The sequence below is a fragment of the Pipistrellus kuhlii genome, unplaced genomic scaffold (assembly GCF_014108245.1).
Source record: "Pipistrellus kuhlii isolate mPipKuh1 unplaced genomic scaffold, mPipKuh1.p scaffold_m20_p_15, whole genome shotgun sequence".
NCBI lineage: Eukaryota > Metazoa > Chordata > Mammalia > Chiroptera > Vespertilionidae > Pipistrellus > Pipistrellus kuhlii.
Window position 1 is genome coordinate 42,077,469 of NW_023425460.1, and position 143,469 is coordinate 42,220,937.

At 47.2% G+C, this 143,469-nt stretch overlaps 2 protein-coding genes and 1 non-coding gene across 4 annotated transcripts; 1 reads left to right on the forward strand and 2 right to left on the reverse strand.

The window, feature by feature from the left end:
• Positions 1–13,278: 13,278 nt before the first annotated feature.
• On the forward strand, positions 13,279–36,656 carry SLC18A2 (solute carrier family 18 member A2). Its single transcript, XM_036439188.2, has 15 exons — positions 13,279–13,419; positions 14,822–15,173; positions 24,026–24,084; positions 24,372–24,455; positions 24,740–24,832; positions 25,769–25,858; positions 25,964–26,007; positions 26,081–26,141; positions 27,221–27,316; positions 28,852–28,930; positions 29,129–29,180; positions 30,310–30,373; positions 32,140–32,259; positions 32,395–32,528; positions 35,441–36,656. Exons 1-15 carry the CDS (start codon positions 13,299–13,301, stop codon positions 35,540–35,542), a joined length of 1,551 nt encoding a protein of 516 aa, XP_036295081.1. The 5' UTR covers positions 13,279–13,298; the 3' UTR covers positions 35,543–36,656.
• Positions 36,657–40,009: 3,353 nt separating this feature from the next.
• On the reverse strand, positions 40,010–87,109 carry PDZD8 (PDZ domain containing 8). 2 transcript variants are annotated; one of them, XM_036439189.2, is made up of 5 exons: positions 85,939–87,108; positions 68,435–68,560; positions 62,339–62,441; positions 46,597–46,759; positions 40,010–43,340 (listed from the first exon to the last, which is right to left on the reverse strand). In XM_036439189.2, exons 1-5 carry the CDS (start codon positions 86,838–86,840, stop codon positions 41,146–41,148), a joined length of 3,489 nt encoding a protein of 1,162 aa, XP_036295082.1. In that variant the 5' UTR covers positions 86,841–87,108; the 3' UTR covers positions 40,010–41,145. The 2 variants fall into 2 exon arrangements, with proteins under 2 accessions (XP_036295082.1, XP_045438095.1); XM_045582139.1 differs by lacking the exon at positions 68,435–68,560 and having other exon boundaries at positions 85,939–87,109.
• A 10,151-nt stretch (positions 87,110–97,260) lies between these two features.
• LOC118719628 lies at positions 97,261–97,423 on the reverse strand. Its single transcript, XR_004988198.1, has one exon. It is a non-coding gene; the product is annotated as a U1 spliceosomal RNA (small nuclear RNA).
• Between the last annotated feature and the right edge of the window lie 46,046 nt (positions 97,424–143,469).

A 143,469-nucleotide genomic window follows, 5' to 3' on the forward strand; every position in this document is an offset into this window, starting at 1 on the left:
AACATCGATGAGAGAGAATCATCGATCAGCTGCCTCCTGCACACGCCCTTTTGGGGATGTGCCCGCAACCAAGGTACATGCCCTTGACCGGAATCGTACCTGGGACCACCACCCCCCTCCCTCAGTCCGCAGGCCGACACTCTATCCACTGAGCCAAACCGGTTTCAGCTCTGTCTTCATTTTTATGTCTTTTCTATTTTAGAGGATGCTTAGTCACGCTGGGGACAGTGAAATAAGGATGGACGCGGGGAAGTGAGCCCAGGCTGATCGGCTTTGGCTAAGAAGCTAGAGCCGTGGTCAGCAAACGGCGGCTCTCGAGCCACAGGCGGCCCTTTGGCCCCTTGAGTGTGGCTCTTCCACAAAATACCACGGCCTGGGCGAGTCTATGTTGAAGAAGTGGCGTTAGAAGACGCTTATGCTTAAAAAACGTGTCTCTCCAAAGAACTGTCCATCGCTGTGCTGTTGCTGTTTGGCTCTGTGGACGAACGAGTTTGCCGACTACTGGACTAGAGAAAGGGGGCCGGGATCTGGCCGGGACGAAGTACATCACTGCCCACTGCTGCCCAGGTTGCAAGCCTGGTGGGGTCTCAGCGTTTAGGAGATGCATGTCTGCGGGGGGGGGGGGGGGGGGCGTGGGGAGGAGGGAGGGGACAGAAAGGCCTGGGCGTGCCCCCGGGAGGGAGAGGCACGCCCTGCCTCCATTTTTAAAAATCTGTCCCCGTTTGTAGAGGAAACCGCCTAATGGAAGTCACCAGTTTTCTTGCAAACAGAGTCACCTCTGTTCTTGCACTTCGTACTGCGAGCTGAATTAAACCTTCCTGAGCTGCTCCCCATGGGCCCCGGGTGCAAGAGCGCTTCTGAGCAGCCTCTTTTCTCACCTGACCGCGAATGCAGGCGAGGCCAGCCATACCAGCCCGTGTGAAATCTGCCCATCCGCTGGGTGGCGCTGTCGTCTGTGTTCGCAGGGGCCCGGGGGAGCTCCTGACTGTCAGGGTCTGTGCAGACCAGTGTTCTCGCCCAGCGGCATGCAGTTGGCACCCCCTGAATGAGTTGGCATGTGAAAGTGTTGGCGCTTAAGCAGATGGCTGGGTACACAAGAGGTCTGGCGCTCACCCTGTGCCAACCCACGAATGAGTTGGCACGTGGAGGGACTGGTCTGTGGAGCAGATGCCCCGGTGCTCCAGCTCCTTTGCCCGAGGACTTTCTCTGGCCCCTATAGCTGAGCATTCACAGGGCAGGCTAGAAGTCCCAAGGAGTCAGGATGCTTGGGAGCAGCCCTCAACCCATGACTGATGGCACTCAGCTTCCTGCCTCTCCCCTGGGGTAACTCTGAGTCATAGTCAACGCAGTCCCCCTAGTTCTCAGCTGCCTGCAGCCTCCATTGCTCGTGAGAACACCCTGGATTGCCCCCTTCATCTCCCCGTCTCATCTCCCCACGCCTCTGAGGTCACCTCCAAGTAACACACATGCACACAAGTCCTTGTCTCAGAGTCACCCCTGGGGACCTGGGCCTGAGAGAGGCTGTGACAAGTCAGGGTATGATGGTGTCTGGCAGCGAGGACTACTCTTCCCTGAGTGGCCACCAGGGGGAGCCGCCAGACCGCACGGACCCCGCGCTCCTGGCCAGCAGCTGGCCTGTCTGCTTTGCAGTACCTGGCCGGCTCCTCCCCGGCCCCTGGCCCTCCGGGAGCCGGAATCTCCCGCCGTGGCCCTCTGAGAGGGAACACCTCTGACTTATGTCCAACCTGCGGCCCTAGAGGAGGAGGCTTGTGGACCTCTGCACTCCCCCCCACCTCCCTCGCTGGGACATGGCAGGGAAACAGCACCTGGGACCCAAGTCCCCAGAGCAGCTTTCATGAGGAGCGCTTCCTACTCTTGTCCCCTGCCCTTCAAATCGCACGTCCTGCCAAGCTGAGGTCATGTGACCACTGGAGTCCCAGCCACTGCACAGGGTCGTCCCTAACCTGGGTCCCTTCCTTCAATGACACACCAGCCCCTCGGGGTGGTAGACGGACTGGAGCTTGCAAGACACACCTAGAGCCGTCTGCAGAGCACAGAGGCCCTGTCCACTGGGATGTGCTGGCTGGAGCTCTGGGGTGGTGCTGGGGCTTGGACGCTGCTTCTAAAGCTGCCAGGGGACTCTCGCCCGATTGGGCCAGAAGCCCTGTCTCGGGGAGGCCAGGGACAGGCAGGGGGTGCCCCCTGCTCCTGGAAGGGCTGTGGGGACAGACCTGGCTGGTGCTGGCCCTTCGGGGCCCTGCTCTGCTGGTGACCCATACCCCGGAGGCCTGCCCCTGGGCCTCTCCGGAGAGGAGAGGACTGGCTTGGGCAGCCCCTGTGGCTTGCTGCCCTCCGGGTTTGGGTGCCCTGCCTGCTGCTTTGATGGGTGGCCAGTGGGGGACCTGGTCCCCCAGGGCGCTGGCGCCAGTGTGGGCTGCTGGGTGCATTGCTCTGCCCGGGCCTTGGTGGCGACCAGGACTGGCCGTGTGGCTCCGTGTGAGGCCTCTGCCTGGGGAGGTTCCTCTGTCAAACGCACAGAAAGATGGCGCCTACCTCAGCGCGTCCTGCGAGGCCCAGAGGAGTGCTGCCGCCGCAGGCCCAGCTCTGAGAGCGCTCTGATGTCCTCGCGGTGCCTGGGGCGGGATGAGGGGCGCTTCCGCTCCCCCTGGCACCCTCACCACCTGGGGTGGGCAGAAAGGGGGGACGGTGCGGGAAGGCCTGGGCGCCCGCAGGCAGCCCCCACTGATCTGGAGCGTCCCAATCCCGGGCCCAGGGAGCATGCGCAGTCCCCGCCAGGTGGGGCCTCCGGCAGCCGATGGGCAGCGCAGCAGGGCTGGAGGTGGGAGCATTCCTTCCCAGCTCCCCCGCAGTGCTCTGGGGCTCCCTGGCATGCTGTCCCTCACGCTGTCCCTCCCCAGCCTGCACTGGTCACCTTCTCTTGGCTGCCAAAGCAGCCTGTGCCTGAGGAGCTCTGGGTGGCGCTCTCTCTCTCTCCCTCTCTCTCTCCCTCCCTCCCTCTCTCTCCCTCTCCCTCTCTCTCTCTCTCTCTCTCTCTCTCTCTCTCTCTCTCTCTCTCTCTCTCTCTCTCTCTCTTTCTCCCTCTGTCTTTCTCCCTCTCTCTCTCTCTCTCTCCAGGGCTCCCACCTGTGGCCCATTGTTTCCTCTGTCTCCACTCCCTCCCGGCGTCTCACCCACTCAGGTGGAGATTAACCGGATGCCAGGACTCCCACTGAAGACTGCGTCCCAGCACCTCGGAATGACGTGCCCAAGGCAGCTCTGACCTTGACCCTGGCCAGTCCCCACCCAGGTGCCTTCGCAGCAGCTGCCCAGACTTCCATTGGCTCAAGCCAGACGCCAGGGAGGCTGCTGACTGCGCTCTCTTCCCACGCCCGCTCTGACTCCAGACGCACCTGTGCGGCTTTCCAGACGCCCCAGTCTTGCCCCAGCCGGCGTGGCCCTGTGGGTAGAGCATCGGCGTGTGGACTGAAGGGTCCTGGGTTCGATTCCGATCAAGGGCACATGCCCGGGTTTCCAGCTCGATCCCCAGTAGGGGGCGTGCAGGAGGCAGCCGATCCATGATTCTCTCTCTGCATTGATGTTTCTCTCCCTCCCTCCCCCTTCCTCTCTGACATCAATAAAAATATATTAAAAAGAAAATAATAAAAACATAAAAATAAAAAAAAAGATACCCCTTCCCCCCTCCCCGTCTTGAGTGTGCCTCTCAGAGACCCCATTTCTCTGGTGTCAGGTGGGGCTCCCAGGTAGGCCTGTAGCTCATTCATTCATTTATTCGTCCCCAAGCCACGGGTCAGCGGGCCCCGAGCTGTGTGCCAGGCGCCGGAGGGACAGCCCTGGAGGAGACACTCCGGGTGTCCGGGCTCATGGCCGGTGCTCGAGCCTGTTTGCTGGACAAAGGGGCGTCCCGGTGACCCAGACCCCGCTCCTCTGACAGAGAACCGATGAGACAGCTGGGCGACCTGAGCCGGGCCAGGAGGACCGTCCCTGCATCCAGCTCCCGGAGAGCCAGACACAAGCCAGGGCCGGTGTGGCCCGCCCAGGGTCGGCAGGCCTGGGCGCCGTTGCCATGGTGACCGAGGTGCACCTGGCTGGCGGGGAACTTTGAAGTGGCCTGGCTGCAGGGCAACAAAGGGCGCCTCCGTCTCGGATGCAAATCGTGGCTTCCTTTCATCCTCCGGGGCCCTTCCCTGCTCTGCGTCTGTTCCTGCCATTAGATCAGAGAACACATTCAAAACGCGGGCCATTAAGGGGCCTCTCTGTGGGTCCCCCCCCCCACTTCGTCTCTTCAAAAAGCAGTGGCCCGTGTAGACAAAGAGATGAACGTGCGGAGACGGTCAGCGCCGCCTGCCTGCCACCAGTCAGCAGACACAGCGGTGGGCACGGCAGGCTTACCGTTGTGGCCCCCGGAAGTTCATAAAGCTGCGATGAGCCTGTGGCCTGCGTGTCTTTTCCCACGTGAACAGCTGTTGGCCTGCTTTGCCCACCCCTGTGTTTCTGAGGACCTACTGTGTGCAAGGGCCCTGGGGAGTCAGAGGGTACAAGATGGACCAGGCCTCTGGTCTCCCAGCGCCTAGGATCAAGGGTTGTACGTGGTGGAAACCGTGCCTCAGTTTCCACAGTGTACCGCAGGGCTGAAGTAGCCCTGGGGTTCCCGTACGGGTCACCCCCCCCCCCATTTCAACCCGAGTCGGTTTGCTTTGCTGTTTTATATATTCTATTTTCCTATACCGTTTTGTTTGGAAAAAAAAAAAAAAGAGAGAGAGAGAGAGAGAGAGAGAGAGAGAGAGAGAGAGAGAGAGAGAGAAGGGGAGGGAAGAAGGGGAGGGGGGGAGGGGAAGGGAGGGGAGAGGAGAGGAGGGAGAGAAAAGGAGAGGAGAGGAGAGGAGAGGGGAGGAGAGAGAGAACTATTGGCCAGGAATTCCCTAAGGCTTTTCTGGATGGATCCTCTGTGATGTTGACAGCTAAGAAGACCAGATTCTCAGGGCTGTGGGGCCCCATGGAGACTGCTGCACAAAAGGCAAACTTTAGGATGCACACCTGCCTGGATGGTGACCCCCGTCTGGATGGTGGCCCCCGTCTGGATGGTGGCCCCTGCCTGGGTGGTGGCCCCTGTCTGGGTGGTGGCCCCTGCCTTCATTTTAACTAAAGAACAGAGCTTCGCTCAGCCAGTGTTGGAAGGAGGGAGAGTCGGGTCGCTCCTCACCGGTACCCCAGGACATTGCTCCTGAGACATCCGCCCTCCTCAGACTGGGTGCTCCAGGCCCTGCGCCCGCCCTCACCTCCCTCTCCGGGGCTCGGTCTGGGTGGTGGTGCTGCATGTTGCCTGCCGCCATTTCGGAAGGGACTCATCCTCTTCTCTCCTCAGAGGAATGCGGTGGCAAAACCCGGGCTTCACAAATAAGAGCCAGAAAGTCACCTGTGCAAAATGGGAGAGCCAGGATGTTCCCTGAAGGGACAGCTTGTGTGTGTGTGTGTGCGTGTGTGTGTCTCCGAGGCCCCAAACACCGGCTCTGCGGAGACAACACTGTCCACAAGGCAACAGTCAATAGAAATCCAATTGGACGTAATGCCTGGATTTCTCTCCCCCACTCCGAGATGGTGACAGTGATTTCTCAGATGCCTTTTAGTTACAGACAAGTTTCTGAACAAAATAATTAGGTTTGGGTCTTTGCAGCCTGCCCTATCGGACTATCGATTTAGTCGCTAACATCTCCCCCGGCGGATGTCTGGGTGTGCGGTTGGCATAGCAAGTGGGGAAGGACAGCCCGGAGCAGGATGGGGGCCTCCATGGAGCTGCGTCCGAGCCCCTGGCCCCTCCCAGAGCTCTCAGTGCTGAGGACCACCTGCAGGTACCCAACGGTCAGCACCCCGTGTCCACATCAGCGGTCCCTGAACCACCAACGCACAGGAAGTGGAGTTCCAGTCCTCGCTGCCCTGACCCCACGCCTGCGTGACAGAGGGCAAGGCTCTGTCCCTCTCAGGGTCAACCCAATGACCTCCAGGGCCCTGGCTAGCACCGATGCTCTCCCCATTGCTGTGCAATAGAAGCATCACATGGGCACCGAGGTGAGCCACATAGGAAATTACAAACTTCCTAGCAGCCATGTTAAAAAAAAAAAAAAAAGATCCTGACTGGTATGGCTCAGTGGTTGAGCATCAACCTACTGGAGGTCACAGTTTGATTCTCAGTCAGGGCACATGTCCAGCTTGCAGGCTCAATCCCCATTGGGGGGGGCGGGGGCATGCAGGAGGCAGCAGATCAATGCTTCTCTCTCATCATCTCATCATTGATATTTCTCTCTCTCTTTCCCTCTCCCTTCCTCTCTGGAATCAATAAGAATATACTTAAAACATTATTAATGGGATGTTCTGCTGTTTTCTGTCTTGTTTTACTGGTTTTAAGAAGCAAGGGCGATGCGGCCCACGAAGGCAGAGGCAGTGGTCGAGGCTGGACTAGGCACGCTCCGCTGGGCCGCCTTGAAGACTAGTTGACCTTATCCGAAGCGCCAGGGCCCCGGAGGGTCCTAGAGCAGAAGTGGCAGGAGCACAGTGTGTCTCTGACTCTCTCCGGCTGGCGAGGAGGGCGGGCTGTGGGAAGCCTGGGGGCTGCCGGGGGGCCATTGATACGGTCCAGGTGAGAGTGGACCGTCAGAGCGTAAAGTGGATGCAGCCCGCTCATTACAGCGGCCCGGCTCCTCCGCAGCCTCTAATCACAGCCAGTGTCCTCAGACAGGTTAGTGATTCCATTAGCGTGGCCAACCTGGAGACCTGCGTCTCACAGATAATGCCGCATGAGGCCCATTAATGCGGTGATTGAATTATTAAGTTAGAGCGTCCATGACGTAATTTCATTGGCCATCCTTCAAGCAAATTGACATTTGCGTTGCCATCCCTTCTCGAAGCCGGTACAGTGGATCTGGTTACGTTCTGTACGGAAGATGTCCCTTTACGGGAGACAGAACTCGGAAAAGAACGAAAGGGAAGTGCACTTCCCCCCCAATGGGAGCTCATTTGAGGGCGTGTATCAAGCGCACACCGGGGTGTGTGTGTGTGTGTGTGTGTGTGTGTGTGTGTGTGTAAAAAACTGACCAAGGCAGGGCCTGCCTGAGACCTCCCAGGGTCACTTGAAAAGAAGATGAAGTCTGCTCGTTTTCGGGGTAAATAAGTATCCATTAGGCCAGCCCGGTGGATGGTATTGTTTGATCTTCTCTGTCTGTCTGCTTTTTTGTCTTGGTGCCCCATCAGTGGTTGAGAAAGGTGTTAGATTCTCCAATCTGGACCGTGAAATTGTCTTTTCCTTGCTTTTACATATTTTGAAGCTCTATCATTTGGTGCATATATATGATCATTATTATGTCTTCCTCTGGATTGATCACTTTCATCCTTCCGAAAACTTTTTGATATCTCCGTTTAAAGTTTGTTTTTAATCTATTTTATCTGATACTAATGCACTTGAGCCTTCTAATGCTTCCGGTTTGCATGGCATATTTTCCCCATCCATTTACTTCCAATCCAGCTGTGTCCTTATATTTAAAGAGGATCTTTTGTAGGCAGCATAGAGTTTGGACTATGTTTTTAAAAAAAAAAAAAATCCATCAAGACAATTTCTTATAATTGTGATCTCCATGAATGCTTAATGGATTTCATCTATCCTTTGTTTTTGTTTTCTCCTTGAACCCTCTGACTTTTTCCGCTCATCTGCTCCTCCTTTCTGACCTTTTGAAGTTATTTGAACACTTTCTAGAAATTTAATTTTACTTTTCCTGTTAGCGGTTGACCCATTCTTTCTTGTATCATTTTTAAGGTGATGGCCCGAGAGAGTACAACAACCATCCCAAACATTTTTACACTCCAATGTGTAGTTATAATAAGATACCACTTCACAAACAATATAGAAATCTGGCCACCTTGTAGACCCATCACCAGCCTCACCCTTTCAGGTGGAGTTGTTTGAAGTGACACATCTGCACGTGTCCTAAAACCCTCAAGACAGTGTTATCCTGTTAAGTAGTAAAGCTTTATAAAGAACAAGGGGGAAAGGCCAAAACATAACAAGAAAAACAACAACAACAACAACAAAACCAAATCACAAACCCACAAGTCTTTGGCCTTGGGCCAGCCCCTTACCTCTTCTGATGCTCCCCGGTTCTGAGTCAGGGACACCTGCTCTCGCTTCCCCTCTGTCTGGCTGCAGCCCGGCCCTGCCCCAAGGAGAAGGGCCCACGTGGGGCCTCTGCTCAGTCCTGCAAGCCTTCGCCATCCAGAGCACCGTGTGGGGAGCCTCAGGTGCAGAGAGTGGAGCTGATCACATGCCTCAGTTCTAAGCAAAAAACCATCGCTTGGGTTATTGCCACTTTCCCACCTTGTCCCACATCCCTTCTCAGATCGCACTCTGCCCTGTGAAGACCTGCCCTTGAGAGGAAGGAAGTCTCCGGAAGACGAGCTTCTGATGGACCAACATGGGTCTCAGCGGCAGCATGGGCTCCCCTCCCGCCTCTCCTGCTCAAGACTTTGCCCCTCCCCCCTGCCACCCTTCTCTCTGGGAACCACCATCCTGCTGTCCGAGTCTATGAGTTTCAGTTTTATATCCCATATATGAGTGAAATCATATGGTTCTTGGCTTTTTTTGGTGTGACTTATTTTGCATAACCTAACCTTCTCGAGGTCCATCCATGTTGTTGCAAATGACAGCATTTCAATTTCTCATGTGACGGAATAGTGTCCTGTTGTGTACACGTACCTCACCTTCTTTATCCAGTCAGCTACTGAAGGGCACTTGGTTTCCACGTCTTGGCCGCCGTGACCAATGCTGCAATGAACAGAGGCGCTGTATCTTGGAGAATAAATGTTTTCACATCTTTCAGGTAATTACCCAGAAGAGGGATTGCAGAGTCATATGTTAACTCTATTCTTTTTTTTTTTTAATCCTCACCTGAGAATCTTTTTTCCATTGATTTTTAGAAAGAGTGGAAGGGAGGGGGAGAGACAGAGGGAGAAACGTGGATGTGAGAGAGACCCATGGATTGGTTGCCTCCTGCAAGCGCTCCTACTGGGCTCAGGGATCCTGTGCGCAACCAAGGAATGTGCCTTTGGTTGCAATTAAACCCACGACCCTTCAGTCCGAGGGCCGACACCCAAATCACTGAGAAAACCAACCAAAGCTCTATTCTTAATGTTCTGAATAGAAACGGCCACTTTTTCCATAGCGGCTATGCCGGTTTGCATTCCCACCAGCAGTGAGTGAGGGTTCCTTTTTCTCCAACACCTGTTACTATCTGTCTGGTTGATAGTGGCCACGCTAACAGGTGTGAGGGGTATCTCATTGCTGTTTTGATTTGCATTCCCATGACAGCCAGTGAAGTTGAGCATCCTTCGTATGTCAGTTGGCCATTCGTATGTCCTGTTGAGAGAAGTGTTTGTTCAGGTCTAGTGCCCACTTTTAACATGGGTTGTTTGTGTTGAGTTGTGTGAGTTCTTTATATATTCTGGATATTAACCCTTTGTCGGAATAGTTGTTTGCAAATATTTTCTCCCATTGGGTTGGTTGGAGGCATAGATATTTTTTTATTAAATATTTTAAAAAATCTTTTATTGATTTTTTTTTTTTTTTTTTTTTTTTTTTTTTTTTTTTTTTTTTTTTACAGAGAGGAAGGGAGAGGGATAGAGAGCTAGAAACATCGATGAGAGAGAAATATCAACCAGCTGCCTCCTGCACACCCCCCACTGGGGATGTGCCCGCAACCAACGTACATGCCCCTGACTGGAATTGAACCTGGGACCCTTGAATCCGCAGGCCGACGCCCCATCCACTGAGCCAAACCAGTTAGCCAAACCATATATATTGTATTTTTAAAAAATTCTTTTAGAGGGGTGTGAACAAAAATGTGTGAAACCCATCACAGACATACAAATGGCCAACTGACATACGAAGAGATGCTTGCCTTCACTAGCTGTCATGGGAATGCAAATCAAAACTGCTCAGGAGGAGGGGCATAGTGCAGGCTGGAGCTGGTGTGGCTACCGGGACCTGTTCACCCCCTAGGACAGGGCTTTTGTCTGTTTGGCTGCTACTGTCTCCCCAGAATCAATAGTACCTGACACCTATGAAGCCCTCAACCAATATTTAGAGAATGAATGAATGAATGAATGAGTGGTAGACACTTTCTGAGCTCTCCCTCTCCCAGAGGTGCCTGTGCATTCCCATTTAGTCCTAGACAAAACACTGCGATAGGTCCAATCAGCAGCCCCATTTCAGAGATGGGGAAACTAAGGCACAGAGAGGAGACACAACCTGCCCAAGGTCACTGATCCAGGAAGTAGTAAGCTGGGACCTGGGCCTGGAGCCCTTCACCAGGATGCCTGTGTGAGGAGCTGCCCTGAAAGCAGGGGTCTCCCTTGTGGAGACACAGCCCTCTTTTCCTCCCTCGCTGCACAGCAGGCAGTGGGAAACGACCGCTGTTGGCAGTTATCAGGAATTGTTTTGACTTGTAGCACAAGGATTGCAGGCATTGCTAGCCTTGACATTTACTTGACCTGGTTAAAGAACAGTCAGTAGAACAAGGAACTTACTGCTTTTGCCTAGATCGCTGTGTGTGCTTAAATATGCTGTTTGGAATGAACTTGGGACTGCAGACTTAGGTCTCAGTCCTCCCGACCCCACCTTTTCTAGTCTGTCTTTTTTCTCATCCTCACCCCCTCACTCAGGTACTGTTCGCTGTACCTCCGTGGCCCAGGGACGTGGGGGCAGGGCCTGCGTCTTTGGGTTCCGAGACTCCGGGCACGCCGGGGCCCTCCACGCATGATCCCCTTCACAGACGTCTTAGCTCCCGCCCTCTGCTCTGTCCCCTGCGCGAGCTTCCTTCTCCCCTCCCTGAGTGACACGCAAACTGCACACATCCTGGGACACGGAGTCCCCATGTTGTTGACCTACTTACCCAACCATCTCCCTCCCAGAGCGTGTCTGGAAGGAAGCCGGGACAAGGTGGCGGGAGAGCCGCCACCCGGCCGCGCTGAGCAGCCTGCAGCCCACCTCAGGCAGACATGAATAAAACACCGCTCCCCCGCTCAGAGGCCAGGCCAGATGGCATTTATCCTCAGTGGCTTTCCAAGAAAACAGCTCCTGTCCCCTCACCTCCCTCTCCCCCCGAGCCTGCCCCCTAGAAGGGCCTCCGAAGCTGGGGCTAGGTCAGGTGGGCACTAGCAGGGACCTAGGTCAGGTGGTACCTGCAGGGACCCTTACCGCGTGGCCGTGAGCATTACAGCTCCAAGCAGCCCCAAACAAGCATTCCTCCTGCCAACCACCCCTCGCTGCTTTCTTTTACTTTTCTTGTTCCATTCAGCCAGCGGTGGGCAAACTCATTCGTCCACAGAGCCAACTAGCAACAGGACAACGATTGAAATCTCTTTTGAGAGCCCCATTTTTTAATTATTTTATTTTATTGATTTTTTACAGAGAGGAAGAGAGAGGGACAGAGAGCTAGAAACATCGATGAGAGAGAATCATTGATCAGCTGCCTCTTGCACACCCCTCCACTGGGGATGTGCCCGCAACCAAGGTACATGCCCTTGACCAGAATCGAACCCGGGACCTTTCAGTCTGCAGGCCGACGGAGAGCCCAATTTTTTAAACTTAAACTTCTTCTAACGCCACTTCTTTAACATAGACTCGCCCGGGCCATGGTATTTTGTGGAAGAGCCACACTCAAGGGGCCAGAGAGCCGCATGTGGCTCTCGAACAGCAGCTTGCGGATCCCGGGGCTAAGCTTATGGGGTTATATTGGTTACATCACCCATATGGCCTCCTGGTGCTCACCACCCCAAGGTCAGTCTTCTCCCCTCACCTGGTGTTGAACCCCCTTTACTCTCTTCCTCCCCCTCTCCTCCTCTGGTAACCATCCTGCTGTCTGAGGTGGGTGTGCGGTGAGTTGTGGTTTGTTGATCTGTCGCTCTCTGTTGCATTTCCCACATACGAATGAAATCATCAGGCGCTTGTCCCTTTCCGACTGCCTTATTCCACCCAGCACAGATACCCGCAGGTCCATCCACACCGTCGCAAAGGGCACTATTTCATCTTATTGAACGACTGAGCGTGGCATCCATGGTGAAAGTGTACCACATCTTCTGGACCCAACCGCCCTGCCTCCCCAGCACCAGCTGGAGCGGAGGGGGTGGGGGTGGGGTGGGGCGCCGGGAGGGGGGGAGGGGGCGTGCCGAGGGGCTTCCCCAGGACGGTAGGGCTCCCAGCACCCTGTCCTCCTTCCCTGAGCGGGATGAGGATCGCCCAGGAGCCTGCATGACCTTGGGGCCAATTCCGGGGACCGGCCGGTGAGGATCCACAGCAGCTCCAGCCGCTCCCTCCTTGGGGCCAGATGAACCCAAGACTCCACACTCTGGCTCCTGACCCCCCCCTCCTCCCCCAGGGACTCTGACCGCCCCCCGGAGCCCCGACTCGTCCCCTCGGCGCCCCCGGGCCGGGAGCGGAGGACTCGCGGCCACGTGCGGGCGGAGCGGGTCTGGGCGGGCGGAGCCCCCCCACCCCCGCCCCGCCGGCTGCTCCGTGACGTCACGGCCGGACCCGCTAACCCGGGCGGCGGCGGCGGGGCTCTGAGGGCGGAGACGGCGGCCGGAGGCGCCCGGACGGACGGACGGAGCAGACGGAGCGCACCGCGGCCGGAGACGCGAGGTAACGGCGACCCGCGCCCTGTCCGCGGGGCTCGGGGCTGGGGCCGGGCAGCGGGGTCTCCGGGCAGCGGGGTCTCCGGGTCGCGGGAGGAGCGGAGGGGCGGAGGGGCGCCTGGAGAGGGTGGAGAGGGTGGCGAGGTTAGCGGGCGCCCAGGGGAGGGAGAGCCGCCAAAGCGCCGCGCGGGGCTCCATCCGGGCGGCCAGGGCGCAGGGCGCACCGCGCGCCCCGTCCCCCCGCGGCGCTTCCCGGGGCGCTGGGCAGACGCCGGGCCCCGGGGAGGCGGGGAGCCGGGAGCATCGCCCCGAGATCCGGGGGCGCCCCCGACGGCGCCGCGGGGGACGGTCCCCCGAGCACAGGGGTGGCTGAGGATCCGGGGGGTACGCTGGAGACCCGCCCGGGACCCGCCCTTCCTGCAGCCGGGAGGTGTGAGCTTGGACGGTGCGGGGAACCCCCATCCACCGAAGCCCCTCGCCTCTCCCCTGCCCGCAGCCCAGCCCCAGCCCCTCGCCTCTCCCCTGCCCGCAGCCCAGCCCCTCACCTCTCCCCTGCCCGCAGCCTAGCCCCTCGCCTCTCCCCTGCCCGCAGCCCAGCCCCAGCCATGGCCCTGAGCGAGTGGGCGCTGGTCCGCCTGCTGCTGGACGGCCGCCACTCCCGGAGGCTCATCCTGTTCATCGTGTTCCTCGCGCTGCTCCTGGACAACATGCTGCTCACCGTCGTGGGTACGTGTGCCCTGTGCTCCCCCCGCCCAGTCCCCACCCGACACCCCTTCCCTGGGCGCCCCACTCACCGGAGCACTGAAACCTGGGCAAGCTGGGGAAGGCGCTTTGCAAAAACACAGCCCCCAGCGCGGCCACGCCGGGCCACGGAGAGAGAGCCGCGCTGGTGGCTTCGCTTTCCTGGCGGTCAGGGCAGAATGTGCCGCCCCACACGGCCCAGAGCTTGTGTTTCCTCCCGATAATGCCCAGCCTCCCCCCTGCCTGCCCGCTGTGCCCGCAGAGAAGATTTCTTTGAAGGACTAGCCATTGTCAGAGCCCACAGGAAGGCTGTCAGACTGGTTTTGCCCCCGAGAAGGAGGCCTAGCGATGTGATGGGGCATCGAGGAGCCAAGCAGACACCCCTCCCTCCCTCGGAGAAGGAGAAGGGAAGTGGCGGTTCAGTCTGCTGTGTCCTTGGATGACTCAGGATGGAGACGGTTCTGGACCATTTTGAGAGCCATTTGCAGAGTGCTCCTTCCAGCCTTTTTCCTAGAATGGGTTTTTAAGAAACAAAATAACCCGGCTCTCATAACTAGCCTCATCAACAGCCAAGTGGTTGGCATGCTTTTCCTTCACAGTTTCCACATTTGCCATGAGTAAAAGAAAGTGTGTGTGTGTGTGTATATATATATATATATATATATATATATATATATATATATATTTTTTTTTTTTTTTTTTTTTTTTTTAATTTCGACTCACAGGGGTGGGAGTGGTCTCTCCCCTCTCCAGTCTCAGAGCAGCAAGTGGTCGGGCGTTGAGGTGATCAGAGCCGTGAGGTGTGAGGTGGGTGGGGGTTCAGCAGCCGCCCCCCCCCCCCCCCCGCCTCCTTTGCGTAGAAGGTTCTATTGTCACACACGTGCCCTCAGCTGCTGCTGTCACAACAAAAGGTTTTCCTTTCTCTCCGGAAAGCCTCAGAGATTCTCATGTGCCCCTGATAGGATGCAAACTTGCCGGCTCCCACCCAAGAGCCAGAGATGACTTCCTGCAGGTTTATTTATTTATTTTATTTTTTTCCTAAGACACACGATGCAATTTAGGTTTCTGTTTCCTTGATTCATTCAATTAAAGGTCTTTGGAGCCTCTTTCTGAGAGGCGCTGGTGGCTGACCCTGGACTCAACTTCAGCCCAGATTTTGCTTTCCCAAAGTATTCCTGGGGTGGAACCCTGAACGGAGAAACCCCAGGGAACTAGCCTCCTGGGGCGTCGTTCTCTCTGGGGCGCTGAGCAGTGCCAGTAGGGGAGGGGGTGTCCGCACCACCTCTCTGTGTCTCGTTGACATTGGACGTGACCATCCTGCTTCTGGCGTTTGCCCCGGGGAGGGTCTCCGTGCAGTCACCACCCTCCCCTTCTCTCTTGTCCCCAGTCCCCATCATCCCGAGCTACTTGTACAGCCTCGAGCACGAGCAGAACGCAACTGAAGTGCCCACTGCCCGGCCGGCGCCCACGGCCTCCCCCTCGGACGGCTTCCGGAGCATCTTCTCCTACTACGACAACTCCACCGTGGCCACCGGGAGCACCACCGGGGCCCTCCGGGGGCGGCCGCTGCCCACGGCCGGCACGCAGCCCACGGCCACCAACGCGTCCGCGGGCCCCTCCGAGTGTCCCAGCGCTGACAGGGACCTCCTGAACGAGAACGTGCAGGTCGGCCTGCTCTTCGCCTCCAAGGCCACGGTCCAGCTCATCACCAACCCGTTCATAGGGCTGCTGACCAACAGGTAGGGGGTGGCGTTTTGGCTGAAGAGTTTGTTTATGTGTATGCTGTTCAGAGCTCGTTTCCCCCCGGGATTCTGTGTCGCGTTCATCTTTTAGCAGAATCTGGGAACCAGGCTGGGGGGGGGGGGGGGAGGGAGGGAAGAAATCCAATCCTTTCTCCTTTTTGATTCGGCCCGGAGTTAATTATGATTTCCCATTCGTTCTGCCTTTCGTGGCTGCCTCTGCTGCTTAAAAAGTAAGAAAATGTTAAAACGGACCAGAGGCGGGAGGACTTGGATTCTCGTCTAAATGCCAGATTGCGTCATTGGATCCTCCCTGCCGTGCTGTTTTCCCTTCTCTCCCACCTCCGGCCCTGTCCCTCCGCGTAGAAAGCCAGGAGTCGTCTTTAGAGCCGGCGAGGTGAAGCGCCAGGAGCTGGCCAGGTGGGGGGTTGGGGAGAGATGGTCCTTTTGCTGCTGAGATGACCGTCCTGGGGCGAAGGGCGTGGGCAGTGGGGCAGGCTCGTCCCCTGCCTGTTTCTGAGCTTTGCCTGCGTGCACACAGGGGAGGCAACGGAAGCCGTTTTCCGCATCATTCTAACTAGCTAATAATGCCCACACCCTCCCCAGACTAGGTTTCTGTAAGCCTAGGTGTTCTGGACGTTTCTGGGTCCCCATTACTTTGAATACTTGTTCGTATTTCCATTGTTGGGGACCCCCCAGCAAGTCTCTGTTCAGGAGGGAATCCAGCTCGGCCTGGCCCATGGAGACTCAGGGCTGCCGTCGAGGGGAGGGGTGTCAGCTGCAGGGAGGGGGAGCTGATTCAGAGTCAGCGGTGGCGGCAGGCTGCCATGGGGACAGTGTACCCCAAAGACAGAAAAGCAAGACATGGCCGAGGAGCAAGGGCCCAGAGTCCTCCATGGGAACCAGGTCCAGCAGCATGGACAGAACCAAAGAGAGATGGGGAGGCAGAGAGGGTGGGGCTGGGGTACGGGCTGGGCCAGTCTCTAGAAGGCCCCACGTGCTAGGCGGAGAAAGGAGCGGGGTTTTTATTGGGGGGGGGGGGGGGCTGCTTGGAAGCCATCCGAGGTTCCAAAGCCAAGTTGAAGAGTCAGCAATGAAGCCGGCTTCAGGCAGGTCCACCCAGCACCCAGTGTAGACTGGGAACGGAGGTGATTACACCTGCCCAGGCTTTGGCCACGGGATGGGGTGGGAGTGGGAGGGGGGAGGGAAGAGGGGGACTCCAGCAAGGCCCTTGTTTAAATATCATTAAGCATTTCAAGAGGGCAGCAGCAGGCATGAAACCAAGCTCTGGGCCCTTCTTAAGGTGGGGCTCCGCATGACGGGGGCTGGGGCCAGCTCTGGGGCTAAGGTCCGTGAGAGAGGAGAGGGGGTACGGAGATCGCGCCCCCTCCCCCCCGCACAAGCTGCCCTCGGACACTCGGAGGGGGCAGCCGCTGTACCCATGGCGAGTTGGGCGGGAGCACATGGTCAGCGTTGGCCATTTGGTTTTCTGGACTGAGGAGGGTCGTTGAGGCGATTGGAACCATCCTAAGCCAGGCCCAGCCAGCCAGTCTGCGTGAGGCAGCAGTATGTAGCCGCCATGTAAAATACGCCAAGACCAGGAGCCCTTCTGACACTGCATCTGGTGGCTCTGGCGGGTGGCTCCGTTTGCTGGATCGTCCTCGGGGACTCCAGAGGATTGGGGGTTCAGCTCCTGGTCAGGGCATGTGCCCTGGGTGCAGGCTTACTTCCCAGTTGGGGTGGATGTGGTAGACAGTCGGTCAGTGTTTTTCTCTCTCTCTCCCTTCCTCTCTCTTGAATCAGTAGAAACGTATCCTCGGGGGAGGATTTAAAAAGAACGCATCTGGTATAATTGCAGAGAAGGGCTCAGCGTTTTGTATTCTGAGACGGCGAAGAGCTCAGAGGCTCCGTGGGAAAATTGAGGACATTATTATAACGATGCCCTGTTGTTACTGTGGGTGTGATTGTCGTAGACAGGGTCATGCTTAAAAACCGGGCTGAAGGGACGCGAGCATTCCAGCTTCTCAAATGCAGGTGGCAAATGAAAAGCATTGAGGAAGTCGTCTTCTTCTTCTCCTTCCTGCTTCCTTCCTCCTCCTCCTCCTCCTCCTCCTCCTCCCCCCCCCTCCTTCTCCTCCTCTTCTTCCTTCTCCTCCTCCTCCTCCTCCTCTTCCTCGACAGAGAGGAAGGGAGAGGGATAGAAAGTTAGAAAAATTGATGAGAGAGAAACATCGATCAGCTTCCTCCCATCCTAGGGGATGTGCCCCCAACCAAGGTACATGCCCTTGACCGGAATCGAACCTGGGACCCTTCAGTCCGCAGGCCGACTCTCTATCCACTGAGCCACACCGGTTAGGGCAAGAAGCCCCCTTCTTGTTTTGGATGCTTTGTTTATTCCATGAGGAAGAGGCCTGTTTACAACCAGGGAGCCTTTCCTCTATGGTCACTACTCCAAAGGCTTTGACTTGCAGCCCCCAAGGCTCCTGGGTGGGGCTCTTGGAAAAAAAAAACAAAAAAAGTCTTCAAGAGAAACCTATTTTTGTTCTGTGACCTGTGAAATGCAGTCTATTCTTAAGGTGAATAATCCACTTTGGAATTTATCTAGAGCAAATTTTTAAACCCTAACTGCTTCCCCCAGCTACCAAGCAAATGTCAAAATAACCATCTTTTTAGCACTTCCTTGTAACGTGGGAAATACAAGTGTCCTTGACCATCGCTGCCCGCAGAGTAATGGAGCAAAGTCTGACCCTCCAAAAGTTACCAGGATCTGTGATTCCCTCCCCCAGGATTTTCCATGCAGAGCCCTGAGTCTGAGGACTTGACGCGGTTCTGCTCAGAGAAGCGATAAACACGTCCCATTGTCCTTGGCAGAGCCTTCTCTTGTGAGCCACTGCTAGTCGTCTTCGGTGTAATTTGTGCCAATCACATCCTCAATTACCAACAAGATGGGTGACCCGTTTCCAGGATTGTAAACAAGTGCGCTTACAACCGCGCTTCGAGGTGGGTGTCTGTGTTTCCTAGTATAGAGTCGTTCAAAACACAGAGCATCGGAGCCGGGACAGAGTTTAGCAGGGGCTCTGGGGCCAGACCTGGGACCTGACAGGCCAAGAGCTGGCCGTTCGGGAAAGGAAGTGTCTGCCCAGGACCAGGCCGGGGCCCAGCCTCTCCGTGCGGTGTCTCCCCCGCCTTGTTCTTGCCACCTGCTTACTGTTACACAGTGTGTAAGCGTGGCTCCTAAGAGTGAGGAGCGCAGGTCAGACTCTCTCTCTTGCATCCACTTAGGCTCTCTCTGGTGGTCCCAGGCTGGACTGGTAAAGAAAGGGCCCAACAGTGAAAGGGCACGGGGTCCCGGGAGAAATCAGCCGGGTTTTCTAGACACGGGCCTTCCCTCACCTTCTTGGCCCTAAAAACAAAACAAAACAAAACAGCCGGGACCGGTTTGGCTCAGTGGATAGAGCGTTGGCCTGCGGACTGAAAGGTCCCGGGTTCGATTCCGGCCAAGGGCATGTACCTTGGTTGCAGGCACAACCCCAGTGGGGGGTGTGCAAGAGGCAGCTGATCGATGATTCTCTCTCGTCGATGTTTCTAGCTCTCTGTCCCTCTCTCTTCCTCTCTGTGAAAAATCAATAAAATATATTAAAAAACAAAAAAACAACTCTATCTCCAGCCACTGATGTGAGCTGGTCTGGCTTCCTAGCTTCTCTGCAGTGCTTCTGATGGGGGAAAATGAGGCTGCCTGAACCCCCAAAGACATGGCGGGGGGAGAGAGCTACCCAGAGACAGGCAGCTTGGAGCCACTCCTTCTCCGGGGCCGTGATGCTGCCGTGAGAGTGGCTTTTGTGGGCGGATGATGCAAGAGGCAGCTGCCTGCCTGTCCTTTCCAATATCAGATTAGATCAGGTCGCACACCAAACCCTGCACGTAAGGCAGCTCAGTGCCTGGAAGCAGGGTAAGGGTTCACTGGGGAGTCACTTCTCTTGGACTTGACTCTGCTGACGCCATGTTTTTACTGAAACACACGTGACCAGACAGCGAGCAGAGGACCTCGAATGGGGCAGGTGGAGCGGCCACACCCAGGAGCGCTGTCGGTGCCTTGGGTGCCTGGAGTCCCGTCTTGGAGGCGCGTGTGACTTACAATTCCAGTTTGTTTATTTTCAGGATGGCCTTGTGCGTAAAAGCGAGTAAAAGGACTAACCCAGTGGTTCTCAACCTCCCTAATGCCTGAACCCTTTAATACAGCTCCTCATGCTGCGGTGACCCCCAGCCATAAAATTATTTTCGTTGCTACTTCATAACTGTCCTGCTACTGTTATGCATCGTAATGTAAATATCCGTGTTTTCCGATGGTCTTAGGCTCTACAGCAGCGGGGTTCTCAACCCGTGGGTCGCCCAGGACCATCGGAAAACACAGATATTTACATCACGATGCATAAGAGTAGCAAAATGACAGTTATGAAGTAGCAACGGAAATAATTTTATGGCTGGGGGTCACCGCAGCATGGAGAGCTGTATTAAAGGGCCGCGGCATGAGGAAGGCTGAGGACCACTGGACTAATAGTTAGCAACCCCTGTCGGCACTCAAACACGCACCCACGTCCAAGCAATGCTCCGGGCAGGTGTGCAATGTGAAAACACCTTGCCGTGCCTCTGTCCACGCCTCGGGCTCAGAACGTGGCCCCCTGGCCTTCACGTGCCGAGCACAAGGACGGAATGTGAGTCCAGAAGGAGCGGGGCGGCCAGGGAAAGGGTTAATGCCGGGCCGCTCCGGGGCCTCCCTCCTCGGCTGGCTCGTCATTGTCTCCGTGGTCTGCTTTTTATCAGGCCGGTGACAGTGGCTTAATTTATTTCCATAGTTACCTCGTGTGTTCGAAAGCCAGTTATTTCCCCCGCAGATCGTAGCTGACATCCGGACGGCACGGAGGAAGCCACGGGGCACAGAATCGCAACTCGATCTGCTGTGGTTAACCCTCCCCGCCCCCGCCCCTACCCCCACCCCAGGCCGATCGCTGGGCCGGAGTGGGCTCTGTGGGAATAAGCGGTGACCTTCTCAGCTGCTCCGGGAGGGGGAAGCCAGCTGCCCCGGGGCGGTGAGGGTGGCGTGGCAGGGCCTTCCCGTCAGTTCCCGGGGAGCTGGCCGTTGGTCAGGGACCAGAGCCCCCGCTGGAGCTGTGTGTCAGGGACGGGGGTGGGGGTGGGTGGGTGGACACCGTGACTCCCCAGGCATGGCTGGGAGCTGAGAAAGAGAGACCCCCACCGGCTGAACCCGAGACTCTGTTTTCATTACAGAATGATTGACAAGGGGCTCCGCAGAGGGGCCTGTGGATTTCGATTATTCCGTTTATACAGACGTGCACTCCCCGAACCCCCTCTCAGCAGGGCGCTGGGAGCATTGAAAAGGGAGACATCGCCTCTTGTCTCTTCTGGTGACCGTGTGTACCCTACGCGTGCTTGCTTTTGTCCCTTCCTGCAAGGGGGGCAGGGGGGGGATGGCAGGGAGAGACTGAGGTCTCCCAGGCCTGAGGCTGGAGCTCTCCTGGTCTCCATGGCGAAGGTAAACCAGTCAGTGATGAAGCGGGGGATACGGGTTCTCCGCCCGCCCTGTCGGGTGTGTTGAACGACTGACTGCGCCTTGACTGCTTTGCCCTTTTTGCCGGGGACTCGGTCTGTGGCTTGCAGGCCTGTTCCGATCGGATTAACGGCTGCCCGGTGCTCGGGGCGGATGGCCGGGGGCTGGGGCGATAATGGGAGATCTGGTTTGGGAGGTTTGCCGCGTCCTGTCGCGCTGCGCTGGGCAGGACTCTAATTGAGAAGGCGTCGCATCCAGACAGGAGGCTGCTCGGATGTGGATGAGTAATGGCAGCCGAGGCTCTGCCCACTCAGGAGACATGGCGGGGGGGGGGGGGGGGGGGGGGGGAGGACGGGCGTTGGCGGTCTGCCCATCACTCAGGGATCGGGGCCCTGGCTGACCCTCCTTGGCGGATGCTGAGGGGACTAGAGGGTTGAGGGTGGATCCAGGAGTGTGTCTTGGTGCTGGGCTGGGCTGGGCTGCAGGGCAAGGCTGGCCGGCAATTTCTGTGGGGCAGCCCCGTCAGCGGCTTGGCCAGCATTGAAAGTGGGGGGCACGCGTGTCCGTGATGAGACCGCAGTAGCAGGGGTCTGAGGCGGTTGGCTTGTGCTGGGACCGTGGGTGAGCCACCACCCTGTCTCTGAAACTCGCTTTCTCACCCGAGATGAGGGTTTGGACTGGCCAGCCTTTGAGTGTCCTTCCACACTGGCCATTTGGTTATCCCCTGCCCGCTTCATTAAGTCCCAAAGGGATTTTAAAAGCAATAACTGTGCTTTTTTAAAAAATATATATTTTATTGATTTTTTTTACAGAGAGGAAGAGAGAGGGATAGTTAGAAACATCAATGAGAGAGAAACATCAATCCGCTGCCTCTTGCACGCCCCCTACTGGGGATGTGCCCACAACCAAGGTACATGCCCTTGACCAGAATCGAACCAGGGACCTTTCAGTCCGCAGGCCGATGCTCTAGCCACTGAGCCAAACTGGTTTCGGCAATAACTATGCTTTTTAAAGAAGACGGCACTGCAGGGCAGAGCCGACTGGCTTTAGGTGAAACTGTGGACCTTCTGTTCCACTCACCGCACGTGAACTTGTGCTCCTGTGATCAGGGTCCCCACCACAGTGCACAGCAGCAGCACCTACCTGGCCTGCCTCAGATGCTGGAGACACGCTGGTGCCCTGAACTGGGGGCAAGTTACTTCAGTTCACTGAGCCTCCGTGCGGCCATCTGAAAAATGGGACTAGAGCCAGAGATCTCATGGAGCTGCGAAGACATCACCGGCAGCTCTGCCCACTCTTTCCCCGCAGACGGCCTCGGGGACTGCCAGGGCCGGCCTCCCGGTGACAAGCAGCCCGCCCCAGCCATGTCCTGCCAGGGGACCTGGGCCAGTGGCCAGGCTGCGGCCTTGGGCGTAAGAACCCCTGGCATGTCCACAGCTTCGCACACATATGGACGCGGTGTTCGTCCCGGGGCAGCTGTAAGGATTTTCATGGTCGGTTCTTCCCCCAGGAGCAGAGCACAGTAGTGGCTGAGAAAGAGGAACTGCCTGGAGCGCTGCTCTCTGAGCCTCCGGCAAGTTTCCTTCTCCAGGGCCCGGAGCGCAGAGCGGCCGGCGCCGGGCTAATGGAGGCGAGAGAGGCGGCCACGGGATGGCCATCTGAACGGCGGTTCAGAGCCGGTGTCTCCTGGCTGGAGCAGGCTCGGCTGCCTCACCTGTCTGCCTTGAGCCCCGCTTTGTGAATTGCAAGCTCTTCTCAGGTCCCAGTGGGGGATCTGCATGGGGTGTGAGAGGGAGTCTGTCATGATTTGAGGATGCTCTTTGGTTTCCGGATGCACATGAAGCACTTTAAAAAAAAAAGAGGGGGTGGGGGGGGGAAGAGAGCGTGACCAGGAACTCTGTTGGGAAGGTAGGGGAGTTTGCAGGGAGAGCCCTGGGCTGGACGGAGTGGCCTGGGGTGCAGTCAGCCAGAGGACGTCTCACAGGCCCCTTGTTGGTGCCCGAGTATCCGCACATGTGAGATGGGCAGGCGGCCACCGTCCTTGTCCAGTCAGTGAGCTGCTGGATGTGAGTGCTTGAGGACTGAGTGAGTGAGAGCTATGCCTTTTAGTCAAGTCCAGAGCAGATGGGCCCTTCTGGGCTGAGTGACTGGGACTCGGGGCTTTTTGGTGTGGGATCCAGGGCTCGGGGGCACGAGGCCTGGAGGTGCTCCGGCTGCTCTGGGCTGACGCGGACTCCCAGAGAGAACGGCTCAGCCAGCGCCGCACACCGTCTCAGGGCGCGGGACCAGGAAGCTGCCTGCACCCTCGTGCCCCATGCAGGTGGCAGGGACCAAGGTGTGATAACCGCTCCGCCTCCTGGGATGAGGGAGGCGCCCTGGTTGCATCCAACACTCACTGGGCTCTGGGAGGTAGGCAGCGGTGAGCTCCCTGGGAAGCTCGGGCAAGACTTCCTGGGCTGATGGCAGGGCCGGGCGTCCAGCCGGGGGCGAGGTACAGAAAGGCCAAGGTCTTCCCACCATGCCACCTGCCTGGTGGCAGAGCCCTGGATGGGCTGTGCTCTTAGGGAGCAAGTAGGACATAGGGTTTGTGCTCAGAAAACGGGGCCTGTCTTTCTCCGCTGGCCTCCCTGACACCTCTTCAATGGAGGGCAGTTGCCTCGCTGGCCGGTCAGATCCTGGAATCACTGATCGCAACTGTGCCTTCGGAGAAGCTCTAGCGGCGACTACCATTAAAGATAAATAATAGTTATTGCCGAAACCAGTTTGGCTCAGTGGATAGAGCGTCGGCCTGCTGACTGAAGGGTCCCGGGTTCGATTCCGGTCAAGGGCATGAACCATAGTTGCAGGCACATCCCCAGTGGGGGGTGTGCAGGAGGCGACTGATGGATGATTCTCTCTCATCGATGTTTCTAACTCTCTATTCCTCTCTCTTCCTCTTCCTCTCTGTAAAAAAATCAATAAAATATATTAAAAATAATAATACTTAAAAAACGGTGGAGCCAGGGGCCGTATATTCGGGCCGTGCCCTGGGCTGCTTTCCCATCTTGTGCTAACATTTATTCCAGAGAAATGTCTGTCCGGGCCAGGCAGTCGTAAATGTATTCACACTCGGAGACAGTCAAACACGGAAAGGTCATGCAGGAAGCGCCAGCTGTATGAGTTTTTAGGGAAGTTGACCTAGCGCTTACCCGCCGCTCCCAGAGGGCGCGGGCAGGAGAGACGCGGCTGAAGCCTTAGGCAAACACGCAGCAGCCTCCGGAGGCCCCTGGTGGTTTTTGTTTTGCAGAATCGGCTACCCGATTCCGATGTTTGTGGGATTCTGCATCATGTTCATCTCCACCATCTGTAAGTGCCTTGTGTTTGCCTTCAGGGCATGGGGTCACAGGAAGGGGTCTGATGGCCGTGAGCCCCGAGTTGAGAACCCTGATCCCAGGCGGGGGCGGGGAGGTGGGTAAAAACTGCAGAAAGAAATTCCTAGAGGGGGGTGTCTTCTGGGCAGAAACAGGGTGGTTCCTGTGGAAACAACCCCTTGGGCTGAGGGCCTCAGAAATGCCTGTTGGACCTGGTTCGGTTGGTCTCAGTGGCAGCCGCCGGCCCTGACCCACTGGCCCGGCCTGGCCCTTCTCCCGCAGTGTTCGCCTTCTCCAGGAGCTACGCCCTCCTGCTGATCGCCAGGTCCCTGCAGGGCGTCGGCTCCTCCTGCTCCTCGGTGGCTGGTAGGTGTGGCCGTGCCCCAGTAAGTCTGTGCCCGGGGGTCTTCAGTCTGTCCCAGGAGCATTGCCCCCTCCCCAGCCCCTACCCTGCGAGCTGGGTGACTCAGGGAATCAAGGTTTCGGGGTTGGGCACTGGCCGTGGCTTGTGGAGAAGGTCCCCGCTCCTCGCTAGACCCTTCTTGGTCTTGTGTTTTCATGAATCTGACCGGGCTGGGCCTCTCCCAGGACCAGGCTGGGGAGGGAAGGGAGTCATGGGTAACTGTCTCGGCGTTTCTCTCCCTGCGCAGGGATGGGCATGCTGGCCAGCGTGTACATGGATGACGAGGAGCGAGGCCACGCCATGGGGATCGCCCTGGGCGGCCTGGCCATGGGGGTCTTAGGTGGGTGAGGTCCACGCAGAGGTGCGCCGGCAGCCTGTCTGCGCTGGACAGCGACAGTCCCTCCTCCCGGACTCCATAACTGTCCCTTTTCCTTCCCTGCTCTTGGGGAGCCTTCCTGACGGGGGAGGCCCTGGGCTCCTCCTCCCTGCCTCTACCCGCAGACTTGCCCCGGGGGGACCTTGGGAAACCAGCCCCAGGCCTCCCAGGCCCAGGCGTACAGGAGGCTGGACCAGGGAGGTCTGCCAGGATCCTGGCTGTCCGCTCACACGTCGCTGGGTTAACGCTGAGAGGACCTCCCCGCCTCGGAGTCTGGACCCCCAACCCCACCTTCCTGCCTGGCCTCCCAGACCAGGGGTGGTATCTGCCCCCCAGAGATCGGGGTCCCCTCCCCCTGAGCCCGCAGTCCCTGTCTGTGCTGGTGCTTAAGGGATGGAGGTCCTCGCCAACCAGGATCTCGCTCCCCTCTGACCTTCACTTTGGGGTGACCCTTCGGGTCTCTGGCCCGTGTCCCCGATGCGGGGCCGCTGGGAGGATGTAGCCAGGGCGCTTGGCTGGATGCAGAGTAGGATGGCCACCGCCAGCAGCTCCTAGAACACATGTGTCGAACACAAGGCCCGCCAGGCCTTGCAATGTGGCCCGCACCGCGCTGTCATCACTGCACTCCGCTGCGTTTCCATCACAATGACAGTTTATGACTGTTCAGTAAACCATTCGGCCCGCGATTTAGGCTGGATTTTAGATTTTGGCCCCTTCCCTGATTGAGTTCGACACCCCTATTCTAGAACAAAACAGAGCGCGAAGCACGAGAAACCAGCGGCCGCTCCTTGTGGGGGGCGGGGGCGGGGGCATCGGCCGCAGCTGGAGGATCAGCTTGCGCTCGCGCGCGCTCTCTCTCTCTCTCTCTCTCTCTCTCTCTCCCTCCCCCCCCCCCGGCAGTGGGCCCCCCCTTCGGCAGCGTGCTCTACGAGTTCGTGGGGAAGACGGCCCCGTTCCTGGTGCTGGCCGCCCTGGTGCTCCTGGACGGAGGTGAGTCCCCGCGTGGGCCGTGGCCGTGGCCGTGGCCGTGGCCGGGACCTGGGCCCGGGTGCCGAGCGGGCCTCTGAGCGGCCTCCTGTCTCTCTCTCCCCGTAGCCATCCAGCTCTGCGTGCTCCAGCCGAACCGGGTGCAGCCGGAGGTGAGCCTCGGGGGCGGGGGGCGCTGTCCTCGCCTCGTCCCCTGCTCTGACCCTCGCCCCGCTCTCTCCCCAGAGCCAGAAGGGAACGCCGCTGACCACGCTGCTGAAGGACCCCTACATCCTCATCGCCGCAGGTGGGGCTACCCCGCACCCCCGTCCTCCTCAGCCCCGGGGAGGGTGGGGGGGGGGGCGAGGACCAGCGTTCACGTAGCGACTGGAGATACTGGGCTGTGCAGAGGCACGAAGGACACAGGGAGGGTGTGCGTCGCACCAACGGCTTCCCTCCGTCACTCGTTTCTGACGCTCGGCCAGCTGCCGGAGTAGCTTTTCCTTTGGGGCAGAGGCGTCTGCGTCTCGGAGGCCCCCGCACCCCCAGTTTGTGGTGGGTCGTGCCTGCTCTGCGCTGGTGGCAAAGGCCGCCCCTGCTTGGCCCTGACCTTGCGGAAGGAGTCCGTGGCCTCCCTGCGGGCGTCTGGCTGGGGTTCTCACTCACCTTAACCCGGGTGACCAACAGCAACAGCGGGCCCGAGGGCAGACCCCGAGGGCGTCCCGCCCAGCACAGCGGCCTGGGCGGGAGACTCCCTGTGGCCAGAGGAGTCTCTTGGCCTCGTGGGCCCAGAGGAACTCTCTCGGGGAGGGTTCCTTCCTTAGGAAGATCTGTGCTCGGTGCAGCATTCATCCAAGCGCCGACCCCTCAGGCCCATCCCAGTGACACAGGCCTGGGCTGCCCGACAAGGGGCCGGTCACATGCTGCCTGGCCTGGATTTGGTGGTCAGCATGGTGCTTGGGGTCAGGCTGGCGGTGGGGTGGGGGGAGAGGCAGGTGCAGCAGCCTCCGTTGGCCCGAGTCTGTGTGTGTGTCCGTGACCTCACGCAAGTCCCCTCCATTAGCGATCGGAGCTCCCGTTCTTTGTTCGTAAGTCAGGAAAGTTAAACCCAATGATCTCGAAAGTTGCCTCCAGTTCCAAACTCTGGGAATCTGGTTGTAATAATAATAATATTAATATTAATAATAATAATAATAATTAATAGTAATACCAACCCTCTTCACTGTTGCCTTGGTCCACCATTTCCCTTCCTTACAAAAGCAGGAAAAGCTCCGGGCCTCCAAGCTGCTGGCACTGGCCGTGGGCACGTGTGGGTTAGCTGTGCTGGGAGGTGCTTAAGGGGCACTCGGGCCTCAGACGCCCACTCACCCTCTTGCTCCCTCCAAGGGTCCATCTGCTTTGCAAACATGGCCATCGCCATGCTGGAGCCGTCCCTGCCCATCTGGATGATGGAGACCATGTGTTCCCACAAGTGGCAGCTGGGTAAGGCCTGGGGCGGGCGGGCTCCTGTGTGTCTGGGGCTTCGGTCCCCAGGGCGGGTCCATGCCCGTCGCCCTGCCGAGCTGCGGGGCCAGGATGACGGAGGGGCGTTCCGTGCGACACTTCACGGGGTCAGAGCTTAGGGGCTCGGCTGTCTCCTCATGCCTCGTTGCCAGCCCTGAGCGGTGTTCCCAGATTTCCTTCCGCTCTGGTCCCCAGGGGAGGTGGGGCCCCAGTGTTTCCCGGGGTTTGGTGGCCGTGGCTGGGAGTGTCCTGCAGGGGCTGTGCGGTGCGCCTGGGCTGAGATGTTTTGCTGATGGTTTGATGTCTCCTCTTCATTGACTGGGGACCCGAATTGGATGTGGCAGCCCCTGCCCAGGGCACTTACGATGCTCCGTCCTCTCCCCCCAGACACAGCCTGGGGCTGGTTTATGGCCTTACAGTCAGCGAGAGCCCGGGCCATCTGGCTAGGTAGCAGGCCGCTTCGGTTCCTCAGGAGACCCGGTGGGCTCAGCACCCACGCCAGACGGCCCCCTCTCCACCGGGACAGCACCCCTTCCTCGCTCCGAGCGAGACTTGGTTGCTCAAGGGAATCGCTTTGCTCCCCCTGCTCTGCGCCATCTGCAGTGCGGTCTCTGCGGCCAAGGCCGCCTCTGCCGGAGCCCCGCAGGCCCCTCTGCGCCTTGCTGGGCGGGCAGCCTGGCTGACAAGAGCAAGGACCCAGTGCCCAGCCCTTCCCCGAGCCCGGGCCGCCCAGCCCTCTCTGCTCAAGGTCCCGACCTGATGCCTCCCCCATCATTGCTGGAGAAAGAACGGAGATTTGAAATCAAAGCAACTTTTTTTTTTTTTTTTTTTTACTACCCTGTTTCCCCGAAAATAAGAGTGTCTTCTATTAATTTTTTCTCCCAAAGTTGCGCTAGGTCTTATTTTCAGGGGATGTCTTATCTTTCCATGCAGTAGGTCTTATTTTCGGAGGACGTCTTATTTTCGGGGAAACACGGCAGGTGTGTGCAAGGCGCAGAGTCTAATCTGGTATCCCTGATTTCAAGAAGAAACACTGGAATTTTGAACTCTCACGAGTCTGAAAAACCATCTTTCCGAAAGAGGGTTTCCTGTTTAAATAGTAGGGAGGAGAGGGAGCTGCTGGGGACAGATCCCCTGGTAGCTGAGCCCGGTCCGCCCTGGGGCAGCCTCCGGAGTCTGCCTTCAGTCCTACAACGAGGAAGGGGGAGGAGGGGCCCTGTGTGGGGCGCCAGTGCCCTGCCCTGGTGCGGGTCCACGTGCAGACCTCCCCGCCAGGCAGAGATGGAGGCGCCGATAGAGAAATGAATTCCGCGTCTGCAGCGTCTCCGCAGCGCTGTGGACGGACGAGCCGTGTGGGGTCCGGCCGGCCGGGCAGCCGCCGGATATTAGCTGCCCCGTGCCGGCCCCCGGGCTGCATCTCCTCGGCTCTCGTCGCCACCAGCGGCGGCTGCGATGATTAGTTTTCCCGGCGCGCCCGGTATCCGTGCTGATAAGGTGTCCCTTTCATCACACAGGCGTCGCCTTTTTGCCAGCGAGCATCTCTTATCTCATTGGAACCAATATCTTCGGGATACTCGCACACAAGATCGGGAGGTGAGATGCGGTGGAAGCAACGCTCCCTGCCTTCTCATCACCCCATTCTTTTTTAAAAAACACACAACAATGCTCTGTGTCTCTGTCTTGGCAAAGACAAGCAGTTGCTGCGATTTCCACTGAAAATGCAGACGGAGGAGGGGGGCGGGGGTGGGGGCAAAAGGCACATGGGTTGATGGCGGTTGTTGCTGTTCACAGGTGGCTCTGCGCCCTGCTGGGGATGATCATTGTGGGGGTCAGCGTTTTATGGGTGAGTAAAAGGCCGCAGTTAACAAGTGGAGATGGTCAGTAAGGAGCACTTTCTGCTTTGGGCAAGAATCACCAAGAAATACTGTTCAGCCGTTTTGAAGCTTTGCTGATAATGCATTTTCTTACATCTTTCATTTTCTTCCAATTTTTTTTTTTTATCATCTTAGAAATTTTGGACAAGACTCTCCAAGGGATGTATTTTCATTGAATGCCAGTTGGGAGTTGTTATATCATTACTAGAGGCCTGTTGCAGATATTCCTGCAAGAATAGGCCCTCCTCCCCTGGCTTCACTCCTGGGCCACCCCGGGTCCCGCAAGTCTTCGCTTCTGTCTGGAGCACCACTCCAGTAGCTCCCTCCACCGCCCTCTTCCCCCTCATAGGCTCTGCGCCTGCCTATGCAAATTAAGCTCTATCTTTGTTGGGTTAATTTGCATACTTACTCTGATTGGCTGTGGGCATGGTGGAGTGTTGGTTAGTTTGCATGTTTCTCTTTTAATAGGTAAGATATGTCACCCACCCCTACCCCCATCACCTTAAACGTTACAATGTCTTAAGCCACATGTGTCAAACACAAGGCCCGCGGGCCAAATCCGTCCCGCCAGGCCTTGCAATGTGGCCCGCACCGCACTGTCATCACTGCACTCCGCTGCGTTTCCATCACGATGACAGTTTATGACTGTTCAGTAAACCATTCGGCCCGAGATTTAGGCTGGATTTTAGATTTTGGCCCCTTCTCTGATTGAGTTCGACACCCCTATCTTAAGCACTTTAGGGTGCCCTGGAACAATAGCAAGATGCTTTTTTTCTAGAATAAAACATCATCTTCCTGTGGCCAGGATCTACCCCAAATGGGTTTGTGGGTCCTTGCCAGAAAGGGAGTGTGGACCAGGCCGATCTTGCGCATTGGGAGTTGACCAGTGTTTCGGGGTGATCTCAAAACCCATTTCGGCTCCAGCTGGAAAGATGGGAGGGGAGGGTCTGGCTCTCCCTGAGCCTACCCTCCTCCCCGCTGTTTCCTTCGAAGGGAGCACACGTGCCCGGCTGGAGACAGCATTTTTGGAAGACTTCCCAAGCTAGTATCAGTTGCTTATCACGTGATTTTAGTGTAACATTCCATTTCCTCTCACAGCTTCCTTTTGCCCAAAGCATTTATGGACTCATCGCCCCCAACTTCGGAGTTGGCTTTGCAATTGGTAAGACCCAGGAGCCTGGCACCTCCACTTAAAATGGTCGTTTTCCCCCGTCGCTGAGAAAGGTTTCCGATCACTCGGGCTGACCCTGAACTTTCTAGAAGCGTGAGCGCAGGTTGTGGGCAGCCAAGCCCAGGACAGCCTGCAGACCGCCCACAGGAAAACGCCTGCTTCCACGCACGAGTCATTCGCTTCCAGCGTTTTCAGAAGCTTGGTGTCTGCAGGCGCCCACGCACCTCTGGGCAAACCAGAGCTCCCCCCACGCAGGGCCCTTTGGGCTCAGACCTGAGAACGGGTCTTCTCTGATGAGCCTGGGGGACCAGGCCTCCCGGGGGTTTTGGTGAGATTTGGTACAGGACAGGTGGACCGGTGCAGCAGGAATTTTCACGGGCAAACGAGACGCGCCCACGTTAGGGAAACCCCGTTAGTATTTCGGATGAACAGTTGACGCGCGTTTCTCCTTTGGAACCTGTAGATCGATCACGACACAAATCAGTGCTGAAGTCGATCGCAGGGAAAGGCAGGCAGGCAGGCATTCCCGGGTACAAAGAGAGCGGGAGCCTTGGCTGGCCCCTGGGACCAGGCGAGGCCCCCTGAGCGGAGAGGTGTCCTCCCACGTGCCTCCGTAGCACCTGTCACCATTGGAATTAATGTTCAACCCGTTGATTAGCATCCAGCTGTCTTGTTCTCCTGTGTCCCCACACCGTGCACGTGCTCGGTGATCAGCAGACACCAGTGAAGGGAGTTTCCCTCCTCCTCCTCCTCCTCCTCCTCCTCCTGCCCCTGGGGCTTGGGGGAGAGGGAATGAGTGGTTTGCTGGGGGCAGTCACAGACGCGGTCTCCCTGGTCCGTCACGGCCAGGCCCATGGGATAGGTGGGGAACCGATGTTCAGAGGGAGAAGGCGTGACTGCACTCAACCGGCCAGGGATTTGAACCCAGAACATGTGTTTGTTTTGTTTTTAAAAAATATATATATATTGATTTCAGAGAGGAAGGGAGAGGGAGAGAGAGATAGAAACATCAGTGATGAAAGAGAACCATGGATGGGCTCCCTCCTGCACACCCCCCACTGGGGATCAAGCCCACAACCCGGGCACGTGCCCTGACCAGGAATGGAACTGCGCCTCCTGGTTCATAGACTGAAGATCAACCCCTGAGGCCTGCCAGCTGGGCTGTATTCACACTTCCTGTCCCTGACTGCTCAGGAGACCAGAAACTGGACCACTGGTCTTGGTGGTGGTAGTGTTTTATGATCCCTCAGACTCCTTGTTCTGAATCCTCCTGACCCTGCCCCCTGTGTGGGGCCAACGTGTGCATGGAGAGGAGACTGGGTGAGGCATGTAGGCGTGTCTCCTCGTTGAGGACAAGGGACGAGTGGACCAGAAACGAGTGAACCGGGGAAATAGCAACAGGAAGCAGGTGGGGCTCCGAGGGCTAGTGAGCAGCAGCCGCTGGCTCTGGAGAACGCGGGAGAGCCACCAGAGGACTGAGAGCCCTCTGTCGGAGGACAGGCTACCTGGACAGTGAGGACGAGGTGAGACAAGGCAGGGAACAGGCACCTGGTGGACTGGTCCAGTTCCCACCCCCTCAGCTGCCTCCCGTCGGCCTTCAGCCAGAGGTGTGCTGTAGGGAGTCTGGCTCAGGACGTGCGGGTGGGGAATTGGCCAGAGGGGGAGGAGGCAGCAGGGATATGAGGTTAGGACCGCCCTGACACCCATCCCATCTTCCGTGTGCAACCATTCTCTATGGACTGTTTTCTGGCCCACAGGCATGGTGGACTCCTCCATGATGCCCATCATGGGCTACCTGGTGGACCTGCGGCACGTGTCCGTCTACGGGAGTGTGTACGCCATTGCAGACGTGGCCTTCTGTATGGGATACGCGATAGGTAAGGCGCCGGCCTGACAGAGCCACCTTTTGTCTCGGCACGACAGAGCGCGCCCACCGTAAACCACCTGAGCCTTCGCCCCTCTCCCTGGCGCAGCGTCTGCAGAGAGCTCACCCCATTCTCTGTCTCCCCAAGGTCCTTCCGCTGGCGGGGCTATCGCGAAGGCAATTGGATTTCCGTGGCTCATGAGAATTATTGGAGTAGTTAATATTCTTTTTGCTCCTCTCTGCTTTCTTCTTCGAAGTCCACCTGCCACGGAAGAGAAAATGGTGAGAAACTTGGGGATGGGTTGAAGTGTTCCTTGATCATTGAAGCACCGTGTTTTGGATCCTTTATTTACTTTTCCTTTGCAGACTTTAGGTTTTATTTTGATTTTTATTTTATTATATACTTTTTATTGTTGATAGTATTACAGATGTCTCCTATTTGCCCCTCCCAGCCCTTCTCCCCTCCCCTCATCACCCTATTGCCCCAGTCCATGTCTGTAAGAATGTAAGTTCTTTGATTCATCTCTTCTCGCCCCCCATCCACATGTTGAGGTATGTTTCTTCCTTCTAAAGTATGTTCCTGCTACTTTTGGGGGGAACTCTCCAAACATAAATGGTAAAGAGTTCCTTTTTAGTTTACACCACATGGGACAAGCTACTTCCTTTACTGTAATCAAGCATTATGGTTATACATTTGTAGAGTAAAATTACTTCTGTACGTAGGTAGATTAGCAGTCAGTAGACTCTTTTGTCAAGGAAATATAAACATGGGGTCATTGTCTGGTTCTTGAACATCTGGAAAATATGGACATCAGGCTGGGCACACCCGCACGTCCTCCTGCGCATCCTTCTGCGATCAGCCGTTGCTGGTGCTGATCGCCTTTCTCCCAGCCCTGGCAGCTTTCCGTGAGAGCGGCGGGGGCCTCACTGCCTAAGGTTCCAGAGGTGGTTCTAGTGCAGGTAACAGGCCCTTCGGGGGGGGGAGGGGGGAAGGCTGTATATGCCCCTTCGGGCACACATCTAACAGTTGAAATTCATAATTTCCATGACCAGAATCATAGCCACAGGCAAGATAGAAGGGGAAGTGTTCTTCTTTTGTATACTACGTTCAAAGTTTATCAATTCCGAGTTTGAATTTGAAATGCATCAGCCATTTTAACCTTTCTGATCAGCAAGCATAGCTGGAGGCGGTGGGTGTTGCTGCTCTGTGTTACATGGAATGGTGACAGACACTCCTCTGGCTAAAAGCAGAGGCCCTGAGGTTAGGAGTGAATGGAAGAGAGCAGGCGGGGAGGTGGCCTGTGTGGTTCACAAATGGATATGACGTTCGCTCTCTCGCAATGTTCTGCTGGGAGCACAGCCCGAGTTCTCTCTGACGGAGCTGACGTGGACCTGGGTGCTTTGGCTTTTCATGAACTGCCCTTTCATGATTTCCCCCAAACAGGGGATTTAAAGACAGACGCAGACCCTCACGTTAGGTGCCATGCAGCCTGGATTAGCTTGGGTTTTGTTTTGTTTTTTTTGCATTCATCAATCTGTTCAATATATTTGAAAAATAGATCTAGCACTATGCCCTTTATTATATAGGATTTGACTTGGTCATTTAAAAAGTATTTTTGTTGATTTCAGGGAGGAAGGGAGAGGTAGAGAGAGATAGAACCATCAATGACAAGAGAGAGAGAGAATCATTGATCGGCTGCCTCGTGCACGCCCCACACTGGAGATCGAGCCCACAGCAACTGTGACCTCCTGGTTCATAGGTCAGGGCCCAACCGCCAGGCCACCTGGTCTGGCTCCCTCTGTCTGTCACTTTGAATTGCTCATGACCCGCTAGACTCAGAGAAGAGGCATGGAGGTGCTGAGGAAATACTCTGACAGAGGCCCCCTCTCTCCCTGCCTCTTGCTCAGTCAGCGACCTCTCCACAGCCCTGTACGTGGGTCTCTCCAGGACTCTCCTCTTTTCCGGCCTGGTTGTGAAGGTTCCCTTTCCATCTGTGCTTGACGGGCCCCAGCACAGGACTTTGCCCAAATCGGGCTCAGGAAGTTCTCAGTGCAGCAAGGATCTGGTTAAGGCTAATCACCAACCAGTGCCTCTGTCACCCGGAGACAGTAAGACTCCTGGGGGAGAGGGAAGGGCTGGCAGGGCCCTGGAGCAGGACTGGCACCTCATAGGGTTGTTGGGGGGGATTAAAGGAAAGGATCCCACAGAGGGCTCAGCCCAGGTCTGGCACCCAAGGAAGTAAGTGCTCAGTCATTCTTGCTCTTAACCCAAACCTCTGACTTCGGTCCGTCTCATCCTCCCTGTTTTCCCTCTGTGATGTGAGAGCTTCCTTTTGCTGGTCAGACCCTTGATCTCCCAGCCAAGGCAGCAGACGTAGGTCAGTGGCTGTGGTGTTATCATTCCTTGGCAGCCTGATGGCTTATCAGGGGCGGGGAGGAAATGGTGAGGCCGGAGGACCAGTGGGTGCGGCACAAGGTGCTTGCCTGGCCAGCTACTGCTCTGAGAGCCGCTGAATGAAGGCTGGCCCCAGGGCTGCTGAGGGCTGCTGCTGCTCCTGCAGTTCAGCCAAGGCTTTAGCTCATTTAAAAAGAAAAATTCTGCAGGAAGTGGAAGCATGGTCTTAGTACACTGTAAGGGTGGTCCCTAAAGGTGGTGGGAATCAGAACCCGATTCACAGACAATGGAGGCAATCCAGTCCATCCGGGGCGTTTCTAACACCAGAGCTGGCGTCCTCAGGCGAGAGCACGTCCTTATGGAGTGTTGCCGCGTGAAGTCTGCAAACAGGTTGGATTGGGAGACCTCCAGGGACCATCCCTCCCCCAGTTCCAAGATTCTAAGTATAACTTCCTAAACCTAACCTGCATATGCCTTTTGTCAGAGCTCACAGGGTCCCCCGAATCCACTTAGTGGCCCTGCAGTTAGAATGAAAATTCTGGGGAGACCCCTTCTGGGATAGCCTATTCCCGAAATGTTCACCTTGGAGAACTCCAGGCTTTCTGGGCCAGGAAGCTTGCAGTTGCACCAAATGACTGTTGAATAGTGGGTGGACCCATCCACACGCGCGCCCGCGCGCGCGCGCGCACGCACACACACACACACACACACACACACACACACACGTAAACCTTAGAAATGGTTAAAACCATCTTTCTGAAACGGGAAGTTAATGTATCTGCCCTTTGCTCTCTTTTAGGCTATTCTCATGGATCACAACAGCACGGTTAAGACAAAAATGTACACTCAGAACAATGTCCAGGCGTATCCGCTGGGTGATGAAGAATCTGAAAGTGACTGAGACCCTCAGAAGTCACCAGAGCATTTCGTCGTGTGAAGCAGTGTTCCCCGTGCAGTGACTCGTACAGAACCGTGTTAGTCGCCCCGCACGCCCCCGGTGAAGCCTTAGAACCAGAGGTCACCCTTTCTTTCCCGTGGGTATGGTCGATTGCCAAGAGCCTTATAAAGAAAAAGCAGCTTTTCTAGGGGTTTGTATAAAGTGTTGAAAACTTTATTTTATGTATTTGATTTTATTAAATATTATACAATATATTTTGACGAAATAGATATAGTGTAAATCTATAAATATTCGAATCCAAATCAGATATAATTTTTTAACTTACATTCACGAACACTTGGGCCAAAAGAAAAACCAAAACACCCCAAAATCACCTTATATTTTTTCTGAATATTGGTAATCATTGTTTAAAACTAAAGTACACGTTATCTCCGAGACACTTCCGACAATAAGACACCAGGAGGAAGTCTGAACAACAATCAAGTAAGACAACGTTTGGTTATGTAGTGACGCCTAGAGTTATTCAACCTGTTGTTATCAATGTATGTATGAGTTAAAAGCTAGTTATCTCCAACGCAGAGGACAAGAACTGGAGGCAGTTACCGTTTGGATTTGTTGGTAAAACTTAGCTGGCACTAGTTATCTATATGTAATCGCCTACCTGGAAACAGCTGGTTGTAAATTACATGTTGACATGTCATGTGGTTGGCAGCGAACATTGAAGCCAATGAGGGGGAAAATAGCGAATGTTCTGAAAGCAGAGAAAAGCATCTAAACGAACAAGTGGACGCTTCCCCTTAAGATAAATGGTTATCTTGATGAAGGAACATTGAGGGTAGATTACGCAACTGTCAAGGTTGTGTAAGTATGGCAAGACATATCAACCTCTAGTTCAAGGTTAGGAAATAAAGGAGAAAAGCTAATAGCTGCTATGACATGAACAAAAAAATCAGACTATATCATCTTTGACCTGTTTTGGAGGTCGTCCAAGTGTTTTAATTTTGAGTTGTCTGAAACTATTCTTTTCTAGACTTTTGAAAGTGGGTCACATCAATGTGAAAAATTTTAAATGAAGATGAATGAAATGATGTCTTGAATCATGTTACAAAACCAGGTACAAGTAATAGGGTAGTCCAGACACCCCCCCTTTCACAGGCAGGAAAAAAAAATCAAACATCTGAAAATGTCTCTGTGTTACTGTCGTCTAATGCTATGTGATGTCGTTTCTTTAAGCATGACATTGTCGTGTTTTCCAGTGTAACAGCAAATACTGTGTTAGTGAACACTGTCAGTTTACACCAGGTTTTATATGAGATATGATTGCAGTGGTGATAGTGTGGAATGCCTCAAATACTACTTGTTAGTTCTGTAGTTCTGTCATTGTAAATGAAAATCACCTAATGTTGATTTTTCTGTTAAAAATTGTTTAACTTGAGCGACGAGGAACTAAGTACTGTAAGAGAGAGGACTCTTCAGCCTTTTAATTCTCTAGGAAAGTTAGCGGATGCTGCTATTCCATCTGCTTTATGGAGCTGTCCTGTGGGCCTGAGAGGGATCTGCAGCCTGGCTGTCAGGTGCTGTGAACTGGAAGCACACAAGCTTCCCGCTCACTGATTCACACTGGGCAGGTGATGCCAGTGGCTTCTGGAAGGTGCTCCCGAGGCGCATGCCCATGGCCCTGAGGCGGGTCCTCCACGCCCATTGAGGAGAACCTTCAAAAAGAACGTGGTAATAACCACAGAAGTTATTCCTACTTTATTTTTGCCTTTAAGATTGGTCTCCTCAAAAATGACTGGGAAAGGCATGCCTGCTTACTGATCCTTAGGGATAACTTAAAAGCTATGTGGAATTTTTTAGAATTGTTTTAGGACCAAAAGATACCAGTTTTATCTAACAGGAAAAATGGGGAGTTGCAGGGTCTTTTTTGTGACTTAATATTCTGGGGTTAGCCAAGACAAAAAAGACTAAAAAAAAACAACTTATGTATGTCAGAACAAACATACAGCTCTGAGTTTCTTTGAGCAGAGGTGGTTTGGTGAGTGTGTACCTGGCAAACAGATACAAAAACTGTAATGAGGTAGCGATGAAGAGTCAATTCTTCCTTTTGACTGCCAAGCGTACCTGCCTACGTCATGTGTTAGCTAGTTTACGTAATAAATCTTCTGAACACTACTGTGCCTATTTGTGTTCCTTTATAAACCAGACATTATCCTTGGAATCAAATACATAAGGTATTGTCTTGACTGTTATTTAATTAAAAACTGTTCTCTGCTTGCAGGCATCAGGTAACTTCCTCTCCAGGTTAGTGAACCACACATTTTGGCTTTGAAAAGTGTTTTAAATTGAAATATGTTAACTAGTCACATGTCGTCAGTGTGGAAACATGCAGTAAGTTATCCTTGCGTCTGGAAAGTTGTATTATTTTCCTGATTGCCAATACATTTGATATGAATAACTAAACTATGTGGCCATGTGACACAGTGGGCCTGTGGCCCCAGGTCCTATAAAACTTACGATGTGCATGTGTATATCTTTTAGGGGCGAGAGTCGTTTTAATCAGCTGTGTAAGGGGGTCCATGGCTTAAAAAGGATTAAGGGACCACCCCATTTTTTAAAAGAAAGCTATCTCAATTTAGAAATAAAGACAATACATATTTAGAGTGCTTTTAAATTTATTTACTTTTAGGGAACTCAAGAATTATCTTACTATTAATAAGAGCCAAGTATTTTCAAACTGTCTTTCAAAAAAATCCAGAGTTACTTAAATTTTGAACATGACAGTACCCTCAAATATTAAGCTGTTTTCTTTTCTCGAAAGTCACAAGTGGCCACATAGTATTCAACTAGTTCCGATATTAAAGAATGTAGGTTTTGACATTAAAAAATGTAGCATGTTAATTCTGATTCCAAAACAGGGCTGAAATGTTGCTCAACATGAGGGTCTCAATGTCTAAACCAATCATTAAATACCAATGTGGAAAATACACTTTCACTAGTCTTATTAGTAGGGAGCAGAGGCAAATCCATAAATAAAACAAAAGTAAAACCAGAAGTTAATGCTCTTAGGCAATTTTCAAAATAGCCATTTGGTTTAGCACAAATGGACTACTGAGCTTGTTTGCGTGGCCAGATTTCACCAGGCTGTCATTCCAGAGAGAGGCAGCAGTCCCCTTTTCAGATGCCATCAAATGAAGATATTCTTTTTTCCGTGGTGGTTTTGCTCTCTTTATTTTTTTTTTTTTAGCTATTGATAACATAGCATGGCAGCGACATAACATCAGAAATTTAATATAATACAACTTTTCATTGAGACTTTATATCTCACTCTCCCCTGGGCAATTTGGGGTGTTCCCATTGCACTCGAGTGCAACTGCTCCTCCCACTATATATATAATAAAATATTGCACTATTTTAAAGGTATTATTTTATAAATATCATGAGCAGCATTACTGAGCTTTCCATAACTGGTTCTACAGAGTTAAATATTTTGAAGCACAAGCAGATTTTTATGAAATCGAAGTTTTGCATTACTTCTACAGCCCTTTCGAATGCACCCATTTCAGCAGCATGCTTGGATGTCACCAAAACTTCCGTGGTACGATCCCTAAGCACCAGCCACTTAGACACTCCACCTCCCAGGTTGTGGATGTTAAGTTATTTTTCATAAGATGGAAGTTGGTTATTATATTGGGCAGATTGTTTCAAGCATATGTTACAGATTAACATTTTAGCTTCCAGAGAAATTTGTGTATAAGGACTTTTATAGCCGTGTTCTTTTAAGATGCAAGCATGCTTAAATAAACAAAGGGGGGCATACACAGCTATATTTTTGTTATTAACTTGGCCAAGAAAGCATTTTTCCCTAATATTTCACTTTACAGCAGAAGTGAGAATTGGCTATTGATTTGTAAAGACGTAACTTCCCTTCCTTCGGTAATGTTTTTATGGCCCATATACATCCTGTTATTTGAATGGCTTTGTACTGTGCAGAGCACTTGGTTACACTATTGTTTCCCTCACAACAGTCCTGTGAGGTAGCCTAAACCTTGTTTGTTCCTATGTTGGAGCTGGGGAAACTGAGACACGGCCCTTTGGTGGCTTGCTTGATCTTAAACTCTTATACGGAGTCCTGGACTACAGATGTGGGCCAGAATCCATATTAAAATGCTTTTTCTGCCAGCCATACAAACCATCCCATCTGGTTTTAAATTCATGTCAGTTTTACTACATATCAATTATCGTAGTAGTTAGCTACCAAAGGGAAAATTATGCAGAGATGTATCTTTTTATAGGCAAATAAAAGGCCAAAACTTTTATGGAATACCAACAGAGGTCATTCTCACAGTTTTCCTCAGTCATGTGTTACGGGGATCTACACGATGACCAAGTATGAGAGTAGATCTTCCTTTTCAGACAACTAGTCCCAATTCCTATGTATCTATACTGTCTACTTCTATTTAATTTTTTTTAAATGAATGAAGATAGTCTGAATTACAGAAGCATTCAGAATGGCCACCATTCTTTAAGCCTGCAGGATGTCAGACAAAACAGTAAATCTATTTTGCATGATTCTCCTTCACAACATTCTCCTACATAAAAGTTTCTAAAACAAAAACAGCCAAACCAGTTATCAACACGGTCATTTTAAGAACAGTCCTCTGAAACTTTAAACATCCTTGCACATGCTTTATTTCCTATGGGAGAACTGGAAATGAAAATTAATCATAAATGATTAGAACTTCCATTTAATAGGAAAGCAACATTTTGAAAAAATTATATTTCAAAATCCTACTGGTTGCTGTTTTTTAATAATCCTGTTCCCTCTCTACAAAATTCTTTACCAACTGCATTCTATATTTACTCTGATACATTTTGTTTTCATTTTCAGTGCAAGCTCTTCAAATCAATCACTGTATTCTCACTTTACTTCAACTGCACAAAAGCTTTAGAAAAAAATTTCACAGAGGCATAGGAAGCAAGCAATATTAATATAAAGTTTTTTTTTTTTTAACTAAATCAGCATTAACTGACTAAAGCCATAGTGTCTGCTTTCATGTTACATTTGGCAAAAACAAAACAAAAAGCACCCCCAGGACCCCAAAGTAATAAAAATCTCAAGTAGCATGACAAACTTCATAACACAAAGTAAGATTCAAAAACTGTTCCCTCAGTGGTTGTTGCAGTCAATTTGGGCATGCAACAATCTGTTATAACCGTGATAGAAATAAAAACATTACAAGAACCTGGACAGTATCCAATTTAACACTAATTCAAAAAAGAAAAAAAAAATAGCATGAGACATCAACATACATAAACATGAAGTCAGCTTACATAATTCCATAATTAGAAAAGTTAAAAATAAATTAGTAAAAATAAATTCCAAGTATAAACCCAAAAAGCATAGCTATAAATGCAATCCGAAACAACCAATTTAGTGAGCTGGTCATGTTTTTGCCGGAACAACCTTTCCACTCTTAACACAAGCAAGGAACTGTGGAGAAGCAGGCCAGAGTGCATTATAAGGGGGTTTAGACATGGTTATATCTGTGGTACTTTAAACACCCCCCCCACCCCCAATTGCTTGAAAGATTAAATAAATGGGTCTGTTATACAGACTCGGATGGGCCAAATAAGTCATCTGAAATGCTGCTGAATGGCTGAGCGTCTATTAGTTGTGTTATTTCATTATCAAAGTCTTCCTCTGTGTCATCTGTGTACTTGCCTATTTTTTTTGGGTGCTGGTCTAAGGTCAGACTTTCTAAAGATTCGATATCTTCAATGCCTGCTCTGTAGTGGATCATAAGAAGTGTCAAAGCTTGTAGTCTTTCACCAGATTTACCCAAAGCGGCAGAAAGAAGAGATTTTTTCCTTGTATCGGTGGTCTCCTTTTCTTCTCTAAGAAGGGAATTGTTATGCTCCAACTCCTGATCAATTTCATTCTGCAGTTTATCCAGCATGAACTCGAGTTTCTGGATCCTCTCCTCTGTCGGCAAGCCCCTGTACAGGTCACGGCCAATTTCTTTAACTGCGATGAAGACGCTGTCATCCAGACCGCCCTCCTTCCTCACTAACTTTATTCCTGTGCTGTTTCCCCGTTTAGAAGGACTGTTTGGACCACACATCTCTGTGTCGCTGCCTTCATTGTCTGACGTGTTGGGTGTTTGTTTTGGTGAAGGTTCTACTAGATCAGCTGCTGCTTCAGAAAGGCGAGTTTTAGAGACTTGGCGCAGGTTTAACAAACGAGAGCTAGTGTTGATGATGTGCCTGGTCAGGCCTGTGGTTCTAGTGACGGACTTGCCGACTTCAGCATCAGTACGAGCAGACAGGCCCAGGAGGGCCTCCTGTCCTTCCAGCCTGAGGTTTCTCAGGGTCCGGTCCAGCCGCCTCTCGGTCGCTCCACAGAGAGGAATCTCAGCGAGACACTTTTCCTGGCATTTTTTATGGCAAACGTAAGCACAGATCATGCACTGGGAAGCGGCTTTAGTCCAGACTTTTTTCTTGCAGTAATCACACCACGTTGGGTTCTGGAACTGAGTGTCCTGGAAACTGTGTTTGTTTTCTGTTAAGCCCAGCTGTCCCACTAAGGGCTCCTCTTTCGGCAGCGCAGAAACCTCTTCGACCAAATGAAGTTCTTTTTCTTTCTCCAAGTTAGTAACTAGATGGTGGTCCGCTTCTCCTTCCTTCAAATACTTGAAGTGGATAGTAATGTCACCAAAGCAAAATTTGTCGTTGAATCCCTTTTGCATACTCAGATTGCGGAGAGCGGTTCTCGTGACCATGGCCTTGGGCGCTGGGGCTTCCAGTCTGAACTTGGAAAGGTACTCCAGGTTGGATGTCGTGAGGCATCCTAAAGCCACCTCTTCAAGTTTCAGGCTCACGTGCCCCAAACAGATGAGCCCCCCCAACTTGAAAGGATCCCTGCACCACAGGGCGATGTTTAAGTACCTGTGGCAGGCTTCTATGTCGAAGAAGCAGGTGGCTCTGGCTCTTGCCCATTTTCCTAGCTTATTCCGATAGTGAATTTCTGAAGACTCCCACGTTTGAGGGTCATCCGAACTGTCCTTGGAAGGGCAGGAACTTTCTGAGGCCAAGTCTTTCCCCACTTCTTGCTTTGCTGAAGACTGCTTAGATGCAGCGACATCTTCCATGTGATCCACATGTTTCGCTTGCTTTTCAGCAGGTTTATCTGCAGGAGGAGGAGGCAGCACCTTGTCTGGCTTTTCAGCGAGAACATCTGGTTCCGCCTGACCTGGGGCATCCGCAGAAGGCAAAGGAGCTTTCACTTGCGGTCGTGGTGGCACGGGTGGTTTGAATCCCTGGGTGGGTTTTGACACTTGTGCTGGGTCTGTTGTCTCAGAAGGTTTGGGGGCTAAGGGTTTGTTTCCTTCTTTGGATGGAAGTTTGGGTGGTGGTGGGTGACTTCCTGTAACTAATTTACGATTTAAAACGGGTGATACTGTTCCAAGGGGTCTAACAGAAGGCGTCGTGGGAGTACGCTTGGGACTATGACTTGCAGATTGTGCCTCATCTTTGAACTCATTTTGTGCTCTGACATCACTCGCCAAGTCTTCAAACTCCAAATCCAGGTCTCTACTCTCAGTGTCGCCTGCCAACCCAGGGTCCTCGTCATAGTTTGGCTGGCACGAGCCTGACAGAAAGTGTTCTTCCAGCTGGCTGAGCTGGTCCTGCAGTGCTGCGCTGGGAGGCGCCTGGCCCACCGGCCTCTCGTAGTACACCAGCACACGGTCGCCGGCCTGCTTGATGAGCTTCAGCACCTGCAGCGTGGATGTGATTTTCACACCTGTTTTAAAATTTTGAAAGGTAAAAATAAATTACTGCAATGAGAATTACCTTAATGGCTACACGTAATCGCCATTAACTCATGGTATTTAATGAAAAATAGGGAAACCTCCAAAGTATATGATTGGCTTTTGGATACATCTGGGTGCTGATTCTCAAACCCTGGATATCCTAGAAATGTTTACATATTCAAACCAAATGATGAGATGAAAATCCTTAGAAGGGTGCCAAGCTGGTAACTCCTAATTGCTTCCCATTCCTTCTTACATTTAAATAATACTATTTTTTCAGTTTAAAGTGAGCAAAGTGACACCTAATAAAAAGGATTTATTAATGGTTAAACCAGACTTAGCATGATGGGAAACTGATTTTATTGCAGGAAATCCCAAAATATACCAGGGATTACAAGCAATTGGGTCAAAATAAGAGACTGATGTTTGAAATAAACTGCAAAATACTATATTATGAATAATGTACTCTTTTACAGATTCTTTTTATGAGCTTTACCCATTAAACTAATCCTTTTCAGGACCAGAAAGAATAAGGAAGGCATAAGTTGCTTTACAGTTAAATAAGTTGGCTACTATCTGTACCTATATTGATAATATCTATCTTATGTTTTCATTTTACTATTTTCTAATAGGTGCTACATTAATGTAATCCAAAATTCAAAGAATACAAAAGATGTATACTGAAGAAAATCTCCCTTTCACCTCTATCTCCTAGCAAAACTCTTCCTTCCCCAAGGCAATCAGAACCAGCAGCTTCTAGTATTTTCTTCTAGCTAGTGATCTTCTAGGTGTATCATTACAGGCTCTATTTGTTTCCTGCCCTTTCACTACCCTCCCCCAAACAGTACTTACCCAAGCTCTCCCTTTCTGTAGGACTTAGAGAAAGGTGAGACAGGTCTTTGCTTTCCAAAGGTCTTAGGGCCATCCTAAATAAATCAAAGTAACATCAGCCCCATCTAATAACCTGACTGAGAGTTCCTCAGCCTATGTCCTCTCCTACTTCAGCTGCGCAGGTAAGACCTTGCTTTAGACCTAGTCATCACTGGGAACTTGACCACAACAAATATTTCACTTGGAAATTAATTTCTGGCCACAATCTTTATTTTCCACCTGTGCCAATTCTGTCTGCTCACTGAATCTGTTTCGAGGTAATTTCCAGATCTAATCACTCCTCCTTTGCTCTCCTGGCCCAGCTGGTTCTCCTGATGGCACTTGCTTTTCTCCTTGACCTCAGTCTCAAGATTTCAGTGATGTTCACATCAAGGTTTTCTATCCTCTTACCCTGGACCTTTCCTCTTCTACATCTCCCTGCCTTTCTGACTCCCAGCTCGGCTAGCCCTGCCACTTCCCTTTTCTGCTCCTGTGATGACTACCTGATCTAGCCTCAAATGATGCTCTCTGTTTTCAGCATAGTGTTCAAGGCTGCCTTAGCACTCTGTTGAATGGTCTCCAAACAACTGAGTCTCTAAAACACCAGCTTCAAACCTCTCCCACTCCCTTCAAGTTCACCCTTCCTGCTTTCTTCTCCTGTGGATGACATCACCGAATTTACCGAAAAGATAAGTCACCTTTTCTTGCTGCCAGTCATTGTTAGCATTAAGCTATCTCAGAGGAGTATCCCTTTCATTGTTCTCTGGATCCCACTCTCCCCCTAACCATCTCCTTCAGCGCTTTGTTCCACCAATTATCCTTGCTCATACTTTCCCTTCCTTGTGCTTTAAACCCATTTTCATGACACTAACTGGGCTCAGATGACCTCTTCTCCACTTTTTTGCCACCTAATCTGCCCCTTGTTTAGTTTTCTCTGCTTTTTGCTCTCCTCCTGAATATATCCATTTCAGGAATTTTAGCTATCACCTTTTCCTTGGTCTTCCCTCTTGTCCTACATTCCCAACTACCTCTGGGTATCAACACCTTGATGTTCCTTTGACATTACAAAGTCACTGTAGTTAAAAATCTTCTTTGACCTTCGCATGCTCCTGTCTTCACTACTATGTTAGAATAAACGTGCCACCCTCTGTTCACCTGACACAAATCCAGAGAGTAGACTCCCTACTCAGCTGTCAGTTCTGTCAAAGTTCCAGTTCACTTGGTTAATCCTCACCTGAGGATATTTTTTTTCCACTGACTTTTAGAGAGATTTTTAGGGAAGGAGGGGGAGAGGGAGAAGGAGAGGGAGAGGGAGAGGGAGAGGGAGAGGGAGAGGGAGTCCCAACACACACCGACCCAGGCCAGGATGAGGTCTGCAACCCAGGTACATGCCCTTGACCAAGAATCGAACTTGAACCTTTTAGTCCGAGGGCCAGCACTAACTACCAAGCCAAACTGGCCAAGGTGGGATTCCTTTTCTTTTATAATATTTCTAACATATGCAAAAGTAGAGGAAATAGTAAAATGAACTCCATTATTGAGTTTCAAATATAGCTAACATTTTGTTAATCTTATTTCAACTGTCACCAATCTTGTTACTAAATACTTAAAAAATTATTATAGAACCACATAAATGAATTATAGCTATAAAAATTAATGTATTTATATCACACCTCATTATTGCAATAAATATATTTTTACAAATGGTATATTTTTCCACTCAGCATACATTTATAGTGCTTAGACTTATTTTTGATAATATTTACTACTTGTGTAATTAACAACAAAAACCTTTCAAAAAAGTAAGAAAAAAATTTTATGCCTTAGTCAGTATACTCAAGGGTTAGAGCATCAGCCTGCACACTGAAGGGTTGCAGGCTAAATTCTCAGACAAGGGCATGTACCTAGATTGTAGGTTTGATCCCCAGTTCAGTTGGGGCATGTGTGAGAAACAATCCATCCATGTATCTCTCTCACATTGATCCCCGCCCCTTCTACTCTCTCTCTCTCTAAAAAAAAAAATAAAATAAAAAAAATAAAAAAAAAATTATTCTGTAGGTAAAACCAACACAGGGTGTCTGAATATTAAAAAAATGTATACTGACTTGTGGTTTTCAGATGAGAAAGAGTAACATGTTTATGTCAAACAAGTAACAGCTGAGGTTTATTTTATGGCTTTGCTATCCTAAGTGTCATATGGCATATGTGTTTTAAATTAAATGTTAAGGCTTCCTTCAGATTTTTATAATAAAGTTACTACTTTCTTCCCATTATAAAAGTAATGTGCTTATGAAAATAAAGGAGAGAGGAGAACTCCCACATCTGCTCTCTGCTTTCTCTGTAAATGTAAACCATACTGCATATTAACATAATTACCTCCAATGGCAATCAATCGATCTCCGCGCTGAAGATCAGCAAGTGCAGCAGGTGAGTTTGGGGCCACAGTCTCAATGATGACGTGCCCAGCATACCCGTCAGTTGACTGGACAAGACGAAGTGTAAGTCCAACGCTTTGTAAATTCCCCTTAATTAATTCAACCTTTGAAAAAGAAAAAAATGAAGACATTTAATGGATTCACAGTAGAGAGAGGAAACATGCACACACTGAGAGCATTAAGATTGATGCTGACTGTTGTATCACAGTGACTATTACAGACAAAGGAGAAGGAAACTCTTTGTTGTGACAATACACACAACACACATACATCTCAAAGGTGTACTGAATGAAATGAGTCAAATATAAAAGACGAAATACTCTAGGATTCAATTTGTAGTAAATTCTAGAAAAGCAAAATTAAAGTGATAGGAAGCAGATGAGTATTTACCAAGGACAAGAGGTTGGGGGGACTGAATATTGAAGGCAAATAGCACAAAGCTTTCAAGGTGAAAGAAATAATTCTATACCTTGATTGGGGTGAAGGTTATATAACTATACACAATTATCAAAATTCACCAACTGCACAGTTAGTGAACTTACTGTATTTAAATTATATCTTACTAAAGCTATTAAAAACAAAGCAACAAAATCTTGAATATGCCATATTTTGTCTTAAGATACAGAAGTATACAGGTCACTGCTAAGTCATTCAGATAGCCCTTAGTTTTCCAATATACTTAAACCCTCCACTCCAATGCTAGAGCAACCACCTTTAAACTTTGTTTCTGTTTTTAATTGTTGTAGAGATTAACGTTTTTCCCTCTGTATAATGAATCAGTTCTGAATATATAAAAGTTTAAGAGTATCTGTTGACTTCTTCTTATAACAGATTAGGATGTTAGCCCATTCTCCTTATCCCAAATTATAGTAGAGTTACATTGCTGTTTTTAGTTCTTCTACATCTCTATAACTTTAATACTATATATCCCTATGTCTTATTTCATTAACTATAGACAATATCCCTCTTTTTAAAAAAATATATTTTATTGATTTTTTTATTACAGAGAGGAAGAGAGAGGAATAGAGAGTTAGAAACATCGATGACAGAGAAACATCGATCAGCTGCCTCTTGCACACCCCCTACTGGGGATGTGCCCGCAATCGAGGTACATGCCTGCAATCGAGGTACATGCCCTTGACCGGAATCGAACCCGGGACCTTTCAGTCTGCAGGCCGACGCTCTATCCACTGAGCCAAACCAGTTTCGGCTAGACAATATCCCTCTTGATATTAGGACTTCTGCTCTTCCCCTGTCACCTCTCTGCACATTCTATAATACTTTCTAAACTCTACCATCAAAAGTTGATAGCCATTTTATTTATGTTCTAATTCTAATTAAGCCATCAAGGTAGACTGATTCTAAAGGCTAAAAATGACTAAATATTGCTTGTAGCTCATTTTTTGTCTTATATAGCCTTTTGTTTTTCTTGAAGGTTTTGTTTTCTTTCAACAATAAAGCTATGCAGAGCCTAATCCACAGAACCTCATACAGTGGTCCTGATAACATCCATGGTGCCCAAGAAACTACCATGGTATCTTCAGAATAAATATCCCTTTTTTGCTTAAGCTAGTTTTAGTTGGTATCTGTTTCAAACAGGTTCTATCTTACCAGGCACTTTGATACACTGCTTCATACAAAATTACTCAACTCAGCTGTTTTAACTTCTGAAGTAGCCAGAGACAACAAACAAGCAAATGAGTGTGGGTGTTTTCCAATAAAACTTCTTTAAAAAGAGCCCACAGCCCTGGTTGGGTGGCTTGGTTAGTTGGCATGTGTCCTGTACACCAAAAGATTGCGGTTCAGTTCCCTGTCAGGGCACACGCCTAGGATGTGGTTTTGATCCTCAGTTGGGGCATGTATAGGAGGCAAGTGATACATACAAAATCTCATTAAACTCAAAGTGCTGTATTTGTCAAACTAGAAAGCTACCAAAACATTATAAAGGTAAAATACACTATAAAGGATGTAAAGTATTTTCTCTGTGGCTTATCCTGTGTTAATTTTGTTGAAACCAAAAGGTAGCTTTCTATTGGAGTAAAATTACCATGTCTAATATTTTTGATACAACATAGGTTAAAAAGCTTATCAATTGTGAAGAATTTCTGACATACTAAGCAGCAATTACAAGAGCCGAACCACAAGTCAATACATACAAGATTGCAGACAGCCTGCATTTAACTTCACCAATAACGCCAGTCACAGGTTAAAACTTCTAGCTATAGGCACATCTCTCGTGTGAAGAGCAATTTAGTGAAAACACCAAGATAGCCTTTAAGAGCTCTCAGATACTCTGATAACCCTTTTAGTCTTTCTTGGACCCAGGTAGGATACCTTATTTTCACCTGGGGGGAAAAACATTGATTTTTCAATCCCTTCCTAACATTGACATAATTTTATACAATAGACAAAAGAGGATGTATTTTAATAACATCAATATAACTCTTTTACAAACTGTTCTCTCTTATACAAGCTTGTTACATTGAGAAACAACAACAACACAAAAAGAACCGTTAAGTGAAAGACCTGAAATTACTGTGTCCAGGTATACTGTTGAGCATTCTTTCATTAAATTAATTTCTGAAAAAGACATCATGAGGACTATTTTGGTAGGGGATGGAGAAATAACACAGTAATCTGAATACATATGTACCTGATGCCAGTATAAAATTGAACTTTTATCAGTAGGCTTTTAAATGCAGATAACCATTCCCAGTCTTCCTGGCCTATAAAGTAAATCTCTTTCCTATCAAAATTCTCAATATATTACAATAAAGAAAGATGCCCATGACCGTCAGACACATCGGTGTATTCTATAACATCTATCCACAAACTGGTAGCAACATTTTCAGAAAAAACTAATGTTGATCTAAGAAACACACTTTAACGTAACCCAGAGCAAAGCTATTAAAAAAAAAAAGTCATGGATAGAAATGCACTACTTGATCTACTCATTCAAACGCTTAGGCACTGTGTGCTGGTGTGGGAAATAGAGCTGTGAACATCACAGATGAGCTTCCCTGGCTTAGCAGGAAAGCTAGGCATGAACAAATAATTATGATAATACTTGTGTGGTTTAACAGGAGTCACCTAACATGTATAGAGCAGAGAAGACATTCCTAAAAAACAAATTTAACATTGAAGGATGCATAGAGGAGCCCATAGAATGGGCTGCATTCATTTTAAAAATTCATTGGACAATGAGAGAGAGGGAGAGGGGGAGGGGGAGGGGGAGGGGGAGAGGGATATGGATCAGTTGCCCCATCTGAGGATCAAAACCACAACCTAGGTGTGTGCCCTAACAGGGAATTGAACCGCAATATTTTGGTGTACAGGACAACATGCCAACTAACCAAGCCACCGAGCCAGGGCTGTGGGCTCTTTTTAAAGAAGTTTTGTTGGAAAACACCCACATTCATTTGCTTGTCTGTTGTCTCTGGCTATTTCAGAAGTTAAAACAGCTGAGTTGAGTAATTGTGACAGTGATTGGTCCACAAAATCTAATATATTTAATATAATCTTACTAATGTCACCCCAATAAATTAACTCAAAGTGTGCCACACCACGACAAAAAATAAATATGCATGAATATACACACATTGACATTATAAATTTCTTTACAACACATAAAAGTTGCAAAAAGTCTAAATGTTCATCAATGAGTGATTGGTTAAATAAATTATGATACACAATGAGATATGATGCAGACATAAAAACAATGACACATGTATATGGAGACAGAACCATAAGCATACCCTGTAAACAGTGTGTATGCTTAGATTTACAAAGTTATTTAAAAAGTTAATAGTGGTTTCTCTGAGTAGTGAGATTATGATTGACTTTTGCAATCTTCTTTATAACTTTCTGATGTTCTCTTTAATTGGGCAAAAAATATTTAGCTCATGATGATTTCTGAACATATATCATTTTTATCTTATAGAAATTGTCAATTCTGAAGAATATGCAAGTTTCCTCAAATTTAACAAATGAAATAGCATCACAAAAATTAAATCTCTATTTCATGATACCTACTTTCTTATGCTCAATGGTTTCCTACTTAGAATTCTAACAATATTTTCTTAGTGATGCTCAATTTATGAAAGAGAATTCGCACATCATTCATTTAGAAAACAAGCCATCTGTCCATACAATAAGGTCACTTGATAATCTTTAAAGAAATATAATAAACTACCCAGAAGTAGTCTTATTTGCAATGATTAATAAAACCTTATCTCCTCCAATAGAGCATACTGTTTGTATAAAACAGCTTTCAAATATAACCACCTATTTGTTTAGTACAATCCAATATCAATGTAAATCAACATGCTTACAAATGGAAAACACAGCTGTCCCCAAACCTATTGTAAACTATATTCACGTTCAATACTTATGTGGGGAAATACTCAACACTTCATGGAAAAAGACTGATTTAATAGGACATATGAATTAAGTGTTTTTGTAGCTCTTTCCACTTGTCTTTTTTAAGATAACAAAAATTTCCTCCTAGTTTTTCTTTAGCCTGTTCATTTTAAAGTTCCTTCAATTACTTCACATCCTAGCCTATATTAAAAGGCTAATGTGCAAATAAAAAGAACAGCAGAACAACAAAACAACCAGTCACTATGATGTGTGCTGACCACTAGGGGGCGCATGCAAAAATGACAGGCATCAGCAGAAGAGTGTGAAACATGGTGGGCATTGGCCGTGGTGGGATGGTGGAGCAGGTGACTGGGGCAGCCAGACCAAGGTGAGGTGGCAGTTGCTGTCATCAGGATGAGCCTGACTAAGTGGTTACTGAAAATTCTTTGCTCCTGTGTGCCACGGTCCTGCCCAGCACTCACTCCTGCCAGCGCTGAAGACACCACTCGCACCCACTGCTAGTGCTGGCCCTGATTGTTCATCATTGTCAGTGGGTATGAGTGGTAGCTGCCAGCCCCAATTGTCCCTGGGGGCTTCTCCACCTCCCCCTGCTCCTGAGGGGTGATCAGGGCAGCAGACTCCACTAGCACCTGCTCCTGGTGCCGGCCCCAATTGCTCCATCAGTGTGCGGGAGCAGGATCACTGGCAGACAGGGGACCGGGGCAGTGGCAGGAGGGACCAAGTCCTGCCCCTGTGCCTACCACAGCCTCACAGCCCACAGTTCCTTTCAAAGTGCATGAATTCATGCACTGGGCTCCTAGTTTACTATAATAAAATGCAAAGGTGAGTGCTACAGATCTCAAACAGTTTAGTAGCATGAACTACTTCCTAAATGTTCCAAATCTGTTATTTAGAAATAACTACATTTTTTTCTATGTTATGACATTAACACTCTTTATTCCTAAGAAGTTCCCAGTTTATCTTAAACCTTTCTGAAGAATGTCTGTTCACACTTCATACTCAGCTGAAATAGACAGCAGCTAGTTAATCTCTATCCTTCTTATAAAAGCCCTTAATAAACTTGCTGATGTTCTTAAAAATCACTATTTGGCCCTCTTGTCTTTATAAAAACAGACAATAACAAAAACCTCACACTATCCCATGATTGAGGAAACTATACTATTCCTCTGTCCCCTTCACCTTATTACAGGAAGGATTTAAAAGAAAGTGGGAGCAGGGGATTTATAGAATATACTAAACGTTAATACCACTAAAAACACAGGAGTGTGGCATGTAGGTCTAGTTCAATAATAAGTACTATGTGCCAGATACTGTGCTAAGCGTTTTATAGAATTTAACCTTTATACTGTTGTTATTATCTCCACTTCAGATTATGAAATAATTTATTCATAGACACAAAAATAGTAGAAGAACCTGGATTTGAACCTACTATTCCTGGAGTATGACATAGTAATTAAAAACACCAGTTCTGGAGTCACCCTGCCTGCTAGCTGGGTGACTGGAGTAAGTTACTTTCTTTGTGTCTCAGTGTCCTTCTATATACAAGTAAAACGGAGATGGCAATGGGAGTTGTTGTGCCTGTTTTCATGGGGTTGCCATGAGAATTAAATGGTTAGTGCATATAAAGTCTTAAAATCATGACTGGCACAGAGAAATTGCTATCTTGTTGCTCCTAACTTCCACTGGCCTGAAGACATGTGAGCAGGAGTTGTACACTGCTGCAGGATCTCTAATAACGCCTCTCTAACATTTTCCTAAATTGCTTATTTCCTAGTTCTGCATCCTGCATCTGAGTGTATGACTCAGAAAATGAGCTCTTTGGCTAAGTGGGTTTCTGTGGGAAGGTGCTGCTGTGCCTTGAATAGGATGTTTTTGTTCATGACCAAGAAGGCACTAAGTAAAACAGTCTTACTTGCATCACAGAATACTGGAGGGTCCTAGAAACAGAATCCAAAACAATGTTTAAGTTTTATAAATATGACTTCCTTAGCTAGTTCTCCAAAGCTCTTTTAAAAGAATATTTAGAATGTTACTACTTCATTGTAAAAGCTTCTGTTTCTTTCTGTGGTTAATCCTCACCTGAGGATATTTTCCCATTGATGAGAGAGAGTGGAAAGGATGGGGAGAGACAGAGAAAGAGAAACTCAGCTTGAGAGAGCCTCAATCAATTTAAAAAACCTCCATTATTTCTACTATCTTGAAGTAACAGCCAAACTTCTTAGCCTGGCACTTAGGTACTTCTATAACATGGTTCATTCTTGTTTTGCATAGTCTTCTACACTACAGTATTCTTTAATCAACATGGACAACTCACTGTATCCTAAACATATTTAAATACTTCCCCCCCTTTTTTTGGTTTACACCATGCCCTGCACCTTCCTACCATCTCTAAATCATACATGTGCTATGAAGGCTTGGCTCCTTAACATATTCTTTCCTGATTTTCCCAAAAGAATGCTACTCCCTTCTTTTCCCCCACCCTCACTGGAACCTCATAGTACTGTATTCTGAAACTCTCTTAGAGCAACAATATGCTAACAGTAACACTGAAGAGTTCACTGTACTCTTGATATTTTTTTCCTCACTGCTTCTCTCCCTTGAAGGAAAGAACCAGATCACATTGCCTTATACCTCACAATAAGTCTCTTCCTTCTCATACTCACAGTGCCTTACTGGTTTAATATAGAGAATTGATGTTTCTATATTTTAACCTAAGCTCCTACTCTTTACACAGTATTTCAAAATCATACTAAATACACTTAGAAAATATGAGACAGAAAACGGCATTCCACATTTTTAACCAAGATAAACTTTAAGAGCAGAAATACTGAATAGGACTTATTACTAAAGCTCAAAAGCATTTAGTTTAAGAAGTCAAAGTATAGAACATTATATGTGGTTAAAATTTATTGAGTCCCTACTGTATTTGCAAATATTATCAAAGGGAACTAAATCAGAATTTTCATAAAAACTGACATTTTCAAAAAAGCTTTATTTGCTTTAATCTTTCTCTTCCTTCGATAAGATTAAGATTGTAAATGGCAAATGGTTAAATAGAAGCACCAGAATGCTATCTGCAAGGCATCTGGCCTTAGACAAACATGCCAAATGCCAACTCGGAAGCATCTCGCCTAATGTATTTAAAAATTTCTGTGTCTCAGATGTTCTTTGAAATCAAAGTTCTTTAGGGAGCTTTATATGTACATTCAACAATTCGTAGATAGATATAGACAGATATTCAGTAAGACTTCTAAAACTCTCCAAAGCTAAAATGGAAGTAAAATTTTAGATCATAATTATTTTATTTAGGCTACATTAAACTATACACATAGAGTTAGAGCACTAGAGGCCTGGTGCATGAGAATTCGTGCACTGGGGGGTGGGGCTCCCTCAGCCCGGCCTGCCCCTCTCACAGTCCGGGAGCCCTCAGGGATGTCCTATTGATGGCACAGGCCCGCTCCCCAGACTAAGTCACAGTCTGGCCTCCCTCTACAGGGGTTGAGTGGGGCGATCAGGGGAAGGTGCTGCCCCCATTACCCTGCTGCTCCTGCCACTGCCAGCTGCTGAGGCTGCCTGCCCTGGGCCCTTGCAGCCACCACGGCTTTGTCAGGTAGGACATCCAGAAGACACCTGATCTATTCGGGCTAATTTGCATATTACCCTTTTACTAGTATAGATCATTAAAAACATCAAAAGTATTAACGTAATTCATCAATTGTGATTAGTGTCATAGTAATGTACCACATTTATAAACTAAAATCCTTACTCTAAAAAAACAGGTTTAAAAATGTTTTCTAACAAAAGGAATATTGAGCAGTAAATTCCATTCTGTGGACTTCCTCAACTTAAACATTTTTATTTGGTTAAAGCATTTATCAGAAATAGCTTTCAGGGAGAAAGCAGACAGCAATGTGACTAAACTTCACTGAAACCTGAATGTCTAAAAGAAAAATAGTGTAGTTGAAGGTAAATTGAGCTCATGGCCAATCAACTTCAGTCTTCCCAGAAACATTCATTCAATACCCACTAAAAGCCAATTGCTGTGAGTCAAAACAATCATGGTATATGCTATAAAGGAAGATATTGGTGGAAGTAACACTGATCAAACTGTCACAATTATAAATGTGAATTCCCAACTGTGGTAAAGTATTATCAAAAAGTTTTATGTTCACTAGGGAAAAGTTTCCCAGAAGAATAATGGTTGGTGAATCAGTTAAGATCTGATGAAACAGAAAACAATGAAGCATTAGACAGAGGGACTCAAAAACAGTGATAAAAGAACTGAGAACCAAACATGGGATAGTGAAGCAACTCAGATATTAACAACAGCCAGAAGTCCCGCCCAGCCTTGGGCTGGAAGGGCAGAGGGAGGATGTGTATCAGTAGAGGCCAGGGCTGGAGCATCAGGACAAAGCTGCAAGCATGATGGGATTGGCCTGGGAGAAGCATGGAGCCATGAAGGAGAAATCGTGGCTGCCAGATTTGTCCAAGGCAGAGGAGAAAAGGAAGAATACCCTGGTTCCTAGTCCACTCCCATTTCTCGCCAAAACTTCGTAGTGGTCAAACCTAGCTGAAGGTCAGCTGACAGTGAAGCCCCAGAATATAATCAGTAGAGGTAAGTCTTCTCTTAATGTAGTGCAGGGGAAGGGCCCAAGAATGTTTGAGGGAAACAAGCTAAGGCCTAGTATAAGCAGAGGTCTGAAGAATTTGGGTAGGTATAAGTACGCATGTGCTGGGGGAAGGAGGCCCATGTACAAAGGTTATGCAGTGGACATAGTATGGCATGTGTGAAGGAGTGAAAGATAGCCAGTCCAGCTAATGCAGAATGGAGGATAGAGGTAGGGCTAGAGAGATAGGGACCAGGCTAGAGGTGACTTTGTAAGTCACATCAAGGAATCTGTCCTTATTCTAGGAGCTACTGAAACCATTGAGATTTAAGGAGGCAATTGATAGAATCAGATTTGTATTTCAAAACAATTTATCCTTCTCCCACCTCCCAAGACATTCACATAACTACAACGTGCCAGAAATTCTACTGCTGCAGGGCACACATATAAAAAGAATATAGCATATCTGTACCCCTGTGAGGTCTACCAGCAAGTATGTAGTGTGCAGTATTATTAAAGACCTTTTAAGTATCCTTTTAGCATTTATCATCTGATTATCATGAGGAATGTGAAATTTATCTTCAGACTTAACTCCTTGCTCAGTTAATTTGTTGATCACCCTACCACTTCACTTTTTGCATATATATGTTTCCATTAATCATTCACCCACCTTTGTCTTTTCAGCTGCAGATCACTAATTTTTCCCAGCCATTTATCTTTATATGGCTATCTCACTTCCAAGGTAATTTTACTGCTTCCTCCCCACCTGATTCAACTGTTATAAATTTCCTGCATTATAGAAACCTGAAATGCACAAATAACTCTCTGAGAAGAATTCCATGGTTTTTAAATAAGTATATTCATTTTGTGACAACTACTCTCATGAAAAATGGAATCATTCAGGATATTACACCTGGTCAAGTTTATTGTTTTCCCAAATTCTAAAGACAGATCTATCAGGTGATTTGGGAAGCTTTGCTATGGACCTTCATCAAAAGCTTTCCGAAAGCTGAGAATGCATTCACTATTTCCATTTCTTCTACATGCTTGTTTAGCATCTTCATATTAGACAGGAATGGTTTCCCTATAGTATACATTCTCCAAACTGATTACCTTCTGTCTGCCATTTTTTCCTCTTTTCAGCTATGCTAATCTTTGCTCTGGAGGTAGAGAGAGACTCACTGGGGTCTATAAGGCAGACTACCTCTGAAATCAGGCTCAGTCTTGGGCAACTGAACATGGCTAATCTTATGATGAAGGCTCTTCTATTTAAATCCTATCTCCCTGAGTTTCAGAGCTCTCCCAGACTCTGTTCTAAAATGATTCCACTATCACCACTCCCAAAACTGTCTCCTAATTATCAGAATACCATTCATAGTCCAGTTTTTGTTAGCAGCAGCAGGATTTAATGGCACAAGTATGGATTCTACAAGCAGAAGACTATGGCTCTTTATATATGGCAAAAATATATCAGACTCTAGGCATCATGTCCTCAAATAGCTCTTTAATTGTTAGAGTGTGTTTTAAAAAAATTGAAGGAAGCCTGATATAAACTATTTCTCTTTCAGAATCAGATTCTTTCAAAAATGAGGGAAGCAAGAGTGGAGGGAAAAAAGGTCCCACCAGAGTCTAACAAAAAGATAAAGCCCAGTCCTCAGTGGATAGAGCATAGACCTGTGGACAGAAGGGTCACGGGTTTGATTCCAGTCAAGGGCACATGCCCACGTTGCTGGCTTGATCCTTGGTAGGGGATGTGCAGGAGACGGCTCATCAATGGTTCTTTCTCATCATTGATGTTTCTATCTCTCTCTCCTTCTCCCTTCCTCTCTGAAAGCAATAAAAATATATTAAAAAAAAAAAAAAGATAAAGTATAGACTCTAGAAGATGAATTCTTCTGACTTCATAATTCTGGGTACAGCTGACCCTATTTAAAGCCCTTAGCAGGGGACTCTTTCCCCACCCCCACATGGGAGTCTGTGCTGTGAGATTCTTTCTCCTTCCCCACGTGGGAGTCTGTACTTGTTCTTCAATAAATTTCCACCTTTGCTGTAAAAAAATAAAATAAATAAAGCCCTTAGCAGTTGCCAGTTGAAGTTGCCAACTGGTAATTGCCAACTGGAAGTTGCCAACTGATATCCTATAACCCTCTGAAAACAATATACTCATTCTAATTAAGAGTTCCAAATTACCATTTAGAAATTCTCCCCAATTGTTAGCTGAATGCCCTTCAGGGATTTATTACTTCTTATTTTTCAGGAAGGTCTGCTATATCATGACATCTAATGCCTTTCACCACAATTCCCTCTGGTACCTGAATATTCAGCTACATAAACCTGAAGTGCTTCTGCTTCTATTATATTTATACTGAACACATGCCGGTTCCAGCATCTCTTCTGCCCATCCACTTTGTACTACATCCTAAGTATCCAAAGTTACTTTTCTAATTCTGTCTTCATTTCAGAACAAGAAGCCCATATTCTTCCTTCTTCTTTGATAGTAACATATTTATGTCAAGGTACTACTGACTTAACAGTTATTTGGATTTTTAACATTCTGTCTCTAATCACAGAAGGAAAGACCAGTCTCTTATAAAGGACAATTGCTTTCAAATGCCTGAGTGCAGAGGGAATAGGGACAGGATAAAATGAACATTAAAAAGCTTGTTTTCAAACTTAAACTCATTTCACCGTTTTATTTAAAATGGAAAACAAGGGAAAGAGCTAGGCAGAACAGCTGAGTGCCAGCTGGCCTGAGGCCTTTCCCACTATCTCAGAACTCCCAGATTCAGAGGAAAGTGACACTCAGGATCTCTCTATTTAAAACTGTGTGTGTTTATGTGATATTTATATGATCTATTTGTTTTAGTATTCACACAATGATTATGTATGCTTTAATATGTCAGATTAATTTACTGTGAATTTTATTTGATGAGCACTATGAATTTTACTTGATAAACACTATAAATTCTAGAGATATATAGCTGTCCATGAAGTTTCCAACTGGAATATTAATCGTTGCCTGAAATGAGCATTTTTAAAAATCTGAAACTGAAATTTATTCATTAGTGAAAGGGAAGCCAATTATCATCACCAAGCCTGTATATTGCTAAAGAATGAAAATAAACTTGCCTTGTCTCTTTTAGTAAAGGTGAACATATTTTAAAAAAATATATATTTTATTGAATTTTTTTTTTTTTTTTTTTTTTTACAGAGAGAAAGGAAGAGGGATAGAGAGCTAGAAACGTCGATGAGAGAGAGACATGGACCTACCGGGGATGTGCCCACAACCAAGGTACATGCCCTTGACCGGAATCAAACCAGGGACCCTTCAGTCCTCAGGCCGACGCTCTATCCACTGAGCTAAACCGGTTTCAGCAAGGTGAACATATTTTTAATATTGACTTTGTCATCTCTTGTAAGATAATTCTCTAATGTTTGTTTAAACCTGATATCTAATTTATTTTCACCTCAGCTATCACACTTAATGGGATTCTCATGAGGAATCTTTATTATTTTTAAAGAATAAACACAAGTACCTCATTTATTCTATGAGCTCTTTTATTTTGCAAGTGAAATAATAAGCAAGGCAGTGAATGAGTGTCTGATTTTGCCCCAAACTTGCCTTGGATTTCTAATAAGGTAGAAAGTAGGCTTTATGCAAGCTATGTGTTAAATTATTCTTTGCAATATTCCCTGATACCCAACATAAGAGAAAAAAAAAATCCCTTTACAAACAAAAAAATCATCAAATAGATTTAATTTTTTTCTTATGGTAAGACTGTGGACTGACCACCTAAAAGGTATTCATAACCCTTTTCTTTTAACTCAAAGTGTCCCCATACTTCCTTGCTGGTAGTAGAGACCATATGACTTAGTTCTTATCAATGAGATATAAGTCAAAATCCCTGAGTGGAGCTTCCAGTAAAGAATTTTAGAAGGACAAAACTTGACTGACATGTGCCTCTGCCATGCCTTATAGCTCATCCTTTTTCTTGAAAGGTGAATGCCTAAGGGTACACTAGATAATTTGCAACGATGAGAATAAAACGCCCATGCTAAGGATGATGGAGGAGGAAGCCAGTAAGAGCCATCTCCTTGATTATATACTAACTACGAGCTTATCGCACAAGACAAGTCTCTTTTTTCTGCTTAAGCCACATTCATTAGATTTGCTAATACTTCCAGCTAATGCATTACAACTGTTCCATCTCTACCCCCAACATTTGTAAGTATTACAAATCTAAAGCTTTCCATCTGTTATTGATCTTCCCTATTAATGGCATAAGGTACATTATAAATGCTTTAAAAACTCAAAGCTATACTTAAAATATGAAAGATATTAAGTTTCTTTCATTCTGTACACTAAAATTAGTGACTGAGTAAATTTTAACATTTAAAAAACTAATTTAAGCCTGAAGATTGTATATATAAAAATAACTTCCAAAATCATTGAGTTCTTTAGCATACTTGTTTTTAATGATACATTTTCCATCCAAATTTATAATATATTCCAAATTTTCAAATCCTATCCTACAATGTCTTATGTAGTCTTGAAGAGCACTCTAATTCTCCTCCCTAGTTATTAAATTCAGACATATGTAATTTAATGCCTGAAGACACTTAACTGTTGTTGACATTTTTGAGAACAGATGTAATTAGTAACCTAGAATTATCTTTCCAAAACTAGCTATGACATATGCTAAGATCTAAAATTATGACAAGATTAAAGTCTTACTAATTTTTGTTATAAAATATTAAAGCTGTCTAATCTGATATAAGGGAAACTGAAAATGCCAATAGCAATGGCAAGTTATGACTATTTCATACCCAGACAAAACAATATTGCTTTTTCATATATTTATATATTTCAGAACAAACTGTAAAGCTGGTTATTTTATTCCTCTGGGGAGCTGCTTCAAATTGACTGAGATGTAACTTAAAGTTAAGGTATGCACAACCACCAAAAAGGGGGAGAATTTCCTAAAAACCACTATTTTGACAATGTCATTTTCATGTTCAAAATCTTCAATAGCTCCCCAAAACTTTCATAAATTAAAACTCTGTGGTTCAGCCCATCCTCTTTCCAGCTTTACTTTCCCCTATATTCCCACCCTGATCAAAATTACTCTACTTATTCCAAAATAATTTCACACTGCCCTATGTTATATAAAGATATACACAACAGTTATTACATAGAGACACTGGAAACAATTTAAAAGTCAAGGATGCATCTATAAAAGGGTACCACATAACCTTCAAAAGTCAATATGCTTAGGAGCCTATTTAAAAAAATAAAGAATTGTGACTATTTTTAAAAATGCTATGAAGAATAATATAATATTCTAGAAAAACCAAAAAGCACATTACTACTACTATAAAACAACTATGTAAACATACTTCAAAAGTACCTATTCACCAATATACTGAGGACATATTAGAGAAATAGTTTTCCTAAATATTGGCTATATGGCTACCAAGAGCTCAATGTGATAGAAATAGCTGAAATTTTAAGTTATTAAATACATCTTTAAAGAATGCATCTATAATTTATTTCTGCAAAAAACTATTGATGTGTTAAATAGACCTAATATTTAAAAAGACTAGAAGTAACCCAGAGAAATTTGGGAAATCCAAGAAGCATTCTGGGGTTCTATTATTACCAAATGCATAATATTTTAATGTATGCTTAGCATATGAAATAACTATTCTTAAAAATCAAGAAAGGCTACATGTTCTTTGATGGCATAAATTATTTTTCAATTCCAGACATAAAATTCTGGGATTTTATTTCCAATGCAAAACTTCACGGGCTTAATAAAGCAACTTTGTAGACAACATTTTGATAAATGCTCTAAATCTTTAATAAACTACTAGATTTATGCAAATTCCAAGAAGTATATCATAATTCCTATTAAAACTTCTATGGGAAACATTCAGAAATATCAACTCAAATTTGGAAAAAAAAAAAGTGACAATTTTTATTTAAGAACTCAACCCAACAAGTCCAAATTAAAACATGTTGAGTTGGAAGCAATTTTTGTTCATTTTTACTTCTAGCACTTAAAATATTTTAAAAGCCTATTCCCCCCCCCCCCAAAAGTTTTACAATTTAGGTGAAAATCTCTTTTTGATACATCAAAAAAGAAACCAGAACATTTAGTCCTTCACACACCAAAAGTATATCCCAAATCCATTCTTTCCATTTCCTCAGCTACCACCTCCTGAATGCCTTCCCCAGAATGCCTCCTGATCTCCCTTCGGTTTACTCTCATCCTCCTACCACCCTTTCTGTATACAAAAAAAAATGTACACAAGATCTTGTCACTCCCTAACTTAAAACTATCCCACCACAAAGAATAAAATCCAAAATCCTTGCCATGCCCTATATGAATAAGTATGACTCCACCTCACTTATGGCTAGACTACCTTCATTCAGTTACTCAAACATACCTGCCCTCACGTCTCCCACACAGAAGGGAAATTAGGCTAGATATCTTATGAAAGCAAGCAATCTGAATACTATAGTTTTATGTGATCCATTTCATTACTGATGTTGTATTATAAAAAGACGAATAAAAGCTCTTCATAATTATTTACACATGATCAAAAATAACTAAGAATATAGAAATATTAATAAAAGCATGCATATAGAATACAAACTTTATACAGATGTAAAACTATGCAAATTAGTTTTACCGTCTTAATAGAACTCCTTTGTTTTTCTTCCCAAACACTACTGCTCAACTCAAGTGTGCAATGAATATTTGCCTCTCTGTCATAGGATCCAAAAATGAGTAACCTGCAATGTAAAAATAAAACAAGATTATTGTACCAGTTATGTACATTAAAATTTTGCTTTCAAATCATTGTACCAAGAAGTAATAAATTACTGTTACTATTATAATTTTGATAACAGAAAAACCTAAATTAAATACTTGGTATGCCCTCTAGTGGAAAACTGAAGTAAAGCTAAAATTAGGTGACATTCCAGGACAAGTTATTTTTCAGTGGCTAAATCAAACAAACAGAAAGTAATTTTTATGAATAAGATATAGTACAAATAGTTTCTTGTGAACACAAATACACATAAGCACACATGTGCACATGCGCTCGCACACACACACACACACCTACCTCCATCTACTAATAAGACTGAATTTATTTCTCTAAACCCATTTCTTCTTTTGAACAATTCAGGGGAAATATAGTACTTAATTCTTAAAGCCGTTGTAAGAGTAAAAGAAAACAATGCATACAAGGCATTTAGCATAGTACCTAGCAAATAATAAGTGCTCAATAAGTGTTTGTTATTCCTATTATCTTGAAAACAATTACCAAGGAATAACTGTATCACCTAATTTTACTGCTTAATATTCATATTTTAAAATGAAATCCCAAGTCTAATCTTGAGATCATATTAGGCAGTTATTATTATTGGAGGAAAAAATGTTACCTACATGTCCTACATTATCTATCTGTTAAATCAGAACATAAGTCTGACAATATGTTTTAGTAGTAAGCTTGAAAACAGCTTTAGCTGTTGATCAACATCTTGATTACCACTCCATTACTTTACCTCTACATGAATACCATGGGGGTAGGAGATAATGAAATTAGAATGGATAAAACACATCAGAGCAATATGAGAAAATTGTTTCCTAAGGTTGAGACCTAAAGCAAATCATGCTTATGCCTAACCAACTGGCTTCATGAACTAAAAAGCCTGAACAAAATCATGGCAAAAAGAAATCCATAAATTTAAATAAATTTTAATCTTAAAAGGAAATTTAAACAGTATTCAACAACCTACTGCCAAAAACATAAGATTCAGAATTATAAAAGGCTAAGTTTAGGAAAATGAGAATTTTCATTTATCAAAGATTTGCTGCCACCATCTGTTCAAAAGCGCAAACTACCCAAGTAAGGGCCTTGCCGACAGTGCAGAGAAAGCTATGCACTAGCTAGTAGTTTCTGAATTCCCAATAGATATTAAATCTTCAGGATTCAGGAACAAGAAAACACAATTCTTGGATTGTGCAATAGTTCTTTGGATAAGACAATGGTTTATTAAGATAGGACACAAAAATAAAAAACATAAATGGGACATCACTGAAATTAATTTTTTTGTGCTTCAAAGGATACCACCAACCCACACAATGAGAAAATCCTGTGGACCTGTGTCCTTGTTCAGGACCTTAAGTATCAATGAAGAATTTATAGCAATGCATTCTGAAGACCATCAAGCTAGATCTGGAAGGGCTGCAGCCTTCTGAATATGTAGTGATGGAGGGGTAGAGGGTGGGGGCAGGATCCGCTGTGCTAAAAGAGGCCAGTGGCTGACTGATTGGGATGTAATCTCTGCATAAAAAAATTGAGGTGCTCTAAATGAGAGGCAATCTATTGCCAAGCCCCACAGATACTTCTCCCATCAGAGAAAAATAATTCCTCCGGAACCTCATATCCTTCCATTTTTAAATAGGAAACTGAGCTCATAAGATTATGAGACCAACATCATTTATGTGGTCCATTGTTGACCAAAATGTCACTATGCAACATATGGCTGTACAGTATTTGACCATACACTCTCAATCTTGTGTAGTGTAGAGGAGACTTCAAATAAATCCTGAATTCCTTTTAATAAGTATGTTTCTGTACTTGTAATAGAGCAATTCTGCAACTATTTGAGATGTTATTACAGAACTGAGGAAATGAGTACAAGTGCTGATGTTACTGGAGCTAGGTTCAGGGGACATAAAAATATGAGAGGAAGAACGAACCAAGGCAAGGAACAACTCTAGGATAAACTAGAATTGGAAATACTGGGTGAACTTATGATTTCTAAATTGTGTATGTGTATGCATATATGTGTAAGTGTCTATACATGTATGTATTTCACAACTCTGTCCAGTGAAGGGACCTCTGAGTATATGAAGTAGCAGTGAACAACTCAACACCCAGGTCTTGATTTTTAATACCATTCTCTATTAAAAGGAACCAGGGCTCTTTAGTAAAATAGCTGATTCTAGGACTATGGCAAAGATACAAAATAAACCTGGAACAATTTGTTATACCAGAAAGAACGAAGAGCTTAAAAAAAAAAAAAAAAAAAAAAAAAAAAAAGACAGGCTCATGTCACAAGCATACAGAGCCAAGTTTGAAGCGGTTCCAAATGGCCAAATCAGGAACAATTCACAACAAAATAATTAAGAATAATAAAGAATTATAACCATTGAAAAATATAGAAATCTATGAGTCTGTGCCGATAATAGATAATTGGGGAATCAGATAAGGTCTCCTGGTTATAGAGCAGAATGTCAACTGCTATAGTTTGTGTTTCCATTAAACATTTTTTTTAAGTGATGTATTTTTGGAACCCAGTAAAATAAAATAGGCATTCCAAAAGCTGCTGAGAAAATACAGGTTTTAGAACAGTGTAAGTGTGACTCAGAGAAGGAGTGACCTTAATTAGAATCTTCTATCCATAATTAGGACAGGCTATATCCTAAATACACCATTTTAGAGTACAGAATCTTACATCACAAAACCATATAGGCTTTGCTTTCACTGACTATAATCTTGGTTTGTTTTAAAAATAAATCTGGTTGATAAAACCAGCCAAAAAAAAAAAAAAAAAAACAAGAAAAGAAAATGTATTCATTACTTCATTGTCTTTTCCATAAAGAATATGTGACAAATACCTCCTGGAATTTGAGGCCAAATTTCTTTTCTCCTAAATAACATGCACAGTTTGTCAGAAAATGAGAGTTAAGTTATCCATTAAGTTTCCTCTGCTGCCAGAAAACTGATCTTCTCTTCTCTATATGGTTGTTTTTAATTTGTATTTTCTATTTAACTGCACATGGGCATTTGTTTTCTTTGCAAAATACTTAAACCCTTTTTAGACTATAAATTACAAATTTAAAAATAGTTTTAACAATATGATTGTAACACTAATGTGCAATAATTAAATCTTCTAATAGAAGCACTACAATAGGGGTGTCGAACTCAAACAGAGAAGGGGCCAAAATCTAAAATCCAGCCTAAATCGCGGGCCGAATGGTTTACTGAACAGTCATAAACTGTCATTGTGATGGAAACGCAGCGGAGTGCAGTGATGACAGCGCGGTGCGGGCCACATTGCAAGGCCTGGCGGGACGGATTTGGCCCGCGGGCCTTGTGTTTGACACATGTGCACTACAAATACATAAATTGAGGTAATTGGGAACTTTTAAAAATCAACTTTAGTTTAATGCAAAAAAAAAAAAAAAAAGCAATTAGAACCAAGTTTTACAAACAAAATTGTGTTTCCACACCCAAACTTGTAATTGGGAAGTTCAAAACTCTACTTCAGATAATTAAAAAAGAACCTCTCTTTACAGTCTGAGAACCTTCTAAGTTAATAAATTTCAAATTCCAGTTCTCACAACCAATTATGCAGAAGAACAGGTTTGTCTAAAGATTTGTTTCCTCTTGGTAAACACTCTAATTACATTGAGGCATAATAATAGAAGCTTCAGCTACTGGAGACCTTCTATATAGTAGCCACTGTGGTTTATTTCCCTATTCTGGGCATAATTACTGATAAGGTAGTAGGTAGCCTTGCTCATTTTCCAGATATGAAACTTGTCTAAGAATATCTAACAGTAAGGATACACAACTAAAATGTAAAGACAGCACTTTCTAATTCAGAAGTTGGTATTATTTCCACTTCATATTGCCTCCTAAAGCATAAAGTTTCCAGTTGTACAATAACTCCAATATTCTCAATAAACAATTTGTTTTCTATGAATACTTCTAATTTTTTCCCTCACTGGCAAAGTTCACTCTCAAAGCTTTACAGCAGGCAAGTTAGATGAATGAATGAATAAATAAATCTCCTTCAAGGCTATCTTTGCAGATCTAGGGATGGGTGGATGAGTAGGTAGATAGGAATTGATAACAGTATAGTCAAGAAATTTTGTGCAAAGCTGTCCTTCAAATGGTTTGAAGTTGCTATGATTATTTTGGAAAAGATAATCCATTAAGTATGATTCTGATGCCTGTGGATCAATAAGAAAATTCACTGGGGGGAAAAAAAGGAAAACATCACTTCAAAATTTCCTTAGACTTAGGCCACTTGAAAAATGTCCTAAATATTAACATAATTTCATACTTATATATTAGCTTAGCTACTTCAAATTCAGACTTGTGTAGAACCATATTTTATTGTATGTCATTTTATTGTATTCTAAAGTTCCTTTTTACAAAATTTACAGATTTAGTCTTTCTTTGATAAAAGAATTTCTTTTCAACTAGCTTTCTGACATAACGGTGCACAATTATGAGTCACTCTAAGACAAACAAAAATATTTATCATATTATTTATTAAGGTATTCAAAATTAACCTATTTATTTGCAAGGACATAAATATATGAAGTACAAAAATATAACCTCTGTATCCAAGCACTTGTTTTTATTATGAGTTGGAAATAAAAATAGAAGTGATAAGTACCAAACAAGTGGTATAAACAAGTGTCACAGAAAAGTAGCAAAAGGACAGTATGCTTGTACTTGGAATGGTTAGGAGATACATTAAAGATGTAGCTTTTGAGGTGAGCCAAGAAAGGTTGGTTTCAACGAGCAGAAAATGGGGTAGCGCCTTCAGTAGAGAAACAGTGGGGTGTGTACACAGGGCCTTGGTACTTTAAAATATCTAAGGCAAGGAATGGTGAACTGTGGTTGTCTATGGGCCAAATCTAGCTCACTGCTTATTTTTGTATGGCCTGTGGACTACCAATGGTTTTTACATTTTTAAATGGGTGGGAAGGGGGAGGATATTTCATGACACATAAAAATTACAAAACTCACATATATTCAGAATTATACATAAATATACACAACTTTATAGACACAACCATGCCACACCCATTTGTTGACCTATTGTCTATTTCTGACTGCCTTCACACTACAAGGCTGAGTTGAGTAGTTACAACAGAAACCATGTAAATCATAAAGCCTAAAATATTTATAATCTAGCCCTTTAGAGAAAGACTTTGCCATCCTATGTGGCTGAAGTGAAGTACTGTGAGTGAGGTGCTGATCAAAGAAATTAGAAAGGTCAGAGGTGTGTGTAGGCCCTGGCAAAGATTTGAGTCTGTATTCTAGATCCGTGGTCAGCAAACCGCGGCTCGCGAGCCATGTGTGGCTCTTTGGCCCCTTGAGTGTAGCTCTTCCACAAAATACCACGGCCTAGGCTGAGTCTCTTTTGAAGATGTGGCATTAGAAGAAGTTTAAAAAATTTAGCTCTCAAAAGAAATTTCAATTGTTGCATTGTTGATATTTGGCTCTGTTGCCTAATGAATTTGCTGACCACTGGCTTAGACTATGGGGCTGGTAAAATAAAATAAGGAGGCTGGGCCAGATCCTTTCAGAAAGCTCTAAAATTCTAAGCATCACAGGGGTTTCCAAGTCTGATTTTTCAACTTTCCATAGTATTTTCAATGATCACAAACAATCCTCAAAACTGTTATGCTATCAACTGCTCTCCATAGGTCTAAGTCAGGTATGCCAACAGAGCGTCATGCATCTAAAAAGTTTGGGAATTATAAAGAATAAATGCCCCCCCAACCCCATTAGAATGTTTATACATATATTTTGCGAACTGTAAAGGATTAATTTTAATTTACAATTAAATAATTTACAGATAATACAATATAAATCAGCTCAGAGGGAAAGTAAACACAAATACTACTTAAGCACATTTTACTGCACTTTCTTTCCCATACTGTAGTAATGACAAAACAAAGACCATACCTGCTGCATTCTAACAATGTAACTTTAAGACGGCCTTCAGTAAGTGCCCATTGTTGTATATGGATATGGTCTTCTTCATCTTCTTCAAATCCTTGCAAGGTTTGGAATGGAAAAAATGGCTTAAACCTGAAAAAATAAAGGTAAGTCTAAATTTCTGAGTAAAACACACCACAGTTTAAAGCATAATAACAAAGCTTACCTGTAGGAAAACAACATAAAACAAAACAAACACTTAACACTGGCCAATAAAACCAATGCTTACTACATGGCCCCAAACTGGCATCAAATGTTGCCTTCTCTGCGGCACCAGACCTCCTGGTTCTCTGGCCTGCCTCAATGACAACAGGACACTGAGAGAGAGAAAATCTAGAGGTCTCCAGGTACCAGCATAGCTGGTTTCTAGTGAGGCCTCACGCCTTGGCTTACAGACAGCCATTTTCTTGCTGTATCCTCCATGACTTTTTTTTCCTGGTGTCTTTCCTCTTCTTTTAAGCACACTAGTCCTATTGAATTAGGTTCCATCCTTATGATCTCACTAGTGTCCCCATGCACAGATTCATGCACATTGAAAGGAAATTAGAAGAAATATTTTAATATTGCTATTCACTCTTTCTCTATTTGGTTGTGAAGTGTCAACCAAATTCACGACCAACAATGACAGATCAAAACAAATGCATGCAATTGGTACCAGCGAGAGCTTTATATGTATCGTACATGTGGGAGTCTACTTAGCCATATATATATATATATATATATATATATATATATATATATATATATATATATATAAATAAAATAAACTTGCTTAATTAGACCTGCTTTCTGATTTAGCTAAATTTTTTTCAGCCCAGTGAAACACCCCAACTTCTCTTTCAAGTAATTGTCACCAACATAGCAGTAAATATCAACACAAAGTAAATAATTATTATAGCTCACGCAGAAAGAAAAAAAGGTAAAATATTTAACTATAGCAGTGTCTGATTATATTCTGCGCAGTGAGAAAACCTGAAGTCATTTTCAACTTCCACCATTTCTTCTTTTCAGTTGGGTCATGTTTCTAAACTTTCTAAATCTCCGTTTTCTGGCTAATGAAAAGAAAATAGGATCCTACTGAGTCTCCTATCTACCTACTCCAGGACTTCTTTGAGGAGCAAACGAGATGAGGCATGTGAAAAATGCTTCACAAACATTTGGTTAAAGTGTAAAATGTTTGCACCTGACTATAAAGCAAGTCTTGTTCCTGGGCTGAAGAAACTCCAAAGAAGCTAGTCTCTAAGGAGAGGAAGTCAGGTGTTGCTCTGTGATGTCATTACCTGGCACCCACAGGGACTGTTTCTGGGCTGGGCTGTGGGTTGCATTTTGCACCATGGGGTTTTGGCAGCATTGGCTGCGATATGGTGGGGTGTCGCTACGGGGTGGTGGCGGGGCCTGTGTTCCACTTGGGGGAAGCCAAGTGTTGGTTTGTCAGCGCCAGGTTCATGATTTCATTTATATTTAAATGACCAGTGTACGTCATGGCAACTCCAGTGTTGAACGTCTGATCCCTGGCAGTCAGTGCACATCATAGCTACTAGTCAGAAGAACACTTAGTCTTTTATATATGTAGATTTGAACTTAACTACCTTTTTAAAGGCTCTCTCAAATATAGTTACATTAAGGGGTAGGGTTTCAAGTTAGGAATTTTGGAGGACACAATTCAGTCCACAATAGAATTCAAATATAACTCCAGAGCCTGGTCTACAGTTCTGAGGCTGATTTGATTACCATCCTGTTTTCTGCTGGAACATATACTCTAAACCCAATTTGAAGGTACCTGACAAGAACATTCATGGTTTTACAATCCTACTCCTAGATATCTCGAATAGAAATATGCACAAATGTTCACCCTTAGTACACCATAAACATCTATAGACACAAGCAGGATGGTTTCCATTTTGGATGCCTGGCAGTTAACTGGTTCACCAAAAGATTTGTGCAATAATCCAATAATCCACCAAAAACAGAGAAATAAACTGAGGTCAATCACACAGTGAAATACTCTATAGCAAATATAATAAGCATTCCACATATATATACAATGGATTAATAAACTACATCCACACAGTACACATGGATTAATTTCACAAATACACTATTAGTAAGCTAAAGAAGCTAATGAGTGTATATGGTATGATTCAATTTATATGAAGTACAAAAAGAAACCAAAAACAAAACCAAACCCAAAAGAAATGGTGTAGAAGTCAGGATAATAGTTATTCTTAGCAGAGCAGTGTCTAGGTAATAAATATGTAGCATATGAGAGATTTCCTGGTTGCTGGTAATATTCTACTGCTTGTTCTGAATACTGCTCTGTTCACTTTGTAAAAATTTATTGAACTGAATTATGATTATTATACTTTAGTAAAGTAAAAAAAAACACAATTAAAAATATGAATTACTTCAGTAACATTTTAAAAATATAGTATTAAATTATACACTTATAAGAGTAGCTAAGCCATCTACTCATATGTGGCTCTGAGAGAAGCTTTTTTAAACATCTAAAATAAGCTTTTGCTCTAAGATGTGTCTTTAAGACTGCTCTATGAGCACCCTGCACACATGGTAGCAGAAAAACTGTTTGCAAACACTATGATCTTTAGAGAAAAAGGGTTTACTACAAACTCAATATAAAAATATTTTGAGGTCTAAATCCTTTCTTGACTTCACCATGGGCTTGTGTGTCCTTGGCAAAGTACTAAGACTGTTAGAATTTTCAGCTCAATAAAAGAGAAAACTTTCTAACAATTAGAGCTAGTAAAACAAAACAAACAAACAAACAAACAAAAAACACAACTAGCTCATTGTATTGCATGCTTTCTCTCTAGAAATATTCAAGCAGAGGTTGTCAAAGGAGGGAAGGTACTATGAAAGTAACACATTTAGAATTGTAGAGATTATTAGAAGCCTGGTACACAGAATTCGTGAACTGGTGGGGGGCATGACCTGTGGGGTTCAGCCTGCTCATCCTCGTCAGCCAAGTGTCTGTGGACCTGCCCTCCTGGCAGCTACACTCTGGTCTGGCATCTTCCATGAAGCCAGAGCACTCGGCTCTCCATGAGACCTAGTCGGGGCCAGGCCCAGGGACAATAGCACTCAGAGGCAGCGGAATAGGCCTCAGTCCTGCGTAGCCACGAACCTGCCTCCCAGCCTCCGGGGTCAGCTCTGAGAGCCCAGTGGTGGCGACACTGCACAGCCTGCAGGAGCCCAGAGGGGCTTGATCAATGAGGAGATGATCACAGCTCACGTTCCTACCCGTCTGGCTGGGGTTTGCAGTGGAAGCAGCCACTCATCCTGGTCAGCTGAGTGGTGCTCCCACTGTGGTAGTGCATTGACCATCAGGGGGTTGCTCCTGCGTTAAGCATCTGCCCCCTAGTGGTCAGTGCGTGTTATAGTGACTGGTTGACCAGTAGTTCTGCCATTCAGTCGCTGGGCTTTTATTATATAAGATAGGATAGTCCCAACTCCTAGAGATTTGTTTCAAAATAATCAGGAGAGGAGACTGTAGGGAGATACAGATTATTGAAAGTGGCCACAAGTTAATTATCTGATTACAGATAATGGGGTTTTGAACTATTCTCTTAATTTCTGATTAAGTTTAAAATTGTCCATAATAAAGAAATAGGTTTGTACTCTGTACTAAAGCAACCTGGGTTCTCTCTTACTTCTCTTCTATAGTTTCCTTAGCAACATTTGATCTTACTGCTTTTGGAAGTTTCATGTATTGATGCTTAAAGTTAAATTAAACACCTTTTCTTCAGACTTGTTCCTCCTCTCCTGTTTTATCTCATTGGCACCACTAAATTCATAGACATTTGGAAATCTGGTTACCTTTTATAATCAATGAGTTCCATTCACCTCCATTCCCCTCCGTAATATTTCTAAAACATCTCTTCTGCTGTTCTTCTATGTTTCCCATTGGCCTGGTTCAGGTTTTCATGATTAATTAGAATGTTGTGATTTCTGAAATTACGTTTCCTTTTCTTAAAAAGAATATTTTTTAAATAAAAAACATTTTCTTTCTCTTTATAAAAAGCTACTACACATGACTTACCACATCTCTTAAGATTTATAAACAAACCACATCTATACTGGAGAGTCCACAGATGTGAAACACTTAGTAAAGATCTTGGCACGTAATGAGACACACAAATCCTGCTTTTCTTCTTTCTCTGCTCACCTTTTGACATACTGGCTTCCTCACTGAAGCTCTAAAGATATTGCATAATACCCTACATCTGCCCCTTTGCTATTTCTCCCACCTACACTATCCTTCCATCCTATCTCCCTGTGCCTAAAGCTTAACTGTCCTTTAACAGCTCAAATGTCACTTAACAACTTCAGCAATTATGCTTACTTAGGAACAGAGAGGCCAAAGTTAGGCACTCAGAGAATATAAACAACACTACATTCTACCTAAGGAAGAATGTAGAGCAGGCAGCTATAAACAGGGAATTGGGAGTTCTGTGTGCTTTTTGCCTTTTAGTCCCACATAAGACACTAGCAAACATAATTGTGCTCTAAATTCTCCAAAACCAAATATATAAATCAAATCAATCAGGTGATCAAAATGTTTCTTTATATATTGTTTTCTAGAGGCATCTCAGTATTCCTTTAAATATGAGTTTACCTGCTGCATTTAAATATAATAACAAAACCTGAATTAGCCCTAATTTTATCATGCACATTATGTAAAGTACAGTACACTTATAGAAAACTAGATGTAAGCTATAAAGAAAACAAAGTATAAGTGGTTCAAAATACTCCTAATTTCCTATATATACTGGTAAACCACGAGTCTAAATTGCAAATGCTCAATTTTACTTAGACAATTCAATTGATATTACATTTAAAAGACAATTCATACACAAAGCTCCTCCATGCTTACTAAGGTTAGTACTGTCGTAGTATCTCTCCTAAGAGACTGCCTGCTAACCACTCTGATCCCAACTAGCCTACATGGTAAGCTCCTTTTCACTGTTCAAGTTCTATTTCAGTCACCCCTCTTTGTAACCTGTCCCCCTTCCTCTGCCATCTGGTAATTGCTCCCTCTGTGTTCTAGAGACATGTTTGGCGGCAAATGCCTTCCCTTCCACAAGGAATCATTTCAGAACTCAGCATTAACCATGTATGATGCTCAAGGTTACAGCTCTCTGTCTTCCTAAGATTTCAGATTCCACATGAATATAATTTCAGTCACCATACTAGTTAATTTTTAAAATATTGTGTCCTTTGTGAGGATATCAAATTAACACTAAGCAATATGCCTCCCTGCCCTAATTATCACCTTTTTACCTAAGCCATTAAGTTTTGTAACTAAGGATTACATTAAACTGAATATTAAGACACTGACTTACAGAAAGCAATGGAGAATTGTTCTATTTACAGAATTCCTTGGTGTGCACTATGCTGACAAAGTTCATACTTGGGAAAATGATTTTAATTTCTGTACTCCTAAGGAGAAAAAAAGTATTCCAGAATAGATATGAAACTAAGAACAAGAATAGCAAACATTGCTACAAAAATCTCACCCCAACTTTCCCATATATCCTCTAATTAATAAGAAATGTCCACTTTTATCTAAACTCCTAATTCTGCATAGAAAAATCAATATCTAAAATGCTTCACAATTTTCTGAAGTGGTTTTATATAAACGCTGAACAAAAGAGTGATAATAGGGCCGCAGGTCCTCATAACATAACTCAATAGCTGGTGACTCAAAGGTGAGTCAATGTTAACTGATATCCTGTGCACTAGAGATAAAGTATCAAATGAGTTGCTTAGGGTACCAAAGTAATTCTCTTCACTATATCTGATAAATCTCATATCTCCTATTTTCAACATGACCCATTAACATGAGGGCCTCTGACCATAGCCTATGATTAATTAAATTAAAATTTTCAGTTTTAACAAAATTAAAAAAAAAAAAATAGAGGGAAGGGGGGACAGAACCACAAGAACTGTCTTCAAATCCAAACTCCTTGTATTCCTCTTTGCCAGCTCCCCCAACACATGCCTTTAAAATAAGTGAACATAAAAGCTGCCACTTTATACATTTCTGTAAATTACATATTTTCATATACACCCCTGATTCTCATGACTCATAACAATATATAGACTTATTTTATATATAAAGAAACTAAAGATGAGGAAGTTGAAGTGGCTTTCCGTGATCACAGTAAATGGTACAGTCAAACTGCACTGAAATACTCAACCCTGTGCTCTTTACAACACCAAGGTGTACAAGCAATACTATAAACCAACTGAAAATTATGTATCTAATATTTATGAAAGCTGACTTGCCAAGTGAGGCAACAGGAACATCTCCTTTAATATAGTAAAAATAAGTAAACTTCAAGTTAGACCAGTTCTCAAATACTTTGTTCACAGAATCCCTATACATTTTTAGAAAATAGGAAGGACTCCAAAGAACCATTTTTTATGTGGGTTAGGGTTAGGATTAGTACATCATTTATTCCCTCTCAGCACTAATTTTCTTTAGAGTGAACAGTGCCCTGGACAAAGATGATAACAAACATTTACTCAGTAAATGGAATCTCTTCTGAAGTCTAGTGGATGGAGGTAGAGAAAACATCTTAAGACAAAATTATTACCTCCCTACTATGGTAAAAACAATGAACAATAAAGTCTATAATTCAGAGGACTGGTCTCCTAAAGCAAGTTAAATGTACCAAACAGACAAGAAATCTATTCTACGTATGAGGTAAGGAACAGCAAAAGATCAGAACAAGAGAAATGAGAAAAAGTTAATACTTTAACTGTCCCAACTTTCTCCTCATTTTTCCCTATCCAAATATAAGTAACAAAGCACCTTCTGAAGTTAAATGATTTTTAATTTTATCTATACTAGTATCTCTGCTTCTCTTAGTTTTTAATTCCTAAAGTTGAACTTATTCAACGGAAATATTTTAAAGATGTTTGTACCTGCATATTTGCAAAAAAAAAAAAAAAAAAAATCTCTGCATTTGACCTATGCAAAAATAAAAGAGAAGTGAATAATAACACTACCTTACATTTACATGAATTATTTTATCTAAGGACTTTAACAGCTTTAGGTTTTTATTTTACTAAGTCTCAAAAATAACAAGTTGCACAATTTGTCCAAGGAAACACTAAAGCAACAAATCAATAGTAATTCCAGGAATAAAGCAGAAGTTCCTCATGATGTAATCCTACTGTTACAGGGCAAGAGGCTGAATTACTTTCAAGAGAAACCTTAAGAGCATAGAGTATCCCCAAGACTCCAACAATTATTATCATAGTCTGTTGACTGACAGGAATCTTGAAATAACTAAGTACAAATTCTAACTCTATAGTACAAAAACTTCAAATATTTTGAGTAATTTATCTAAATATTTTGAGTAAGCAACTTACTAAAAAAAATGGCCTATAATTAGACACATAATTTGACCACAAACATATTTTAAATTCTTCCATGTCAAGAGTTTGCAATTCTAGTCCTGATTAAAATCTAAAGCTAAATACTGAGAACTGATAAACTTTTCAAATATTAAAATAAACCAGACATCACCTGTCCTAAATTTCACAGAAAATAATATTATACTTAATGATGAGAACAAAATAAGATTTTCAATGCATTATAAAAATACAATGACATTAACTATAACAGAATAACTCTTACTTTAGCCTCAAGCAAGTTTCACAGAACTAAAAGCTTTGAATTATTTACTTGTTTGACCAAATGACTAAGAGCTGGCAGGACTGTGTAGTCAGCAACCACAATCATCCCTAGTATTAAGTATGTGTATAATCGGGCATTCATGAACGACTAATTACTGTATGCAAATTGGCATGTAACACAAACAGCAGATAGACTATTTTGTTGATATTGATATCTGTATGAAATAGTTATATCTAAGAACAATATAGTTGCTTTTCAAAATATATTCTTGTAGCCAGCTACTAAACTGAAATTATATCTAAGGTTTTACAGGGGGGAAAAATAGTCACTTATACAGATTATATAGGTAGAATATAGAGTTGATCCTAAAAGAAATACTAATTTGTAAATATACTTATGTCACAAACCTGCTCTAAATGGTATATACCTTATCAACAAACCAAGTACACCTAACAGGTACCTAATACAAAATAATAAACCCAACTAAAGCACTTTTTATCTGTGCTAATCACAGCATTTTTGTTTTTAAGTACCTACCATCAAGAACTAATTATCCTGGGAAGTGGGAAATTTTCTAGCTCTTTTACCAATATAATACAAATCAAAGCACAGACATTTAAGTACTCCATCCACCATATCAACAGTTTCGTTCTCCATACAATTCATGAAGAAATCATGGGCATAAATACCCAATGTCCATGATTAGATAAAAAAGAAATACATTCTGCTGATTACATAAAAATTGGTAATCATGCACCAGACCAGTGGAAATAAGTTTTATTGTTATTCCATACTAGTCCAAGAAAAGTATTACCTACAGTTTATTGATATTGACCTTTCCTGGGGATGTGTAATTAAAAATCAAGGCTCCTGGAGTGTCAGAGAAGGTTGCAAACACACTCATGTTTTGTTTTTGCTTGTGTGTGGAAATGAGAGGAGAAGAGAAGGCCTTCATAAGGTGCCGCACAGACCTTCAAGTCAGCGTTGTCAACCATGGGAGACTTCAATCAGCATAATGTGCGCGTGTGTTTGTACGTGTGTGCATGCGTGCGTAGGAGGAGGACACTCTTCAGTACTCATTTTACAATGAGCTTTGTATTACATGCCATCAACCTATCTTTATGACAACCATAAACCATTAAAAGGTTAAATAAAGCCCAGTCAGTGTTGCTCAGTGGTTGAGCATCCACCCCTGCACTAAGAGTTTGATTCCTGGTCAGGACACATGCCTGGGTTTTGAGCTTCTTCCTCAATGGGGGCTAGGCAGGAGGCAGCCGATCAATGTTTCTATCTCTCCCTCTGCCTTCGTTTCTCTTTAAAATCAATAAAAACATTTTTAAAAAATAGGTTAAATAAGATATGTTTCATATATTTTGTTTAAGAAATTTAAAGAATATGGGTATTCTTTAGATAGCCTGAATTCAAAGTCCCAGTACTTAAGATATATGGCTGAATTCACTTTGTGAAAATTTCTCAAGTGTATATTTGGGGTTTGGGAAGTTTCTGTATATATACACACAAATACACACATGCACATGCATATATATATATATATATATATATATATATATATATATAATAGATCAATAAAAAGCTTGGGGGGGGGGATGACTGAACTTAAAATACTAATGTGCTTTATAGTTGAAAGGTGGTATTTAGGCAGGGACCTGAAAAGTGATGGGGTGAGCTCCTTGGCTACCTGCAGGAAAAACATTCCTAAAAAAGGACTAGCCAAAGCCTTGTGATGGGTATATGCTGGGTGTGGGAGGACAACCAAGGAGGCCAGAACAGACTGAGAGGAAGAGTATAGAAGACAACGTCAGAGAATAGAGAGAAAGAAAATAGAATGGCCAGGAATGTGGAAAGCAGCAAATGAATTAGACCCATACATACTGCTGGAGGAATGTCCATGTTACACTTACAGAGCCTTTTTGGAGGGTCACATTTATATTATGTCCCCCACTTGCTTATTAAGGAGAAAGGGAGGAGGAGATGCAGAGAGGGACAGAGAGAGCGGCACCTCCTATATAGAGAAGAAGTTTGTATATGTGTTTCAAGTGTACACCTCAGACTTAGCATTTTCAGGGGGATAAAAGTAAAAAGGGGAGGAGTAAATTTTTAACTTCTTTATGCTCCTAAATACTATAATATTTGCAAACACCTAGCCAAAACAACAACAACAAAACTAAAAAAACCTGTAAAGAAAAAACCTAGTATCAACATAAATATATAGGTAGAAAAATATTTATGGTATCATTATTTATATTAATGAAAAACAATCAAATTGGTTACCTTATGGTATTTCTGATCAATGTAATTCTAAGTACCTATTAAAACAAATGAAGTAGGTATATTTAGAAAACCCAAGATATGGTTAAAAAAAAAAAGCAATATATTAACATAAAAAGCAAGGTATCAACTATGATTCTGTCCACATAAATTTAATAAACTAGAATACACTTAGAAAAAACATGGATGCATAGTTTCTAAATTTAGGTTTCCTTTAAAGACATTATAAGAGAGTTTTCACTTTGATATTTCATATTTTCTAATTGAATTTTTTTTCAATGAGTTTATCACTCATTTGAAAGGGAAACATCTGTAATACACTGCCTAGCTAATGTCTAACATCTATCTAGTCAAGTGTTTGAAATATCTCTAGAAAAATGTCTGGCAAATGTAGCATAATCAATAAATATGTATATTCAATTAGGTATTATACTAAAGGAAAGATACATTTATTCAGAAGGTTTCATATAAGAGACATTTATTACACTCTTTTAGATAGACATTTCCATTTTATAGTTATGGACACTTAGACTCAGGGAAGATAAGGCCTTAATGGTGCTGAAGTCAGGAACACATTACTCCAAAGCTCCACCACCAGAAGAGACAACTGAAGTACTTCTCTATAGCCTCAACCCAAAAGAATGAGGCTGTTCTCTGGTGCTGGCAGTCTCTACTTGGCACCTGCAGTTCTATTCATCTGAAGGTAAATAATTAACACATCTCATTCTTCCCTGGTGCAAATGCAATAAGTATGTGGTTTGATGCCAGTCTTAGCAATGTGGCAAGAGAGATTTTAAAACTACTCTGTAAAACTTCTGCCAATGACCAGGTAGTTGCTTTATGACTTTCCAATGAAATGTGATGTGCTCTGATGCAATGCCAAAGTTGATAGTTCCTGACTCTAGGAAGGAACAAAGGAATGTTTTTTGTTTTTTGTTTTAAATATATTTTATTGATTTTTTACAGAGAAGAAAGGAGAGGGATAGAGAGTTAGAAACATCGATGAGAGAGAGACATCGATCAGCTGCCTCCTGCCCACCCTCTACTGGGGATGTGCCCGCAACCAAGGTACATGCCCTTGACCAGAATCAAACCCGGGACCTTTCAGTCCGCAGGCCGGTGCTCTATCCACTGAGCCAAACCGGTTTCGGCGGTATTTAACTTCTAAACAAGGTATTTAGTGGTAGAAACTTTTACCAAACAACTGATTCAATATGTCTCAGCATGCTATAGGGAATCTTAATGGGGGAGTGGGCATGACAGGTCATGCTTTTTTGGGGCATAAAGGTTGTTTGTTTTTTTTTTAGAAATGCCTGAGCTACACAAAGCCAGTATACATTCTATAAAGACCAGCAAAATTATGAAGAGCCTCATATTTATTTTAGCATGTTAGTGTTAGATGTATGGCAACAAAATTGAATCCTTCTGTCTCTGTTTACTACTCAACCTGGAGTCTGAAAATTTTATTATGTATTTTCCTGCAGAATACCCACGTTTCATTAGCTTTTCAAAAAGAAAGGACTCTCAAAAAAAAGAGTACCTTTCATCATATATGCATATGTGCTCCTTTTTTGGTAAGCATTTAAGCACAATTTTTTGTTTTAGGATTGTTTTTTTTTTTTTAAGAGTTTAGAGCAAGGGTTAGGAAACCTTTTTTTTATAAAGGACCAGATATTTTAGAATCTGTGAACCCATATGGTCTGTCTCATACTCTTCTTCTCTTTTAAACCACTTTAAATGTGAAAGTTTAAAAATGTAAAAACAATTCTTAACTCATGGTCCTAACACCAGCTTGTGTGTAGATCCCTATCTCTGCAAAAATAAGACAGCATGGACTTTGGGAGTCCAGATCTTTTTTTTTTTTTTTTTTTTTTGAGACTTTCAGGCAGTCACTAACTTCTCTAAGCCTCAAGTTTCCACATCTGTAAAAATTACCAACCTCTCCTGCACAGTTTTCACTATTAAGATAATAAGTATATGGATGCTGGGACCGGTTTGGCTCAGTGGATAGAGCATCAGCTTGCGGACTGAAAGGTCCCGGGTTCGATTTTGGTCAAGGGCATGTACCTTGGTTGCGGGCGAATCCCCAGTAGGGGGTGTGCAAGAGGCAGCTGATCGATGATTCTCTCTCATCCATGTTTCTAACTCTCTATCCCTCTCTCTTCCTCTCTGTGAAAAGTCAATAAAATATATTAAAAAAAAAAAAGATAATAAGTGTATGGAACTGCCCACACCATATCCGGCATATATCATAATTAGTAAACTGATTTTATTATCTTTGCCTCTGCCTTATACAATAGACTAGAGGCCCAGTGTATGATATTTGTGCACCAAGTGTGTGTGTGGGGGGTCCCCTCAGCCTGGCCGGCGCCCTCTCACAGCCCAGGACCCCTTGGGGATGTTCGCCTGCCAGCAGACATCCCTCTTGCAGCCCAGGACCCCTCACTGCTTACCACCAACCTGCAGTAGAGGTAGGAGTGTGCTCACCAACCATGAGCCTGGTTTCTGGCTGAGCAGCACTCCCCCTGTGGAAGCACACTGACCACAAGGAGGCAGCTCCTGCACTGACCATCTGCCCCCTGTTGGTCAGTGCACATCATGGCAACTGATAGTCTTTTATTATATAGGAGGATCAATAATAATATTTGTTAGTCCATGTTAAGTGTTTGACTAGGCATGTTCCTCCAATACAACTGATGTCACAATAATCTCCTTTGGCTATTTTCAGGAACAAACTAGGGCTTTTTTGGAAAGCCAAGAGACCTGTACATTGCTGATTAGAATCTAACAGTCTCCTCATAATTATTCTCCCTTCAAGTGTAAATCAAATTTCTAAAGCAAAGATTTAGTTGATCAGTTCATTATTTCCCATCTAAGTGTTTTAAATGTCTAAATCACATTAATTCAAACCAGCTTTAAGAAAACTCAACTTTCAAGAAGTAAAACCAGCAATAAAAATTTATTGGATTATATTTATACACCAAGGAACCTAAGGTCACAAAATATTATACTACACCTAGTAAGCAGGTGTTTGCCTTAGCAGAGTTACTGATCCTTGCTCTGCTCTTCCTGTTTCTCATGTATTTGAAGGTCTTAAATATATTCAAGTGCCATTTTAATGAGCTTTGTTTGTTTTCCCCAGAAAGCATAAAACTGTGTTATAACTATTTTTATCACCTTCACCATACCCACCCCAACAGTAGGTAGTGGTAGCCTTCAGGAAGTAGCCAATGAAAATAAATGACTTTTGCCTTAGCCGGTTTGGTTCAGGGGATAGAGTGCCTGCGGATTCAAGGGTCCCAGGTTCGCTTCTGATCAAGGGCGTGTACCTTGGTTGCAGGTCTCTATCCCTCTCTCTTACTCTCTGTAAAAAAATCAATAAAGTATATTAAAAAAAAAAAAAAGTAACTTTTAAAAACAACTTAAGCCTGGCTGGTGTGGCTCAGTGGTTGAGCTTCGACCTATGAACCAGGAGGTCACAGTTCGATTCCTGGTCAAGGCACATGCCAGGTTTCGGGCTCCATCCCCAGTAGGGGTGTATGGAAGGCAGCTGATCAATGTTTCTTTCTCATTGATGTTTCTATCTCTCTATCCCTCTCCCTGCCTCTAAAAAATCAATAAAAATATGTTTAAAAATAAGTAAACAAAATGCTCAATGAAAGTCCCTTCAAAAATATCTTTAAAGAGGAATAAAAATTATCACTGACTAGCAATAGTAAGAGTTTCAAGTTTATATGAAGATAGGCCAGGCAAGTGCCATAGTAAGCAGGTAGGAACTATAAACTATGCATAAAAGCTTCCTGCAGCTATTCGCCTCCATCTCTCCATCCTGTTATTGCTATGAAGAATGCAGTCCTGGTGCCACAAGATCTCCCAATTTTTCATGAGAAGCCCGAAATTCAAATCAGGAAAAACTTCCATTTTCAAATGTTGGCAATTAAGAAACAAACAATAAAACACTGTATAGTGCAGGCCAAATAAAATGCATCTGCATACTGAATTTGGCCTTACAGTATATAACCAGTGCTAGCTACATAGCAATAATACTCTAAAATCAGAAGCCTTAGTAAGAAGTTCAAATATCTGCATCCCAGACCTAAACACCCTAGGACTATTATACTCATAGATTCTCCATGTAGTCTTTCTCTTTTGAAGACTAATTTTTGGGTTAATTTTTTAAAACAGCCAGTACTTTATTATTTTTTAAAATACACATTAAAAAAAAATCAGAACTATTAGTATTGAGGTGGCTAATTTAGAATTATATTAGTAAAATTAGAATTATAATATGTAGAAAATGTATATATTAAAACTCATTTTAAAAATATGTTTTACAAACTGTGTTAAATAGGTAACATGAAGTGTCAATCAGCTGGGTCCTTTAGCACCAGCTGAGACATCAGGAACTGGCCATCCTGATGGCCACCTTTCCCTTAACAACATGAAAATGGAAAAACAAACAGAGGGAAGAAGTAACAACAATGTTAATTGGCAAGTTATTTCTGTTACATAATATATAATAACAGTGCCAAAGGATTCTAAGACTCAGTACAATTTTCTTTACTGTTTTAGCTCTCCACTAAGTAGATTAGATGGCTAAAAAAGATAAACTAGCAAGACCTATTTGGAAACAAAATCTGCTGAATTAAAAAAGAAATGCTATATGGGGCAGTGCCCCAAGATATAATCCCTTGTGAACAAGGTGGCAGCTTGGCTTTATCAGAGCTGCGTTTAATCACTTGACAGCTGTGTGACTTTAAGCAAGTTGTTTAACTACTCTGAGCACTATTCCCTAAAGTATAAAAAAGAATAAACACTAGCTACTTTAACTCTCATTATTAGAATTGTTATACATCTTAAATATGTCTTAATTCATTCTCTTAGCTGAAATTTGAATCCATTCCACAATACTAGTTTAAAAACTTCTGGTGGAATAGCTACACAGACAAGAGATCTCAACATTCCTCAAAACAGTCCTTTTTATCCTCACACTTTTTTCTCTTACTAAACTAAAATCAGCTTCCTCGTGAATTCAACCCCATCAATCACATTGTAGTTTAAATCTTACTAGGTAAGCTAATTCAAGCTCCTCAATCATTGAAGCTATTTAGTATTGAAGCCCCAGCACCTAGGACAATAAGCACATAGTAAGTGTACAATAATACCGTAGTTACAGATTGAGTAATACCTTCTGTGCAGTAATTACTGATTGATCTTTGAAATGCCTTCTAATACAAAGAACACAAATGTGTACATTTCTGTTTAAGGTTTAAAAGTTGAAATATACATAACCAAATGCATGCTGTTTTTTAAAAATTCTTCAGATAAAGTAAATGAAAGCAATTTACCTGTATTTCAAATAGTGATGCTATTCAATGATAGATGATTAAGTTCCTTCAAAGTAATAGACCTATTATTAATGGCTTCATAACTCCTATTCATAATTTCCTTCAGATTTAACTGAATTCTAAGTTTAAAAAAAATCCTAAAAATGATATGCAGCCTCACTGCTGATTATTCTGCAAATAACCCCCATATAATAAGCCAGTCAAATTTTTATTACCTGAGTTACCCAGAAAATATCAGAACCAACACTATGATAGAATATCAAAATCTGCAAAAAGTTTTCTCATGAGTTTCTTAACCTCACACTATTATAAACCTCTCACTGCTCAAACACTAGAATTCATTTATAATTTAGTCACTTATGTTACAGAGCTTAAAGCAGGTTCCATAAACTATGTTCAATTTCACAGAACAAGAAATCAAACATGGTGAACAACTAGTTCACCATCCTCTGCAAATGTATGGAAGTATTTCCATTATAAAGTAAACTTCTCCAGTTACCTGATAGCTTTAGTTTTAAGCTGTTACTCTGGGCTATTGGCCTAAAACAGTGGTCGGCAAACTTATTAGTCATCAACAGAGCGGCAAACCACGGCTCTCCAGCGGTTTGAAGACCACTGGCCTAAAACAAGACATAATTAGTAAGGGAAACCTGCCACATACACAAGTCAATAACCCATCCTAAACCCAAGCATAAATATTTCTGCATTATCTTGGTCACTAATGTTTGAGACTGATAGAAAATTAGTGATCTAGATTGAAATAGGCAACTTCCACTAACAGCAATAGGTAGAGCAAATACCAGGTTGAGATAATCTATAATAACAATCTATAATAATAAAAGGGTAATAGCTAATTAGACCGCCAACAGGATGACCTTCCAGACGTCATTCTGGATGTCCTTCTGGACGAAGCCACAACGGGGCTGAGGCAGAGGTGGTTAGGGGTGACTAGGCAGGCAGGAGAGTGGTTAGGGGCAATGAGGCAGACAGGCAGGCGAGCAGTTAGGAGCCAGTGGTCCCAGATTGTGAGAGGGTGCAGGTTGGTCTGAGGGACCCTCCCCGCCTATTCCCAACCCCCGCACCCCCTGCCATGCACGATTGCCTGCACGGGGCCTCTAGTTTTATGAGAACGGAGAAAACCCAAGAGAGTCAAACATTTTAATGAACACAAAATTAAAGTGAAATTAAATATTCAGCCATTATTTAGAAGAAACAGCCATGCATGACACTTTCTACTCCAACAACAATCCTTTCCAGACCAAAGTCTGGCCCTACAAAACTTCCTTTTCCTTTCCACTCCTCCTATAGCATTAAAAACTAAAACAAAAACCTCAAATGAACAAAAGCAGACCTTGTACCTTAATCAACACAGTATACTACATAAAATTAAGCCACCAGAAACTGGGGAGCTTTAGAAGTTAAAAATCACTACCTAGCATTCACATGCCACCTGCAGGGTGAGAGTCAGGTCCTGGGAGAGGAACGTGCAGCCCTAGAGGTGACACAGGAGGGGCAGAGGGTGGGTCTGCCCTACAGAACCTCCAGAAGGGCAGACAGCATTAACGACCATATGTATCCCAACGCGTTTCTCCTTGACAAGCTACCACCACCTTCTGCCCTGAAAGCTGTTCTTGCAAGAGGCCCGCAGCGGCAAACCTAACAGTCCTGGGCACCACACGTTCTTCCTGCCCGCACTCCGTGACCAGGGGCGATCTCTCAACGCGGCCCAGGCGATGCTGCAAAGTGGCCTCAATGCAGCAGCCACATCCGGTTCCTCCGCAGCCCCAGAGCCAACTCCTGGGGATGAGGGTGGACTTCCCGCCATTCCACCCTCCGTACGCTGCTTGCACCCACCCTGACAGCACCCTGGGCGCCCAAAAACACGAAAAAAAAAAAAAAAAAAAAAAAAGAAAAAAAGAAGAAAAAAAAAGAAGGTTCCCAGCTCCTAGCAGTGCCCTTCCAGGAAAAGGGGTGCGCTGATGGCCTTTCCCTGGGGCTCTGGGCCAGGCTTGGGAGATCCCTGGCCGAGCAGGAGCTGGGGGGAAGCCGTTGTCCTTCCCACTCCCGCAGGCAGCCGGAGCCCGATCCCTGCAGCGAGCACCCCCTTCCCCCCCTTTGCCCCCCAGAACCTGTAGGTGCCCCCCCCCCCCCCCCCCCCCGCCTCTCACCTGATCTTGTAGCTGGGCAGGGTGTGCTTGCGCTTGATGACTTTCTTGAGCTGGTTGACGATGATGGAGGTGAGCTGGGGCATGGGCCGCCCCTCGAACTGGGAGCGCACCTCGAAGTCGATGAGCGGGTCCTCCACGAAGGAGAAGAACCAGTGGGTGAACGGCACGCGGGTGAGCACGAAGCGCAGCCTGCCCACCACGCGGGACAGCTTGACGAACAGGTAGGCGGACTTGCCGAAGACCAGGTCCACGTCGATGGCCAGGTGGAAGCCGCCGTGGTACTCCACCTCCGCCTCGAAGGCCAGCTCCTCCGGGGAGGCGGCGGGTAGCGCGTCCCCCGCGTCCGGGCCGTCGGACTCCCCGGCGGCGGCGGCGGCGGCGGCGGGGGCGCCGGCCGAGGGCACCACGGGCCGCAGGAGGCGGATGGTCTTGATGAAGGGCACCGTCTCGCCCAGGAACACGTCCCGCAGGCTCAGCCCCTCCAGCAGGCGCCCGGCCGTCTTGGTCTGCAGCAGCTCCTCGAACTCCACCTTGATCTTCTTGGTGACCCAGCGGCGGGCCAGCGCCGTGTCCCGCAGCTCCCGGAACAGGAACAGGATGGTGGCGTTGAGGAAGTAGCAGGTCTCCCGCGTCGGCGGCCCGGGGGTCTCGGGGGCCGGGGCCGCGCCGCCCTCGGGGGCCCCGCCGGCCGGCTCCTCAGCCCCGCCGCCGCCGCCGCCATAAAGGTATTCCCGCAGGGACAGGCCCGGCACCGGCCTGAGGTAGCGGACGCCGTCGCGCGCGCGGGCGGCCTCGTCCGGCGGCGGCTCGGGCGGCCGGCGGTAGAGCAGCAGGAACTGCGCGAGGAGCGTGAGGAAGGAGCCCAGCACGGCCGACGCCAGGATCATGAGCAGCAGCCCCATCCCGCCCCCGCCGCCGCCGCCGCCGCCCGGACGACCCGGGCCGCCGCCGCTCCCGCGCCCACCGCGCGGCTCCCTTCACGCCGCCGCCGCCGCTGCCTCCATCTTGAGGACATCGGGCGGCGGGGTCGGGACGAGCTGCTCCCTGGGCCTCGTCCGGAGGCTCCGGCCGGCGCCGCGCGATGCCCGAGGCTGCAGCCGCCCGCGGCTCCTCAGACGCTCCCCGAAGGCGGCTGGTTCTCCGGCGGCGGCGGCGGCGGCCGCAGGGGGGCGGGACGGCGCGTCCCTTCAGCCGTAGCTCATTGGCTGGGTGTCGCGTGACGTCAGTAGCGTGCGCGCTCCTGGCGGCGTCGCCGGGCAGCCGGCGCGCGACGCGCGGGCGCGGGCCCCTCTTCCCCGGCGGAGCGCCCTCGCAGCCCCGCCCCCCGCCCCAACGTTCCATCCCCCGCGGCCCACGTGCCTGTCACTTCGGAAGCTGCAGTGGACATCGGCGAGGTTAGCGGGGGGCCCCCGGTGGGAGGATGAGAGAGCCCGGCGGGGGTGTACGGCGTGGCGCGTGCTGGATCCTGGTCACCCCGTTACCTTCCAGGGCGCCCATCCCCCGGCCCTGGCCGCGGTCCCCGTGGGCTGCCTCTGCTGCGGCGTGGTTCTGCCACTCGCGCCCCGGAGATGGGGCCCGGCGGCGGCTCCCTCCGCAGGGCAGTGCCACAGAGGCGAGGCTCAGCACTGGCTCTTCGGAGACTTCTTAAGCCCAGGACTGCGTGTCTGGGAGATGCTGTCGCTGACCAACCCATCCAACTCTCTTCGTCCTCTCTGCGTCCGCGGAAGGTGGGCCCTGGGAAGGAGGGACAGAGAAAAAATTACAACAACAACAACAACAAAAACAAGATAAGACTTACCACCCAAGTGGACATTCAAGATTTAAATGAGAAGGAACTAAAAGAGCTGGGATGGGAAAGATGAGTGAGATGGATTTGTCAGGCGATTGGAAGGTGGGTAATGGCTTACCATCAAGCTCTTGCAGTGGGTTGAGTGCCCTGTGCATTCATTACCACCATGAGTCCATCCATGAGGCCTTTGCTTGCCCCAAGCATTTTACAAAAGCAAACACTGCCGCACAGAGGCAAACAAAGTTGCCTGGGGTGACACCTGTAGAGTCTAATACTAAACCCTTGGTCACTTCTCTGTCATGATACCGAGGTTGCCAGAGTTGGAAGGGGGGTTACTGGTTCTCTGATGTACAGGAAGGGGAAGTTCGGGTGGGGGTTGGGGGCCAGGAAAGACAAGGGAATTTTGCACAGGGGAGCATCTTGATCAAAGCCATAGAGGTAACGAAGCCAGGTTGCCCAGCAACATTGGTATTCCTTATGCCCTCTTGCTGTTTGGTTGTTACATCACAGATGCTTATATGGCTCCAATTACAAGGACACAAAAAACAGTTCTACCTACAAGAGTCCGACAAGGGTCAGATATTACATACCTAAAAGTCAGACCAGTGGTGGCTGGCTCTGAGGAGCCAGGGCAGATCTATGACTCGCCCTCCAAGATTTTTAAGCCAGGGTTTGTTTAGACTCTGCGTTATTCCAGAACAAAAACAGTCTGGCCACATCCTGACCCAATGGGAGCAGGTGCAGAACTCTAGAACCAGGCCCGTCTTATCTTACTCATGTCCAGGTGTAAGACCAGCTGGCTCGTTTATGACAATGGAAGACAGGTGTCTGCTGAGGAGCTAGGCTTAACCCCCACCTTCCACATCCAGAGGAAGTCTTAGGCCCTACTGGGATTTCTGGGAGCTTGAGACTAGCGGTCACCTGTGTCTCCTGGCCTCTGCTTCCGGGCCACTGCCTCCGATCTCCACTGTCCCAACACAGATGGAAAATGTAGACCCTTCCTTGATTTCCACCAAAAACCTAGTTTATAAAACCCATGCACCATCGTAGAAAATGTCACAGAAGCTAGAGATGGGGTGGAGCAGACGAATCGTTCCTCATGATGCATCGATACAAGATACAACAGCCTCAAGCTGTATATTGACCTGTCCTACATCTTAAAATAGTTTTCCGCCACCTCCTCACCCACAAGGGAGGTGGTTGTTCTTCATGGGAAGGGGTCCTCCCTCTCCTCTCCGCCTCCCCCCTCTTTCTTACTCCCCAGATGGATTACCTCTGGGAATCTCAAATCTTTGAAATCCTTCTAGAGGCAGTTGATTCCCCGGCAAATCTTGTCTCCTAAGGGTTGCACTCCAAATCCATGAAGGAGCTCAGCACACCTTTCAGGAAGATAAAAATACTTTCCCCCCTGTGTTAAAAATGGCAGCATTAGTTGAACACTTACAATAATAGTAGTGCTATTTATAGAGAACTGACTGTGCGCCAGGCACAGCGTGAAGCACTTTATGCGGTGTATCCCATTTAAAAATCAGCATGTCAGTGGGTGATGACGCTGTCCCACCATCCCGCCCAGGTCTGAGTTCACTGGTCTAGCCCCCCACCGGCTGACCCATCAGAGCCCACCTGGGCAGTCATCCCATGGTTTCCACCTGCACATGCCTGCCAACTTGGGGCTTTGCTGCTATGCCTTTCTCTAGTCATCAGCTAATCCAGGAGTTCTCAACCTCAGCACTGTTGCCATTTGGAGCTGGAAATTCCTTATTGTTGGGGCCGGTTTGTGCATTGCATGAAGCGATGCTGTGTTACTAGAAGCTTAGTTGTTTTTCATGGCATTCCCTGGAAGAATATCAATCCAGCAGCCTTCCCCCCCTCCCCCTTCTTCTTTAATATTAATGCTGGTTCATAGAAACTCCAGAGTCTGAGAACTTTGGCCCCGGCTCTGAAAAGCCATGATTCTGTGTAGGTATTTGAAGGAAGAAGGTACTTAGCTTTCATGCTGACCTTTTTATGAGGCTTAAATGACATCACTGAAATTAAGCTGCCCCAACAGCCTTCATGGGAAGTATCTATTTCAAGGGTAAAGGCTGCTGAATACTGGAAGATGTAAGATAAGCATTCTCACCAACTAGAGGGAGGCATAGACCACTTCTGCTACTAAACTCTGAATCTTTCAGGCCAAGCCATGTAAATATGGAGAGTTTGGAAGTAGGATGAATGAAAACCAACATAATAAAAATGTACTTATATATTCCTATATAAAATAATGTAAGTATAGCAAAATATGGTGAAAAGCAGAGAAGTTTAGGACGATTGCCTAAAAATGATAAATTAAACCATTTTTGTGGACTGTCAGAATTCAAATTCACCCGCTTTTTGAGCACCCAGCATGTGCCGGGTTCTGGGGACACTGAATGAACAGGACGGAATCCCTGTCGCCAGGTCGAGGAGGGTGCAGACATATATCTACTTAACTGATGTTAAGAGTGTGTTGTGCCTGGCCGGCGTGGTTCAATAATTGAGTGTCTATGAACCAGAAGGTCTCAGTTTGATCCCCGGTCAGGGCATATGCCTGGGTCATGGGTTCAATTCCCGGGGTGGGTCATATCATGCAGGATGTAGCTGATCAATTATCTCTCATCATTGCTGTCTCTCCCTCTCTTCCTCTCTGAAGTCAATAAAATTATATATGTATATTTAAAAGAGTGTCTTGCTGCAAAATTTGCAGCTGGTGATCTTTCAGAAACTTGGGAAAGGTGTCTCTCTCTCTCTCTCTCTCTCTCTCTCTCTCTCTCTCTCTCTCCCCCCCCCCCCCCATTCCTCCTTTCCTCTCATTCCTTCTGGACCCAACCACACACAGAATCTTGTCTCTACATCTCTTTACAAGTCTGTTCCATTTCCCTCCATAAGGCTCTTGGTTCCTGCTTCCTCATAGCCTCAGCATCAGGCAGCTTTGGAAGGCACCAGCTCTACACCCAAATCTCGAGGGTTCTGTGTTTCCAGTGCCTACTGTGGCCTGCTATTTCAATTTCTTTTTTTAAAGTCGTTTTTTAAAATACATTTATTGATTTTTTTATTGAGAGGAAGGGAGAGAGATAGAGAGCTAGAAACATCGATGAGAGAGAAACATCAACCAGCTGCCTCTTGCACATCTCCTACCGGGGATGTGCCTGCAACCAATGTACATGCCCTTGGCCGGAATCGAACCTGAGACCTTTCAGTCTGCAGACTGATGCTCTACCGCTGAGCCAAACCGGTTTCGGCTGCTATTTCATTTTCAAGGGATGGAGGAGAAACCCCAGATGGGCTCTACTAATCCTATCATTTATCCCCTTGGGTCTTGCCTCTTGCCTCTTCTGGTGGGTGGAGGGATTTCTCCAATGATGGGGAGAGGATTGAGACTGAGCATAGATGGGCAATGCTAGGTCAATAGGGGATGAAGGGTTAATCCTGGCTGGGGAATGTGGGAAGTTTCTTGGAGCAAATGGAATTTGCATTGGCCTCTGATAATTAGAAGGGCATTTAATCAGAAGGAGGCCAAAGCTCAGAAGTTGGAAATCCAACAGAGGGTAGGGAAATTGCGACCAGGATGGCTGGAGGGTGGTTTGAATAGGGTCATTGCAGGAGGAAAGGAGATAAAAGTAAAGTTGGATTGAGCCAAATGATGTAGGGTTTGAATGTCAGAGCAAATTTGGCTTCTATTTTGCAGTCTTTATGAGGTCATCAAAGGTTTTGAAGCAAGAGCGTGACTTTTAACTCTTTTCCTTTCACCATCCAAGTCACACTGTTGCTAGAGTGCTCTCTCCCGTGCACATCTGAACTTGGCACTTGGTGGCTAAAAATGCTTCAGTGGCTCCCCACAGCTGTATTAATAGTAATGGCTATGGCACAGCAAGAGCATGGTGAACGGGAAGCAGTGCGCTCGGCATTTCAGAAGCACTTACATTCTCACAGTTGCCTTCTGGGGTGGGCGGCTCCCTCTCCATCTTAGAGATGAGGAGACAGACACATCATCAGATAAATAAGCTGATAAAGGCCTCTATCTTTGAAGAGATTTGAACCGTGCTGTCTAACCCCAAAGCCTCTCACTGTAGGGCAGTGTTATCTGAGGATACAAGCCAAACTCATTAACACGGCAGATCTCGCTCTTGGTAATGATCTCGACTTTGCTTATACTTCAGCCTCCCCTCACAGGCTTTCAACAATTCCCGTTGGCTCTCCCTTCTGCGAGAAATAACCACATGTCTGAATTTAGATAAGGGACTCAGAGACAGAAGTATGGCTAAAGTGAGGCTTTTAATACCTTCTCAAGAGCAGGTGATTGTCAAATTGCACAGGCCCACAGGCAGTAGTGATCATGCCCTATTTATTCAATCCCTCCTCTGGTTCCTTATTGGCTGAGGATTATGGGATCACCTGTTTCCACATAGTCACCTAGGTCTTATTGTCTCCCATTGGGCCATTAAAAAAAAATGGGCTGCCGAAAACCGGTTTGGCTCAGTGGATAGAGCGTCGGTCTGTGGACTGAAAGGTCCTGGGTTCGATTCCGGTCAAGGGCATGTACCTTGGTTGCGGGCACATCCCCAGTGGGGGTTGTGCAAGAGGTAGCTGATCGATGATTCTCTCTCATCGATGTTTCTAACTCTCTATCCCTCTCTCTTCCTCTCTGTAAAATATCAATAAAATATTTTTTTTTAAATGGGCTGAGGCCTTTTCTAGTTGTCTCCACCTCCCCCTGTCACATTGGGTGTTTCTGCCATGATACTGGCTCATGTCCACAGTTCTTTATATATCCTCTTCTCTCCTACGTTCTGTTTGACCTGGGGAAATTCAGTAACTGTTTCCATTAAAATTTGACTCTGCTGGAGATGGATCACAGAGGCCTATTTCCTATACCTTCAAAGTACATTTGGAATTTCACTGCTTTTTACCCACATTTACAATCCTGGTTCAAGCAGCATCTTGGGCCTGGGTCCCTGGAGTAGTCTCTTAACTGTCCTCTCCGCTTCTGTCCCTATCACCCCAATGTCTGTTCAAACACAGAAGCCAAAGTGACAAGTTAAAGCACAAGTTTGACTATGTCATTCATCTGCTCAGAAACACCAGTGGCTCCTGTGATGGGCGAAATAATGCCCTCTCAACCCCAACGATGTTCACATCCTAATCCCCATGAGAATTCCCCTTGACAGAGGGGAATTAATGTTGCAGACAGTTGCTAATTAAAGGTTGTTAATCAGCTGACCTTAAAATAGGGCAATTACTCTGGATTACCCAGTTGTGCCCAATGTAATTTCAAGAGTCCTTAAAAGTGGAAGAGGGAGGCAGAAGGGAAGATCAGAAGGGCATGATGGAAGGAAGACTCAACCCAGCGCTGCTGGCGTTGAGGATGGACGGGGCTAGCAGCAAGGGATGTGGGCAGCCAGAGGCTGGAGGCAGCAAAGAAATGGCTCCCCCAGAGAGGAACGCAGCCCTGCCAACGCCTCGATTTCAGCCCAGTGAGAGCTGCTGGAGGTTGGGCTTTTGACCTCCAGAACTGTAAGAATTAAATCTGTGTTGTTTAAGACTCAACCTGTGGTGAGTGGTTATAGCAGCCAGAAGAAATGAATCTAGTTCCCCCTCTCAAGCAAGGTGAAAGCCAAATGACCTGGCCCCTGTTACCTCTGGGGCCTCACCTGCCACCTTCTGCCTTATTTACTCTTGAGCCACACTGGCCTCTTGCAGCAGCCACACAGCTCTGTAGAACAAATGCATGATTTTGAAACTTCATTTTCCAGAAGAAAGAGAGGAGGAACGGTGATTTGCCAATGATCCCCAACAAGGGCTTGAACCAAGGACTCTTGCCCAGCTACCAGTGGGTTATTATTGCCATTATACTTAGCTTTCAATTCAGCTTTCTTCCCAGAATGCCTTGTGGTTAGATCTCCCCTGGCCACCTAGCAACGTGTTTAAATTCCTTTCCACTGAGGGAATCTTTATGTTGACCGTAATATTCTTTGCCAGAAGAGTTAGTTCATTTCTTTCTATGTGAAGTTTCATGACAAACCATTCTTTAAAAGACAGAGGAAGAAATTTCCAGAGCATCGGATTGTACTGACCAAGACAGGCGAATTCCTTAGAAGAAAAGACAAGCCCGGCTTTCCTTCAGCCAAGGAGATTTAGTGTGTGGATTTCTATTTATACCCTGGGACGTAGGGTGAGCCACATGGAAACCTGGACACATTTCTGAGTATTGTTGGCAATATCAACCTGAGTGCAAACAGCCCTCCTCTTTTGCTGACCTGGCATTGCTATTTCCAAACAGGAAGGTCTGATTCGTTAGCTTTCGGCCACTCAGTGGAGGGCTCCTGCTGGACATTTGTGCCGAGTCATTTTGGAGCTAGCTGACCAGCCTCCCTGTGTCCAGCCCATAGGGGTTGCAGGCTGTTCCAGGACTGATCAGTGATTCAGTCAGCTCTGTCATGAGAGCAGAGGTGGCTTTCCCTCAAAGCTTGTGGGGACCAGCCTGGCAATATAGCAACCCTATCCCGTTGTTTTTATATATATATATATATTTGGTCTCCCCTTCTAGGTTGTGCTCTCCGGGTTTTCATTCCCAGACCCTACCCCCTGACCTTAAGGATAGGCATGTGATCCATGTCTGGCCAGTTTATAGTACCCAATCCCATTTGGCACTGATTGTTCTAGAGAGAGTGGTCATGAGACTCAAGCAGGGCCCATCAGAATCCAAACCCAAGGGGAATACACAGACATTGGAAGTAGGCTTTCTCCTTCTGCTGGGCTAACCTTGGCAGAATGGGATTCTGGAGTTGCCCAGTGGAAAATGTTTGTGTAGGAAGCCGAGCAGAGTCAAATAAAGAGGAAAAGTGAGTGGAGAGATGCGTCTTGAGATGGTGAGTCCCTGGCTCAAGAGGGGTAGGCTCTGTTTTCTGTTGTTGATCTTGCCTTCTCTGAGCCTCCCCACTGCCTTTCTCAGTGATATGAACCGTACATTCCCTTCCTGCCGTACAGTCGGCTTAGATTCTGCTTCTGTCACTTGCTCCCAAAGGAGTCTGGCTAATACAAGGGGCTTAGGTAGGAAGAAACTGATAGGGCCCTGCCACGGGCAAGAAAGGACTTAGAACCCATTCCTGCGGAGATTAATGCCAGGTTCCTCAAAGGGGTCTTTGGAGGGCCTGGCTCTCCAAAGTAATGTAAGTATATATCCGGCTCCTGAGTGTTCCTCATGAACGTCAGATCCTATTATTACCACCCCCTTACCTTTTAAAACATTTTGATGACTTCCCCCCGCTGTGAGGATAAAGAGCATGATCCTTTACCTCCGTGGTTTGGATCAGAGGTCTGCAGGTTTTTCCTGTAAAGGGCAGAGAGTAAGTATGTTAGGCTCCGTGGGCCATAAGGTCTATGTCTTAACTCTTCAACTGCACCATTGCAGCCAAATGCAGCCATTGGCATAAGTAAATAAGTGAGGGTGGCTGTGGGCCATAATTTGAGCACTTCCTCCTCTGGAAGGTCTGGAACCTCGCCCTCCATTCACATATCCAGCCTCACTGGCCTTCAATCAGAGCCTTCCTGCTCAAACCTACAGGCTCCCTTCACAGGCGCTCAGCCTGGCATGTCCTCCTGAGCATGTCCTCCTAGCATGTCCTCCTGTATTCTTAACCACTATTAATGTTCAGATGCTGTTTTCTCAGGGAAGTCTTCCCTAATACCCTGAGACTGGGCCAGATTCCCCTGGTATGCTTTCCTAGAGTGCTCTACCTCGCCTCCATGTTATTTGTGTCGTCGTCATAAATTTCAGTATTTCATGTTGATTTGCTGTCTGTCTCCCCACTAGATAATAGTTTCCATATGCACAAGGCCCTGTCTGCTTCGTTCAGTGCCTAGCATTTTGCTTAGTGTGTTGTATAGCATAATATATATTTATTAAAAAAAAGGGGGGGGGGAAGGAGGGAGTGGAGGAAAAAGAGAGATGGAAAAAAGGGAGGAGGAATCAGTCCTCTAAATCTTCCTGTTAAATAACTGAGCGTTCAAGAGCAAAAAAGATAAATGGGTATTTTTCTTAGGTGCCCTTTGTTGAAATCGGTAGAAATTAGTGACATTTGGTAGCCTTTGGTGCTTGTGGATGTTCCCTGGAGGTGACCTTGGATCTCAAGCTTGACTGTGGAGTTGGGGACTTTTTCTGCAGCCCTTTCTCCCAACATCTGACCTTCCAGATTGCCTTGTGTGTGTGCAAGTTCTCCGTAAGGGATGCCAATCAAGGCCAGAGTGCCCTTTCCTAAAGGTACACAGATCTCCTGGGGGCAGGTCCCAGCTCCGGGACACAATGGTTATATGACCTTGAGCAAGCACTTAAACTCCCAAACCTCAGTTTCCTCTCTGTAAAATGGGGATAATAAAATTACCTATGACCCAGGGTTATGGAGAGGATATAATGAGGTTACATGTAGAAGTTACTTAATTTAAAGTCTGACATACTTCGTGTCAGTAAGTTAACTATTAATAGCTAAATTTTAGAAAAAGAACTATCTGATTATCTAATTGAAGCAATTGGGCACATCTCTACAATATGTGGGGTCCAGGCTAGAGTACAAATGGTCTAAATGTTTAAAATTTACAAGTCAAGCTATTACATTGAATTTGTCTTCTTCTTCTACAATGACAAATATGGCTTCATAATAGCAAAATTATTTTGAAAATTGGAAAACTATAGTTTTAAATGACTGAAAGTTGGCAAAACATCAAAGACAACTGAACTTAATTATTATTATATGTGTGCTGTTGATGGCCCAGAAATATTTGGATGAGGATAACATAAAGGCATATTTTATGGTTTATATATTCTGTATAACTTATTTTTTGCTTTCATTCCAGAAAAAAATTTACTATTTCATTATAATCAAAATATACACATAATTTATGTGCCATTAACAATAGGATGTAAAGGATTAAAATTAACCTGTCATTATATTCACAGAATATCAAATTTGAATATAATTCAATCAAAAAAGTAAATGAAAATAAATGTTAAAGATAAGAATTGAATATTTTACAATAGAAGAAATTTTATTTTTAAAGCATGAAAAAATCTTAATAATGAATAAAATGTTATAGATAAAATTGTTGAAGTAAACCTGCAGCCCAGCTGGTGTGGCTCAGTGGTTGAGTAACCTATGAACCAGAAGGTGAAGGTTCTATTCCTGGTTGGGGTACATGCCCGGATTGTGGGTTCCATCCCAGTGGAGGTTGTACAGGAGGCAGCCAATCATGATTCTCTCTCATCATTGGTGTTTTTCTCTCTCCCTTCCTCTTTGAATCAATAAAAATATATTTTTAAAAATAAACCTACAGTTTTTACTTGACATTTCCAAAATAGAATTAACTCAATAAATATATTTTTTAAAATAAAACTATTTACAATTCTAGCATTCGTTCTTTTAACTCAGCTGCCAATCAATATACCAGTAAAAATAAACAGTGTCATATTTCACTGATGTTACCCTAGATTTACAAATAGATTTGAGCAATATGAATTTTTTTTAGGGGAAACACAAATTCAGTCTCCCACTACCACAAATTGTGCATTCAAGTTTCCCGCATTTGTGGGAATGGCAGGGGTTAGCATTCTAGGAATACCATGGGTGAGCCTCCCCTGGGAAAAAGACCTCGCTGATCCTAGTATCGCCCCTCCCAGGTGAGGAGGACTCGTTTCATATTACAGCACGTTTCTCAGCTGCCCACGTGCACTTTTTTGTGTAGTTATGCTAATTCATCACGACTTTAGAAACTACAAATGGAACACAAATAAAAGGAAGCAAAAGATGCTCAGCATTGGCAGGAAGAACACGGCACTACACGAAAATCTGTGTAATTCATGCTGTCTGAGAGGAAGGCATTGACAAGTTAATTAATCTGCCTTTTCTGTTGCTACAGGCGCCTACCACTTCATTCCCCTGTGCCCTCTGGAACAATGTCTGGCTCACACGTTGGCAGGAGCAGCCCACAAACCTTCACAGCACTGGGACTCAGGAGCCTCCGTTTTGAGGACAAAAGATAAATGTGGAAGTTTTCCCTGGCGCCTGAGAGGTGGTGGTCCCAAGAATGGATGTTTAGTTTAGGATTAGGGGCAGTGATGTGTCCGTTCTGAGTATCAGGTCCCCACTGACGGAAGCATACACGTGTTATTTAATGTGTGTGTGTGTGCGCGAGCATGTGTGTCTATATGTGAGATAATGTGAGGTCCTCTAGGGCAGGGACCACTTTTCTCTGCTCAGGTCTTAGAATAGTAGGAAAAGGAATTTCCTGGATGGTTGACTGATAGGTCTTGTGGGCATTTGCATTGTAACAAAGACTTCTGCTTTAGCCTCAAAGAATTCCTGGGATGAATGGGGCCTGAGGAGGCAATTTTGAGCCCAGGAGATATACGTTGCCTCTTGCCCTCACTGTTCCTTACTGCCCACTACCCATCAGAAGAATGGGGTTCCACACTAAGCATACTCATTCTGACTCTGCATCTGTATGCTTTAGCAAAGCACCAGTAGAGCCACAAGTTAGTAACAAAATACTTAGCCAGCAAATGTTTTCATTCTTTCCTGATTGATAGCAGAGTTTCAGGGAAGTACTTTGACAAATAACTTAATAATAAACACAGCAAAATAAAATAGAACTAATGAAAAAAAAAAAAAGGTACAATACTGATATGCAGAAAATGCCAACACTGTTGTGTGTTTTTAATTGGGAATAAATTACCAAGATGTATTGCGCACAAGTGCCTACTAAAAGCTTTTTAAAATTAAGGTACTATTAATGGGCATGCTACTGAGATAAGCCCTCAAATAAAAATGAAAATAAGCATAGAAGTGGAGGCACAGAGAAGCTAAGCGGTTTGCACAAGGTCACACAACTACTAAGTGGCATGGACAGAATTCCAAGCGAGGTTCGTCTGTGCCCAGATTCTGACCAGCTGTCCACTGACACACCAGCTCTTTGTTCCTTCTACTCATAACCAGAGGAACCAAAGAATCAACATTAGCAGACATTCAGAAAGACCCTGGCTTAGCATCTTTCTTCTGCTTACCCTTCAGGTTTCCCCAAAAGACAAGTCTTAGTAACACTGCAAATAGCTAATAAGCATGTATTCAAATGTTAGGTTATGTCAGTGGTTGGCAAGCTCATTAGTCAAGGGAGCCAAATATCAACAGTACAATGATTGAAATTTCTTTTGAGGGCTGAAAACTGACTTCTGCGCATGGACCACGAAGTTTCAATCGCATTGTACGTGCGTGCCCACACATGGTATTTTGTGGAAGAGCCACATTTAAGAGGCCAAAGAGCCACATGTGGCTCAAGAGCCGCAGTTTGCCGACCACTGGGTTAGGTTATAAGATGTAGAAAAGCAACACTTTCTGACTACCCTTTCCTATTGGGTAAAAATCTGACCACTGAATTTTGAAGTACTTATTTCCTCTAATTACAAAATATTGACTTACTTCAGCTTACTTTAGAACTTTATGAGGTTAGTGCTACAAGTTGGAAAAGTGCCAATAGGGTCCTGAGTACAGTTAACCCTTGAATAGCATGGTCCACATATATGTATATAGATTGTTTTCAATAATTGTGTATAGTAATGTAAATATATTTTTTCTTCTTTAAGATTTTCTTAATAACATTTTCTTTTCTCTAGCTTACTTCATTGTAAGAATGCAGTATATTATACATATAATATTCAAAATTGTTAATTGACTGTTTATGTTATTGGTAAGGCTTCTTGTCAACAGTAGGCGTTTAGTAAAGTTTTTATTAATTTTTAAGAGTTCTCTATATTTCTGGAATCTAGCCCATTCTCAGATGTATAATTTGCAAATATTTTCTCCATTCTGTGAATTGTCTTTTCACTATCTTTATAGTGTCCTTTGAAGTACAAAGTTTTAAAATTTTGGTGAAGTCAAATTTATCTAGTTTTTCTCTGCTTGCTTTTGGTGTTATATCTTAGGAACCATTGCCTAATCCAAAGTCACACCTATGTTTTTACATGTCGGTCTAATCCATTTTGAATTAATTTTGTGTATGATGTGAGATAGGAGTTCAACTTCATACATTTTCATATAGTTAGCCAGTTGTCCCAGACCATTTGGTGAAAAGATTATTCTTTCCCTCATTGAATTGTCTTGTACCCTTTTCAAAAATCAGTTGACCATGAATGTGAGAGTTTATTTCTGGACTCTTAAGACCTCGGAGCCTTTGCATAAGCAGTTCTTTTATAATAAAGTTCCCTTGCCTTCTTGCCAGACTGCCCCTTTCTTCTTACAGGACTCTTTATCCTCCCTCCCCGGCACTGTGACACCCTTTCCTTATACCTCGTTGTTCTTAGCACATACTTTTATCCTTGACTCTGTCACTCCAAAGGGTGTTTAAATTTGCCAATATGCCTATCATTCCAATTAGACTGTGCTTCTTGAAGGCAGGGACAATATCTTATCTGTCCTTATCACTCCAGGACCAGGAATTCCAAGTGTGTTGAATGAATGATTTCGACTCACTTGGTCAATGTAAACTGTGGGTAGAAGAGTGACTAGAATTTTATGACCATTAACCCTGGAAAGCACATCTGTGAGTATGTGCTTTATACAAACTGAAGAGGAGCTTTGACGATTCCTGGATTCATTGAAAGGGTTTGACTTATTAAGAGCCGTGTCAGACTTTATACATACATATTTAAAAGAAATCCATTTGAGGACCTGAATGCATCCGTCAGATAAGCTAATGTTGTCAAAACCTCTCTTTCCTTAGAGCTCTAGAGAAATTGACCTAGATACTCATCCAACCCCTAGCAAATTCTGTCCTCATTTATGCTTAAGCTGCTTTTCCTCAAACCACACTTGGGCTCATTACATCCTCTGATAGCTTTAGATCAATAGGTTGAAAGTGTTCATGAGTTTCAGATGTTTTTACCCTCACTGCCTTACTTCCTGGCTCAGGTCAGAACGTCTTTGGACTGAAGACAATTCAAGAGCTGGCTAAGAACATTTAGACCACATACCTTTTATAGTCATTCTCATCTGAGCGAGAGTAATTAAGACTCTAGACTGAGGAGTGTACAGTCCTTTCCACAAAATTGCTTAGCTGGGCAGAACTTTCTTTTTCAATGTTCTTCAGCTACCTCAAAGATCTCTGGGATTGGGATTGGGGGTGGATCCCTTTCCTAAGGAAGAGAAGCCAAATGGTCTTTGGCCAAGGAAATTTCCCAACACAGCATTTACTACTCTATTCATGTATTCTAATAAAATAAAATAAAAACCTGACACATACTTCCAATGTACAATAATATGAAGGTTAGAAATCTTCTGCTTTGAAACTATTCCACATGTCTCAACTGTGCCAAGGATCATTCAAAGGACTTCATAATACTTTTAACCACAAAGCCACTACAAATGGCTTTGCCTTTGCATTAGAGTTCAGAGGTCACACATAAACCTTGAATAAATTGCACTTAGTTCGGGAAATCAATAATTCTCTTATTATTCTCTACTTGAGTCCTAAACTTTTTTATTAAAACCTTTCTAAGTGCTCATTCTAATATCAAAACAGCAAAATTTCAGAGGACACTTTAGAGCCACAATCTATCAGAAGCAACAAAACTGAACAACAAAGGTTCACTTAGGAAAAACCAAATTGAAGACAGGGGGAGGGAGTTAAACTCAAGCCCTTCCTCCCCTTCCTCTTACGGAGTTTCTATCACATGGAAATATAAAGAGACTTACCACTCCCAACTTTTTTTTTAAGTCAATTTTGGGAAACAATGGGCTAACCTCTGATAAGCAAAGTCATTCCTTACTGCAGACCAGTGAGCTTCTAACATGCTCATGGGTGCATTACAATTCTCAAGGGTGAACATTGTGTAGTTTTCTCTAACGGCATTTGACCATGGAAAACTTTTGTTCAAGTTCATCTCTTTTCAAGGTTATTGTTCCATGGAACACACTTGGGGAAATGCTGCCTGACAACTTCTATAAGAGTCTAACTCCTGGGTTTGCACATAAATTCACTCTCCTTTATCCAGATCTGAAAACCCTCCTCTCAAGGAACAATCATGTCTCAAGAAGGAGGAATGTTTGTACTGTGTGTGGTTTAATTCAGGGAAGTGTTTTCATGCTACTTGGCCAGAGCTAAGCCATGTCCCCAATATTGTTTCTCAGTAATAAACGTGATATTTTCATTTCCATCTGTTGGAATCCTGTGTCTCTCAATTTGTTTAAAACTCAGCAGAATTTTTTTACTGGGCTAATTAAAACCTCAACAAGACCCATTAAGCTGGGGTTCCTCCAGACACATTTTGAAAACCACTGCGTAGGTTAATGGGGAGTAGGTAGACATCACAGAGTTGAAAGCAACGGAACAACAAGATCAAATCAAAAGCTGATGGAAGTAGGGATACCTGATTGAGTCAGAAAAAAGATACTGGGGACTTGATTGGGGCAATGATGGTTAGAGAAGAGAAGAAGTCATGGAGGGGGCAGATTGGTAGGCAGGACTTAATGGCTGATGGCTCTGGGGCAGAGGAGAGCACCTGACCTGGGTGATTGTGAAAGGAGCTACATGAAGAAGAAGAAAGGGGAAGGTGTGTCCATGGGAAGCCCTGGCGACTGGGATCACTTTCCACTCATTTCTGCACCATCTCTCTCATGGAGGAAATTAAAAGAGATAACAACTGTGAAGCACCAAATGCAGTGGTTGGCGCATAGTAGGTACTAATGTTAGATCCTCCTCTTTCTTCTGATATTCACAGCCCTCAAATGTGCCTGATTGTCAAATAGGTCATCCTGCTGAAACCAGTTTGGCTCAGTGGATAGAGCGTCGGACTGCAGACTGAGGGGTCCCGGGTTCGATTCCAGTCAAGGACATGTACCTTGGTTGCAGGCACATCCCCAGTAGGAGGTGTGCAAGAGGCAGCTGATCAATGATTCTCTCTCATCGATGTTTCTAACTCTTCCTCTCTGTAAAAAAAAAAAATCAAAATATATTTTAAAAATTAAAAAAAAAAAAGGTCATCCTATTGGTGACCAACTTGAGTGTGACTCCTGGGGATAATAACTCTGGCCTCAAAAGATTGTTGTGAAGGTTCAATGTGATACACCTTGTGAGAGAGAGCCAAGTACGGTGACTGATACCTAGCAAGTTGTCAATACACTATAGAAGCCGCATAGTTGTGTTATCTTGAAAACAATAGAAAGGAGATGAGGGAAGACAATGACTTCTAATGTGCTAGACCAGGCTTGAATCCAGCTCAGAATATTAAAAAACAAAATGCCATAAAACACTTTTCCTGCAAATGCAAGTTGCTTTATTCATTGATCCTTTGGAATCTATAAAGCAGTTTGTGTTATGGGCTGTGCATCAGCTAGTCACCCATACTTTGCAAGGAATATTTGGCAAACTTGTTTTAGAGCTTCATGTATTTGCAAGGTATAGTGAGTTGAATGGTGGCCCCTAAAATCCTAACCCCAAGTACTTATAAAAAGTTGCGCTTCATTTGGGAAAAGGGTCTTTGCAGATGTAGTTAAGTTAATGATATTGAGATGATACCTGAATTAACCAAGTAGGCCCTAAATCCAATGATAAGTGTCTTGAGAAGAGAAGAAGACACAGGAAGAGAGAAGAAGGGCATGTGAAGATGGAGGCAGAGATTGGAGTGAAGCAGCCACAAGTCAAGGAATGCCAGGGGTCACCAAAAGCCGGAGGAAGCAAAGATTCTCCCCTGGAGCCTTGGTGGGAGCACAGCCCTGCTGGCACCTTCAGACTTCCGGTTTCCAGAAAGGAGAGGGAATACATTTCTGTCGTTCTGAGCCTCCCAGGTTGTGGTAGTTGGTTGCAGGAGCCAGAGTAAACATCTGGACTAGAAATGCATTCAAACTAAGTGTGCCAACAGGAGAGATAAAAGGGCATTTTCTGGGAGTACACAAGGGGGCTCATGGATTCTAAGGTCCTTGTCCCCTCATACGGGACAAGGACCAGGCCTAGAAAGTTGGGAATAAGGTGGCCCTCTCATTGTGGACGCTTGATCTTTCCCCTCTTGTCCTTCTGTCTCTGTTTGCAGGCTGGGTCTCTGTGGTTCTTCATGCATGTGGCAACCTGACCTGTCTTGGCATCGCATTTCAAGTGCCTAACAGATCAGCACATGGCTCTGGGGCCTGAATCCAAATTCCAGGGACAGAGAATCCCTCAGCCTTGGTAGAATCAACTCTTGCCCAGGGGTGAGACCTGGTGTCTGGGGTTGAGGAGGCTGCTGGCAGATGATATCCTCAGAGGTCTCTTCTTGACTGCAAAGACGGTTTGAGGAGCAGACAACATCCATCCAGTCACCAACCTGGCAAGTCGGGGAGAGTCTGACCTGCTTTCCAAACACTCCCTGCATTAGACAACGTCCTTAGCCTTCTGCCCTCTGTCTCCTCCGGCTCCCCTCAGGCATGACCGCATCATATTTCTGAGGGAGGAAAGCAGTCGAAAAGCCATCCATTAGAGTCTCTTCCTGTTCTAAACGTGAAGTTCATCTACTGGCACAAAAACATTATTGATTTTTGTCTATTCTAATCTTCTGAAGCAACACATCTGCTCCACTCTTGGAAAAATATTTGGCCTTTTTTTGCACTTAGATCTTAATTTGTAAGAATACGTGTTTATTCATTTTCATGCTGCCTTGGAAGGGCTCCTGTAGGCCAGGTGGCCCAGGCGATACTTGGAGCTTGAAGGAGGCCCTTTGCCAGTCATGCCTTTGATCAGCAAAGCAAAGCCTCAAAGCAAACAGAAATCCAAGCCAGGTTGGGCCGTGGTAGAACAAGAGAAACGGGTTCTGGGGAGAGTTCCATTCCTTGAACTTTATTCTATGATCTACTGTAGAAGAATTTGTTGGATGCATACTAAGTGCTGGGCATTGGACTAGAGCTAGGGCAATAAACTGGACACTATGGATCCAGCATGGAGCCTATAGCCATGGGACAGGCAAGCAGACATAAAAGAAGAGGATGCAAAATGAATGCATAACTGCAAGCTGTAACAAAGGTCATGGAGGAAAAGGTGCCTGGCATAGGAAGAGTGAATCAGTCAATAATTGGCCCAGTGGGTCAGGGAAGGCTTCTCTGGGGAAGGCAGATTTCCCTGAGATCTGAAGGGCGAGTAGGTGTTTAATTAGATGAAGCTGACAGGAGCGGGGAGGCAAAGGGAGTATTGCATAGAGATAGCTTTTCATTATGCCATCCAGGTAGAAACCCATAAAATGCAAATCAGAGACATATGCACTTGCAGGCCCACAGACTGGGGGACGGATGCGATGTCAGGCAGTTCTGCTCTGCAGATGCAGGAAGCTGCGGAGGTTTCCCCCAGGTCTCTGGCTCCAGGCCGGACTCCCTGTAAGAGGCTGTAAGGAGAGGCTCCCGGAATGCCCCGCCTTGTTGAGTGTCCCCAGGCCTCTCTGCTTCAGTGCCATCTAGATTCTAGAGGCTTTCAAGGAGCTCAGTCTACAGGAGCCTGGGCAGACAGAAAACGATGGATTTTGTCAGAAAGAGAATTAATTATGAAAAGATGAGCTCTTTGGTTTTCCTTTCTCTTGTCTCTAAATGGAGAAGATGGGAATCTTGGGGCCCAGGGAGATGCCCCCCTGAGATTTCCCCCCCTGAGATGGTATCCATGTGAGGTCTGCCAGTCCTCCGGAGAAGGCCACCTGAAGAGTAACTTTCATACCCTAGGAGCAGGAATCAATGTGGGGGGAAGTAGAGGCCATAAATAGAGGCACTTAGCTTCTCCCAGGACACTTTCTTGGCCATTCCAGATGGCCCTCTCCTTCCTGGGTGTCCCAGGAGACGGGCTGCCCCTCTAGCTCCTGGCCTGCTTTATAATGTGTCTGTCTCCCCAGCTGCTTGCTGGGCTCCTCACGGGGCTGTATCTTTTCCTGCTTTTGTTGTCTGTCTAACACCTCGTATTCACACGATAAGCATTCAGTACAGGTTCATTAAAGGGATGAATACACGGATCTTATTAATTTATGCTCAGCTTTAGTCCCCAACATTTTGAGGCTGAATCACGGTGCTTAGAAGTAGATGAGCTGAAATGACGGGTATTGTTCACATTGCCTTGTACATTAGTAGGCACTCCATTGTGACGTACAGAGTGGGTGCTTATAAATATCTCCATGTTAATGCTCTGGCATTTATATCGAGCACAATTTATTTGTTAATGACATCGATCTTGTAACAAAGCAGCACTTTGGAGCAGCATTCACACATCCCTAAGCGAGTCACTAAGAGATCTTGCCATCACCATTCTCTATGTACGAAGGAATCTACCCGTATGCTTCTGCCCTTTGATTAAAGAGAGGACATAGGTGTTTTTCTGTTTTGATTGTTGTTGTTTTGTCCTGTGCCTGGCCTTCATAGGTCAGGACATCGAGTTTTCCTAGTGAGTGTGTGTGTGTGTGTTCAGGAAACAAGGCTGACGGTCAACTGCAAAGGCAGTTGAGGTTCCTGTATCTCTTTCTTGCACAATGAGTCTTGCCAGTTACATGAGAGTGGGAGGGGGTGGCGGCTTGCCAGCATGTTCTGTGCCTTTGGATAAACAAACATCAATATTTATCAGAGCCGCTCCGGTGTGCTTCCTTGCTGCTGGAACAGGAGACCTCCCTGTGCTTGTATAGTTTTCTCCGTATGAGATAAACATTTGGGTTCATTAAGGGGGAGGAGGTATGTTTGTACTCTGCTCCCCAGTTACCTAGGCTAATTTACCACATTAGGAGGCCTCATAATTCATTAATAATAGACAAATACAAACCAAGGGAAGAAATTGCCTTGTTAATTGACTTTTGTGATACAAATCTAAGACTCACCGGCTTTAAACATTACCTAGCGGCTGTGCGTGCACCACACACTTTAGAGAAAGCAAAAAGCCACCCAGTGAAAAGACTTGAAATCATTGACTTTGGGCTTTGGAAACAGACACTCACCTCCACTGGTTCCCTCTAGGAATCTGGAAGTAGAGGAGACAAGGAAAAGAGACAAAGAGATGGAGAGAGGTTTGCAGGAGGAGGCTAGACGCTGAGGAGGTGCCTCGCCAAGGTCACGGGGATCATTCATAGTGCAGATGGGAACAGCAACCGGGTCTCCATCCTGCTGGGTCATCACTCCTGTTCAATCTCCTAAAAATTGAGACTTTTTAAAATATATATATATTTTATTGATTTTTTTACAGAGAGGAAGAGAGAGGGATAGAGAGTTAGAAACATCGATCAGCTGCCTCCTGCACACCCCTTACTGGGGATGTGCCCTCAACCAAGGTACATGCCTTTGACCAGAATCGAACCTGGGACCCTTCAGTCTGCAAGCCGACGCTCTATCCACTGAGCCAAACCGGTTTCGGCGAGACTTTCTTAAGAGTTGTGCTTGACTCACCTCAAATGCCATCAGCCCTCACCTTTTCCCTTTGTGTAGGCCAAGGCACATGTTGTAAACGTGCAGTTAGATCCAGAGTGGTTCCTGCTTGTCGTACACGGTATTTACAAATCCCTGTCTTTGCCCTCCGTGACTTTTCCTTGTGGCCTTCTGTGGCTACGGCTGCTCTGAGTGTAGCATCTGCCAGTGGAAGACATCCAGGCAAAGGGATGTGCCCGAGTGGGCATTTGGAAAGGACAGGTGTCTCCCATGTTGTCTGGCTGTTTGCTTCATCCTGTTGGGGTTGGAGGACAGAGAAAACCACTTGGTGTGCATTTTTTGTCAGGTGAGGTCACAGGCAATGCCGGCATCAGCAGGCTGACATGCATGTAGCTCCCTGTTCCCCAGAGAGAGAAGGTGCAGGGGGGCCCACATGGGACCAGACTTAGAAGGGGAAGCCACACTGTTCTGGGCCCATGGCCAGGAGCTTGACAGATATTTTGGTAATTTTAAATTTTTTAAATTTGTTTTGTGTTATAAAAACAGTTAAAGGTATACAAAACTACAGAGAATGATGTATGAACCTCTATACACCTGCCACGCAGACTCAGTGTTTATCAAGATTTTACTACATATGCTTCCTAACTCCCCCTTTTAAATTTTTCTTTGGCATGTAATTTACATAAGTAGAATGCAGAGCTCTGAAGTGTACATTCTGATGGGTTTTTTTAAACCTTTATTATTTTGAAATAATTCCATGTATATAGAAGTCGCAAAAAATAATACAAAAAAATTCCGTATGCTCTTCAGTGAGATTCACCAAATATTAACAAAATACTACACTTGCTTTATCATGCATTACACACCTACACACACGTTATTTTTTTCCCCCCCGAACCATCCTTAGGCAGATGACTTTTGCCAAATATTTATGCCCACGTAATCATCACTCAGATCGAGTTACAGAACATTCCACACCCTAGAATAGGGGTGTCGAACTCAATCAGAGAAGGGGCCAAAATATAAAATCCAGCCTAAATCGAGGGCCGAATGGTTTACTGAACAGTCATAAACTGTCATTGTGATGGAAACGCAGCGGAGTGCAGTGATGACAGCGTGGTGCGGGCCACATTGCAAGGCCTGGCGGGACGGATTTGGCCCGCGGGCCTTGTGTTTGACACATGTGCCCTAGAAAGTCCCCTGGTGCCCTTTTCCACTTCTCATTTTTTATTTCTTTTCATTAATTTCCTTTCAGTTTTCATTCTCAGTTTTAGTCTTGCTTGTTCCTGAACCTGATGCAAATGAAATGATCCCACTCTATTTCTGCTTAATTATTGTTTTATTGATCCTCACCCAAGGACATTTTCCCCATTGATTTTCAGAGAGAGTGAGAGAAACATTGATGTGAGAGAGACTCATCAATTGGTTGCTTCCCACGTGCACCTCGACCAGGGTGGAGATTAAATCTGCAGCCCAGGCACAAGTCCTTGACGAAAAATCAAACCCATGGACCTCGGTGTGTGGGCTGACGCTAACCGCTGAGCAGTGCCAGCAAGGGCTCTGCTTAATTATTTTAAAGCAAACCTCAGGTTATACATCTCTACATACTTTTTAAGGTTTTTTTTTTTAATAAAAGTCCTGGGCATTTTTTCCTTACATAATCACAGGGCCAATGGGATTATGTAAAATGTCTTCATAACAAACTTCTCTGGTTACCTCCGTTTTCAAGGTGAGCGCACAGCCTCAAAGAGGCGCAAACGCTCGCCCAAGGTCACCCAGCAAGTAGCTGGTGAGAAGGCAGACTTCTTCCAGGCTGTCCTTTTACTGCTGAGTCTCTGCTCGTGGTCCCAGGGCAGGGTCCCCACAGAGCTGTGTGCTGCCTGTCGGGGAACAGGAAGAGCCGATAACCGTGTAGCTCCTTTCTTTCTCTTTCTCTCAGCCCTGGACAGTCCCAAAATGCATTCCCAGGGGCCCTTGGAGCACCCCTGCCCACATCCACACCTGCACACACCCGCACGTGTTACCCAGGCTGCCTGCTCCCTCGCGGGAAGGACAGAAGGAAGGAAGCAGCCCCCAGTGGCTGCTGGACAGACAGGATCTCGGCCTCAGAAAGGCGCGGAGACAAGTTCAATAATCAAAGTGCAGACAAGACACATGCCTTTAACATTTCAGATCCCATTTGTAAACGAGTTCTAAAAATACACAAGCCCACATTTATTAAAGTGAACACAAAGACCCAAAAAAAATGAAACCCACAGCAATCTGTTCTTCCAAAGACAATTAGGGAGAAACAAATCTAAAAAAGCACCCCCCCCCCTCCCCCAGAAGCCGAGCACAGAACTTAACAGGAACGAGTCACTTATCATAAGCCTGAATCAGCTGCTGATGATCATGATTTTATCCAATCTCTTAAACTGTAGGGTCCATGTAGCAACCAGGTAAGTCAAACCCTTAAATGTATTCACAAGTCAAACCTTAATACTCTTCCCAGAGGACATACTTGTTTGGTAAAAATATCCTTATTGCTAGTTTCTAAAACAAAGCTGGGTAGAGCTATTTAAACGGAAATGGATTTTCTGGAAAAATATACTTCCCTCTGAAACGGGTTTGGCTCAGTGGATAGAGCGTCGGCCTGCGGACTGAAGGGTCCTGGGTTCGATTCCGGTCAAGGGCATGTACCTTGGTTGCGGGCACATCCCCAGTAGGGGGTGTGCAAGAGGCAGCTGATCAATGATTCTCTCTCATCATCGATGTTTCTAACTCTCTATCCCTCTCTCTTCCTCTCTGTAAAAAATCAATAAAATACATTAATATATATATATATATATATATATATATATATATATATATATATATGCTTCCCAATAACTTAGAAATAGAGTCCTCCCCACTTCCCCACCATCAGCTTCTCTTTCTCTACATGGTGGGCCAGTTGAATAAGACAAGAATTTCAAGCTATGTTTCCTTTTTAGGCAGAGAGATCAAAAGAAGGGCCTCTTGGACTTGGTGATGGGGACCTGGGGGACCGGGAACGGGGTGAGGGGGCGAGTGATTGAGGCTCCAGCATCTCTCCTTCCCTCCCTTCTCATACACTGTCTGGCTCCTTTGTACCCTGCTTCATGCACTAAACCTCCGTATAAGATTACCTTGGCAAACCCTGGCCTCATCCATCTTTTTCCTCCTAAGAAAGTCCACGTGAGGGTGTGAAATTCCCTGGGTGGTCAGTACCCTGCAGTCCTAGTCTGATGCCCATGGACTTGTCACTACGGTGATGCCCCCTCCCACTGCCCTCAAGGACTTACTGGTATCCCAAGAGGGACAGTGTGATTTATTATGGAACCGGCAATACATGGAGGCCTGAGAGATCTTTAAAAGTTCTTTATCTCCTCCCTTTCCTCCTCCTCGTCATGATTATTATTATAAAGATACATGCTTATTGAAAAATTAGTAAAACAGAAAAATAGGACGAAGACAAAAAAAACAACCCTTCGTCATCTATTGCTTACAGATAAGGTGTATTTTTGTCCCAAACATTTTAAAATGCATTTCAACATAGCCTAGCTCATACAGCATCCACTTTGCAGCCTGCTTTTTTCACAGGTATTTTTCCTGCTGACGGTGTAATATTCCATTACAGGGATGCCCCATGATTTCCTTTCGGGGGAGCTTTAAGAAGGACCTTCCTTTCTAAAAAATTGCTTAAAATGCTTCCTAACCTTTCACTGGGGAACTCACTTCTATGACATGAATCAAGGGGTGTGTCATTTTGCACACCGCCCATATGCATGCATTCAGCCATAAAGAAGCCCAGCAAAGCCGGGCCGGCGTGGCTCAGTGGTTGAGCATTGACCTATGAGCCAGGAGGTCAGGGTTCAATTCCTGGTCAGAGAACATGTTGGGTTGTGGGCTCGATCTCCAGTGTGGGGCATGCAGGAGATTCTCTCTTGTCATTGATGGTTCTAGCTCTCTCTCCCTTTTCCTTCTGCTCTGAAATCAATAATATATATATATTTAAAAAAATAAGCCCAGGTGAGTGCGGGGAAGAGGTCTGTTACCAGGAAAATGCTCTCACATCCTCTGCAGTGAGCTGGAGCTGGAGTACCTGGGCTTCTCAGTAATAAATCACTTCCCTGGAGCCGTTTCAGGAGCATTTGCTGCCCTCTCATCTCATTTATCATACCTGTGCTTTAGGCTCAAAGCCTTTCCCAGATCTTTATGATTCCCTCCAAAGGATCCAGAAAAGGGCCCCTTCTCCCCGCTGGGTCCCCAGAAGCCACACTGGAACATACAGCACTGTAGGATGCAATGTCCAAAAGGAGTGCCTGAAGCCTTCGCTGGATGCTGGCTCTCCGCTGGGCCAGGCGCCAGGGAATTAGAAGTATGAGATTTCATTTCGTCCCTATGGCCACCTTATGAGGCAGGGATTGTTCTCTCCGCTTTGCAAATGACGAAAGTGAGGCTCAGAGAGAGCTCGGATTACTTATTTGCTCAAGGTCACCAGGTAGGACAGACGGAACTGGGCTGGAACCCCCGCTCCCTGCCTTGAACCCTATGTCCTGCACCTCAGCCTCTTGCTCAGGATCTCAGCCGCCTGATGCCTTCGCTCTGTGGACTACGGATCTCCCCTCCACCTGCACCAGGACCCTGTCTGCATGAGAGGCAGGGAGGACCTTTATCTGCCTGCCCCCGGCCAGAGGAACCAGCACCAAAGGCAAAGAAGCACCTTCTCCCCTCCCCCCACCCACCAAAGCCCTCATGACCTCCCAGAACCTGACAGTGTTCTTTCCACAGGGGCGAGAAGAACCCTCTGGACACAGGGCCTCTTGATTTTATTTCATTTCACAAACACAATGAGAGGAAAAAAAGTCGTGCTAATAGGATTGCCAACTCAGCAGGCCTGGGCAAGCACCCAGTAAATGTAGAACATCCTGGCACACCTTGAGGTTTACGACAAGTCAGGAACAATGACATACGGCCAGAAATTAATCAGGAGAGGTGCCTTTTATTAAGGGGGGAGGGGTGGGGAGCGAGAACCAGTGTGAGCTGCAGCCATGATGACCAACTCCAGTTGATTTTGTGCCTGTTGTTCTCAGGGCCCCCATGGCTCCCAGGAGCAGAGGAAGCAGCCAAGCGGTTCTCTGGGTGCCTGAGTGCTTGTTGTTCTGACCTCGCCAGCTTCTCCTCCTCATCCTGGAGTCCACTGCCTGCAAAGGACAGGCTTCTTCTGCTCCAGGGGTGATAAACCCCTTGTGGTCCTCAGCCCTGCCCACCAGCCTCACTGGGAAGGCGCAGAGCCTTCTGGGTTAGCAGCTCTGACTTGGGGCTGAGGGACCATGGCCAGACTCTGAACTGCTCTCTGCATCTCCTGGGCTGGGCTGATCTCGTGCGCATCTTTTTTGCACATTGTCCTTCCCCTGTCTTATCTCTCCCCTCCGGCAGGCAGCTAGCTGCGGTGAGGGAGCTGGTGAGGGAGCACTGGAGTCCGCTGCGGGTGGCTGGGAACCACAGCCTGGGCCCCACCCATCGTGGCATCTGTAGGCAGCAGTTTCCTCCTGAGGATCCCGAGGCCATAGTCTCATCCTCTCCAGCCAAGTTTATCCTCCAGCCCCATGAGGCTGTCTGGGTGCCTGGCTTTCTGATTGTATGAGGAGAGAGCAGAGGGATGCTCAGGATGGAAGGGGATGAGGGGCAGGTAGTTGGGACTGTAGAGAAATTGCCATCCCCAACCGCAGATGGACAGGAGTGGGCAGGGACCTGAGAAGTCCGTCAGCCCATTTCTGTCTTCCTCTTAATAACGCTGGCCCAACCGGCATGGCTCAGTGGTGGAGTGTCAACCTATGAAATAGGTCACTGTTTGATTCCTTGTCAGGGCACAAGCCTGGGTTGCGGGCTTGATCCTCAGTAGGGGGCATTCAGGAGACAGCCGATCAATGCTTCTCTCTCTGATGTTTCTGTCCCGCTCTCCTTCTCCCTTCCTTTCTAAAATCAATAGAAAAGTAAAAAGCTGACCATGGAAGGGTTGGTTTCCTAATTCATTTATGAAGAGGACGGACCTATTGGCACTCTGAAAGGAATTGAAAAGGCAATGTGGAAATCAAAATGAGCAGGCAGGAGACTGCCGTCATTGCTAGGATCGGGTGCATTCACGGAACAGTGGTTGAGGATGGCAGAAATGCCTGCCCTGAGCTCGTGTCCCTTCCCTTCCCCCCTGTGGCAGGTCTTTGCTGTGGATATCTTGAAACTCGTCCAGGTCAACAGTTTTTCTCTTGGACATTTGGGCCCCACTGGAGTCCAGGGCCCAACACCTGTAGTTCCCAGCTGCTGACATGTTCAGAAAAGACTTTCATAATTAGGCCTTTTGCTTCTCCTGTAATGAGGGCTAGGCACACGCCATCATTGAATCTCAATAGGACTGGGTGTGGAGAGTTTGTGTGACTCACCCCGGGTCACAACACTGGTTACAAGCCAGCCATGTCTGCCCCTAAGGCCGGGGATGTTTGCCCCTCCACTTGGCCTCTCAGCTTTACCAGTGACTCTCTGTCCACAAATGACAGCCAGCATCACATAGCATTCCATTTTATGGGCGCCCTTCTGCACCCAGTGTCACTGATCCGTACAACAGCCATGAGAGGTCGTGGACATTTTTATTATGACTTGTCAGCATCCTTTACTCTCTGGCTCAGCTTTGCTCCCCTTTCCCAAGGAACCACACGTTCCTTATTCCAATGGTTGGGTCTAGGGCTGTAGCAATCGATTCTGCCTCCCACCGAGAGGCAAATCAAACAGAAACCAGGGCCGATTGTGGCACCTCCATCCGATGGCTGCGGCGATTGGTTCGAGGATGTACGTGTGAGCCCCGCTGGGCTAATCGGAGTTTAATCTCAGGGACCTCGTACTGGGAGCTGGAGGAATGACCCTTCTCCTCTCGGGTAGGCCTTGTGCATGCGTGAGACCAGAGCTGAGGCACCCACTGCTCCAGCCTCCTGAGAAAGCAGGTTTGCGGGAGGAAGCCAGAGGCTAGAAGAGCAAATGCTACACTGTTGGAGGCCCTCATTTTTATTCCTCCTGCTCTTCCTCCTTCTCCTTCTTGTCTAAGCCAGACTGAGTTAGTTTTCCAGGACACACATTCAGAGGGCGCTCAGCGAGAGGCCAGCAGGAGCAATTTCTGGGGCAGTGACTGGGGTAATGGAGGAGGTTGCATATTGGGCTGTTTTTAAAGGCTTTTCAAGGAAACTCCGCTGTGGATGATGGTATGCAAACAGGTGTCTATTGTGTATGATACAGAAATAACAGAAAAAGCAGCATAATATTTCTTTGGGTTCAATGTCCTCCGATGCCTTTAGGAAGCATGAGAAAATGGGTTGCTTCTGAAGCTCAACTAGGGAGACTAGACTAAGCTTCTTAAAGTTTCACTCTAGGAATTGATGAAATATGATGGCACAAACAGGAAGAACCAGGAATGTGGCCTCTGAGCCTTCAAAACCATCTCTTTGCCTTTTCTCTTTTATGCACAGACCATTTTGCTATTACTGGTCATCTCATAAGTTCATTTACATCCACTTTGCAAAACCCTCAGCCAAATGCAAACAGAACACAAGAAAAGCATTAAAAGGAAATAAATAAGGGTGTGGTCCAACTAACATTAACAATAGATCCCATTGACGTAAGAATGAACAGTGCCTTGTATTTTTCCTTTGGGTTATTTTTTATTTTATTTTTTTAAACCATTTTGATATGTAACTTTTGAAGTTAGGTGGCCTTGGTAGTTTACTCACTAATGTTTCTCTCAGAGGCTTCCGTCCAGAGGAAAATGCAGAATTCCCTTTTCTGATGAGGTCACCCTGGCCATCCAAGGTTGGGCCTCCAAAGCTTGAGCGAAATGGGAAGCTGGAAGTGTTATTTGTCATCTGGCCAAGCCCCCAGAGCCCTAGTGCCCCCTAGGGCCTCCTCACCAGCTCCGCTTTGCCCTGAAGGGGACGGGACGTGTGCTTACAGTCAGAGTGGTGAATACTAGTACGTACTGCTGATCTCCCTTTCGAATTACAGGCCATGGCTCGGGATCCAGAATTCCCGGTTTCCAACTGATTGGCCAAATCCAGTAGCCCTGGGCCACGAGGCCCCTTTTGAGACGTTAATATCCAAGAACAAATTCCCTTGGGAAACCCCATGGGTGGCTTGACCTTAAAAAAAAAAAAAAAAAAAAAAAGGATTCCTTAGGAGCTGTTAATTGCCCTGTCCAGCTAAGATGAAGCGTTGCCTGATGAAAAATAATGAGATCACTAGAAGTTCCAGCTCCCTCCTGTATGCCCAGGTTCTCTCTGCTTCCTCTCCCTTCCCCTCCGTCCCCCAGGCACTGTGGCCCCTGCTGCCCTGCCCAGAGGCCCTCCTGGTGCTCAGAGACCTGTCCTTGGGCGGTCACACCCTCACAAGAACACATAGAACAGAGTTGTTTCGCTGAATTGTAAAGGTATCCATCTGAAAGTTACGTTTACAAAGGCATAGAGATTAATTCACACAGAGCTGCGACTCATCTTTCCTTAGAAAAGTATGAAAGCTCAAGAAATTCATCGGGTAGAGCTGTAACTTTTGGTTGTCATGGGAACACCCACTTCCTCTCTATCCTGGCCCCACACTGGAGTTGAAGGGCTGGGGGATAGAGAGGAGTTGGGGTGTGTGTGCCTGTGTCCTAGTCCAGCTTCAATACTAACCAACTTCTGAAGTATTAAACTGTAAATCTCAAAAGACCTTTGTAAACAAACAAACATACAAACAAACAAACAAACAAACAAACACACATCTTTGTAGCAGGCACATACCTTCTCAACACGCTGCCTTTAAAGGGCCTAAGAGATTCAGAATGTGAAACCAGGAGGTACTAGGGCGCATGCTCCATAGTGTGGGCTCCTTGAGGAAGGTGGAGTGGGGCAGAGGCCTGCCCTCCGCTCTTGGCCACCAGGGGGCAGCACCTAACTATGCTCAGGGAACTGGCTCTGTCTCTTGGGAGTAGGAATCTGGAGAGTGATCTCAGAGGTGGGCTCAGGTCCAGGCTATTGAGGGTGGCAGCAGCAGAGTTGCCAATGCAATGGCCATGTTGGGGGGAGGGGGGTGGAGAAGAGGGCGGGGTCCAGTGCTGCCAATAGTGGCATAAACACAACTGTGCTCTCACCGGTAACTTCCATGGTCCTGCCTTTTTTCTCCTCTTCCTGTTCAACTTTGGGAGCAATGCAGTACCTTCACCAGTAGCTTTCATCAGCTTCACAAATGGGTCTGTACATAGTAAATTGTCAAAAGTCACAGAGGGATGTCATCTCTCTGCCTTTAAGGGCAGAGTTAGCCAAGACTTTCTGCCTTTAAGGGCAGAGTTAGCCAAGACTTTCTGCCTTTTTAGGGCAGAGTTAGCCAAGACTTTCTGCCTTTAAGGGAAGAGTTAGCCAAGACTTTCTGCCTTTAAGGGCAGAGTTAGCCAAGTTGCAAGTGACAGAACCCCAGCTTAAGTTGCCTGGGACCAATGGAAGCTTAATGACTCCCATGCCGGTGGACCTCAGAGCCCTGAGGAAGCAGAGCGGCTCTGAGGGTCTCGGGGACCCGGCTCAGGAGCACATTGCTATCAGGATCCTCTCCCGCAATGCTGCTTGCCTCTGCTTGGCGTCTTCTGTTCAGAAAATTAGCTTTTCTTCCCATAGTACAGAGGGCGGCGCTGGCAGCCTCAGTTCCTTCCCGCCTCCACCTCCGCGTGAAACATCCTGAGGAGGGTTCTGAGCGGCGCCCTGTGTTGGGTCTTACACTCGCCATTGGAGCAACCGTGGGGCCACGGGCATTGTGTGCTGGGGGGCAGTAGGCGAGGCTGGTGTCCACCCCTGTGTATTGTGGGGCGGAGCATAGTGATGGTGGTACTGTCAGGTGCTCATCATGGGAGCAGAGGAAGAGTAGTTCTTTGAAGGTGTGTGTGTGTCTGTGTGTGTGTGTCTGTGTGTGTATATAGTGTGTGTATGTGTGTATAGTGTGTGTATGTGTGTCTGTGTGTGTATGTGTGTCTGTGTGTGTGTGTATGCTGGACCAGCCATCTCCTGCCAGTGTTATTGCCACTTTACAGGTTAGGAAAGCATGCCTCTGTAAAGTCAGAAGGAGGGTTTGAACCTGGGGGGCCTAACTTCAAGCGCAGTTTGTGTTCTCCTCCTTGCCTTTTCAGATAGTTGCCAAGAATTTCTGAAAGATTGCTTTATGCATACTCTTCTTTTGGCCACACGTGTGCTCTGTGAGGGTTGTGGTTTACAAATAAGAGTCCTAAGCAGCCTTGGGCCTTGCCCGTCCCTCACAAAGGGAGGCGCTGCTCAGCCCCGCTGGCCTCTGGGCTGCCCGGAGGCCCTGTGGGCCCCTCTCTGCCGCTGAAGGGGAGGAGGAGAGTCCGGTTCTAAAAAGAGTTAAGCAGCCCTTGGCTCAGTGGATAAAACGTTAGCCTGTGACTGAAGTGTCCCGGGTTCGATTCCAGTTAAGGGCACATACATGGGTTGTAGGCTCAATCCTGGCCCGTTTGGGGCACATATGGGAGGCAACCAACCAGTCAACATGAATCTCTCACATCGATGTTTCTCTCTCTCTTTTTCCCTCCCTGCCACTCTCAAAAAAAAAAAAAAAATCAATGGAAAAAAATATCCTCAGGTGAGGATTAACAACAACAACAACAACAAACCCACAAAACAACAACAAAAAGATGTGGTCTAAAAAGAGTTAAGCAGAAGAATCAGTGCTAAGCACTGCACACTGGGCACTGGATAAGTAAACATCTGGTAAGGTTACTATCCGGTCCTGGTTGCCTGGAGGGGGGGGCAGTGTGGCTTCCTCTTCCTCTGGGCCAGGTCTACTGGCTCTGTGGTCTGTTTACTTGTTTACAGGCTTGTTTTCAGTCTGTCCCCACCCCCCTCACATAAGCTCTAAGCTAAGACATTGCTAGACTCATAAGTGCTCAATAAGTATTTGCTGGGGGGGGGGGGGGGTTGGATGGATGGATGGATGGATGGTTGGAATGGAATGGAATGGAGGGGAGAGGAAAAGAGTTTCTAAAGCCCTGGAATGAGGTATTTTGAACTGTTATTACATCTCGCCAGTTCCGCTCAAGTGGCCGTGAATTTCCTACTGAGTAGACCCAGTGTGCTCAAAACGTAGAAGGACAAGGATGGAAGTTAGAGAAGGCCCCTGGTAGAGGCTCTCCCTGCCTCCCCTCCCACAGCTACCTTCCTGCTGCAGAGGCCAGGGCTGCTGATTGACCTTGAATGAGGCGGTGTTTACTGCTGCAGCTTAGCAGCCATTGATCTGGAATTGATTGAGCTGGGGCTTTGAAAAGGAGAGCTGCAAGAACAGGGACAAAGAGCCCCATGCACGGAGGACTTCACACCATCCCTTCACCCGCTTTGCACCGCACATTGACTGTGTGTGTGTGCTTTTAAAAAAACAAACAAACAACTAATGAGTTACTGGGGAGAGAGCAGAGGGGCATGGTCCAACTTTCTCCCAGCGGGAGGGCGGCCGGGACCCTGAAGGGCATTCCCTGTCCTCGTTAGTGTTAATGGAGGGTCTGTCTGTTCCCGGGGAGAGCGGGCAGCGGATCAGGGCTCGGTGGGTTGCGGCTTTGTCGGAGATTGTAAACTCTTCGGATCTGCTTTTTCTGTGGCTGTTCCAGCCCTTGGCAGGGCCCCCGGAAAGAGCAGAAAACTTGGGTTCTCATCTCGGCTCTGCCTGGCTGAGCTGGACTGAACAAGTGACCTTGCTTTGGCGGCCTCAGATCACTCGTCTGTAAAAGGAGGGGGTTGGACGAGAACAGCAGCTTCCGAACCCTCATAGTTATTTTATTTGCCCTGGAATCTGTTCTTTAAACCAAAACTAACTGGGCCACTACCCCCCACCCCTTCTGCCCCCAGTATGTGAAAACAACGTTGTAAAGGAAGATGGGGGAGGGAGAGGCAGCCTGGTGGTGTGCTCCCCACCCCCGATCTCCAGTCGGCAGGACACAGCTTGTAACCACTTCAGGCCCCATCCAGCTCTAGTTTGAGCTGGTCCTCCTCCGAAGGCCTCCTGCTTTAGCAGCTAGTAGCAGGGACTGGACATGAAGGGTGGTTATTTCTCCGCTCACTCGGTAACAAGGAGCCCAAGGCAGGCCCTCCAGGGCTGAGGGCTGGCATGGCAGCACCACGGCACCATCTGGGAGGCAAGGCCCAGCTCCTTTTCTCTTTCGGTTGCATCGTTTTTGAACATATGGCTGCCATCCTCAAGGTTGCCCCAAGGTCAAAATATGGCTGCAGAAGCTCCAGACATCACACTCACATCCTAAACAAGAAAAGGGAGACAGAGGAAACAGGCAGGCAGGCACATGCCAGGTCACATGCTCCCTTCAAACTGCTCCCCGGGGGCAGGACTGGGGGTCCCAGATGATGCCTCCTCGGCAAGAACCGTGTCACGTGACTACTTCTGGCTACAAGCGAAGCCGGAAAACGTTACCATCATTATTTTTAAAACCAGGGTTCTGCTAATAATGACAGCGGGAGGGTGCTGGGGAGGCCACAGGAGAAAGCCAGCACAAAGCTAATCCCTGTGGATCCCTTACAACAGTCGTTCCCAAACTTCTCTCATGATGAGAATCACCTGGTGGAGTTGTTAAACTACAGATTCCCGAATCCCAACTAAGAAGTGCTAAACTAGAATTTTTGGGAACATATAGGTAAAATTGTATACTTAACTTAGTGCTCTGTCTTAGAGCACTAAGTTAAATTTGTATACTTAACTAGTGCTCTGTATACAATTTTACCAATATGTTCCCAAAAATTCTAGTTTAGCACTTCTTAGTTGGGATTCGGGAATCTGTAGTTTAACAACTCCACCAGGTGATTCTCATCATGAGAGAAGTTTGGGAAACACTGCCTTACAAGTTCCAGAGGCCTTGCTGAGAATTGTATGTGCATTATCTCATTTAGTTCTCCTAACTGCCCGCTCACTCTCCATTTCCATTTTGTCGCTGAGGATGTTGAGGCTCAGAGAAACTCAGTAACTGGGCCAAGATCCTATTGCAAGTAAGTGATGTAGCCAGGGTATGATCCAAGGACGCCATGCTGCCATCTGCCCCCTTGCCCATTGTGGCGAGGACCATGAAGGAAGTTACATCCGGGACCTTTCGCTGCCACTTCAGCATCTTTTCAAGAGGGGGACATAAAGGGCGCTACCCCGAGGGCCGGGGCCCGGCCTTTTCTGCTCCTCTGCAGTTCCCGTAGGTCTTTTTCCTGGTAACGAAGGTGCCGTGGCAGACTGCACTGCCCTAGTGCCTTTCCGAGGAGGTAAGCATTTCAGATACGGTTTGGAGGGAGTTCAGGGCAAACAGTCTCAGGAACTTGACTTGCAGGAATGATTTATGAAGCCAGATGAAAAGGGCTGAATAGATGTGGGCTGGCACGGTATGGAAAGGGAGACAGGGAGGGAGGAAGCAGGCGCAGAGGCCTGGATTGTTCCAGAATCCTCGGGCAGGGCTGCAGGGGTGAGAGGCATGTGGTCCGGACTCAGACCTGTTTGAAGAAGGCAGGCTAGCCCTCGGCTCCATCACCCAGACATGTATTCCGTGCTCTCTCTGACGTGGACTCTGCGATGGGAGGTGGGGTGGCTCCTGCCTTCAGGCACTGAGGAGCCAAGAGGCAACATTCCCCCCACCTTTTTTTTTTTTTTTATCGTGTCGCAGCAATAGTACCCCATTCTGCCCAAAAGAAGCCTATGGCAGAGCTGGCTCCTATGGCTTCAGGTCCAGGCGATATCCCACACCGGCAGCCAGTGGCAGATCCAGGAACAGGGACGGCATCAAAAGTGGTATTTTCATGCATGGCCAGCGTGGCTCAGTGGTTGAGCATTGACCTATGAACCAGGAGGTCACAGTTCAATTCCTGGTCAGGGCACATGCCCAGGTTGCAGGCTCCATCCCCAGTCTCCAGTGGTGGTTGTGCTGGGGGCAATGATTCTCTCTAATCATTGATGTTTCTCTCTGAAATCAATTATATATATCTTCACTCAGGTCAGAAGTTGGCACACAATAGGACGCAGTAAATGCCATCTCTCTGTACCTCACATCGCTTATAACTAAATCCATGGACACAGCTCCTTGTCAGGATTTCTCTTATGGGAAGTTCAACTTCCGTTTTAATACTTCGGGAATAATACTTACCAAAGAGGACGTGGGAACAGACTCCTGGAAGACGAAGCAGGCCTGCAGACTAAATTCTCATGAGCCAAGACGGAACGAGACAGTTGCTAACGAGATTTTATTTTATAATTGAATTCATTTTTATTATAAGGGGCCGTTCTGTGGTATTGGTAACATTCTATATCTTGATCCACTTGTGAAAATCCATCGAGCTTTTTTACTTGTGTACTTTTATTGAAGTATACTAAACAAAGTTTCTTTTTAAAAACAAGTGGCATCTTCCACAATTTGAAGTTCCAGGTTGGCATTTTGGTTAAGACTGTGATATGGCAGAGACCACTAGGTGTCTCCCAATTTCACTCTCCCCCTTTTGGAAGGAGAATTTTTTTTTTCTTTTTTCTTTTTTTTTTTTCCATTTTTTAAAAATTATTATTTTAAATTTTATTGGGGTGACTTCAGTCAATATGAACATATAGGTTACATGTGTGGATTACTAAATTACAAAATTTGTATATAGGACCATGTGCCCACCAGCCAAAGTCAAATCTTCTCCTGTCACCTCATATCAGGACCCCTTTCTTCCCACACTCCCTCCCTCTGGCAACCACTGCACTGCTGTTTGCGTTCATGAGTTTCAGTTTATATTCCACATATGAGTTAAATCATATAGTTCTTAGTTTTCTCTGTTTGACTTATTTCACTTAGCATAATGTTCTCAAAGTCCATCCATGTTGTAAATGATGCTATTTCATCCTTTCTTATGGCCGTGTGGTATTTCATTGTGTACATGGACCACATCTTCTTTATCCAGTCTCCTATTGTAGGGCACTCTGGCTATTTCCAACCCTTGGCCACTGTGAATAATGCTGCAATGAGCATAGGGCGGCATATGTCTTTGCGTAAAAATGATTTGGAGTTTTTCAGGTATATATACTCAGGAGAGAAATTGCTGGGTCATGTGGCAGCTCTATTTTTAATTTTTTGAGGAATCGCCAGGCTGTTTTCCATAGCAGTTGTACCAGTTTACATTCTCACCATCAGTGAATGAAGGTTCCCTTTTTCCCACAGCCTCTCCCACACTTGTTGTTCCTTGTCTTGTTGATAATGGCCACTCTCACTGGTGTAAGGTGGTATCTCATCGAAGTTTTAAGGAGACTTCTGATTTTTAACTGGACACAGGGCCAGCTGGAATAAAAACTACATCTTCCAGCTTCTCTTGCAACTGGGCGTGGCCTAGTGACTAAATTCTGGCCTTTGGGCTGTGAGGAACTGAAGCGAGCAGGGACAAGTGAGGCGCTTCCAGAACCCAGGTCACCTCCTGGCAGGCCAGGCCAAGGCTCCCAAGACTTTCCTCCAAGCCTACCAGGAGAGCTCCGGCCAGCCTGGGGCCTGGAGACAGGGCAGGGGCACCCACACACCCACCGAGAGGGCGGTGTGGGCACCCACCGAGAGGGCAGGGCGTTGTGGGTGGAAGAGGATGGGTGCTGACTGATTGATGGGCTCATTGTGTGCAGATGAGCTGGAGGAGCCACCGGCCTCCCCGTCCCCCCCCTCACTGTGTCAGGTGCTGCTAGGTCCCCTGCAGGGCCGCCCTATGTGAGCCCAGCTCTCTTGAGCAGAAGGAAAGAGACCAAAATGCACAAAAATGAAGTCAAAGGTCAAAGTCTCAGGTTTGTGTGTTCCCACAGCCCCAGGGCTGTGCCAGCTTCCTTCTTGGAGGCAGGTGGCTAGTGCCAGACAGGAACAACCTGAAAGCCGTGTCAGATCCGTGTCCCAGGCCCGAGCTCAGATGCCCTGACGCAGCACTTGGGGATCGCTGGGCAGGGGCCTGTGACAGTCCCTCCGAGGTCCCCTGGGAGCGGGCCAGAAGCTGTGCTGGAGGAAGCCCTGTCTCCGCTGAGGACAAAACACCAGTTCCATCTCCCTCGCTCCCTCTTGGTTTGGGGGTTATTTTCAGGGACCCCCCTTCTCCCCACCAGGGCAGTCTGTGCCCGGACAGTCTGCCGGAGGATTTTGAGTGCCGGAGCCTGCAGCAGCCATGGCCTCAGAGCCATTCGCATGGACAGAACTGCCTGATGGAGGCTCTGCCCTCACACATGTTCCATGTTTACACCTGCAGCCTTGCGCCCTCGCCCTCCCAGTAGCTCCCTCCCTTCCCTGGGGCAGGGCAGCCGGCCCTGACTTAGTAGAGGCAGGCTTAGGTGGAACTAAAAGACCATCCCTGGATCCAGGAGTTTGGAAAGAAGAGAAGCAGGAGGAAGAGAGGGAAGAGGAGGAGGAAGACAAGGAGGAGGCCAGGGATGACTTGCCACCTCTTTACTGAATGACCTTGGCAAAGGAATGCACCCCACCAAGCCTCAGTCTCCTCATCTGCACAATGGGAACAACAATGCCTGCCTCAGATAGTTTTTCAAGGATTAAATGCCTATTAAGTACTTAGCTCAGGCCTGGCCAGCACCCAGCACTCAGGGAATGGGGCTGTTATTATTCATGGTGTTATTGCTGCTGTTAGCATACATTTTGTCTCCTCCAAGCTCCCAGCAGAGTGCTGGGCCCAAGGGGGTAGCAGCACGCGCTCTCTCTCTCTCTCTCTCTCTCTCTCTCTCTCTCTCTCTCTCTCTCTCTGTCTCTCTCTCTCTGTCTCTCCAATCTCTGCATCTCTGGTGCCAAAACAGCGCCTGGCAAGAACCTGGCACAAACCTGGCACTTGGTAAATGTCTGCTGGGTTGAACTCAAGACATTATTCTTCATTGTTCTGTGGCACTTTGCCCTTTTCCAAATCCTCTGAATACATTACTCTATTTGAGGCTTGCCAAATGCCCGTGGGCCAGGCAGGGCAGGTGATACGATCATTCCCATTTTATAGCTAAAAAACACTGAGGCTAAGCAAGGTGAGGCGTCCTGCCCGAGTCACGTGACTGAGCTGAGCCCAGCTGGTCTGGCTCCTGACCCTGGGTCCACGGCCACTGTGTGTGCACCGTCCACAGGAGGCAGAGGACACTGCGATGGGCTGAGTGGGAAATCACCGGGAAGAAGGACTTTCATTAAATCCCAGGGTTTCTTGCCCAGAGATTCAGCACGGGCTTCAGAGAGGGACCCAGTCTAGGTCCACTGGTCACACTGATCTTGGTCCCTCTTCCTCCCCAGGGTCATCCCTGCTCTGTGATCCAGGGTGGATCCCGGCTGGATGCTCCTGAGGAGCTGCAGGGCCTTGGGAGCTGGGTGGGTTCCAGCAGGAACTGCCCAGGGCGGTCGGAGCAGCTGGAGGCAAGAGGCCTTGCCCGGCTGCAGAAGACACCCAGCCAGGGTCAGCCCCGCCAACAGGTTTATGACCGAGCTTTATGGCTTCCAAGCTTAGTCACTGCTTACTTCAGCCTGCTGGGAGCAACGCTTAGCAAAGCCGTGACCCAGATGCGGAGCGGGGAGGGGTGCACCCCGCCCTCAGCAGAACTGGCCTCTGGATCCAGGGTCTGGGGACGCGGGAGGCAGCAAGGCTGTGCTCAGGGTGTAGTTCTGTGACCCGCACAGCTGTCCCTTATGAATCCTGAGTTTTTAGGGTGCAGGAAGCAGATGCCTCTAGTGAGCCAGCCTGGCATGTGGCATCTGGGCTTCCCTGGGCATCTTGGCTGCAAGTTGCGTGTCTGACGACTCCATGAATCTCACTGTGGGGTCAGGCTGAAGAGTCAGCAGCTACCTGGGGGGCTCCCTTCTCATAGCGATAGTACAGATGCGAGAAGAGGGCAACTCCCACCGCCATCAGCAGGTTGCCCTGAGGAAAGCAGGTTGCCCTCCCTACTGCGTGGGTGGGTTTCACCTAATCAGTTGAAGGCCTGCATAGAACAAAAAGATTGGCCCTTTCACCAGTAAGAGAGAGGATTCCTCCTGACTGCCTGTGGACCTGGGACATTAGTCCCTTCCTGCCTTTGAACTCAAACTGAAAATACCAGCTCTTCCAGGGTCTTGAGCCTGCCAGCTTAAATGGCACCATCTCTTCTCAGTTCCGTTCTTCTGGAGAGTCCTGATCAATATAAGCTCCAGTTGCTCCCCTAGTTTGGGGTGTGCTGAGGCCCAGCAAGAGCCCAGAGGAGGAAAGCCTCCCACCCAGGAACCCAGGGCCGTGGGTGTTATCCCTCTTATTTCTGCTCTGCCCTTCCCTCCCGCTGCCTCCCCGTCATGTCGCTGAGCCCTGCGCCTGGGTGGGCAGAGGGATGGCAGGAAGATGGTGAGCTGGCATGGAGGGGTCACCCAGAAGCACTCCCTGAGTCTCAGGGAGATGTCCCCAGGGCTGGGTGGGTGGGTGCTCACTGAAGTTGCTTTTGCCAAAGACCAGAGGCTGAATGTCAGGGCTGCTAATCCGGCTCCGAGTGGCTCCTGGCACATGGAATTAAATCCAGAATTAAAATGCAGCGCTTGCTCTGGACTCGAACGGCAGACTGAGCTGTTTTCCTTGGGGATAAAGGCAAGCCCGGGGTTGGCTTCGGAAGTGTGGCCACGGCAGTTGGGAGCGGAGGGGCGGCTGGGTTGATGGACTGGCTGCTGTGTGTTGAGAGGATTCAGAATCCCTGTCCCTATGGGGTACAGATGGAATTGGGGAGTCAGAGGGGGCACAGGAGGCTCCAGGACCCTCAGACAGGAAATACTCCTCATCCCGCCTCTTCTCACATGTCAGCCCTCTCTGAGGCCTGGAGCACCCATGCCCTGTCCTCAGCCCTGCATGAGGGGCCTGTCTCATTTTCCCCTAATTTTCTTCTTCTTTTTTTAAGAAATATTATTTGTTGATTTTAGAGAGGAAGGGAGAGGGAGATAGAAACATTAATGATGAGCGAGCATCATTGACCAGCTGCCTCCTGCATACCCCATCTTAGGCATCGAGCCTGCAACCTGGGCATGTGCCCTCATTAGGAATCGAACCCTGAACTCTCGGTTCATAGGTTGATGCTCAACCACGGAGCCACGCAGGCCTGGCTCTCCTAATTTTCTAGAAGTTTGCTTTCAGAGGCTGCCTGTGGCCCGGCAGGAGGGAGGTGAAGCTTCAGGACCCAGGAGGAAGGCAGCCTGCTTCTCACTCCGCTCAGCTGCACCCTCAGGCTCAATTCCCTGGGTGTCCAGTGAATAACCTACATCCGGGGACCCCACATGGGGACCCCACTCATGGGAGGAGGTGGCATAATGGAGTGGTGTCGGGGCTGGGCACTTTCCTCAGTTAGGACTTAAATCTCAGCTCTACCGCTCAGTAGTTGTGTGGCGCCAGGTCAGTTCATGCCTGTGTACCTCAGTCTCTTCATCTATAAAATGGGAAGGATTCTCACCTCCCGGGGTTGTTCTGTTCTAAGGAATGTCATTAACGGGTTAAGTGAGTTAAGACCATAAAGCACTGGGTCAGGCTCATCGTAGGAACTCAGCTGTGTGGGTGATGATCTGACCAGTTATGATTGATCGCAGGAGGGCCGCCCCGGCCTTCCTCACCTGTTAAATGCAATGATACTTGCCTGGTCCCGGTTCCCGGGCAGAGTCTCTGAATTCCCGGTCCTTCCTTTTCTCTTTGGTGAATGTCCTTTACTCTCACTGTTGATTGTTTGCAGGGGTCTTCAAACTTCTCTCATTATGAGAATCACCTGGTGGAGGTGTTAAAACACAGATTCCCGGATCCCAACTATAAGAAGTGCTATCAGGAATCTGTGTTTTAACACCTCCACCAGGTGATTCTCATAATGAGAGAAGTTTGAAGACCCCTGGTTTAGAGCACATGTGTCAAACACAAGGCCCGCGGGCCAAATCCGTCCCGCCAGGCCTTGCAATGTGGCCCGCACCGCGCTGTCATCACTGCACTCCACTGCGTTTCCATCACAATGACAGTTTATGACTGTTCAGTAAACCATTCGGCCCGCGATTTAGGCTGGATTTTAGATTTTGGCCCCTTCTCTGATTGAGTTCGACACCCCTAGTTTAGAGACTCAATATCAACCCATCAAGTCAGGAGTGGAGACAGCTGCGTCTAAAGTGTTGCCTTGTCTTGAAAAGCCCAGCAGCTGCGGCAGGTTCTTCTTGTTTCCAGGGTTGGGAGTTGCCCAACGGTCCGACCTTCTAATGGTCCAGGCCCTGTAGGCCCTACAAGCTAGCCTCATGGTCTTCACCTCATGGTCCCCTCTGCTGTGCGACTCCGGAAGAACTCACAGAGGAAAGCGCCCAGCCCCGACACCGCTCCCAGCCCCGACCCCGCCCCAGACCCAGACTCCACCCCAGCCCCAGACTCCACCCCCAACCTGGGCATCACCCCCAACCCAGACACCACCCCCAGCCTGAGGTGGGCACCCAGCTTTCAGCTTCCCCTTGCTTCGCAGCGAGCACCACCGTTTCCCCTCCCCTTCAGAGATACTCCGTCTCCCTTCCCTCGGGTACCTGTGATGATTGATTTTATGTGTCAACAACGTGCCTGGCCACAGGGTGGTCAGACATCACTGGGTGCTTCGGGGTGTTTCTGAGGGAGAACAGCATTGCCACCGCAGCCTGAGGGAAGCAAAGCGCTGCTTGTCCTCCTTGCGGAGGGCGGGCCTCGCCCAGTGGAAAGCCGAGTAGAAGCCAAAGGCAGGCCTCCTCTGTTGGAGAGGATGCCTCCTCCCGGCTGCCTTCGCCCTGCACCGGGAGCATTGGTGCTTGGACCGGACCCCCGCCCCCTGGGCCTCAGGCACTGGGACTGGCTCGCCCTGCAGATCCTGAGACGTGTCAGCCTCCGCCCCCATGGGAGCCAGTTCTGAGGACAGCCTCTCCTACTTCCTCCTGGTTCTGGTTCTGGGAAGCCCGTCTACCATTGGCCGCTCCGGCTGTCCAGGGGCCTTTCTCCACCATCCCCCCCACAAGGCCTAGGGCCACCTGCACACAAGGCTTCCCCCGTATCCCAGCACCCCCAGTGCCTGGGGCCCCTCCTGACCCATAGATGCCTGTGATCAGGGAGCTCCAGGTGGCATCCCCGCCAGTCCCCACTGCATCCTGGCTCCCCCGGCCAGGAGGGAAGCGGGAATTCGGGCGAAGAAAACCCAGCTGAGAGCCAGGCCCTGGGCGTTGGTCAGGAGGTGGGGTGAGAAGCCGCCACGTTACCATTAAGGAAACGAATGACCTCAATTCGGAGACAGTGTTTGTCGAATTGAATCTTCAGCGGGCTAACCTCCCGCGTCCGAGGAAAAATGGTATTTGGGATTAAGTTTTCACGGCGCTGAATGCATTACTGGACTTCTGCTTGGCGTCGTCGGGGAGGGGACGTAACCTTCGCTCGGACGGTCAGCGGGGACGGGCAGCCGGCAGTGCGGCTGGCCACAGGGGATTGAGGCCAAACACAGCCCATCTCACACCGAGAATAAGCGGATTTGTTTTTGTTTTCCGATCAACCTCACTGAGACTGGCTGCGGCTGCTGTGGGGCCTGCAGGAGCATCACAGGCGAGACTTCAGAGCGACTTCCTCCAGCTGCGAGCACCGGAGCCCGCTGCTGTCCGAGCTGGGGAGGGTCCGCAGGGTCCTCCCAGCGGGCAGTTGAGTGTGGGCAGCTCTGGGACATGGTGCCCAGGTCTGGGGGGAGCAGCCGGGTCTCTCTGCTGTTTTTGCTGCATCCATAGGCCTTTCCGTAGCTCCTGTGTTTTTTTGTTTTTGTTTTTGTTTTTATACTTTTATTGATTGCAGAGAGGAAGGGAGAGAGAGAAACATCAATGATGAAAAAGAAACATTGGTTGGCTGCCTCCTGAACATTGGACTGAGCTTGCAACCCAGGCATGTGCCCTTGATTGGAATCGAACCTGGGACCCTTCTGTCTACAGTCCGATGCTTTACCCACTGATCCAAACTGGCTAGGACTACTGTCGTATTTTTTAAGCCAGTGTCTGTGTCACTGTGCTGCCATGCATGGGGTGAAAAGGCCCCAGAAGCTTCTTCGCCCTCTGCCCTCTGAGGACACGGGGAGAAGACAGCCTTCTATGCACCAGGGGCTGTGCTCTCACCAGACACCAAGTCTGTCAGCACCGTGGGCTTGAACTCCCCAGGTTCCAGAGCAGTTACTTATGCTAATTATTGTTGGTTATAAGGAGCCCTGTCCAATATTTTGGTTATAACAGCCCAAACGGACTAAGACACTGGTACGTCCACACAATGGGAAGCAACACAGCTGTTCAAAAAGAACAAATCAGATCCACATCTCATGAGCTGGAGCCATACCCAGGGCATATTGCTAACTTTTAAAGAAAGCTAGCTTAGGAATAATAATGTCCCAGTTTTGTCTGGGGGAAAGGAGCCAGTAGGTCAATGTGGTTTTATAAGCATTAAATAAATAAATAAATAAATAAATAAATAAATAAATAAAAAATCAGTGACACACATGGCAATAGGATTCTCAGAAGGGTGAGAAGAGACAGGGCAGGTCACTGGACCGAGGACATGTGTGAGTTTTGGTTCTATGTTTACCCAACGAAGTAGGGAGAAGTCCTGACTTCCTCTGAGGAGGAGCTGCCATCCTAAGCCATGGGGAAGGTTGATTGGCTCCTAGATGCCTGGTTTTTCCTGGGGGTCAAAGCAGGACATCCCAGCCCCTAATTTTTTGTTCCTGATCCAGGAACAAGGGTATTTTGTACGTGGGTGGGCGGGAGGAGGCAGGGAAAAAGAGTATCGCCCCAGCCAGTCCCTAGAAACCCCTGACCCTCACATCTTCCTGCACAACCCCTCCTGCATCACCCAGTTGCTGCAAAGAGCTGTTGTTGAGGAGGGGGGTTCCGTGATGGAGGCTGAGTTTCCACTTGCAAAGGGAGAAGGTGGAAAATTTGACAAGACCCCGGAGACTGCTGGCAGAGTCCCAGGAAAGCTTAAGTGATCTCCAGGCTCCAATTTTTCTGATAGAAACTAAAAGTCTCCTCGTCCCCTTGCATGGGAGTCCAGCTGGCAAAGGGGTGTCCAGGAACATTGGCCCCTGCTGGCCATTTCCACTTCCACTGGCCAAGATGGTCCACTTCCTGTCTCTCTCTCTCTCTCCACTTCCTGTCTCTCTCTCTACTTCCTGTCTCTCTGTGCCCTGCTATCTCCCATTCCCTGTCTCCCACTTCCTTTCTCAGTCTCCACCCCGTGTCTGTCCTCCTCTAACCTGCAGCTCAGCCTGCCTCTCCGTGTCCCAGGAGCCTGGACCCCTCTTGGTCTCAGCCCCACAGAGTTGGCACCTGGAGGGAGGGAGGGCCCATCTGGTTCCACAGAGCGGCGTGGCTTGGCGTTTTATTAGCTGGATTCCTTTCCTGGTTTAGTTTTCTATTCCCCCCCTTCCCAGGGTGAGGTCAGGCTAGGAGCCAGAGGAGGCTTTGGACGGCTTCTCGCCAGGTGAGCTGGGCTTGGCTGGAAGGAAGAGACTAGGAAGGGGGTCCGTGCCCTGCAGCCTGAGCTAGGAAATGGAGAGCTGATGGCTCAGGTCTCCCAGGCGCCCTCAATCCTGAAGTTTAACAAGGGGCAATGGGCCCTACCGCCTGCCAAGAAGGTTTCTAAACCCCACTCCCCCGCCTGGCCAGGGCCCCAGCAGCCTGGGACTTGGGTCATTCGCATACAAATATTAAATGAACAATGACTCGCTGCACTTAAGTGGCAGCTTTCCACTGGGCAGAGTCTGTTTTCCACTTGAAAAGCTAATGAAAACCAGTCCCGGTGAAAACCCCAGCCAAAGGGAGAATGCAGGCTCTATCCTTGGTGAGGATTAACAAACAAGTACAGCAGGGCAGTCCGAGCCAGAAGGCCCCCAGAGACAGACTCCGCCCAGTACTTCTGCCCCTCTCCTCGCTCTTCCTCCCGCAGCTCCCCACACTGAGTCCAAAACCTCCAGGTTTCATGTTCTCTGCCCATTGCTTCATTTGACAACTGCCTTCCCCTTGCAACTGCTGCCTTCCCTGGGGGGCTGGGCCTCGCCGGATCCTCCTATCCGACAGGGGGCGCTCCTCCAGGAACCTCTTCGGCTCAGGCTTGCTCCACCCAGGGCACCAACCCTATGGCTCACTCCTGCTGACCTGTGACCTTTCAGATGCTCTCTCCCCTGCTTAACCGGCAGTGGCTCCTGGTTGCTTCCAGAAGTACCACTCCAAGCTCTCAGTCATCTCACCCTGCCTCTCTTTACTGCCCCTTGGATTCCAGAAAGAAGCAGAGGTCCAAGGTCGCATGCCCCCTCGCTGCACGCTTTCTTTGCACACGCTGTGCCTGCTCCAGAAATTGCTCCCCTTCTGCTTTGCCCGCTGGACCCTCTCAGAGTCCTTCCTGCAGCAGCTCTGACACTGTTCCTCGCCTGGCACTGTTCTGTGTGTCACTCAGGCTCCCTCCTCTCACATAGAGCGAGGGCAGGCTCTGTCTCACTGGCAGCGTGCAGGCCTGGCCTTGGTCACCGTGCGGAGCCTCAGGTTCTTCGTTTGTAAAATGGGACAACAGGTGAACAACATAGACTGATGAACAAGAACAGACCCAGAGACAAGGAGCCGTGGGTCAGACTGATGGACCTCAAAGGGAGGGTGGGGATAAAAGGGAGAGAACCAAAGGACTTATGTGCACACCTCTGAGCCTAACCAGTGGTCAAGGACAATAGGGGGTTGGGGGCATGAGTGGGGGTGGGGGATTGGAATGGGGGGTTGAGGACAAATATGTGATACCTTAATAAAGAAATTAATTAAAATAAAATGGGACAACAGACCTCGCCTGCAGGCTCTTGCACACTCTCTAACCTGCCTTCCTTCAGCCTCGTGACGAGAGACTTCTGCTGCTTGCTGACTGGATTGGTGTTTGTTTCCTTGAGAAGCACATTTTTTAATTATAATTCAAGGGAGTTGTTCATGCATCTCTAGTGCTGGGACTTTTGTCACCCCAGGCCCTGGCATGCGCCCTCTGGCACTGAAGGAGCCAGTAGGATCCTTAGACTGCCAAGGAACCCACCCCCTCCTCTGGGTCTCTTCTCATCCGCATAGCTGTGTGGCCCAGGCACCTAGGAACACCCTCCATCATCCTCCCCTTCGCCTACCTGCTCTGGAGAGCACACAAACAGATGTCAGTGACAACACAGGAAAAGCCAGTGACAGCCAAGAGCTCCAAATCTTCCAAAGGGCCTGTGCTGCCTCTGGCTTTCCATCCTGGCGTACCCGAGCAGAACCGCCCCCGGATCCAGCCCCTGCAGCGACAAGCAAGCATCTCTCATCCCAGCTGCTTGGGAAATGCTGGGGCCCCAGGTGCCAGCCTCGTCCCAGAGGGGGGTTCTGCTAAGGAGTTGGGGGTCCCAGGGGTGGAGTGGGCAAGGGAGAACAGGGCCTAGAACTCTGCCAAATCCAACTCTTTCATTTGTCCCTTTGGCTTTCTACATGGGAAAACCAACCCACCAACCAATGAATAAACCCGGTGACTCTGCCATAGGAACCCCAAGGCAGGACAAAGAAGCACTGCCAGTGGTTAGGGTTGTGGCAAAGATTACACACACACACACACACACACACACACACACACACTGGGTGGCCAAGTTATTATGATCTCTGAACACATAATAATCTGGCCACTCAGTATACATATATATATTAGAGGCCCGGTGCATGGGTGGGGTCTGGTCACTCTGGCCAGGGGGAGGGGTTATGGTCAGTTGGCCGGTCTGCCTGCTGGTGGAACTCCTGGTCGAGGGGACAATTTGCATATTAGCCTTTTATTATATAGGATATACACTGAGTGGCCAGATTATTATGCGTTCAGAGATCATAATAATCTGGCCACTCAGTGTATATATAGCAGCTCTACACTATATATACATGGGAACTCAAAAAAGAAAGGTCTAGAACTTCCCTTGAGCACCTAGAAATCAGGCTTCTGTCACCAAGTTGAAAACAGTGGCTGGAATTCTAGGTCCACTTTGCCAAAGTATGCGGTTTGGGGCAGCTCCTTGGAGGTGACCTGGGTGGCTCTGGTGGCACCTGCCTTTGCAAAGAGGCCAGCACTTTGCCTCTAACCCTTTCCCCATTTAGAGCAGAATCTGCCAGGCTGGGTGGGAGAAGCAAAGCCATTGAATAATTCATTTCTTCATGAAGAATTCATCCTCTGTCAGAGCCGCCTGCCTCTTGTACCAGCTGACCCTATAATTAGACAGGGCAGGACCATTTCCTCCCCAGCACTGGCCCTCCGAAGCCAGCACTATCAGGCCGGGCCATCGGGAGGCAGATGGCACACTCGAAATAGGGCCATTTAAGGAGGCCTGGCAAAGAGAAGTGGGCAGAGTGCAGGGGCAGTGTTAATGGCTGGCTGGGGGCTCTTACCAGCCCTGGGCCTGAGGGGGAGGGAAGAGAGCCTTACCGGAATATGAAAAGAGATAATTAGATGGAGACGGTCATTTTGGGAGGGGCTGGGGCTTCAGCGGAGGGGTATAGCCAGCCTGAGACCCCATGAAATGGGAGCCAGCCAGCAGTTAAACCTTCTAGCTTCACTCTCCTCCTTCCCTCCAAGCTCCTCCAACCGCCCTCCCCCACTCCCATTGACCCAGCCAGACCAGGAGCCAGAGGGACAGCCCATTCCCATTGACCCAGCCAGACCAGGAGCCAGAGGGAAAGGAGCCTTGTATGTAGGAAAGACAGGCCAGCCCCGGGGGCAGAAGGCAAAGAGGAGAAGACTAAGAAGTGAATCTGGAGGGGCCCAAGGGAGACGCCTGGCATGTGAGCCTTCTTACACGCATCGGCACTCCACCTGACCCATTCCTTTTTAAGGCTGCAGTACACAAGCATCTTGTCATTTTGCTGTCAAATTATTTGCCCACTTTTGTGCTGTTATCATTATACATCATCTGGATGTCTTATCTGCCAAACCAGATTGTCAGCTCTTCACGGAAAGAGACTGCATCCCCCCTTGGCCCTGGGTCACCCCACACCCTATACACATAGGTACTCAGTGTGTGTGTGTGTGTGTGTGTGTGTGTGTGTGTGTGTGTGCCAGGCCAAACTCCCCACCCACACACACACACACACACACACAGGTTATGTTCTGATGCAGTAGCAACAACCAGATCTTAGCAGCTTTACACAATAAGTGATTTCTCCTGTTCATACTACCTGTCCACGCCCGTTAACAAGAGGGCTCTGCATGCCCGTTGCTTTGGGACCCAGCATGGCTTTGTCTTGATGCATGTATCCACAATCACAACAGAAGGGGGATGCACCTGCTAACATTAATCAAAAGAAAGCAGGAGCAGCTACCCTGGTCCAGACAGAGCAGACTCCAGAGCAAGGACAGTGCGAAGAGGGGCATTACATAACAGGGGTGTCACTCCGAGAAAGATGGCAATTCTTTTTTTTTTTTTTTTAAATATATTTTATTGATTTTTTTTTTTACACAGAAGAGAGAGGGATAGAGAGCTAGAAACATCAATGAGAAACATCCATCAGCTGCCTCCTGTGCACCCCCCCACTGGAGTTGCGCTCGAAACCAAGGTACATGCCCTTGACCAGAATCAAACCTGGGACCCTTCAGTCTGCAGGCCGACGCTCTATCCCCTGAGCCAAGCCGGCTTCAGCAAGAATTTTTAATGTGTATGTACCTGACCACAGAGCACCAATACACATGAGACAAGAAAGGATGGGACTGTAAGGAGAAAGGGAATAATAACCCAATATTGTAGTTGGAGACTGTAACGCGCTCTGTTAGGAATGAGCAGGAAGACCCAGCAGGTAGAAAGCCAGTGCGGACACAGTTGAACAGGACAACACCATCAACCACCTGGATCTAATTGACGTTGATAGATGGGCTCATCCAACAACGCGTTCCTCTCAGGCCCACAGGGAACACTCACCACGACAGACCTTATTTTGGGCCCCAAAACACACTTTAACAAATTAAAATAAAAAGCAGAAATCATACAGCGTCTGTTTACAGACAACAGTGGAATTACACTAGAAATCAATAGCAGACAGATAGCTGGAACATCCCCAAGCAGGCAGAGATTAAACAACACACGCTTGTAAATAACACATGGGTCAAGTAAGAAATCTCAAGAGGAATTTAAAAATATGTTGAAGTAAATGAAAATGCAACTTTTCAAAGTTGGTGGGATAGAGTGCCGCAGTGCTGAGAGGGGATTCTATAGCATGGAATGCATAGATTAGAAAAGAAGAGATGCCTACAGTGGGTAATCTAAGCTGCCGCCGTAGGAACATAGAAAGAGGAGAGAAAACTAACGGGAGAAAAGCTAGATGATCTTGGCACTGATGTTTAACTGCAACACCAGCAGCGCCCCCCATCACAGAAGCAACTGATAGACTTAATTAGGCATCATTCAAATGAAAGAGACTTCTGCCCTGTGAAAGACAATGACAAGCTACCGCATGGGATAAAATATGTGCAAAAGATGCACTTGATAAAGGACTGGTGTCCAAATAGACAAAGAACGTTTAACACTCACCAATAAACACACACACACACACACACACACACACACACACACACACAATAACATGATTTAAAAATTGGCAAGAGATCTAAAAAAAAAAAAAAAAAAAAAAATTCACCAAAGAAGAGATACAGATGGCAAGACAGCTTATGAAACTATGCCTGACAGCCTATGTCTTCACAGAACATGCAAATTAAAACAACCATGAGAGACCACGGCACACCTATGGGAATGGCCCAAATCCAAATCACTGACAACACCGAATGCTGGCGAGGAGGTGGAGCAACAGTCTCTGATTCATCTACGGGTGGGGATGCGATGCACCACAGCCCCTTTGGCAGACAACTTGGCAGCTTCTTAAACTGAAGATAGTCTTACCATCCGATCCAGAAATTGCATTTCTTGGTATTTACCCAAAGGAACCGAAAACTGATGTCTGCACAGACAGATATTTACAGTGGCTTGATTCACAACTGCCCAAACTTGGAAGCCACCAAGATATCCTTCAGGAAATGAATGAATGAATGAATGAATGAATAAACCATGGCTCATGCAGACAAGGAAATATTACTCAGTGCTGAAAAAGAAATGCGCTTTCAAGCCAGGAAAAGTCATGGAGGAAACCTAAATGCATGTCAGTAAGCGAAGGAAACCAACCTGGAAAAGGCCTCAGGGTGTCTGATCCCAGCTCTATGGCATCCTTGGAAAGGCAAAGCTGTGAAAAGGTCGGAGGTGGCCAGGGGTTGGGGAGAGGGACGGATAATTAGGCAGAGCACAGAGGATGGTTAGGGGGCAATGAGACCATTTTGTGTGATACTACAATGGTGAATACAGGTCATTAATACATTTGTCCAAATCCCTAGAGCCAGCCGTGGTTTGCCGCTCTGTTGACGAATGAGTTTGCCGACCGCTGTCATACACTGCCCTTTACTTCTTTGCACACAATATGCCACAATTGCCTCATCCTCACAGCTTCCAACGACATGGTAACATTCAGTCTAGTCCAAGGGTCGGCAAACTCATTTGTCAACAGAGCGGCAAACGGTGGCTCGCGAGCCGCGGTTTGCCGACCTCTGTCCTAGAGAGCGCAGCACCGTCATTGAGCTCTGATGGGCACGATGCACGTGGGCCATCGCCATGTGTCCACGAAGGCTCCTCATTGTAACACATGCGCACTCTGGTGGGGCTGCTGATGGTGAGGGAGCTCTGGGGACCAGGGTCTATGCAGGCGTCTTCAAACTACGGCCCGCGGGCCACAGGCGGCCCGCAGAGGAGTCTGATCCGGCCCGCCAGGTTTTTTGGGCAGTGAGCGCAGCCGAGGTGTTACAGTAGGAATTAGTAGTTCATATAGTCCGGCCCTCCAGCTCTCTGAGGGACCGTGATCGATGTTTCTGACTCTCTATCCCTCTCTCTTCCTCTCTGTATAAAATCAATAAAATATATTAAAAAAAAAAAAAAAAAAAGAAACATCGATGAAAGAGAATCATTGATCAGCAGCCTCCTGCACATCCCCACTGGGGATGTGCCCACAACCAAGGTACATGCCCTTGACCGGAATGGAACCCGGGACCATTCAGTATGCAGGTCAATGCTCTATCCACTGAGCCAAACCGGTTTCGGCTTGAAAAATATTTAAAAGGGGACTCACTCCATGCCCCTCCCCCCCGCAAGGATTTTCTATTCCTCTTATAAATTCTACTTTTTAATCCCTCCCCCCATGAATTTAACACTCTAACATACAGTATTCTTTATCAGGTTTGTTGTCGACACCTTTTCTCCCCTGTGAGGATGTAAGCTCCAGAAGAAGAGAGATGTTTGTCTGTTTTGTTTGCTGATGAATCCTAAGTGCCCAGAGCCATGCCTGGCAGACAGTTCCTGCTCAGTGAATATTTTTCGATGGAATGGATGAACATCTTCACCCCTAGTGAAATAGCCTGCCTGCCAAGGAGACCATGCCATACCAGGACCGCCCAGCAGATGGCAGCCGATGAACGCCGGAGACAGCTGGGAGCCTATACTTTGAACTCAAGGTTCCTCCTAATTAAGTCCAAGATAACCCAGGAGACAAAATCAAGTTCAGCCTCCTCTTGCTTGTGGGCAGGCTTGTGTCCATGAGAAAGAGCTTGTGTGTGGGAGGCGAGCTGCTGAGCCGCTAAAGCCTTTATCTATCAATAATACAGTAGGCTGTTTACCCACAATTCAGGGGTAAGAAAATGAAAACATCTGTTAAGGAGAACCAAGGTCAGAGTCTTCCATCGGTGGGAAAAGGGGTGAAGAAGGCCGTGGATCTACCTCCAAATGATGGAGAAGTGACACTGGAGCACTATGACGGAGGGAAAGATGTCACACTAAGAAGGAACACATCGTTTTCCTCCGAACATGCCAGAAGATGCTCTGCCACACAGGTCTCTGGCCCTGCTAGACCACCCTCTCCCGGTGTGTCCGGAACCGGTGCATGCCGGATATGGAGTTGCAGCTGTACCAAACCCTTTGCCCCAAGGCCAGGGGAACCTGCCTTAGACCAAACAGCATTCAAGGGTGTCAGGTTAGGGGCCACCTCCTCTCCCCCCCCCCCCCTCAATGTAACTTTTAATGTAATCCTCCTCCCTTCTTTATTCTTATCGAACCGTGACCTCCTGGTTCACAGGTCGATGCTCAACCACTAAGCCACACTGGTTGGGCTGAACCAAAGCTCTTTACACACATGCACTCAGCAACCAGGGTACTTCACATACAACAACATACATGCATACACACACACACACACACACCAATATTCATCCCCCTATCAACCAAAGAGCTTCACACACACACACACACACACACACACACTCAAAGCACTTTGTATACACATTCCAGCAACCAGAGAGTTCACACACCCACTCACACATCCCCACCAATCAAAGCACTTCACACACATACACCCCAAAAAGTTTTCCTCCCCCAACCAAGGTGCGTCCTCCACCCCCCACAAACCGCCCCCAACAGAAGGAAACCCCCAAGCCCTTGGGTAGCTTGCTGCAGCAGCAGGTCCTTGAACACCAATACATCCGACTGCGACTTTCTTTACAGATTAATGAGCAGAGAAAGATGGCGGGAGAGAGCAATTACACCCAAATCTTTTCTCTGTTGATTAGGGATTCCTTCTCCAGCCTGCTTTGGCTTCCGCTAAATCTTTTTCTAATGAGATGTGGCTTATCCAGATCAGAGCGCGGAGAAAAAAGTTGCAATTAACTTTAAGAAGAAAAGGAGTGAGAACGAGAAGAGGGGGGCAGGGCAGGGAAGTTGGAGTGGGGGCAGGGCAGGGCGCTTAGAGTGGGGGCAGGGCAAGGGGCTGGGGCTGGCAGCGGGGAGGGCCGGCCGGCCGGGTGGGTGCAGGGCACAGGGACTTCCTGCTGATGCTCCTGGGATGGCAGGATCTTAGGGGGAGTCTTTAGCAATTCCCATGTCCGTCTGGGTCAGGCCTCCTGCCACTCCCAGGGCGGGGAGCAGTGTGTCTCCTGGGCTCTGGGGCCTTTCCCGCTCTGCACCCCTGACACCTGGCGGGGATGGGGAGGGAGGGCGCTCAGCTGCATCTTTCACACCTGAGCTCTTACTCCTGCTGGACGCGGGGCCCGAGACCACCTGCCCAGAACTCCCAGGACCCACAGGTGCCAGGGCAGGCCCCCGCCGTGTTCTCTCAGCCCTCCCTGGCAGCCAGAGCGATGGCCGAGGAGTGGGCCCGAGGCTCTGAGCCCCACAGCCGGCCTCTCCCCGACTCCTCGCTGTTTCAGGTGCCCGCACGTCCCGAGTTCTTTTCACGTGAGCCACTTAGAGGGGCAGGAGGGTCTGCGGGGGAAAGAGACATTTCATGTTGAAATGGTCGGCGTGCCTCAAGCTCCCAGAGGCCACGTAGATTTACCTTCACCTGCTCCTCGAGCCACACCCTCAGGCTTGACCCATAGGCGCGCCCTCTCGCTGATGTTCAGTTTCTCCGTCTTTTAAGAAAAACAGAGTGGTGGGCATCGATCTCCGGGGTCTCGGCCTATATGATGCTTTGAGGTCCATCGAAAGGCACGCACAGTCCCCAGGCTTCCTGATGTGAGGGCTGACACCCGCCCCCTGACTCCCATGCTCTGCCCTGAGCACCCCCAGGACACACATGTCCCTGTCAGCTCGTGTCCACGTTGGGGACCAGTTTTCACTCTGGTTGGCAATAAAGGCAGCCCTTGCAAACCTCCAGGCTTCTCACCCAGCGCTTGTGGTGGCACCTCGTCTCGGAACATAACGTCCCATCTGGGTGCCAGCCGAGCTGGGGCCCCAGGCTCAGGACAGGGGGGACTGGGGCAGGTGGGTAGAGTAAGGTGACCAGACAACCCGCTTTTGGCGGGACAGTCCTGATTTCCAACAATTTGTCCCGCGTCCCGCCAAAAGCGGGTCGTCTGGTCACCTTAGGGTGGAGGGGAGCCTGCATGCAGGGCATCGCCCCCATTTCTCTTTGGCCCCAGGCAGCCATTCCTCGGTGTTTATTCACAGCTCCTTCCTCTCCCGGGGCTGCCCGGGGCCTCCCTGTGCAACTGGAAAGGCGTTTGTTGCTCGGCTGGAGACACATGGGGAAAAGTGGGTCTGGGGCCTCTGGATCTCACCCCACCTGCTTGGTTCCCAAAGAAGGACCCCAGGGGGGGGGGGCACCGGAAACACGGCCCCTCCTTGGGGAAACCCTGACCAGAGTAACCGCAGCCATGACCCCAGCCAGGGAGAGAGCGGCTCAGTCCATTTGTCCTGTGGCCGAGCGCCAGGGCGGCCAGCCTGTTCCCCAGCCCCCAGGCCCAGGGGTTCCCTTGGCACCTGTTCCCTGGGCAGCCCTGCCCTCTGCCCCTGCCTCTGCCCCTGCCCCTGCCTCTGTCTCTGCCCCTGCCCCTGCCCCTGCCTCTGTCTCTGCCCCTGCCCCTGCCCCTGCCCCAGCCTCTGCCTCTGCCCCTGCCTCTGCCCCTGCCCCTGCCCCTGCCCCTGCCCTCCACCGTGCGAGCTGCTGGAGACAATTCCACTTTCTCCCATCTCCCTCTCTGGCTGTGGCCGATCTAATAAGCATATGTGTGAGAAATCCTAGCCGCAGTGCGAAGTTAGAAATCCGTCTTAAACGTGTAGTAAGGTCAGATGAAGCGGGGGTGGGGAGCAGGGGGGGGGGAAAGGGAAGAAATCCCAGAAAACAAAACACAAACCCCCCGACCAGAAATTGGACACAGGAGGGCAGATGCAGACGGAGCAGGAAGTGCTGGCCCTGGGCTAAATGAAACAGCTGTCACCATTGTTCCGCGCTCACACCGCCTCTGCGCGGAGCCGGGCGCGGGCCGCGGGAAGCAGATGTTAGTAATTACCGCACATGAAACGAAGGGCACAGGATTAGGCAAGTGACGAAAAAGAAATGGTACCGGTAGATTTATAACTCGCTCAGGCAGATCTGTTTGGGCTGGGGGGGAACGGGGAGGGGGCGGGCAGCCTCGCTGCAGAGCCCTCCCCACCCCCCCAATTCCCTTCCTCGTTTGGCATTTTGGCTTCCAGGGTTGTCTGATGTATAGATAGTTTAGGGGGGTGGGGGCGGTGGAGGCCTCTCCTGGCTGCATTTCTGGGGACCCTGGGCCCCCAGGGCCACAGCCCACGGCTTCTGTCCTAAAGGAAAATTCCATCCTTAGTCCCAACGCAGGTGCCGAAAGGGGGTGTCCGGCTGATGCTTCCTGGAGTCGGACGGCTTGCTGCTAAAAACAGGGGCTCATGGGCACCGAGCTGGCGGCTTCCTGAGCGCCCTGGCCTTCCCCGAGGGTCCCCCTGAAAACCCAGGACCTCCAGCCGAAACCGGTGTGGCTCAGTGGATAGAGCATCGGTCTTCGGACTGAAAGGTCCCGGGTTCGATTCCGGTCAAGGGCATGTACCTTGGTTGCGGGCACATCCCCGGTAGGGGGTGTGCAGGAGGCAGCTGGTCGATGATTCTCTCTCATCGATGTTTCTAGCTCTCTATTCCTCTCCCTTCCTCTCTGTGAAAAATCAATAAAATATATTTAAAAAAAACACACACACACACACAAAAGAAAAAAGAAAAAAGACAAACAAACCAGGAGCTCCAGATCTGTGCAGGTGACGCTGACTCACCGTGGAGGAGGCCGGGGAGAGCTGGGAGGCGGTGGGGATCGGAAGAAGGGAGGCAGAGCACGTTTCCGGGCTGATCGCAGGCACAGAAGGGGCAGAGAAGCTTCCCTCCAGCGTCCCCTGGCAGCCCGGCTTGTCAAAAGCAAAACACACCGACGCCCACGCTCCCGCCTCCGCCCGGGACCCTCCCGGCCCACCGCCCCCTGGAAAGAACGTCTCCCCGAAAGGTTAGGGAGAAGGTAGGCCATGTGTTTGCCATCTTGACGCCTGATATGGAAACCATATGCTTAAATACACTCGCAAACATACTTAATATAACACTCTTTTATTAAACGTGGTTTTATAAACGCTCCCCGCTCCCCAGCCTGGGCACCTTCGCCGCGCTGGAGGGAGGCTGGAGGCTGGGGCTTGGCAAAAAGGCCCGTCCCGCCGTCCCATCGATGGATGGATACACGTTTTTGGAAAGTGGGCCTCGGACCCTTGGAAAATAGACTGGTTCTGATTATGGCCGCGAGGGCATCTTTCCCCCTCTGATAAATTAAAGGGACCGTACCGTACGGGGGCCCGCCGCAGCCCGCACCGGGGCGGACACCTGTGAGTCATTTGGCGGGCTCCTTGCAGAAGATTTATTTGATTAATTCGGCCAGAAGGGAGAGAATATGGATTTTCCCCTGCTCTGAGGCACCGAGGAGGCGCTCACACATGCACACGGCACCCACCCGTGGGGAGGCGACTCGGGAATGAGAAATGACTAATCGTGCTATTGGACCGGGCCAGCGCGGAGCCTGGCGGACAAGGGGCTGGCTGCCGGCCTGTGGTGATGGCAGGGCCGGTTGCAGAATAGGCTTCATCTCCGCGGGCCCCATGGAGTGATGGGAAAGAGTCACACTGTGGACACGGGGCTGCGTTCACCAGGCAGTGAGGGCTGGGGTCAAACTCCGTGCTGAGCGCTTGGCCTGGCACAGCGACCCCTCTTGGGGGTGGGTGGTGGTGGTGGGGGGTGCACAGGGATCATCTCTGCTTTGCAGGCAGGGAGGTCTCTCTGCTCCCAGCAGGACTCGACTCAAAATTCTTTTCACTCCCCCCCTCCATCCCCCCAGACGGTATTTGGCTTTCTCGGGCCTCCCTGCTCCACCAAGCAGACAGAGGCCACATCTTGCGATCTGCTCGTAGTGGGTGAGCCCCTGGCATAGGTCATTGGAGAAGGCAGAGGATACTTAAAGAAATCATGACTCAGAGGAGTTCTGAACCCAACGACTTTGCCATAGAAGCTAGAGCTTTGCCATAGAAGCTAGAGCTTTGCCATAGAAGGTAGAGCTTTGCCATAGAAGCTAGAGCTTCGCCATAGAAGGTAGAGCTTTGCCATAGAAGCTAGAGCTTTGCCATAGAAGCTAGAGCTTTGCCATAGAAGATAGAAGCAAAACCGAGGACGGGGCTAGTTCAGAGACTCAAAGTGAATCTGAGGTGCCACGTGATTGGAAGGAAGGCAGTCCCAGGACCTTGACTCCTGAGGAGCTTGTCACTTTCCCGCTCAGCAAGGCTGCCTGTGGTGTCCAGGACCTGCCTAAGGACTCGCTCAGGCTGGCGACACCTCGGCTGTTGGGTTGCTTCTGGGCGTTTCCATGGTTGTTGAGGAGG

Coding starts and splice junctions, on each gene's coding strand:
- PDZD8 (XM_036439189.2), bottom strand. CDS start 86,840: ATGGGGCTGCTGCTCATGATCCTGGCGTCGGCCGTGCTGGGCTCCTTC. Junction 62,442..68,434: donor ACATTGTTAGAATGCAGCAG/GTATGGTCTTTG, acceptor TTTACATTGCAG/GTTACTCATTTTTGGATCCT. Junction 43,341..46,596: donor TCGATTGATTGCCATTGGAG/GTAATTATGTTA, acceptor ATTTTAAAACAG/GTGTGAAAATCACATCCACG.
- SLC18A2 (XM_036439188.2), top strand. CDS start 13,299: ATGGCCCTGAGCGAGTGGGCGCTGGTCCGCCTGCTGCTGGACGGCCGC. Junction 24,456..24,739: donor CTCCTGCTCCTCGGTGGCTG/GTAGGTGTGGCC, acceptor CTCCCTGCGCAG/GGATGGGCATGCTGGCCAGC. Junction 26,008..26,080: donor CGAACCGGGTGCAGCCGGAG/GTGAGCCTCGGG, acceptor CTCTCTCCCCAG/AGCCAGAAGGGAACGCCGCT.